This window comes from Chamaea fasciata, unplaced genomic scaffold (genome assembly GCF_029207755.1).
Source record: "Chamaea fasciata isolate MVZ Bird 193981 ecotype frontalis unplaced genomic scaffold, bChaFas1.0.hap1 SCAF_15, whole genome shotgun sequence".
Classification (NCBI taxonomy): Eukaryota; Metazoa; Chordata; class Aves; order Passeriformes; family Sylviidae; genus Chamaea; species Chamaea fasciata.
Window position 1 is genome coordinate 7,138,580 of NW_027094100.1, and position 144,179 is coordinate 7,282,758.

The following is a 144,179-nucleotide window of genomic DNA, read 5'->3' on the forward strand; positions in this document are numbered from 1 at the left end:
TTTTGGGCAGGCTTCTTTTCGTTAATTGAATTCTCAAGAAAGTTGTTCCCTGCCTGAAAAAGTTGGCTTATAAGGACTAAAACCGTGGCCACCCATGCAGAGGGTGGGAATAAAACCATTGTTAACCTGAGTGCACTCCATGCATCACCCATCAATTTACTGACTGAGTGCCATTGTACTGCTGTGTGAAGCCCAAGAGATCATTTTATTTGGTTAATTTTTAATATCATAGATTATGTTTATATAGTTAATACAATATATTTTTTCCTCCACATTTATCTGCCTTTCTTTCTTGTGTATTTGTACAACAGTATTCTTCTGCTGGAAAACATGCAGCTCACAAGTGCCATAACAGAACAAAATATACACCAAATGTTAAGCTTACTCCTCCTCATTTCTGCAGTTCACCTGAAAGGCTATAATCTATTAAAAAAAATCATAATTTTTCAGTCCCAATAAATAATGCTAATAGAGACTTTCATGGCTCCCTACAGAGTACATACACTGGACATCTTTTCAAGACAGAAGGCTTCGAGGTGCTGCCCAGTCTGTCTTTCAAAAGGTGCCAGGTCAAGCAGTTTCCTGCACTCATAATGCCCCCAGTGCCATCAGTTCCTAAAATCCAGATATTTCTTATATTAGTCCCTGTATTAAGTCTTTTTTATGACTACAAGTTTCAAGACAAAAAACTGATCAGAATTACAGGTTATGGATGGTTCCAGTCTAGTCCTTGATGCAGCTGCAGCTATGGCTGTGCTGGCTGTTTTGACTAAGGGGAGATGACATAAAACTTCCTGACATCAAGACCCCTGTTAGCAGGGAAACCAGGGAAAAAGAAGAAAAGAAAGATGATGGGAAATAAAAAGAAGGCAGACAAATAATGACAATATAAAAACAAAGGATAATTTTTGGAGATGTGTCATGCCTTTGACCTTTGTTTGTTTTTAATGCATCAAACGTGGCCACAAATTATTGATAAAATTGTGCGAGGCTGTAGCCCCCACCAACAGTTTCCCTGGAGTCTATGCCAAGGTATTGCTAGTCTTCCTGTTATTGTTTATTAAATAAATAACCTTGTTAGTATGGGTTGTAAAACACTGATAAGCTGCTTCTAATAAGCAAAACATCAGAGGCAAAGATTTATGTTAAATGTAACAGAGACAATGAGAACTAAAGTTGACTTTGTTTGTGCACTGACAAAAAAAATTCTCATCTGTTTTACATTCACATATGGAACATATTCCCAGGGGAGAGCAAGCGACATATTTTTAGGACACTATTTCATCTTAGGAAATCAATGTACAGGCTATTAAAACTCCATTTTTTCCATGAATGATAAGTGTAATTACATCTCTCTTGCAATAAAACCTTGTGCTTATTAAATGTAAATATTTAACAATGATTAAAATACATTTGAAGGAAATTTTATAGCTTTATTTTATATGTTCCCATCTGGGTTGCCTTTCCTAGACCGCTATACATTTTGGAGAGTTATTAAATTATTATTTTGAGAAGGACTAACACTCTGCGTGTCCCTTGCTTCAATTTGAATTTCATGCACTTTCAGAATTTATTGAAGTCTGGAGAATTTGAGATTCTATCAATGCACTATTGTATTTGCAGAGCTGCATTGAGGGGAGAAGTGGCTCCATGAGGTCGGAAATGCCACACTGGCACGTCTTTTGTGCACCCAGTTTTGATGGCCAGCTAAAGTTTCCTGACTCCACATGCTGCAGCTCTCATTTGTTTCCAAAGGAAGCAAGCGTGTTCCTTCAACTGGTTTCTTTAGTTTTATGTACGACCCTTCTGAGGCAGCTTTAAAAGTAAGCATTAATAAACAGCCCAACCTTATAAATGGCATGTCTGGATAAGGAGCATTGCGGGTGTGAGCTGCTGACCCTGGGCACAATTCAGGGCTGTGTGGGCAGGATTAACCCTTCACAGAACAATCTCACAAGGTTACTCCAGAAAGGAATTCATGGGTAATCAAGGGTTAGTCAGATCCTAAAAGTAAACCCTGTCTGTAGCCAAAATCTCCCTTCTGGAAAGTCCTCTGGAATGCCCAGGGAAGTGTTGCTACAGATTTTAAGGGAGTTGAAGTCAATTTTCTACGAAATCCTGCAGCTGATTTAAAAATTGCATTGCAGGGATATAACCTATTATGCTGCTCTGGAACAGCTTAAATACGTCCAGAAAGGACACCACTCCCTGCTAAAGTTTTATAAGTTCTTGAGATAATTTGTGCTCAGAGGTGCGGATTTCTCCTCTATTTGCTTTTGAAGGGTTGCACTCCTCCAGCAATTCCCTGTTATTGTTGCTTTTTGAAAGAAAATTGTGCCGAGTTCAGCTTCATACCCAAGATAATTCCGAATGGCTGAAGATAATTTTTAATTTGACTGCTCTTTTCAGTCATATAAGCAATATCACCAAAGTCAGTTACTTACTTGAGAGAGTACTGACAGGATCAGGCCACTGAGAGCTCATTAAAACTCCTGATACTGCAGAGTCAGGAACCCAAATCACTGCAGAGTTTCTTGGACTCACAGGGTGCCCCTTATGACAAAAACCAGGCTGAAAAAATCCATTACTGCTATAATAAAAAATAAAAAAACCCCAAAACCAAACAACAATGACAAAAAAAATTAAAAACTAAACAGAGAGAAAAATTCAGTATTTTTGTCCAACATGTTAAAAAATAAACAATTTCCCCAAACTTCTCATTTAGATGCAAACCAGATTCTGAAAAACCTGGCCAAGGTGCACATTTAAAACATCTTTAGGTTTTATGCCCTCCTCCTTTCAGATTGTTAAACACCCTCAGTAACTCTGAGATGCTGCGAGAGACAAAGACTCAATGTGTGTGTGTGGCTTTTCAAACAGTTTTCTCTGAGGAGGAAAATTTCTCTTTAAATAAATCTCCCTCCTCTCTTGAAACTGGTACTTAAAAAACCCCAAACCCAAGGAAGCAGCTATTTATTTCTGAAATAACACACAGGACATCATTGTACAGCAGTATAAGTTACACCTGATGAAAAGAAAATTAATTTAAGGCAGTGATTTTCCACAAGATAAACCTTTGGGAAACAAAGATTTCTCTTAGAGAAAAAGAGCTTGGGAGTGTGGACATCTTTAATTGCTTGTTTAATTAAACCTCTCAACTAAATAATAATTTATGATTTTTAAAATATATTTTTTGTGAAAAAACTACTGGTTAAAGTTAGAACGTATGTTTGTTGGGTTTAATTACAGACTTGCATTTTCCTACAGAGCAAAGAGCATCTCTTGCATACAATAACAAGAGAATATCGCAGGTAACCTTTCTAAGGTACTTTTGTAATCTGTAATGCAAAACAAATATTTGTGTATTTTTGGCTGGTCCTTTTGTCTTTGAAGTCAATGGGACACGAACTTCAGTGGGAGCAAAACCAAGTCCTTACTGATACAGATGTGATGGAATAACTCAGGGCAATCAGTTTTCCAGTATTTCTGAGCTATTTTTACACCATAATTGAACATAATGCAGAGTGTGCATATATATAAATGTAAATGTGTGCGTATGAGCTTTAACTTAACACCTGATAAATATATCACAATTTCTCAAATGACATCAGGTATTTGTGTAAAATTCTGTATGCTTTGATAACCAGCCCTATCTGTGTATTTTACCTCCACAGGTAATTTCTTTGAAGTCATCATGTCTGCTTCTCAGGGAGAGTTAAAATAATAGACCCTTTTTTTTGATCTTGGGCACATGGTTTTATTATTTGCAATCTCCATCACTTTTAACTGCTCAACATGCACACTTAAAATGCAACATCTACTAACAAATCTAGTTTTCCTTTAGAAAACTATTTTTTTTTTTTTTTGGTAAAAGAAAGTTTTGTTTTATATTTTTGATTCATTATTCCTCTCTGCCCTCTTATAAACCAGACTCCTGGAGGTGTTTTAACTTTTAAGTACAAAATAAAAACGTGCATATATTCTGCATGTGTATATTGAAAATAAAAGAACATGAGGCTGTTTTCACAAGCATTAAGAAGGGAAAATCATTGCCTTCACTTCTGTCCTTTTTCCCCGCAAATTCTTGCATTGAGAATTGCAATACAATGTTCTGAGTTTGAGCTCTGTGCTTCACTCTGAGTGAAACTGCTTTCATCTGTTTAATGACAAAAATTAAATCTCATCCTGCCAGAGTTATCATGTACTTTCAGCGTGGCTGGGGATTGCACTTTTTAAAAATTCTATAGTGGCAGATTTAGTTCCTAACATATCACGGAGGACAGCAACTATCCATAGGAAAAAAAACCTGATCCAAGCCATATAAAATCATACCTAATTTTTCCTGAATGCTGCATTTTCTGGGCATGAAGTAAACACAGAGCTGATCCAAAGTACATCAGTGAAACAGTTTTGTGCTGTGTTGATGTGCACCCAAATGTGAGGCTGGGGAGAAGCACAGCGTGCTTCAAGGTATAATGGCTGAAACTCTCACTCCTTATTTTCTTATTTCATCCCGCACAGGTAAGGGTAAATGTGTCTGACTTAGGTGCAAAATTTGCTGAAGATAACGTTAACCTGTATTCTCTATGCTGCTTTCTGTGTGGGGCTCAAATTTGTGATTGAGAATACAAGATTCAGAACGAATTAGCATTTTGTCGAATAAATCACTCGCAACCAAAAGACTCCCATGTCCACCCTGTTTACAGTGGGTGACAGCAAAGGTGAGGAGACTAAAGCAGATTTATCAGCAAATGAGGAAATCCCACAGAAGTATCAACCCCCTCCTTCTAATGAATTATTTCATCACTTCACTGTCTACCTGTTTCTCTCTGCATTTCTCAGCGAGCGAGCGGTTTAATCCACACTTTCCTCCAGCAGAGACCTCGACATTCCGTGTTCCTGCAATGTCTTTTTATAAACCAGTTCCCTCTGCAGAAGCCATAGCCTGCAATATCTGCAGCAAGACTTGGGGAAGGAATCTAGCTCGGGCTGTGATCCCTGGGTCTGTAATGTCAGTCTGTACCCCTTTTTGCTGCGGTTTTTTAGCCTCTCTCTCAGCAGCGGCCAGCGTGGTGCAGCACTTCAGGGAATACAGTGAGCACTGACATCGAATCAGTCTCTTGGCTCAACTGGTTATTTAAAAAACAGGGAATGCGTTTAAATGCATGGAAATTTCTCACTTCTCGATGGGAAAACATTAAAAGTCCGACGCTTTAATCTTGCTGTATAGCCCCAAGTTCAGGGCTTAGAGCTGAAAGCCTGCATTTCCAGCTCCTGCTCTTTTCGCAGAGATTCCTGACAGGACATAATATAGCTCACAGCAGTATTAATCCCCTCTAGAGCTGCTCTAATAGTGACACCTCCTCATACCACCCAGGCTTGGCGGGCCCAAGGCTTGGGGCAGGTGGAGATAAGGCAGCCCTTGCTCCTCAGAGCAAGCAGAGCCCCTAATTGCTCACATTTATTGCCATTAGGAAATTTGGGAGAGGGCCTAGCCCAGGTCTTTCTTGTGTTTTGCTGCAAGACAAGGCCACCGATTTCAGCAGCTGCAGAATCAGCCTTGAGTTTTGCTGTAAAATCCAAAGGAGCTCCATTCCTGGGAAGGGAGATTCAGGAATCCAGATTTATACTGCTGCAATTAACTGCAAAATTTGGTCCTAAAAATCCCACTGATGTAAACAGCAGGGCTGCAGGTCAGCACCAAGAACACAGCCTGGGATTAACGGCAGCTCACTACTGAAGCAATTATCTTCTGGCAAAGCCAAAAACCTCCCTTGTTGAACAACTGTGGGGCTCTTGGTACTCTCCCTTACACCTGTAAAATGCCAGGTAAGGCCACCAAAACAGAAGACTTATTTTTCTAGAGTGTCACTGAGAGAGCAACTAACTGAGCGATGTGCTCTTAGTATTACTTGTAAAATAAATCTTCCCAGCCTCTGAAGAGGAGTCACGGAGTGGAGAGGCTAGACCTGATGTTTGTCAAGAGAATTAACAAGCCTGGCAATAAAACCCTGGGTAATGATGGCTCTGAAGAGTTACATTTGCTTTTGAATTTACTTTTATAAAAGCATGAAATTTTATGTAGGAACAAGATCTATAACCACCTATTTAAAAGAAAGGAGTTTTAGTACTCAGGGAATGATGGACTGGATTCTGTACTGCTACTGCAGAACAGATATTGTATGAGGGGTGTAGGATCAGAACTCAGTGAGTAATAAAAAAGCAGTTTTTTTCTGAAGCCTTGTCTTTGTTAAGCATAAAATATTATTTTCTCCAATCAATTTATTATATTACCTGTTTTTTTTTTTTTTTTTTTTTTAATGCCAGTCTTCCTTTGAAGGACTTATTCTTAGCATTTACTGTTGGAAATTCAGGCTGGTTTGGTTTCTTTGTGCTAAAAAGATTTTGGAAATTTTCTTTGCCTTCTCCCCCCACAATGTTTGCATCCAATTCTGTAACAGTCAGTAGGGAGACTGAGTACAGCAGAGATAAGTTTACAAATTACCTTGTTGTAAACTTGAATGTTTTTGTGCAGTTTGCTCAACTTTAGGACATCCTCAGCTTAGCCCTCAGATTCTGCACAGGGAAATGAGGAATTTTTTCAAATACCTCTCCCTTCTTCTCACTCTGCTTTGTGCCACAGTTTAAGAAAAGCTCGGATTTTACCACCGTATCCAGGCAAAATTCCTCTTAGCAGAGATACAGGATTTACCCGAGTAAACCTGGAAATATTGAGGATAACAGCTTTTTTTTTTTTTTTTTTTTTTTTTTTTTTTTTTCCAAATCCATAACGAAAAGAGCAGTTAATAATACAGGGTAAACCTCCAAATTAACTTAAATCAGGGCAGGATTCGGAGGGAACAGGGGAATCCCTGATCTCCTCAGGCAAAGCCCGGCTTTCCTGAAAATTCCACTTAGAGGAACTAACGGGATCAACGCTGATTTTTAGAAATTCTCCCTCTCCCCTGGTCCTTGCTGGGGTGGCGGAGCGGGGCGGGATCCGCCTCTCCGGCGCTCCGCACCTTTGCCCGGGCGCTCCCGTTCCCCGCCGGCTCCCGCTCCATCCCGGCCACTGCCGCCTGCCGGCCGCTGGGGCTGCTCTTCCACCCGGGCAGCCCCGAAAACCCCCTTTTAAATTTACTTTTTCCTTTCCCGTTTTTTGTTTTTGTTTTGTTTTGTTTCAATTTTTTTCCCTCCCCACGTTTTTTTATTCCCCAATTGTCGGAAGCCGATGGGATGCTTCCTTGCTTCCTGCAAGCCCATCCTTTCTTGTGAAGGAGGAACTGCACACATGGCTCCCGTGCTATTTAAATCAACATAGAATATACCAGCACGTTTATGTCAAACATACCATTGCAATATTCTTGTTACTATAGGAGCAAAATACATGTAAATATTTAGGTGGATTTGTTCCAAGTGGAAGGGGCAGCTCTGGAAACACACAGTGCCTCGATCCAGGACATGTTTTAGCACACATGGAAGCCCCGGGTAGGTGAGTTTCCTCCCAGATTTCACACAATCCGTGCAAATGCCAAGCTCTGCAGTGCTCAATGCACACCGAAGTGTCGGTGGGACTGATGTCTGACTGCTTAGAGGAATAATCCCACCAAAGCCCCGTAGTAAATATTTTCAGGATCAGCCTGGAATGATTTGGGAGAAAGTTTCCCTGGTTTCTTTTGTTTCTTTTCAGTCTCCAAATGACAGATGACATGTAAAAGTCAGTCCCTAAAAATCCCATGCATTACAGACAGACAACAACCATAAAATTGTCCCTTTCCTACAGAGCTTTTCTTTTTATGCAAGGCCTGATTTCGTGTTTATGATGGTTGGGGAGAAGTTGTAGGAGGGCTGAAGGAGTCTTTCCTTTAACATTACTGTGCAAAGAGCCAAGGTTTTGGAATTGTAGCTTAGCTGATAGACTATTATAAGACCAAAAAGGACAACTTAAGTAAGGAAAACTGCAACGAAACAAAAATCCTAAATCTCTATCAGTTATAAAAGAAACCTATGTTTATGAAAGAGGGCTGGATTTATCTCCCAGTTCCAATGGATATCAACACTAGAAAGTACTCTAGGTGGTATCAAACATAATTTAAATGTCTCTTTCTTCCCTGTCTTTATTTTCAAATGGAAGATAAATTGGTTTAAGTAATTTAGAGCGCAGGGTTTCTGGTCTGATGTGAGTGTGACCAGTTGTCTCTGGCATAGTTTATGCATTGTTCTGGAGGAAAGTAACAAAGATTGGCTCCCCACCAATAATTGTTTGAGAAAACTAGATATGTTCTGCAGATTTTGGCTGTGCCGCTGGTCCTTGTATAAGCAAAATGGGTTGTTTTTCAAACACTGCACTCATCTGAACCAAGCCTACAGAGGGTATTTGTACTAATCCAGCAAATTCTGCCCTCCACGACATCCGCACAAAGGCCACGGCCAAGTTTGCAGCCAGACAGTGCAAACTTTCCCACTTTGGAATTGCGTGGACGAGGGAAGTTTTGGTCAGTGGAGATGTACACCAGTACGAGTTGAAACCCTAATGTTCCCCCTGCCAAAGTTTCCCATTAGGGCACAGAAAAGAAACCTTATAAAACCTCCAGCAGCACATACCATTGCTGAGCCCTCAGGTCCAAAACCCTTTGCAAATCCCTCCAGCCTTCCTGACTGAGTCATGCCATGCACTTTCCCACCTATGATCCCCCCTTTTTCATGGGAAGGGGACTCCCACATGGGAAGAGTGTCCTCCAGCACCCACAGCAATCATTGCCACCGTGGCTGATGCACTGGCACGACCCAAAACTGCCCAGCGCCAGCTTCAGAGAGAAGCCCAACAATGGTGCACTGTATTTAATACTGTGTGCTGTGGGAAATGGAGAGAAGACAAACGGACTTTATTTTACAACATAAAGAATGTTACACCCTTTGGTAATACGTAACTAATAACATAAACCCATTAAAAACTGTGATCTCTACTCTAGTGCTCACGAATGGAGCCAAAGCTGTAAAAATTCATGAAGGAATCAGTAGCAGGCTGGCTGGGGTTACAAAATCTACAAAAACTGCTAGAAGTCACAGTTTTCTCCATGAAAGGCATGGCCATAACAAATATCCCACACAGCTCGCTTTCTAATCCATTCCCAGGAAGCTGCATTGTGTGAGGCTGAGCGGATCTTAACATCCAGCAAGGTCAGAGGCAGCGAGGGGCAGAGAGGAGGGTGTGGGGGACCACACATCTGTGTGGTCCCGCTGCTGTGGGCTGCCATGGCAGGAGGGAACCCCAAAACGTCCCCAAAACTCTAGACCTGGGTTTGCCCTGTGCTGGGTGTCATAGGGCTCGTAGTTGACTGATCACACTGGGAAACAAAAGCTGTACCTGGAGGAAAAGGGCTCCTTTTCATTTCTGTTCCCCACGTCAGGCAAAAAATTAATGACTAAATGCACCTTTCTCTGATGTTGTCCATCATGCAAACACGGGTGGGCAGGAGTCAATATGAACTTTAAACACACCTGACACAGGTGGCTCTTGCCTTTCAATGTTAAATGGCCACTGGCCAACAATTCATGGCACAGCATAAAGGAATCCTTGTGGCAAGCAGCTTTCCCTCTGTATATATTTGTTATTCCAGAATGAAGCTATTCATCGGGGCTGAGATGAAACTGCCCAGGTGAACAACTTCCTGAAACCCAGTGCTCCTGCAGGAGTGCAACCAAAATCAACTGCATGATGAATGTGGTGTGTGAGCTTGAATATCTGGGAGAAGGCACAGGAACTGGAGATGGTGGAGGGCAGGATGCAGATGGAAGAAGATGTCCAGTTGTCCAGGACTCTTGCTGCTCCAGCATCCTTTTTGTGTCTCTCCCAGGCACTGGTCATGCCAAATCATTGCACTGGGGATTTTTATGCAGCCAGTGGATCTTTTCCTTGTCCTCTGGGTCACATCCTTCTGCCGAGACACCAACACTGACACAGCATATGTCAGAAAAAAAATCAGTGAATGGTATTATGTTTTCTTGTTTTAGCAGTCAGCCTGTGGATTTCTCCAAGAACAGTGATCTGAAATAAAACTCAGGCAGCTCTCAGAAGTGTTCAATGGCACTGCCCTCTTCCTACAAAGCATTCACAGTGTATCTCCAGGAAAACAGTCATAACCCCACATCGGTTGTACTTCATCATTCTGCAATTTCAGTGCAAGCCTGTGGATAAATTCTTTTGTCTTTTGGATGAAGCATATCCTATTCTAATATCATTTAATCAAAATAAAAAATAGATTGCACTGTACCCAAAAAAGATATACAGACTAAATATTTTGATGTGTAGTCACCAAAGTAACTGCAAAGAGGATTTTGTAAGCAGTTTGGGAAGTTTTCTTTTGGCTTACGCATACAGAAATCTTTCCGTATTATCAGAGTTGGGATTAATTTATCACCAAGGCCAGGAACTGTTCCCAATTGGAATTAGCCACACTAATGTCTGGAGCTGACAAGCACAGCTGCAGCAAGCTTGCTCATGTTTATTATTGTAGTTTTTCTTGTCTTTTAACAGTTTGTACACTAATGGAAGAGCACGAGCTGGAACTGCTCATCTCTGCTCTACCATTGCAATGAGTTTCTTAAGACAGTAAAGCACCTTAAGGGCTGGTTTTAAGCTCCTGGTGGGATCAGTAGTGACACAGAAAATAGCTGCATGCTCTTAAGTGTTTTCTGACTTTTTTAAAGAAAACCTCTGAAAGTTGAGTACAGAAGTTTGCATTTAATCTCATATTTCTGTGGTGCTTGATTTCAGTTTTAAACTGTTTTGGAAAACAGTGCTCTGTAGCAAAGGACTGGAGATATAAGTCTTTGCTGAGGAGGCAACACAAAAAAAAGTAAAGAGAAACAAGAAAAAATTAATTTAGCTGCTATACACAGGTTTCAAACGTGGTGATAGGAGGGATAGGGTATCAAGCAAGGCAGCTGACAGAGATGGGATATTTTGGCACCAAACATTTTCTTTTCCTTGATGCTCGTGCAGGATACAAGTCATTCTGTCTCTGAAAGGAAAACGTACTGACAGCATGAAAATCTAATCTATTCAATAAGAAATTCTTATAGATCAAGCTGACAGGTTATCAACTGGTATGTATTAAAACTTCCACGCAATGTGCATAGTATAGTCCAGAGCTCAGGGATTATTCTAGGGCTCTACCATGGCAGTGGGCAAGTCTCTGCTCTGGGACTGTGGCCACATTAATTCTTTAGGGCTTTTCTGTGGTTTTGGGCCTGTGGCCTATTTTTTTTTTGTCCCGTGGAAGCATAGGAGGAGGGCAAGAAAGCAGGTCTGACATCTGTCTCACCTGCCATGGGAGCTGGGTGAGAGCCAGGAAATGCATCTGGCCCGGGACATGGAAGCAATTCCAGGTCTTGTATTGTAGGCATCATAATAGGACAGTAATGTATTTCTATCCCCAGGTTCATTCTGAGCATCATGTGTACACTAATTTAGCTGGAATATGACCAGATTATCTGTTCGTTTATACAAGAAAAGAGCCAGAGGCAGAGTAGCCGAAGAACAGGCAGTGCTGGTGACTGCCAGATGTCGCAGATCTTGTGAGATCCTCCCTTGGCTGAGAGCCTTGTCCTTCCTAGTCAGAGCAGGCACCTCTGCCAGACACAGCTGCAAGACCTGCCTGCTCCCCACTCTTCCTCATGGCCCTGTCCTCTGCAGGTTTTGGGGAGCAGAAGTGGTGGGGAGGGTTGGAGAAGAAAAAGGGAATTAATTGAAGAGGGACAGACGAGGGGGGTGAGCAATGGGCACTTCTCCTTGTGCTTGCATCCTGCGGATGCTCATTGTGACCCCAGGGGTATTTATCCCCTCCTCCCTGTCTGGGCTTCCGATAGAGGAAGGACCTGTTCTGGCAGACCGGCAACCTGGCTTTGAACTGCTGCTGCTCCCCCAGGTGGGAAAAGCCAGAATTAACTCAGGAGCAGCAGGCAGAGGTAAGGAAGGCAATCGCCCAGCAGCCAAGAACGGAGAAAACGCTTCCACATCAGCTCCTTCGGAAAAATCCATCTCAGAGGCTGTCTGTGTGTGCGTGCCTCTATGTGCCTGTGTGTCTCTGTGGCTGTGTGTGTGGCTGTGTGTCAGTGTGTGGAATTGGTGGTTCGGGCTGACGCTAAGTTTGCTCCCCATTTCCCATCACGCAGAACTGTCTGTTCTCTTGCATGCCTCAGCCCTCCCGGGCTTTGGGATACTCCAGGGATATTGGCACTGATCTCATGGAGCGTTGTACCTGCAGCTCAGCAAAGAGCGAAGGCAGGGTCTTTGTACTCACAGTGACAGAAGGAACGGGGAAATGTGTTGGTTCGGACAGGCAACCAGCTGGGAGGAGAGCAGGTGTTAAAATCTTTTTCAGTTGATGTTTTTGCAGGAAAGCTGCGAGGGAAAAGGCGTGAAGTACCCTGGCTGAGCAAGGAGAAGGAGGATGACTAAATGAGACTTCTTAAGGACGCTGGGAAGGGAATGACTTGCCTTTTCAGTTTTGCATCCTTTCTCCCACCTGTCACTATTGCACTGCCTCACTGGCAGGTCACACAGGTGTATCAGTACGTTCACACGAATGCACCTTCCAGTCCTGAGTGGCTGCAGGATCCAGGCAGCTGCTCTGTGTCCTGTGTGAGTGTTCTGTGCCCACGGGGGCCTTGGGCTCTGCTGCCTTGGATTTCTTGCTTGTCAGTGCCAAAAGCAAAGATCAAGCAGAAGAGCAAATGAGCTGGGAGGGGTTTGGGACCCTGCATTCCTGCCGACAAGCATCACTAAGCCTTGGAAAAGTGAACTTGAGCAGCATCCCCTGTGCTTTACTGGTAACAAGGGAACAGCCTGGGCTGCCTTTTCCTCTGTGTCTGTGGGAGGGCAGCTGGTGGGATGGCATCCTCTGCAGAGACAGGAGCTGGGCTATTTGGGGAATGGGGGACTTGAGTGCCCACGGGTTACACCCCTTGGGAGATGATATCATGCCACTTAGAGCAAAGCCCTGCTGCTATTCGGCTGCACAAGACTGTGTAAGAAGGCTCTGTCCTTCCCTTTGCCTCCACTGCTCCGCTGCTTTCCTGGAGTTATTTTCATTTTAGCTGTATGCCAAGTTTAAGGCTTCAAGGATTTTTCTGCACTGACCTTTAAATCCCTTCACTGGTCAATATGATGCATCACCATTCAGTATAATATCCTTCTGTCTGGTTTGCTGGCCCCAGACTTATTATTTTATGTTTCTCTACATTAAACTGCATTTTCCATTCACTGGCCCTGGCAACCAGTGGATTGAAATCCCTTGTTCCTTGTTATTTGTTCCCTCTCCGATTTGGTGGCCTCTACAAATTTTGATAGTTGTGGAGGTATTTTCATTCAAGGCATTTGCAGGTATTGTAGATGAGGGAAGTCCCTTGGTGTTATTTGTTGAGCCTTTATAATACAGGATTACCTTTTCAAAGGAGGATGCAGTGGCTAAGCAGCAGGACTAGTGGATATTAACAAATACCTCTTGCTACAGATCCTCTGAAAGACACTGCTGCTGTCACTGAGGCTTTCTTACTTTTGCACAGATGAAGGCTGCAAGTCAGGCTTTGCTAAAATTGCTCTTGAGTGTAAGGTCTGTGAAAAATGGAGAAAGGAAAAGGGGAAGGGAGTGAAGCATCAGGAACAGCAGCCGAATAAGGAGTGGAAGTTACTGTGGGAAAACAAGAATCTGGGGTACCTGAAGTAATGCTCTGAGAAGCAAAGGGAACTTGAATGTGGCCAAAAAAGGGAAACATTTTCCCTCTATTGATGGGTCTATGTGACCCTGGTATGTACATCACTCTTGCTTTTAGCTCCACTGCCTGCCTGTGGTCTCCTGGCAGGTATTTTCTCATGCTTTATTAAAAAAAAAAAAAAAAAAGAATTGTAAACCCCAGAGCTGCAAAACCAACTGGAGCTCTGAGCCCAGTGTCCTGATCCCAGCACAGCTACCACAGAGCCAGCACGGCTCAGCCTGCCAGCCCAGCCACCAGCCAGCAGTGACAGCGCAAACCAGCTTCAAACCCTGACTCCTGGTGGATATTTACAGCCACCTCCGAACCACAGAAGGAAACAAACATGTCTCCCCATCAGCTGTGCAGGTTTTATTAAGTATGTGTTTTGGTTGGAAGCCAAAGTGCACTCGGCTGTTTTATCAGTGTTTATTCCTGTCTTTCACAGCCTTTATCAGTTATCCCCATCAGACCTGTGAGCACTTCGGAGGCTGAGTCACACAAATAAGGATTTTATCTGCAGTCAAATCTATAATCAGGCAACAAAACCCCCTCACCTCGCTTCTATTTAGAGTCTCAACTCAGGCTCTTACAGAAAATGGGACTTAGAAAGGAATTTCAGTAATTATGGTCTCCCCTCCATCCCCCAGATGTTGATGCCTGATACAGGTACCTGTGGGTACTTGAAAGGAGTGCTCAGAGGTGCTGTCTCTTTCATGGAAGACTTTCAGGAAAATGGACTTTAACTTTTAAACTTCCCTATGAAAAACAGATCCATGTTAAGTTTGATACCATTTGCCTCAGGATGATCTCAGCTCTTAAAATATGATGGTTTTAGTCGGATTAAGAACCTATATTGTTGCTGAAGAGAAAGAAGGGTGCCTCTTTAATTGCAGCCCAAATCTACCTAACAATTGCCACATGTTGAGCAAGATTTAAGAGTTATTAAATATGAAAGCCACTATTGCTCCTCCTCTATGAGCAGCCTTTGTTTTTGAAACCTGGAAAGCACTAAGTAAAAGGGGGAGGAAAATGTAAAAAACAAACCAAAAAAATAACCCTGCTGAAAACCTGAAATCTGAAGGAGTATGTTTGCTTTTTGTGGAGGCTGGTGTTAGTGCAATGCATTTCTCTCTGCTGCAGGAATTCCTGCATTGAATGAAACAAACTGCTGGTGGGTCTGGTGATCTTATTGCTAGATAAACTCACTACAAGTTCCCAATAGTCGTTGCTTTGTTGCCATCTGTTATTGGAGATTATTTACGAGCAGTGGGTTGATAATATGATCAGAGCTGTGCTAAGCAAAGTCTCCTCTGACTGGTGTTGGGTGTAGCAGCCAGGGCTGGTGATCTGCTGTGCTTACTCCAGCTCCAGGCAGAAGGGCTCTTGTGCAGCTCTGCAGCCTGGCACAGCCCAACAGAGCCCCCAGGACTTCCCTCCATGAAACCTTCCTTAAACCTCTCCTGCTCTTTGGACTCTCAGTGGAGAGTGTCCTGAAGAAGGAAGTTACTATTGCTGTGGATGTTCGGCTTTCCCTTGTAACTGCAGCTGAGCAGGTCTGAAACAGCTGAAGCCCAGCACGGTGCTGGTTGCCATCTACTCTGTGGAGGAAGATGAGGACTTCCTGAACCTGCTTGTCCTCAGGGCCAAGAGTCCCTGATGCCCTGGAGCATGGCAGCAGCTGGGCACAAAGAACAGGGTGCTCCTTGGACTAGGACGGTGTTTGCGACATTGCTGTCACATTCACTCTGTTCCCTGTATGTCCTGGCTGCCCCTTCTTCTCCCCTGAGCAAACCCTCTGGCTGGCTCAGCAGCAAAGACCTGGCAGGCAGGTTGGATTAGCCCACTGCTGATGCCATCACTTTGGCAGCTTGGCTTTGCAAAGCTGAGCCCAGCCCTAAATGCTGGTGCCACCCCCAGGGTAGGCAGAAGCAGAAGGCAGGGCAGCCCCTGTGCCACATCAGCTGCTGGAAGGAGCTCTGAGAGGCAGGATGCTCAAGTTCCTCACTGTGCCTAAAAGCTTCTGCAGCAATGTGTCTGTTTTAGGGAGCTCTCTACTCACTTGGCATCTGTCTGTGCTGCAAGCTCCTCTTTGCTGTTTGGGATGCTGGTCCTCAGGATAGCTGAGCTGGCTGGATGCCAGGGCCGTGACACTGGTCTGGAAGGATCCTCAAAGTGGAACACTCTCTTGTTCCCCAGTTGTGAGCAGAACAGCCCAGGTCCTTCAACTGACTTCTATCCATTTCTCAGCAAGGTGAATTTTCCCCTGAATCTCCCATAAACTTTTACTTTTTCACATTAGGTGTCAACTCCCCAAGATGGGACAGATGCTCTGCTGGGCTGTGGTGCCTCTCTGGGAATAACCTGCATGACCTGAGCTATCAAGTTCAGTCCAAAGCAACAATCCAGCATGTCTACTCAGCTAACTGAGACCACAGGATACAGCTGTGTTGGAGGATGGAGCAGCCCTAAAACAGGTCAAGGCAATAAAGGGGTGTTTTTACAAATCATCTGTTATAACTTGCAGAAGGTTAATTTTGGGTCAGAAGGAGAGTTACAGCTACTGTCTCTTAAAAAAAAAAAAAAAAAAAGAGAAAAAGAAAAAACTAGACCATGATTTTCAGAGGTCAGTGATTAAATTTCTTTTTGGACGTTAGCCCTCTACTCCCTTTCCACTGTGCTTGATAGTATTTCAAAGAGATCTTCAGCCTCTAGCAGCAGGATTTTAAAGTTATGGTAATATAGCTTTCATACAATCCATTATTCATTTTTCTCTGTCTCCATTTAGCAGTCCTGGATGGTAAGTAGGATGGTAGAGTTTAGGGCAGGGACCACTGCATATCTTTGCAGTCTGGCAGAACTCTGCAAAGTCTCTCAGGCTACAGGGAAAGCAATTTTCATTTTCCCTTCTGCTCAGTAAAGTAAACCCCAGCTCCTAATTTTCAACCAAGGGATCCCGGTGGTTGGATTTTTCGTGTCTGTTCTCAGACACACCCCTATAAATCTGGAGATATTTACAGAGCTGGGAGACCAGTTCCCTCTTTGGCAAGGTGTGAGGAAGGGGAAAGCAGTTGCCTTTATACCACATTTTCAAACTTCCTTTTCTACAGGGCTCACAGAGATCATTTGTTCCTCCTAAGCACCTTGGACTGGCTCAGCATTGCCCCTGAGATACCTGCTGGGAAACAATCCTGCAGTGCATTCTGCAGCCTGTTTCCCAACTGTCCTTGAAAACCTTTTCCACAGCCTAAACCTCTCCCCCCCCCCCCCCCCCCATTAAAATTTGTGCTGGCAAGAAAAAAATTAAACCCCTTCACTATTGAAGTAGTGGAAGTGCTGTTCAGAGTGTGACATTGTAGTAGTAGGATCCCGGGTTTTGCCTTTGTCCTTTCTGACGTGTGTCTTGGGATTGCACTTTGCCAGGCATGATCATGATGTTCCTGAAATTTCTTTGACCAATGGGACCAACTCTCAGAACAAAGCCAGATCATTGTTCTTTTTCCATCCCCATGGTAGAGCTAGAAAGCTGAGGGAGATATTTCGTGACTGATCGTCATGGGAAAGGGAATAATCAGGGCATTTTGGGAATAAACCAGCTTTCCTGAACTTTCACTCTTTGGTTCCACCCTTCTCCCCAACAATAAAACAGATCATCAGTTATTGTGCTAACAACTGAATTGACATGAAATTGGCATAGTTTCTTCTTCTTTCTCTTCTTCTTCATTTTACTTTTTAACTTTTAAACTTTCCTTTATTATAAAATTCCAACTTCCAACTGACCCTTGAATAATTGGTTTTGTTGCAAGGGTTATTTGAGGTCTAAATGAGCCCAATGACATCTGTTTAATTTTAGATGCTTGGAAAATATTCTAAAATTAATGAAATCCAAATGTACAACAAACTAATAGAACAATTTTATTTATTAAAAAGATAGTTAAAAATAATTCTAAACATTTCAAGAAAACAAAAGAGGTGAATGGGATTTGCCATTGTTTAAATTGTACTTATTATATTACATTTCAGTGAAATGCCCTCTTGACCTTCCACGGTTTGCTCGATTTCCTCATCAGTCTCCTTCCAGCTAATTTGTTTTGACATAAACAAAAAGAAAAGGACTCAAGAATCAAATGCAGTCATCCACTATTTGAGGTCTCAGTGCTGATTATAGCCAGATACAAATAAGAATGGATGGAACTTGCTAAAAGCAGGACCATGTTATTAATTCTTCATGAATATTTGGATGGTCATGGGAAATGTATGAAGCGACACAAATCTCAAATGTGTCACAAAATGCAGCTTGAGTGCTCATTCCTTTCCAAAATGTAGTTTGAAATGCCGTTGAAACGTGTGATTTGCAGTTTTCCTCTTTTAGCAGGTTTTAGTCCTCCTCTTTGGGCTGCAGAAATGTGAGGTGGCTTAAGCAAGCAATCACAAATCACAGGTGAGGAAAGGTGATTTATCCTTTTCATGCACTTGATTTGTTACATATACTCTTTTGAGAGGAATGCTTAACCGGAGGAATTACACAGACATCACAGATCATCCAGGAGAGAATTTCTGCAAATGTTTTAATATCCTTAATGGAGCTGCTGCCAGGATTCTATTTAACTATCACCTCTTGTGTGGTGTAAAGCCCTCCAAAACAAATACAAATTACAGTTTGTGGGAATATGTATACACACATATATGTATTTTAATAGGAAATAAAATGGGGGTTTACAGTATTTTTGTGTACCATGGTATTGTAAAGCATGTGATAAGTAGCAAATTGGACAGCAGGAGTGACTCTGCAGGTAAGCATGACATTGTCACTGATACAGGTGATAATTCCCAACATCTCTACCTCTACAAAGGAAAGAAAACTCAATAGTGTGGGGAAAGTCCCCCTCAGTCTTACAGCACATCTCAGGACTATTTCAAATAGACTGTTTAGGAAAGGCTTTTCTGCACAAAAACAGAATGTACCCAGGGTGGAGTGTGTGTTTCTGTTTCATTTACAGCCTCACCAGGAATGACAGTGACCATGACCCAGGTGTGGCACTTGGGAATACAGTGCTGAGTATCTGAATGCAGGGAATTTTTAAAGCAGCTTTCTCTTTCTGGGACATCAACTGGACTCCTAGGTGACTTCTGAGCTGAATTCAACTCTTCTTTTGGAATACAGAGGTGTAAAAAGGTAAAACTAGGGTTAAGGTTCTGGAAACCTCTTAAGAATTATGGGGCACAGAATGGCTCAGGGAGGGGATCAGTCTAGGTAGCTCCTTTTATTTCCACCCAGCTTTTTTCCTGAGCAAAGAAAACCAGAATTGGTAAATCTAAAGAGCCATTTCTACTGATAACAAGCCTTCCATGAGGTAATTTAGTCCATGCAAGGATGTGGCTGTTCTTCTGGTCTGTGGATTAGATTTATATTCTTCCTGTTTAGAAAAAGCCAATGAAGAATCAGTATTATACATGTCTTCTGACATATCTCCAGTTACCATATTTGAGGTCATTAATTTTGGGGAGCTTTTCCTGGTTGGTCTTTACAGTATCTTGTTGCACTGACTTCTCTTGACTCCTTTGCCAGACAAAGGCTTTAATGTGGGAGGTCTGCTTTTGACTCTGGCAGTTTACCACTGTTGTTGAAGGCCAGCTTTTTCTGAGGCGAAGGTTACCCTCAGGTGGTACCTAGTTCCTGTCACTCAAAAGGCAAAAGCAGCCTGACCTGTTTCCAAATTCTCTGAATTCTGTTGACAGTTAGTTTGGTACTTTCCTAAGAAGCTGTGGATGTTTGAAAAGAAGATCCCACCTTGCACAGAAACTCCTGGCAATTTTTTGTGAAATTCCAACATTTCTGAAGGGTTGAGCACAATCCACTCTGGTGCCTATGAAATCTCTCAAGTTCTTGAGAATCACTGATTTACTGCTAACAGTAAATTAGGCTAAAGCTGACAAGTATGTGAAAGACTGGTGGAATCAGAGCTATCAGTATCCTTCTGGAAGCTGGATGTATTTGCTGTACTTATATCTGATAACAATGTAAAACTGTTTAAGCACAGTTTATTGGACATTTCTCTGTAGTACAGGTGCTGAGCTGCAGATAACTGCGTTACGAGGCTCAGTGCTTAACCTTATCATTCAGTCATTTTTAGCCCAGTTGACAGAGGGATCACTGGTGTAGCTGTAATTGGAGTTTACAATGTTTGCAAGTCTTAGGTGCCTTGTAGCTTAATGCCATAACTATAGGGACAATAAATTACATGGTCATTAGAGGGCTTTAGCTATTCATATAGTATTAAGCATAAGAAGGACAGTAACATTTCTCTAATAACACATAAAATGTATATTCGAATTAAAACCATAATAGGATAGACTTGGCATTACATTACAGCCTTTCATGAATTTCACTGCTTAGAAATTATTACCGTTAAAATCACAGTTTCAAAGACTTGCACACAGGGATAATAAATTCTCCCAAGCAGGTTTAGAGAGAAGCATTGAGCCTTCGTGGAGAAAGACTGTGCCTTAAAGCTGGGAAAATGCAGCCACTGAGAAAAGGTTTGAGGGGTTGGATTTCTTGCTTTCCTTTTTGTTCTCCACCCTTGGCTGGCTCCCCAAACCAAGTGCGGCTTAATTAAAAGCAATTGAGCAAACAAAAAGTAGTCAGAAATGATATTAAGAGGCTTTTATCTTCCTCTAGAAGGAGTTCTGCCCCTGTATGTTACTGTGTGTTTTGTTATATTTTTTGGGAGACATATTTGAAGGGATGTTGAAATCATCTTCTTTTTAAACCCCAATCTGTTTTCTGTCCTTGATATGTGCAGATTTTCTTTTACTAAAAGGCAGCCTGAAAGAGGGTAGTGAGAGGATGACTTTATCTAAAGAACAGTTTAATGCAACATTCTCCACTGTTCAGTACAGTTCCTAGCACTCTTCCCTCACCACTGGTGTCCCCAAGGACCTCGCACAACTGCTCTGTGTGTGCATTCAGACATCAGAGCATGGCATATTCATTATCCCGCGGGCACGTTTCATTTATGTTTGAAGGTGTCGAGTCCTATGAAACTCAAGCCTCTCTCTCACTGCAAAGAAACAAGTATGGGCTTATATGACCTTCCAGAAGAAGGCTGCTGGTCAGAATGGTACCCCCCTTTCTTTATCTGAGATTAGACCTCCTTGTTTGTTCACCAGTCACTTCATCCTTGTAAAGCTGTGAACGATATGGAGCTGTTTGGAAGACAAACTGAACTGTGCTTCCTTGGTCAGTTCTTCACCCCTCTCTCCCTGCCCATCCTGCAATAACATCCTTAAGTCTCAGTCATTAAAATGGTTATAAATGGGCCTTGGGAGATTATGAGTTTGCATCACAGTTACACAAAGGTTATTTGAAGTGTGGTTAACATGGACAAGGACTTATCTCCCAAAGCTGTTTCACAACAAGCAGAACTACTAAAGACCTCATTCCAGATTGTTAGGAGATAAGAAAGGAAAGTTAAATAGGTCCATAGTGGGGGAAATGAAACAATTTTTGGAAAACAAGAATTTTTCTCAAAACAGATGCAAGAATGGTTAAGAGATAAACTGACTGTTTTTCCTCAGGAATTTGCAGCACCAGACAGAAAACAACAACAAAATAAGCAAGGCTGAAGTTACTTCCAAGATGAAGAGTATCAGACCCTATGTTGGATTGGCAAGTGCTCCTTTCCCTAGAGTTATAGCAGATGACAAATCTTGATGATGAAAAGGACAAAGTTGTGGCAGAAAGAGAGTCCCTCTGCAGTTCCTTTCCTAACGTCACAGTATTCCCATCCTGTTTCTCCAGGGTGAGTTCTCTTTCTCAAAAGAAACCATTTGGTGAGTTTGTTGCACCTTTCCCCTGACCACAATCTCCTGTGGGAACCTCCTACAGCAAAACCACCCTGGGGATTCCAGCTCAGTGTCTGGTTTGCTTAGCCTGCACCATGCAGCATCCTGCTTGTAAGATCTCGTGTAAAAGGAGGAAGAGGGAATTGCTCTCTCTTAATCCCTGAACTCAGGGGATTCATATCCCAGCAACGTTGGCTTTGAGGACCAACTTGCTGATGTATCTCCTTCATTTGGGAACGGAGACACACGGTGCAACTATGCCTCAAAACTTGGCAAGCACCAATCCATGCTGTAAAAAAATTCCTTCTTGCACTGATGAGGACTTGGATCACAGAATCACAGAATACCCTGAATTGGGAAGGACCCAGATGGATCATGGAGTCCAGCTCCTGGCCCTGCACAGGGCAACCCCAAAATCCCACCAAGTATCTTAAGAGTCTCATCCAAACACTTCTTGAGCTCTGGTAGGTGTGGGGCGGTGACCACTGGCATGGGGAGCCTGTTCAGTGCCCAACTACCCTCTGGGGGAAGAATCCAACTTAAACTTCTCCTGATACCACTTCATGAACAATGTAGGCTGGATAAAACCAATCAGCTGTGAGTTACATCCCTCTGACACTTACCTCCACCACCGACCCCACCTTGTACTTTGGAAGTTGAAGTGCAATCTGTCTTCTCTTCTATCCAAACCTCTCTGGTATATTACAAAAATAAACAAAGAACAGCCTCCAGTGCACAGGCCAAGGATCTTATATTTGCTGTAGGAAACATACACAAGCATCTTCCAATGGAAACAGTGTGATGTCTTCTTGCATGTCCAGAAATTTTTCATTCTGTCATAACAGTGTAGTCTCTCCACTCTTCTTCATAAGCTCTTCATCCCTCTTTGCTAATGGTTTACAATATAGAACAATTTAACTGTATATATTGATGTAAATCATGTCACCTTCTCTGTGAATTATATAAAATAATTCATACTAAAGAACTCATGGAAAGGATTTTAAGGCTCCAATTCATCTTCTCTTTTCCATTACCCTGGGCAAGAATAAAAGCCAGATACAAATTTGGCTCTTTCCTACAGAAAGGGAAAAATGTAGTTATTTAATACCTGAAACAAGTAGTTTCTCTATGTTCATAAATTGGACTGAACAAGCTCTGAGGAAGGTGTGTTAGTCCAAACTCCCTCCACCGACATCAGTGGAACTATGGACAACAGACAGCATAATTTATATTATTTCTGAAGTCCCAACTCGTCTGTAATACTAAAATAATTACAGATAAACACAGATTCTTTCCAATTTTTTAACTTCTAACCCACTAAATGTTCATGTCAAGTCTAATCTATTGATGCCTGTACACTTGAAAATCGGTATTGGATGGTTTGATAGGAACTGCCCCTTGCCTCATCCATTTCTGGGCTGTAGAAGCTGTATTACCTTGGGAGTGGGGAGTCCTGCCCTACATCCACTCTCTGCTCACTGGATGCACAGGCTTTGGATTGGTACCATGGATTGGCAACCACTTCCCTCAAGTGGCCACCACAGCTATAACCAGGAATGACCCTGCAGATTCCCCAGGCTGGGGAAAAAAAGTTTTGAAATCTTTACATTCCTGCAGTTATTTGGAAAGCCTCCAGACTTTTTTTAAAGGAGTCATGTTTTACTCAGCTTGTGTTTTCCCATCTCAAGGTTGCCAACGCTAGGCCACAGGGTGGCTGATTTGCACGTAAGGTCTGATATTGAAATACAGCCACTTAAACAAGAATTGGGGATTTAAATTGGGTCCAATTTAGGTATATGAAATAAGACTTTCACACATTTTTTTTCTCAACCTCACCACCAAAAGTTAGATTCAGATATCCATTTAGGGGGCCACATCTGAGAAACTGGCACTATAACATATACAAGCTTATTATGTATGCAATTATGGTCACCTAATTGTGGTATTGCACACAGGGGCAATTGCTTGGATTTCCTGTGGGGAAAAATGAGCATGAGTTTGCTGTGGAACAGGAGAACATTCAAATGGTACGCAGCTGTACTTGTATGCACAAAATGCATGGAAAATCCTTGATGTGGGGCATCTGTGTTAAACCAGAAAAGGAGAGCCCCAGAAACTCAGGTATTAGGACTTAACATTATAATAGCACAACTTTTGAAATCCCTCCTTGTACTGTCACTTTAAATGTTTTATTGATTAAGGCCTAGATTACTTAACCTAAAGCCCTCTATTTATATTTAGCCAAGGTAAGTTATGAGTCACAAGTAATCCTTTTGATCCAGAGGTTGCCATGGGTCACCAGAGAAATGAGTTGAGTTATAATATCCTAGCAAACTAGCTGTGTGTACGGAAGAATAAATTAAATAAAATCTCCTTTGGAAGGTCTCAGTGATTCCATACTCTGTTTCTCTTTAACCAGAAAATGTTGTGTTTGTTTTCTCTTCTCCCCTAATCTAAAACTGAAATATATTTGTGATGACGGATGCAAATAGAGTCACTGCTGTTTGTAGCCAGCTAAATTGTCTTTCCACTAAGGGTATCAGCACTTCAGTCCTGAGCCTTCAGCTGAGAACTGCTCTTTAAAAACACATGTGAATAAATTTGACTCAGGTGACTTGTCTGTGTTGTGCTGCACATTGAAGTGGCATTTCCAGGTGTGTTTGCATACGTCAGATTTGGTCTGCTGTTTACCACTGTAGCCAAACTAAGCTGATCTTCATAATTCAGTACCTGCAAAAGATGTCAAGTACCAGTATGGGTCCAAGGATTTGCCTCTGTGTGCAACCCAGTTCTAGCCACAATGCGGTAAGTTATTCCAGTTCTCAGGCAGGCCAAACCAGCAGACCCTAATGAAAATAGGAAATATTTTTGTTCTTGCTTATTTTAGTTTTGGACCATGTTTAACAAGGTGGTGAGTACCCACATCTCCCATTCAAGTCCTGCAGGCCTGGCTTTGCATCGGAATCTGCTTCTCAGGCACTGCTGCCTGGGAGCCTCAGTGAGCGAGCTGTGTGGGGTGACTGCACAGCCACCCCTGTGCACACAGCTGGACCCTGCACAAACAGCGGCAGGGGACTGAGATCTCTGCATGCTCTGGGGGAGGACACAGAGTTACTCTGGAGCCTGCAGAAGCTGTGCCTGCAAATTCTCTCTGGACACACAGGAAATTTTGCCTAACACTGGCCTGCTGACAGACCTTGAGCTTTAGGGCAGACATAGCCCAAGTCATAGGTCTGAATTCACTTTGTACTGAAATTGGTATCATAAAGTAGCAGAGCCTTTTGCTTTGTTTGCTTTCTTTGGTGTGGTTTATTTTTAAAATGTATGCATATTTCCATGAAGCATCTTGAAAATTTATTTTTATCATGGAAATGGAATGTTTCTTTGCTTTGTGTGAGTCTGTTGGTGTACACTTATGTCCTGGATCAAGTTAGTGTCAGCAGTTGCATACCAAAACCATATAGAGACTGGAACAAATGTGACTTCCCATCCAAAGCAGGTAGACCTTGCCCATATGTAGCTGGATGACCAGAGGCTCATGGGAGTGTCTACTGGCTTTTTCTGACATAAACCTACCAAGCTCAAAATATGAGATACCTCATAGTCATCACAAAACAGATGATGAGTCCCAGATGTTCAACACTCATGGATTACTAAAGAAAGCAAATAGAGGGAACAACTTTTAAGGACTTAAACAAAAAATGTCTGGTCCATTTTAGGTTCCTAACTTGCCAAGTGGGTGAGTGTCTGTTCATAGCCAAAGAAGTGTGGCAGCCCTGGGGCTATAAAGTCATTGCATTAAAAACTCTCCATGAGCTGGAACTGTAGATCTCATGGAAATGTGGCAGCTGGCTGTGGATTACTTCAGCCTCTGAGTCTTCTTTTAACAAATGCTCCAACTTTGTAGCAGAAAAAACAGATTCGTAAAAGAATCTTCATCCCAATAACTAGGGGAGACTGAGAAGAGTGATAGTTTCAGGGCTTTGAAGTACATAATTGTCAAAGCTCCCAATTTTTATTAAGTTGCTCTTCCATCCACACCAGTATGTGGTTGTGTAATTAACTGGGCTTAGTTGCACTTAATCTATAAGCATAACTCAGCGAAAGACTTGACCTCAAGAGATTTCCTGTTTTACAAGTGGCCTGTTTTTGAAACAAGAGGATAATAAACAAAGGAGTACTTTACTATCCTGGTTCAGCAAACAGTTCCACATTGAAAGACTCCAGTACTGAGCAATGGAAGATCCATTTACTTCTTCTTTGTATATACCATCAGCATTTTCTTGTTCATCCACAGGGATTTAACCAAAACCAGAGGTAGTCTGCAAAAGTGCCCTCTGCTTTTGCATGATCTTTTTTCTCCATATTTAATGCTCAGTTATTGATCTACAGCTCACAAAATGTTCTGCTTACCTACTTCAGTGATGACTCCATCCCAAAGCTGAATTCCTGTATTGCAATGTTGAGTTTTACAGGTTAATTGTTTGTCATTTGCTTGAACACACAGGAACTCATTGGCAATTTATCATTCTGCCTTAGTTCCTTTTGTTGAATAGGCAGGTCCTGGTAAAACTGACCTTTGCACGGATTTAATGTTTCCCCTTCACACCTTCAAGGCTAAGGAGTTTGACTGACATGAATAATTAATTTTTGAACAAATACAGCACACCTTTTCCTATGGTTCCCCTCCAAGGTATAAATCTTTGTGCATTGCAAAGGCATGTCATGAACTGGGGAGTCCAAAGGACACTGGTGTGGCTCAAAGCCTGAGATTCATCCTGTCTCAGTGCAATTGTTAGTCCCGTGTCTCCCCTCTGCTGTCTGTCATGTCCTTCCGGGTGCCATAGGCCAGACAAAAAACCAGGTGTGTGCACTGCAAAGCTCAGTGCACTCAGGGCAGGCTGGACCAGCTGCACTGAACAACTCAAATGTCTGCTTTGGGCACATTAATAACCACAACAGTTCATTATGGGAGCAGGGTCACTTCAATCAAATGTGAATGTCAGAGAAATTAAAAAGAAAAAAAGATCCTCAGACTCTGCCCAAGCAGAAAGTTCCCAGGGGCAAAGGAGGCCAAAATATGGAAGAACCCAGCAGTGGTCTTGTCCCATCCTTTGCTATTCTGGGCTGAATGTGAGGTCTTGGTTTGCAGGGCCATTTGAGGACTGGAACATTGCAACAGGTCATCTCTCTTCTCTTTCATTTCCAGCTGATGTGGGTGAGATGTAAACCAGCCAAATGAAAGAGAAACTGTCCTCTTTGACAGTCTGATGAGAACTAAACACTCCCATAAAGTGACGGAGAAAAGGGGAGAGGATTCATTAGAACAGAATATTTACCTCCCCTGTTATAGTTGACCATTGCTCATCTCTGATTTCTGAACTTGTGACCAGTATTGGCACAAAAAGCTTAACAGGCAGAAAAGGTTACAGTGAGAGCAAATGATACAAACTTGGAAAGAACATTTGCTAAGTCTGCCTTGTCAACTTTTCTGTGTACATCAGCATGTGCTGGCAACTAAGAAAAACAACAGTTAAAAGTAAGACATTAATGTGCACAGGTTATCTGTCTCATATTTTGCTTACTGGGTATTTGTTATTATAGTTTCTGTTCTTTTCAGGACACACATACTAAACAGCCAGGGTACTTTTAGACATTAGTATTTTTATCATCCCTCTATTTCTTCAAACGAAACATCTTTGAAATACCTGATTTGGGTAAACAATCATCTTGATGCCTTCAGCTTTCAGAGTCCTGAATCCTAAGCCATGCTGGCCATGAGGTGACCTTGCAAGAGACTGATCTGGGGAGAAGGGAGGAATCTGGACAACAGGTGCTCTGTCAGAATCCCTCGCCTTTGAGGGCAGCATAACTTACAGTGCAATTTGTATTGCAACATAAATCAGGGCTGCCTCAAGCTCCACGTAATTCCTCTGGTGCAGAGTCTGCAGTTCATGTGATACGGTGGGGGCTGAGGGCTGGTGGTGCAACAGATGTTGGTGAAGAAATGAGGTGACAAGTGACACGGCCTCCATGGCACCAGCCTCCGAAGAGAAGTGACAGACAAAGGCAGTTTTCTGATAGAGGCAACTCCTCAACAGCAGATAGGCAAAGGGAAGATTTGGGGAAGGTATTTTAGTTACAGAAGAAGGTGCACAGATGCTTTGAAACAACTCATTCAGACTTCTACCTGCATCTTGACAAAATGGTAAAAATCTGAATCAAAATGGAGGAAAAATGAGATGAATGAGACCTGCCCTTCTGTGTACAAGGTGGAGAATTTTCTTTGCTTTTGAACAAATGGCGACGTGGCTTTTCTGTCACATATAGAAAGGAAACACCGGTGTGTTTAGATTGCAGGAGTGTTTCCAAATATGCAGCATGTATGTTTACATGTTCTTCTGGGAGATGCTCAGTGAATCCTCTTGCAGGTGGCTATTTCAGTCTCCATGGGCAGGAAGCAAGGGAAGATTTGTAGAAAGCCTGGGCTAACGACTCTCTGGGAGGAATTACAGGCAGGTCTGGTGATGAGATCTGTGCATTATGTTGTTATGAGATTCCATGTACATAAATCTGGATTGTAGCAGAGGGATCCATGTGACCGTGCAGTGTCTGTGGCTGCCTAGCAGTGGTGGAGAGACATCTGCTTCTAAACACTGCTGTATATTTCCTTCTTGTCAATGAATCTGTGTGAGTTTTTAGATGCTCAGCTCCTGAGGAATTCCCATCACCTTCATTCCAAGGATGAACTGGAGCAGGTTCTCCCTATATGTCTAACTGTGCAGGGCCCAAGTCTTGTTGCCCAGCAAAGCCAGCATGAAGCCAGACAACACTGGCCACGTATAATGCTGCAGATCCCAGTGTAAGGAATTGAACTATCTCCATTCTCTTGAGTATGACAATGCAGCTGTGCCACAAGCCCAAGCAGATAAGGGGGCAGAAAATCCCCCTGAATCTTGCCGTCATGGTGTTTTGACCTCATTCTAGGGTAACTCTTGTATATGCTGTAATGTCCAGACACCAAAAGAGCAGCAAAGATTGATATTTCATGGCCATTGTAGGACAAACTCAAACATATGGACACAGGATGGAGGTGGGACATGGTTCTCATCTAGACATAGTCTTAAGTAATGTTCTTGTCACAAAACACTGAAAAAATGGAAGTCACCTGGCACTAGAACAGATGTCACTGTTCTTCATCCAAACCCCACTTCTAATCCTCTTTTTTTAATGTGTTTGAGACAGACTGTAACAAAAAAAAAGGAGGGAGAAGGAAGTCTGGGGGAATCATAGATCTTTACTGCACATACCACAATGAGGCAGCACAGTGGAAAGCACTGCTGAGCTGTGAGGAGCTGGCAGGCTTGAAAGTTTGTAGGCAGGGTTGCAGGCAGCTTCCCCTTTTACTGGAACTTGGAAAATTCATTAGGCCTGGAAATTGCCAGATCTACTCCGAAGGGAAGAGAGAAGGGTCATGTAAAGTTTGGAGAAAATTCAAATAGCTTTTTTTTTTTTTTTAATTTTATTTTATTTTAAATTTGCACATTGTGAGAAATTGACCTGAGCTTCCAATTGCAAAGTTTTGTCAAACATTTATGTTGGGTGGGGTGGATCCAGCCAGGAGATACAGTGATGAAGTGTTGGGCCTGGGCAGTTTCTACTGGCAGAGATCTTCTGGAACCCAGGCTGGGTTTTAAAGCTCCCAGCAGGAGCAAAGCTGGCCACTGGTGCTCATTCTGTTCTGCTGCTCTGTTGGCACTAATCCATAGGTTCAGCAGCACCCCGGTTATTTATAGTTGACTTATATTCAAAAGTTGGTTATGGTTGTGCACCAGAAAGATGCAGAATGAAACCTTGGAGGATGCCTAAAGCAGAGGGTTGTGCAGAGTGTGTATCCAAAGGGCAAGGGCAGGGGTAAGAGCATGGAGCAGGTTGATAATGAGTTCTGAAAGCCGGGATTTGTTGGCTGCTGTTTAACAAAATGGGAAACCAAGGTAGAGTGCAATTAGGAGGATTACTGTGAGCTCATAACTCCTCCCCAACTCCTGAGAGAGTGGTTTGTTCAACTGACCTTTTGTTGGGCTGGGCTGGAAAGATATAAATTAGCTTAATGCATGAATATTTTCATTTAATAAAACTGCCCCCAAATTTGTTTGGAGTTGCCAGGCTTCTTGGGAGAAAAAGAAAGAGATCTATTATGTTCTACAAAAACAATGACATTTTACCCTCTCTATTTACTCTCCCAATAGAAAATCTGCAGTTGGCCAAGGTCCTCATCACAGCAGCTCTCCCGCCCTGCCTTCCACATGCCCTTACAAACACCCAAATCCACTTGGAAAAGCACTTGACTTCATCCACCAGTCAGGGCTTCACCTTCCCTGCAGTAAAACAAACTACCTCAAAGTCTTAATGGCAGATAAGCCCTCTTACCCTAAAGAAATTAAAAATAGATGGAGAAGAATAGAAAACCATTCGAAGATGTGATGTGAAACCCAGGAGCTGCTGGAGCCACATTTTGGGTCATCCCCCAGGGCACTGGGAGCAGACAGTAGGGCAGCACCACTGGGTGCCCAGCATCTGTTGAAGCCTGGGCATGTCTTCCCCATGCCTGCTGCTTCCAAACTGGACATTATACGAGGGCAGGGCCTGGCCAAAAACACTGAAAGCTCAACAACATCTCAGAAATGTTTGTTTGGAAACTCCAGTGGCATCCCTTGTGCAATGCTGCCTGGATGAAACATGCTGAGCCGTCCCCTGCAGCAATGGCATGGGGAGGGTCAAGGGAAAGCAGCACCGAGGCTGGGGGACATGGGGCAGTGTGAAGCAATCCCTCCTCTCTCTTTGCCTCATCTCCTTTGCACCAAGGTGCACACAGAGGTTTCGGGGCATACGCCGTCCAGAAATTAGCCCATCCCTTTCTAAATATCCCCAGTTTAAACCAGAGACACAGGTGCTGGTACAGGCAGGTGTGTCCATCATGCCTCAGGGCATTTCACAGAGCCTGAGATAGTCAGCACAACCTGAGGGGAAGGTACAAAAACCAAGGGGGCCATTTTACACCCAAACAGGAAAGGGGAATCCTGGGCCAATCATAGAATGGTTTGGTTGGAAGGGACCCTAAGGATTTTCCTGTTATAATCCCCAGCCTTGGGCAGGCACACTTTCCACTAAACCAGGTGGCTCCAAGCCACATCATCCTGGCAGGAATGAGGTATTCCCATCTTCTCTGGGCAGCCTCTGCAAGGGCCTCGCCACCTTCACAGGGAAGACATTCTTCCTAAAATCCAGTCTAACCCAGGCCTCTGTCAGACTGAAGCCATTCCCCTTTGGGTGGCTGACAGGGCTGTGGTGCTCTGTATGGAGGGCAGATTCAGACACAGGCACTGAGATGGGCGTCAGCTGTCTCAGGGGCACAGAAGAAAAGTGGAGAAAGGGAATCATTGAAAAGTCACTAAAATATCCTCTTTCCTTTGAAAACCTCCCCACGTGGTTTGCCTAAGTACCAAGCAACTTAATTGCTGGATGCATTTAAGTAATATTAAACTCTGCCTTTTTTCCCCCATGTTCAAAGGAAAAGAGCCTTTATCGGTGCGATTCATTTTTTAAAGCCTTTTAAAAGTTCTCTTTGGCAACACCTCTTTGAAGTCTAATCCAATCTGAAATATATGTCTTCCGAGTTAATCCAAATTTTTGCAGGACAACCAGTAATGTTACGTAAGGACCTTCCAAAGAACAACAGGATTGCAAAGCACAAAATAGTGAAATCTTCTCATAAGGGGGACAATTCTGCTATTTACCACAGCATAAACCCCCAGTTACTTGAGCAATGTGTTCACCATTCAGGACTAGTCCTCCTGGAAACCAATTTACCTCTCAGTTTTCCTGGGTTTATTCCGTATTTGCCACTCAATGTAAGATTTAGGTTTAAAACGTTAATTTTTAATAAAGCAGCAGTTTTATTTTAGAAGCTTCCAGGAACTGGTTCTGGTTTGTGTTCATTGCAGAGCTTTATTGCTTTCTCAGGATCTCTAGACCTTCCATACTTCCATACGCTTTTTCTAAGTACCTTCCTTCCCAATCTGTGCTGTATTACGTGTGATCCCTGAAGAGTGAAGTTAGGGACTCCTTCTGATACGAAAGAAAGCACCGGGTTAAAAGAAAGGGAGTAGAAAGACCCTTAAATTGAAAAGAATATCCATTAGTGGAAATTAAATTCTGGGTTACTCTACCAATCCTTAAATATCACAAATAAAAATCTCTTTAGGGTTGGCAGACAAAGTCCTCTGGCTTCAAGTCAAAGAAGGAAAAATCAAACCTGGAAATAAGAGGTGGACTTTTAAACACAGTGTAAGTTATTAATAAAACAGTTTCCCAAGGGACATGATAGAGTCTCCATCACCTGAACTCTATCTTATTGTCCATCAGGATTATCATTACAAGAGCCTTTTCACCAGGTAACCCTCCAAAAATCCTGGTCTCTCTCCCACAGGGTTAAAACCTGACCACCTTCCTCATCTCCTCAGCTCAAATCACCCTTTCTGCTCAGCCTAATAGGATGACTCACATAATTACACACCACAGAGATGATTTTCTAAGCCTGTGTTGGATTTGACATTGACTGTTTCTACAAGGCCTTTTTGCCCCGAAGCTTCTCCACTGTTTTCCAAGAGTGTTTGGTCTAATGAATAAGCAGCTCTTCTCACAGACTCTGCCTCTCCAAGTCTTTTGTTTGGAAAAATCCATAAAGGGGCTCTGTCACATGCTGCAGACCCTGGTGCAGGAGCAATTGACTTGAGTGAGAAAAGGAAAGCCCCTGTTATTTGTGTGATCTCCAGGATCTTCCAAAGGGGCAACTCTTCCCCGTGTTAGTACTCATCTCCAGACTGGGCTGGAGATGACAAGGCTTTTTGTCAGGGTTTGCCCCAGCCACCCCCAAGCACTGAACTATGTTCCTGCCCCTTTGTCATCAGAAAAACTCCCGGGCAAAAGCAATGTCCAATCTGAGCTGTTTTGGGTTTGGTTGTTTGGCTTTATGTTCCTAGATGGTGGATGCAGGGTTGTGTTACACTCCCGAGCAGCTTTTCTGAGCCACAACTGCTTTCCAGGACTTTCATTATGTGGCACAGGTGTTCTGCATTATAACTCATTTTTCACTCCTAGAGCTGTAAGGGGATAGGGCAGTCCTACTTATTACTGTCTTATTTTTCTGGAAATGATCTGCATTGGTGTTCGCAGTTTGCTGATGGCTCATTTGTACCGTGAATGGTTATTGATATGTCTGGTAATGTGACCCAGCAGATTTACTGCACAATTGGCAACATTAGAGAACCCTGAGACACCAGCCAAAACCCAGAATAGATTACGGAGATTGCTATTGCAGATACAGCATACATCTACAGTGTCCATCTCGGGGTTCTTTTGGATGCTGTTAAATGTGTTTGGCTATGGAACATAAATCTGTTTCCATCTGCATTTATTTACCTTGCAGAGTGTACATGATGTTGGTGTGTCATCTCTGCATGCACATGTGCCTCTGTGTTCCTATATATGAGTTTAAAGACATGTATATTATGTATCTACCACATATTTTTCAGTTCAAGAACCTCTCACATGTCATTCCACCTGTTCCCTTTCACTGATGGAAAATACATATTTAGTGATAAGTTTTTTTCCCCTTATTCTCTTTCCTGAGGGTGTGCTGTTGGTCTGCAAAAGAAAACATAATAAAAATGTTTACACAACAAGACATCAAGGTAGCATAGACTTTGCGAGTAGAAAACAGTGATGTGTGGAGTTGATAAAAGCTTAGGCAAGATTTTTCTCCAAAAAAAAAGAAGTGATGAAAACAGAATTTTCATTAAGAGCAATTTGTTGGCAGGAACTAAAACATAAAATTTGCACTTTTCAGGATGTATATTTCGGTGCCCAGGTTTTTGTTTTTCCTGTGAAAAGATGAAGTTTTAGCAGAAGAAAAGCACTGTCCATGGATTTCTTTTAGTTGGAATAACAATTTTCCACAGAAACCGCCCCCCCCCCCCCTTTTTTTTTTTTTAAATGAGGTCTAGCTGTGTGGTTTTCTGGCTTCAGATGGAAATTTCAGAACTGGCTTAAACGAATATCTGCCTAGATGAACAAAGCTATGTTAGATTTAGGTCATATGTTAAACACTCAAGTCCCAAATCTTTGCCTTGTGGCCTGTATGACTTCATAAAGTTTCACCAGCATAATCTGACCCCTTGTCAGACTGAAAAACGGCTCATTAGATCATGCTGCCATCCTCAGAGGGGGCTGACCCCTTTTCCTGGTCAAAAAACTGCTCACCTCTCTTGTGATAAGCAGAGGAGTCAGTAACTGGTTATGGAAGCCCTAAATTTGTGCAGCCATAGCAGGGAAGGACACAGCCCCACTCCAAATGTTGCACAATAACATGGCACAGTTATGTGTATGGATGATCATATATATATATTTGATTTTAGCTCAGAAACCCCGTATTTGCATCCTGGAAGTGATTTTACCAAGTTCATACCTCAAGGTGGCTTGTGCAAACCCAACAGTTGTGGGGTTTTTTGGGCAGCCAGGGGCTGTTACAGATCTGAAGAGTCTAAATTCATTTAAGTTGGACAAATTGAAGGTAAAAAACAGATTAAAATGTCCACATCCCCTGTAGTAAATATCTGAGCCATTGTCACTTCCTCCTCTAAACTTTACCTCCCACTGAAGCTTTCCCAAAATCAAAACACCTATGGTTATGGGTTTATTTTTTCCTGGCTGCAGAAGACCTGGCCTTGAGCAAAAAGCAGTTGAAAAATTTTGGAAAAAAAAATTCCTCTATCTTTACCAGAGTTATATTTCCAAGAACACAGCCCCTGAATAAAAGGGAGAGCAACTTATTATTTTAATTTTAAACTGAAAACTGAGATTCTACTTCACATTTCTATGTCTCCTCTGCCTAGAAAAAAAAGGATGGAAAGGTTAGTGGTTTTGCAGACCTACAAAAATCACCCCAAGCTGGTCTGAAAATAAACAGCATCCAAACTAGATAGTTTTGCTGAAATAAAACCCTGCAGTAATAAAACAAATGACTAACACTTTCTATTGGTCTGCATAGCATAGAACACGAAACATACATGTAAGGAAGTCAAGATGGATGAGTCATCCTGACTTAATAAAATGTACAAATACTTGCTAAATATTTGAGAAGTCATATGCCAGGAGCCTTCATCACTTGTTTTGTTAGACCCCTGCTTTGCCAAGTTAAAACAGTCAGAAATCATAAAAAATAATCCACACAATCTGTCTGGAAAGACAGTTTTCTCACATTATTTTTCTTGCTTTACAGCAACGAGGCCCTCATTCTGCCATCAAAATTTTGCAATAGAGATCATGACTTCCTCTTCATAAGGTAAGCAAATGTTTTGCATTTATCAAGTTCCCAGAGTCTAAATGGAGAGAGAGTCAGCAGACCTCACATGTTTATGTTTCTTTACTGGAAATGAGCCACAGGAAGTTGCAGTTAAAAGGCTGCTGTGTCTTGGGGTTCAAGGGACACAATAGGCTTCAAGGACTTTAACATTGCTGAACATCTGAAGCTCTGTTTGCCTTAAATATGAATTATAAATGCTCAGAACCTCTGCAAACAGAGCTGGAAACCAGAAAACTAAATTTATTAATGAAGCCCACTGCTGGTTCAAATTGGTTCACAATCTTGTTTTCCTACTAAAAAAATAATAATTGCCCTCACCTCTGCACCACCAATCTAAACCACATCCAACCTAGTTGTTCAACGTCTGGGTTTCTCTGGACATATTTTCCCTCTTCTCTTGGAAATTTTGCCTGAGTTCTACTTGGTGATTTTTTTTTTTTTTAAATTTAGATGGGGATATCCAGATGTTTAGTAATCCATCTGAGTTATTGTGCCAGTTAGGCTGCTGGCCACCCTGAAACTTCAGCTCTGTCCATTGTCTGTGAGCAGATCAAAGCAATCCCAAATGTGCTTTGGGGATGGTCAGACCTTCAGCTCAGGAGCTGCAGGCACAGCCTGCACCAGTGATAAACGTGATGTGTTCAAGACATGGTGGGCTTACTGTGCCAATGCATGCACACAAGGACTGAGGCTTGCCAGAAATGTCAAGCTTGTTAAACATGCCAAAAAGTGAAAACCTCAATTGGTTTCTGGAAAGAAATATTGCAAGGTAACCCAGCAGTGCATGGAAAGTCCACGCAGGTGGCAAGAAAAGCTTGTCACTTTGAACAAAAGCAGGGGATACAGCCTGGACAGGTGGAAGAACAGAAGGTTCTGTGTCAATTTCCTTCCAAGTTACCTGTGCAGGTTGAACCTGTTACTCACTAAGCAGAAATGTAATAATCAGCAGTGAAACTGGCTGCTCTTCCTTTGCAACTGTGCTCCATAAATCAGAGCTCAGGTGTGGCCCTTTGGCAACAGATAAATAAGTGATTGAATGTCAGTGGAACAAAACAAGCCATGGAAAGGGCTAGACGTTATACACTGAGTTGCTGAGGTATTAAATTAGCTTAATTGACCATAGATGGATAAAATTTCTCTCATTACCTACCCGTTGTGTTTCATTTTCCATCGAAGGGCTTAGTGCAGCTTTTGGTCTCTGCTGTGCACATGTTCAGTGCCTGGGAGGAGCTGGTGCTCTGCTGAGCCAGAGTTCTGCAGTTATAAACAGGAAGAAATATAATTTGGCTTTTAATGTAAAATTTGTGTCCCACAGCCTTCCTCCTGTCAGAATTCATCATTTGTCTTTGACACAGAGGAGGAACCGCAGAATTACTGGGAAAAGGAGAGAAGTTGCTCCTTTTTGGAGGTGGCCTCTCTCCAGCTTTGCTCCAGCTCAGCTTTTGTGCCCTGGGACAGCAGGATACTCAACTCCAGTTGTAACTGCAGAAGTCAGATTTCCAACTGAGTGATCAGCTTTCCTACAAATGTACCCAGCAGTAACAAATGAATCACCTTTACCCTGGAGACTCTTGCTTGCCCCACGTGGCACTCCTTTCTTCCCTGTGGTCTGCCAGCAAAGGTGGCACACACTCCACAGACAGCCTTGTCCAAAACAAAAACTTATGAACCCAAATGACTTTGGAGAAGCTTTTCTGAGCAGTACACAGGGCAGTACTGGGGCCCTGGTGAGAAAAAATACAGCCAAACACTCACTCACAGAGGACAAATAATTTTTCCCATCCTATCTACTTATTGCAGGAACCTTGCTGTGCTCAACACCTTCTGTTCCTTTGCTTTGGGTCCTAAAAGAGGCCACTAATTGTGAATTCAAATGGACTCCCCATATCCTGCTCTTCATGGTGCACACAAACGGAAAATGCTCGAAGTTAAGCAACCTGTAACTGTAAGAAAATGCATTTACCAAGTGACTTTTTTTAAGGTTAAAAGCCTAGGTGACAGAGTGACATTTTCCTGTGGGGCCGTAGGGACAGCACGACAGTTCTGATCTGCTCTGTCTCTTTGAAGGCTGCTTTCAAACGCATTTTTTTAAGCAGTCAATGACTGTGATAAACATAGTCCTTTATTATTTACATTTTGGTGTTTATTAGGCTCTGAAGAAAGAACTATATATTTGTGGGCTTTTTAAATTTTTCCAGTCAAAATAGGAGTAGTAGGGATTCAAAGAGGGCAGCCCTTTCCAGATAGTCTTTGTTCATTGCATACCTCTATTCCCTGGGCCTCGAATCTTTCAGCACTTGTGGGGTCTTTAGTGCACAAATCAGGTTTTTATTGAGGGGCTACTCACTGCCTTCCTTGGGGGAGATGGCAACGATACAGAGGTCTCTGCTAGTCACACCTATGCAAAAAACCAAATTATATTGGAGGAAATTGTATATTTGTGGTTAATTCATGGTTTTCAATTGAATTTTTGGTGAAATAATGCACACTGTGAGTAGGTATTAGAAATCACTGCTGCCTAATCTTGTGTTTGGTTCTTAAGTGAATTTCCTTTTTTCCTGAACCCACAGCTGGTACCTTCCCAAATCCTTGCCTCAGGCCCTTTAAAAATCCATGTTCCTGTATCAGTGGCTAGATATTGTATCATCTCTTTTTAGTTATAAAATTTCACAAGTGGGAATCCAAAAGAACTGGGAACCTGACAGTTGAGCACTATTACCTCTGCCAGTAGAAGTGGTGCTTTAGAAAATTCTGTGTACAAAATGAAAACAACACAAAGCTCTTTTATAACCTATTAGCATTACTGATGTTTAATTTTAATTAACCCAGATCTTGTGGAGGATGGGAGCGGAGAATCATTAAAACACCACTGTACTGGTAATACCAGTGGTGGCAACACTGGTTAATTTTCCACAAAGTTCATTTTTTATTACTACTATTATTATTATTATCATCAACATCATCACAGTCAGTGTATATTTCTAAACTGCCTAGAGATGAACAGATTAAATGAATTGTACAAAAACTTCATGTAAGAATTAATCGGGATTCTAGCAATAGGCATGGAACAAAAGGAAACAAATTGTAGAAGATCTAGCAACCACCTGGGATAAGCTGGCACACGCAGAGGACACTTCTGGACTGGAAGGACACACAGCTGCATTGTCTCTGTCTTCAGTAAAATGTCTGTCTCTCAAGAATATGGTACCACTTGTGTGAAGAAGGGAAAAAATTGCAATGTTTTAGCCTCTTGATGAAAGAAGAAAATGTGTTCTTACTTCAGTCCCTGTTTTTCAACAGTTAGGGACACAAATTCTACAAACCCTTCCAGTTATTTTTAAAAAGCTTATGTGGAGAATAGGCAGACAGTTATTAAGTCATTTGTCTGTTGCAACAGAAGATTGGGAAGGGTTTGATCTTCGCTCAGGGAAGGACGTTGTCATTGCTCATAAAACCTTTCCTTTGAACACACTGGGGTTCTAACTGGGCCTGGATTGTACCCCCACTCCTGCCCTATTAAACCCTGAGAGAGCTTTTCCCTGGGGACTTTCCCATGCATCATCCAGTCAGGAGGGCAGTGATTGCTCCCTCCTCTTCCCCCAGCTCCATCCCTGTGAATCCTCTCGTGGGCTGAGCTGTGGTTCACAAGCTCCAGGGATCCCCTGGGATCCAAGGGGTCTGGTTGCATCCTGGACAGACCCTTTTTCCCCAGATCCTTCCTACAGCTCCAGGGTTGCTGCTGCCCAGCCTTGCCCTTCGCAGCTGAGGCAGAGGCTGCTCCCTGGACCACCTGGGGGCTTCTCTTCCCACTCCACGATGGAAAGACAAAACAGGCTCACATGTGCTATGGTGTAAAAACAGACACATCTCTCGGGAATTCCTTCTGGGAAGCTTTAAGGAATATGTAAAAGCTAAAGGATATAACCCCACAGCAAAACAAACTCAACACAGCGATTTATAAACTGATTCTGGAATTCTTCTGTATTTGTTGGCTGTTTTCAAGGAAATCACTCAATAATATATATTAATGATAATAACTTCACTCTATTATATTTTTAACTACAGCCAAAACATGGAGGGTAAGATTTATACAATTAGTTATTTATTAATGCTGAAATTTTAATGAATAAGACTCTCTTTCCATTACTGGAATACTTAAATGGAATGGCATTTTTTCTTTTTGACAGTATCTGCCTTGGTGTCTCCTTCACTTCATAAACAGCGACACATCAAAGATTTTACACTACTGTAAAAAACTCTGAAATATAATTCAGTGCTCCTATAGGGCTGTTTTCCTAGGATTTTCAGAATATGGAACTTATTTTCATTTCTGAGTATCTTAAAGGTCTTAGCACCCCTTCCTTTTTAGTAATCTTCTTTGTGTTTGCTGTGCACTACGGTCCTCCTAATAAAAGAAAATATTCAGACTCCCATTTTACAAGCTTTTAAAAGAACACCAGACTCCAGTGACTTGATAAACCTCCTTTTTTTACCCAAAGCTTAAAAAAAAAAAAGAGCAGATAACTTGGGAATGTGTGGCATTCTTATTTGCCTCGAAAGCCTTTGATTTGACAGTATTTGCAACCACATTTTGTATGCAGTGCTTCAAGACAAGCAGTAACTGGGTCTGCTTATCTGGGGCTCTGCAGCTCCTTGGTGGGAATGACTCTCTTTACATAAAATCCAAGCAAAATGTGCCTTTGCTCCTATTCCTTCATTGCACACAGAAAGCTAAGGAATTCTGGCAGTTTTTATGTAAATGTGGGGGGAATTGTATATTTTTAATTCAATTTTAATATCTTCATTTGGTGTCTTTGTGAGTGAGATCTTTCATTGGGCCTGAAAGGGGAATGTTTTGTCACAGTAACAATATTACTCATGATATCAGAGTTTTGGGTTTTTTCTTCAAATTAATTTAAGTCTATTCTACTTACAGCTTTGCAAGTCTTTAAAACGACCCCAGAGAATTCTGAATCAGGTCCTGAAATGCTTCAAATTAACTGAAAATTCAATATCAAGAAAAAAGAGACACCACAGGCAAGCCAAAAATTCTAGAAAATCTAGTGACGATATGAAATTGAAAGTACATTTTCAATTTTCAAAAGTCTGTTTCAGTAATTTCTAAAACCTCTCCATTATTTTGTCCCTTGAGTGTCTGATTTCTACAAATGAAAACAAGTAATTTCAAAACATGGGAGTTGCTGATTATTTTCACAGAGTGATTTCCTCCAACTCTACATTTCTTAAGTCAGTAAAAATGAAAAAACTGCCATTAGCTGATAATCTTTATCTTATTTATTCTGCATGTAGAAAACCCCTATGACCAAACAAGCTTAATTTTTACAGGAAAAAATGGGAAGAAGTTTTGAGCTAAGAAAATGTGTTTTCTCTGCATCAGCAGAAATAACAGAGAAACAGCTGAAATATCAGTGGTGGATCATAAGCCCCTTCTCATGTTAGTCTGTGCAGCTGAACTGTATGATAGCAGCTTGTTAGGCTGTAGGTTTTTATTGAAATGCCTATTGAGTAAAACATAATTCATGCTGCTGCTCGCCCTTAAAACAGGAAATAATATACCCATTTAACTTAATCACAATTTATATTACATGTGCATATTTCTAAACAAGTGCTGTAGATGGAGAGTTTGGTAGCAATAATATTTATGAATTACACTTTTAGTTAGCAAAGGAAAATGTGTGACCTCTTACATTTTGTTTGACATTTGAATTTGGTATCCCGTATATGTGACATGGGTGATGGATGCTTATTAACACAGTGTATAAACAGGAAATGCTTCTAAGCTGACCATTTATTAGTGCAGTATGTGTTCAATCTGAAATTTGAATTTTAGCTGCAGTATTCTTCTCTGATGACTGCAGAGCTGAAATAAAGGTGGGTTTCTTTTTTGTTTTGTTTTGGTTTTTTTTCCTCGTTTGCTTTCTTCTACAGAATGGACAGATTTAACAGTGTAAATTGTGCATCTAAATCAATCTCCCCTATGCAACTTGAGTAAGTGCATGAACACGAAGACTTGCCTTTGAAAAACAGAGACATAGGAAGCGTATGAAGTGAAAGGATTTTGTAGAATTCATGGTGAATTTTCCTGGTTAAATAAATAAATATACGCACCCACATTCCTCTCCGTGTCCTGACGTACGCACTGAGCCATTTCCCCCTTTACTTCATTACTGCAGAAAGGCAGGGAAGCACCATTCCTTCCCCAGGAGTCTGACAGCTGATCCACTTTGGATCTGCCCTCCAGGACTGGAGACATCATAATTTTTCACTCACACTTAATTGCTCCTTCCAAAGGACCCACCCTTAAATTCCTGACAAATATCTGAAAAGCTTTGTCAGTGAAAGTTTCAACACTTCATCTTATCAAAGCAGAAGTGAAAACTCCACGTATTTAGGAGGTTTCTCCCAGCAGAGAACAAGGATATAATTTTTTTCTAAAAAGAAGCCAGTCCTCTCCACTTTTCCTGATGATTTACTGGAGGAAATACATAGAATAATACAGAGACAGTTTCCCTTTCTGTATCCCATTTAAAACAAGCCCTCAGGAGAGGGAACATGCATCTAGTTTTCCTAAGCACAGCCTTAATATTCCAAAGCATTTGAATAAAATTTATTTGTTTAACAAAAGAACTATGACGACATGGTAAAGTGACTCAAAGTGAAGATTTTATTTTAAATATCTCTGTTCAAAGAATTCTCCTGTATTGCACAGTGTAGGTCAGGGAAATTATCATCTATGTAAAAAGTCAGTTAAGAACTTCCAGCTAGCCATTAAAAGCAGCAGGTATGAGACCATCTCAACTGTTACTGTTAAATACCTTTACTGAATACACAGCTTTCCACAGTGCAGGACCCAATCACAGGAAGGTTAGCAACCTGGAAATTGAAACTGGCAGATCTTTAATCTAACATTCTGCTTTTCAGTGGAAAAAAGTAACGTCTTTATAGATGAGAGTCAAAGGTTAAATTTAGTTTGTATCAAATTACAAAAATATGCTTTTGGTGAGGTTAGATTCTCATGCTCAGAGCAATTCAAACTGTAATGAAAGCAAACATTGAAAGAGATAATCCCATTAAAGATGAACTATTCACTTTAACCTCAAATATTTGGTAACTAAAATAAAACCATCCTAGTAGGAGGATGAAGTTCAGCTCTTAAGGGAAACTGGAACTCAATATTATACCTCAGACTGCACAAGAGAAAAAAAAAACAACCAGCTCTCCTGTTTCTAAAATAAAATGTTATTTGGGGGGAACAAATTAATTCATGTTCTTCTCTTGAGGTCTACACAAAACAGTGGTGACCTTTCTGGCAGTGTGTGCTCATACACTGCAGGGTAAAGTGTGCTTTTCTCCAAACAGCAGCTTGTGCAGACACAGGAACCCCGGGCTGTGCTGCCGACAGCGGGGAGTAAGGAGGAGCAGGGGGATGGATGTCTGCTCTGGGAACAGCTCAGAGTCACCAGGGGCTTCCCACTGCTCAGCTCTGTGCCTGCTCCTCCTCCCAACACCACCGGCACTGGGATGTCCTCCTTCCATGGCAGAACCCTCAGCCCTCAGCTGGCTTCTGAGAGGGAACTGGTTCAGACAAAAACCTCGAGTTTCAGCTCAGAATAAAAGCTGAGCAACCCTGATTTCAGCCTCCCCAGTCTGTCCCCTGAGCCACCCCAGCCTGGCACAAGGAGGGAGCACAGTGGGACCCCTAACCTGGGGCTGGCTCTGGGTACTCAGTGTGGTTTGGAGATCCTGGTAGTTTCAGATTATCCACTTCTCTGAACTAAAAGGGAAGCAAGAAATATTTGAAAAGCCCCATTGCTAAAGAATTGAGCTCTTTAATATAATGTGACAAAGCTTTTGACTTTGAAGAAATACCAAAAAACATCTTTAATCCCTGAACTTCTGATACCCCATTGAAAACTCACCCATAAATGCAGCCACAGCCAGAGCCTTTCTTCATTCCGCAGAGGCCTGGATGATGATTTAAAGAATTTGGGAAGAGTCTCATATTCTTTCTTTTTACAACTTAAAATAGACTGAAAAGACTTTTTTTTTTTTTTTTTTTTAAGGTTAAGAAAAAATATCATAGACTGATATTTCTTTTTTATGCCAAGTTTCAGCCTGGAGAAAATTTTATGGCTGAGTTCTAATCCACTGCAACCCCTGGTTTATAACAGAAATGCTGACACAATGATAACTGCAGCGTTACAAATGCTGGAGCTATGATATTTATTGCTCCCTAGTGCCAGCTGGGGTTAATCCTTATTAAATGCATTCATTCTCTGGCCTGGTGGAGAACAGATCACTCAGTGATCAGGCAGAGTTTGGGTCCCTGGTAGCGTTAGTGGAAGATATCACAGAGGACACAGTAAGTGAGGAGTCTTTAAGGGGGCTACTGAAGGTGTTTTTGGGGATTAAGTGGCCTTCTCTGGGGGTTTGAGCTCAAATCCAGAGTGTCTGTGCTGAGTAGTGTCTTTGCAGCAATGGAACAGCACGCGCTGAGAACTTTGTTCTTTTTAGTATCAAGGAAGAGTATGAAAGGAAACGTGACGTGGTCATGTATCTGCACAGTCAGCAGTGGAACAGATCCTACTGATTAGGAATTATCAATCTCCCAGGTGATATCCCAGATGGCATATCCAGGTGTGAACCCAAATATCCCAGATGAGTGAACCCAAATAACCCAAATCCTTTGGCATTGAACTGTCCTGGTGTTGGAAGAGTGGAGGAATTACAAGATCCCTGTTTAGTACATACCAACTTATTCTTTCAATACTACCCAAGAAAGTGAAAACTACATCTTAATTTTATTCACAAGTTTTTCACATCCCACTGATGCCTTAAGTTTTAGCTTTCGTATTTTCCAGATTTTGTACTGCATTAGTGCATTACTCTGAACTTCATATAAAGTGTTAGCAAGTTCTCTTCACAGTTCAGTTGGACTAAACAATCCTTTTCCAGCCCGAAAACAAAGGACACTGTTGCAGCTTCAGGCCCAAAAAGTATAAACAACAGTGAATTGAGGAAAGCAATCTGGGAGGATGGGACTTCATAACCTGAAGCTGTAATTGGACAATTAACACCATATGGAAATGGACCAAAACATAAAAGAGTGAAAACTCGTGGCTCATCATCCATCTAGGGTGTAGCCTCAGCCAGGCTCTTGTACTGCCCAAGGTGTATCCTTTGAAGGCCTTTTAATAAATACCTGCTTTATTCCTTTAACACTGTCAAGCCTCTGTTTCAGGTAGCCTCCCAAGACATCAGCACCCTCACACACATTTATATTTTAGCAACAGAGGAACTGAAAATCTCACAAAAATTTCTCAATAAAGCTGTGTGGGACTACGGGTAATTTTTTCCCAGAGGTTTACACACCAACATGGTGCTTGCTGTATTTGTATGGCAAACTGGACACACATGAAGGAAAGTTGCAGATTCATTTTAGAAAATAGTAGGATACAGTGGGCATTTTTTCATCTTGCTCTGGGTTCTGCAGAATGAGCCTTGGCTCACCTGCCCAGCTCTCAGCCTGCAGACCTAAAGCGAAGGGGGCTGCTAGCTATGAAAAAAAATCTCAGGACCAAAGGAGTGAGCATGTGTGCAAAGTTCACCACGAGTTCAGTGAATGATCATATTTTCCCCACAATAATAAATACTTCTATAATTTATAAATGCCTCGAAAGGCTGAGATATGTGGGGGATGCAGAATCAAAGTGGCTTGACAGGAGAGAGACAAAGGAATGAGCCAGAGAGTGAACTGACTACTAAAATTCCTCGTCTCTGATTTGTTTCTTTTAGAACTTGTCCCCAGAGAAAAGGCTGCACTTTCTAGAGAGGCTTAAAAAATCAAAAGAAATCCTCTGGGCTTGTGAACAGCCAAGAAGAATTTTAAAAACCTTCAATTTGAATGCAGAGCCAAAGAGTAATACTCAAGATTTTCTGCTCTCTATTTGATAATAGTTTTTTAAAACATGAGCAATGAGATGGGGAGAAAAGTCAGGCTTTTTACAAAAAAGATTAAAATCAGAGATATGTTTTCTTCATTTCAAGGCAATGTTCTGCCTTGTTACGCGCAAGCTTTCTTGTAAAAGACAACCAAAGTAATTTTCATCAGAACTACTTAAAAGAAAAACAAGGAACGTTCGAGAGAACAGAAAGCCATGTTTTCAGTATTAGGAAAAACATGAATGTTTTTATTAAAAAGTCATTTTGAAAGAAATGGGGCTAATGTACTTTCCCTTGATATTCAGAGAAGCTGGAAATCAAAATAAAAATAGCTTTATTTTTGTTTAAAATTTCCACAGGGCAAAATGCAGTGTCATGACCTTGTCTAACAGATGGAAAATAGAAAAATGTCCATGTGAAGAAAACAGCCACTGGAACATTCAGGAAGGTCCCTTTAGGAGGCAAAAAACACTCGTTTTCATTTACCTTCTGTCAGGTACAAAGGTTTTGTGTTGAACCCTGGACTCCAGGGAAGCAGGACAGACCAAGCACAGGGCTGCAAGTTCTGAGCGTCCCCAAAGCCAGGGAATTTTTAATGGGAGCTGGGAGGGGTGAGTGCCTGTCAGAGCCAGTTAGAATCAATGGGATGGAGCTGTGGAAGGACAGGCAGGGACAGCCAGGCGTTGCTGCTTCACCTGGTGCTGTCCACTGCCCCAGGCTAAGGAAAAAAGGGTTTGGGGAAAGATGGGCACTATGCACTTGACAAAACTGCTGGCACAGAGAAATTATTAACAGGAGAAAAGGACAATATTAAACCCAACTGAAACACTTGCAAAGATGCCAGAAGCTTTCACAGAATCATTGAGGTTAGAAAATATCTCCAAGATAATCTAGTCCAACCTTTCATGGCCTTTTCTGCAGAATGGAGGGGGAAATTCAGAGGTTCCTTACTTGTACGGCTGCTTAGCCTCCCTTGGCCACCTTTTTTTTCTCCCTGCCATCATTTTGAAGAGGGATTGAGCTCTACAACTGGAAGAAATGTTTTCTCACCCGTTAGCCATTTGATCCAGAGAGAGATTCTCACAGAAATCAAACACAGCCTCTTATCAGCTGCTCCACCAGCACAGACTGGTCCAACACAGCTTTGTACATCTTTGAAGTTCTCAGCTTAAGTGAGCCAGGTCTTTTTATAAGGTTGCATGTGAAATTGTCAGAAGAATGAAACCATTTGCAGATGGTGGAGTGATCAAGATGGTACAATATCTCACTTGTGTTTGCCCCCATTTCCACGGGAAGAAAATAAAAGGAAAAGGGAGAAAGGGGGAAAACAAAGTAAAAGCATTGGAAGGACAGAGAAACTCCAGCAAACAGAATTCCTTTGACAAATCGGTGTTGAAGGAGTTAGTGAGATTTCTGGCAAAACCACCAGGACTCCGAAGACAAGCTGACTGCTGCAAAATTTATTACTTTGCTTTCATGAAACCCCTGACATCAAGGACTTTTGTAGTGACTGATTTTTGTCAGAATAATACTGCAGGAACTGGAAGTGACAGATGATTTTCTTGGACATGAAGCCTGTGCGTAATGGCATGAGAAAAAGGACATAAAAAAGTCTGCCCTGAAGCAGCTTAATGCGGCCCTGGAGAGCAGAGCTGTTATCACAGCTTACTGATGCAGTCACAGCAAGAGGGGCTGTTATAAAGAAATGGATCCTGAAGTCACACAGTTCAGCATGGGAAAGATTTCCTGAGTTGTGCTCCCTTATGACAGCCTCGTGGAGGCTGGGGCTGGCAGGAGGAAATCAAGCAGAGGGACGTACCTCCAGGAATGAAATAGAAACTGGCTTTATTGTGTCACATCCGTCCCCTGCACTGCAGCACCAGAGGATCACATGCAGCAACAATAAATACACTGAGCTTGACGGGTGTTGCTGGGGTTGTGGCTGGGTTCCAGACCAGCCATGGTATCAGAAGCTTGTGTGTGGACAACTTTTCAAATGTAATTAATACAGAGCATCTAGGATAATGTGAATATAGATAAGTTGGGGAATAATTTAACATGTTGTCAAATGTTATGGAGGATATTTTCAAAGGAAACTATTGATTAAAATATTAACCTCCCTTGCCCCCAGTACACAGGTCATTAAAATTGCTCTGAGCCCCATCCAAACTGGCCTTGAACATTTCCAGGGGTGGAGCATCCATAGCTTCTCTGGGCAACCTGTGTCACTGTTTCACCACCTCACAGGGAAGAATATCTTCCTAATATCTACTCTAACCTGCCCTTTGTCAGTTTAAAGCCATTCCTCGCTGTCCCTTGGGGGAGACATCTGTTCTGATTTTCTTTCCATCAGAAGGTGCCAGTTGAAAATCAGACATGGAATCCCAGTGCTCTGTTGTTGTTAAACCTAATGGCCAGTGTGGCAGCAAGATACCATGATCTTCTCTGGATCTCTCAGTACATTTTCTGTGCTGTACAAACGCGTCTTTCTGCTTTGGTTGCACCTCAGCAGTGTAATCATTCTTGCTTTCAGTGGAAATGTTGTGAGGCATACAGTTGCTGTTTATACATTTTTGTGCAGAAAGGAAAAATCTTTTCAGGCCCCAAACTATGTATTTATTAAAATAAGGTTTTGTTTAGACTTGCCTAAATTTTGGTTGTACATTTGGAAGTAGGGTTTATCCAAGACATAAATCTGCCTGAATAAAAATCAGAAAAAAATGCTTTATATTTACTTATATTGGATGTGTAGAAGATTACCTTCCTGAATGATAAATACAACTCCTACTGGAACAGGGAAGTACTTTCACAATCAGGCAATGCATCACTCTGGAATGTGCTGCAACTCCTTTTGTCTTTTTTGTTCCACACAAAAGGAAAAATGAGGAACCACTATTGAAACATCCATATGTGTGAGGCCATTAGTGGGATTTTATAATTCATACAATCACACAGAATGTGACAGGATTTCCAAGTACTGAACTGGCAGACACTTAGAGATGCTGTAAATTAACCCACACATGAACCTGCCGACTCTTGCCTTTCTCTTTGTTGCCTCATTTCAGCTGAATTGACAAGACAGGATTTCTCCCTGGATCCTGGTACATTACGTACACCTGTCAAGCAGAAGCTTCAAGTCAGCCCTGGGGAGCATCTTTAAAAGACAGTGCTGCAATACCAATGAATTCTCCATCCACTGGCAGTCTGTGTTTTTAATAGGATCATCGATTTAAGAACACACTGACCAAACCACTGCCATTTTCATGCACACACTCAGGGCAAAGAATGATAATACTTGGGGCTGGACCTGCGCCTCCTCTTGCACACCCACAAATGAGGGTAGGTCTCAGCAGCAGTCAAAGAGCAGTGCCTTGTGTCAGGAGGGAGGGCGAGGAGAAGGCTTTCCAGAGAAGCTGTGGATGCCTGACCCCTCAAAGGGTTCAAGGCCAGGTTGGACGTGGTTTGGAGCAACCTGGGATAGTGGAAGGTGCCTCTACGCATGACAGAGGACTGGGATGAGATGAGCATTAAGGTCTCTTCCTGCACAAACCATTCTATGACTGTGTGATAAGGTCACTCTGCCAGGCAGTGGCTGCTGTGTTTGCAGGGGTGCAAGGCCCCGAAGGATGCAGAGACGGATGCTTCTGCAGGAAGTCTGGATTTCAGTGAAATACAGCTCCAACCAAGAGTTGACAGTAACTTTCCTGAGTGTTGCTGATTTCTCTTAGCCAACATTACAGTATCCTGGCCCCAGAGCTTGGCTAAGAGCTTGGAACACAGAGCTGCTCCCCAGGGCTGCCATGAGCAGCCTGCAGCTTATTCTGAGCAACTGCTCCCCTGACTTCTCCCAAAAATTCATGAAAGAAGCTTGAGTGCTCAGCTGGGTCCAGGGGACACCCTCTCCACTCCTCCAGAGTTGGGGAGTCACTGGTCTGCACATGTACCTCTCTAAATCCTGGCTGCCTGCTCAGGAATGTAGATACCAGCTCGGCCCTGGGCTCATAAAGCAGATGAAGTGTTGCCTCGCATTTCAGAAAGAATGTCTTAACACCAGCAGGACTTTGCTGGCTGCTTTTATTCAAAACCTTCTGTTTGCTTTGTAAAAGATGGGAGGATACAGCTGAGTTTAAACTGGGCTAAAGTATGTCACTGACTTTTTTCTTTTTTATTGTATTTTTTCAAGTTACGCTGGCTTCTAAATTTATGAACTATTTTTAAAGGACTCCTTACATAAGCATATTTAGATGGTTTAAATTTCTTCTTAATAAGTGGAAAGATTTACTAAAACAGGCCTGATGTGATGACTTGGGAGGGATTATTCACCACTGATGCCAATATATTCCAGACAGCCTGAAGAATTAAGCACTCTGGGTGTCGAAAGCAATCTGAGTATCACCTAAAACTTGTGCTAATGGAGCTCTGGTCTGCAAGGGGCAAGAGTGTCAGGAATCCAATGCAAACCAAGGGACTGCATGGAGGGCAAAGGCAGGTAAGAACAAACTTTGCATTTTTATTGGACCTTTTCAAGTGATGATGTAGCCAAGCTCTGCAAAGAAATCTGTCTGATAAAGATGTGAGGCAAAGCACAGCTCTGATAAATGATGGGCTACAACTGCATTCCTACCAAGTGCTGCTGTCACTCACTAGGCAAATTTATCGTATTTTATTCTAAAGTGCATTGGATCCCAGGGTTAGGAATTTTCCTCTGACCCTCTTATCGTGCTTGTGGTTTCACTTGTCTTTAAGGAATCAGATTTAACCACTTATAAACAGAATTTACGAACAATTTTTCATGGCGATCTCTCAGATGGGAAAGGAGTCCCAAGGAGCTGCAGACACTTCCATAGGATCAGTTCCTGCAGGTAGCACTGGCAGGATCCTGGCAGGATGCACTCCCTGTGAGGAATGCTTTCCAGGAAGATCATTCAGGCATTGATTTGTGGAGGAGTAACCAGAAGGAACGATAGGAATTGTTCCCCAGGATGAAGCCTGGCCAAGTATGAGTAGGATGCTTTTTTTGTAAATCAGGTAAGCTCAGCTCCATGTGATGTACCTGCTTGGATAAGTCTGAGTGCCCTGCAGAAGGCAGAGGTGCCCCTAACTCTGACCAATATTCCTAAGTGAGTATTTTCTCAGATCATGTTCCCCTGACAGCTGTAGAGCAGCGTGAAGGTTATAGTTCAGTAGTCCCAGCTTTCCTCCTCGTGGCCACCTGTTATAATGTAATAGAGACTGTTAAAAACCTATTTAAAGGTGAGCTTGATATGGTTTTTTTTTCTGTAACAGCTACAAGGATGTCATATTTTTGTTAAGGGAGAGAGAAAAGGCTCATTTAATTGCAAATGAATAAACTCATCCAATGGCAGAGCCTTGAAAATCCCTTTTAAACCCGGTGTGGATATGAATTTATTTCATTTATTCTGTTTCCTGTTACCCTCTTTGGTCAAGTGCCATTTCTATTCCAGACCATGCATGACACTCACTGTCACAGTGACCCAAATCACACTGACTATTCAGTTCATCTGTTTTGTGCTAAAGTCATTACCAAAAATTGCTGACATTTCACTGGCAGTGAAGAGGTGCATGGGTTCACTTCCTTTTACCACAGTCACCTGCATGTTTTATTAACAAGCAGCTGAAAGCCAGCACTTCAGGAAGATATTGCAGGTGAAGAAATCATACTTGGAGGATGACTGAAATATTTGTCTCCTGTTAAATGGGTGGGTCATAACAGGGGGCAGAAATGTGAGGAGGAGCCTCACTGGGAGTCCTGACCAAGGCCATCCAGCTGATTGCACCCTGAACAAACTACGTGACAAGGCTGAGTATCAAAACATCCAAACGTGCTGCTGGCAGCATTGCCTCTTTTTGTTTTTTAACTTCAGAAATCAACAAGTCTGAAATGTGCCAGGCTGAGGTCCAGGTCTTTCTGGGATCTGTGCAAGGGTGTTTCTAAGAAGACTGTAGAAAGTTCCACTTGGCACATCCTACTGTATGACATAACCAGTGATCAAAGCACACATTCCAAATCTTGTTTAACATCTTTCCTTCCACAGCTATAAAAACCAAGAGCAGCATGAAGTGCTAGAGGCCTTACCGCAGGAAAGAAGTTCTGTACACCAGAAACATGGATTTTTTTTTTTTTTTGGTAGTTTTTGTTATTATTGTTGTTGCTAGTGTGTTTGTGAGGAGTGATTCAAAGATGTCTTGACTGCACTGAGTAAGAGCTGACTGCAAGATAAACACTGACATAATTCTATTTCTATTTTTATCTATCAAATAGTCACCTTTGAAACCAAGGCCTGGAAAGTTTTGGCTAGGGAAATGGCACCAATTCCAAGTCTGGAATCTCATTTTGCTACACAAACAGTTACCCCTGTTCAAAATTAGAGGCTTGCTTGGGCTTCCCTACAGCTGAACACTAGAAAGGGAAGTTAAGATACAGATGTCCATTGGGCTACACACAATCATTTTTAACACCATACGGCATGCAAGAATGTCAAGATCCTGACTGCAGTCTGGAGGACAGGTACAGCTGAGGTAATTTTATGCTGAGCTCCCATTCCCTCTGTTCCCACTAGCAAAGCAGCCTCATGGGTGCCTGGTGGAAGACAGGCTGCCAGGGTTGGGATCTTTGCGTTTCTGTGTCTCCCTCCTTGGGAACTAAAGGCTTCAGTGGTACCTGGGTCTGGTTTTGGATCTTCCTCCCTCCTTCTCTTGCAAGCATTAAAAACATTTATTACCTTTACTTACCAGCTAAATTACTTTATTCTACATTATTTCTTCATACCAACTTATTCAGTCAGGAGATCTGATTCACATTTGTCTACTATGTAAAGCGTCTAAGAAGGGAAGTAAATTGTACTGCTCTTGTCAAATCCATGGCGGTAAGAGACACTCAGCCCAATCTTCCCTCTGCCACAGCCCTTAGGTATTCCCGCAACCCCTACACTGCAGGAAAATGAATTGGCTAGATCCATATGAAGCAATTCTGGCAGGGAAAAAAGAATTCTGGCACACTCAGCTGAAAGATAGGTTTTAGCATTTTGAATATAATTTCAAATTTCAAGATAACTGTTCCTTTGAGGAGCTCTAACTATAAATCCTAAAGTGCCTGTAAGGAGTTGGGTAGGAGCCAAAAATGCCAAGTCAGGGGAAAATAATTGTTTTCAAATGGTGACAAACCTGCAAGGTCGGCACAGAACAGAGGGGCTGTACTGCTGGATGGAGATAGCCCTGTAACTCAGGGCTGTGAGTTCCGTACACTAAACAGAGCCTAACATCTCCACAGGGTGTTGGACTGCTGCAAAGGCAGAAGGGAACTGGCCTGCACTGGTCTAACTCACATGGCAGAAACGATTTTGAAAGATAATCTAAAGACATGAGGTATAGACATGGTGTGCAGTGCTAAAGCTTTGGCTCGTTCTGGTTTCATTTCCCTGAGGTGAAGAAATTACAGATTTTGTATTTTTTAAATTATTGCAATGCAAATAATTTGACAGCTTGGTCTGGAGGTTTTTGTGTCGTGAAATGTTGTTTGAAATTGTGCAAGGCAATACAATAATTGCATAGTCAAGCATGTCTAAGGATGAAGGATACTTTGTGTTAGAGGCTGGGAATTTGCCACTGGTGAGGGTCCGGATTCCTTCACGCCTTGGGCAGATTCCTATACAGTGTGGGAGGGGTACCCAGGCTTCAGGAATAGCACTGCTTTGAAACCGCAGTTGCAAGTCATGAGGAATCAGCTTGAGGGAGCCTGGTGATTACTTTCTAAGGATATCTACACATAAAAAAGTATGCCTGGGGGTATAAATCAGCATAGCTCTGCTGGCTGCTGCATAGCTGCATCCATCTCCTCCGGCTGAGGATCTGGACAAAAGTACTCCAGCAACACAGAGGACTGAAAACTGCCAGAACACCTTTAAAGCTCATGTGCCAGCATGCAAGAGAGGCGTTCAGCTGTGTGGAGTGGACTTCTTTCATCTGGGGCAGTTAAAGCAGAAAAGTGAACTTTAGGTTCTCACAATTTTACTGCATCTGTTAAAGCAGTATTGGCTTTCAGCAATGAAATGAGTGTTCAGGCCAAGTGTCTCTGCAGAATTTCGGGCACTCCACGAAGAGATAAAATTTCAATTGCAGAAACAAGAGAAAGTACCAGACACAAATGTACCACATATTACATTTAAGGAAAGACAATGAAGAGGCAGGTTACACCGTGGGAATAGGCAGCAGCTGGTGGCTGACTCTGGCGTTACGACGAAGTCACCGACGAGGCCACAAAAAAATTAAGAAAATTATTAAGTAAGGGCAGCCTGCCCTGAAGTAATCCAGGAGGGCTGGTCTGCAGGCGAGCAGCGGAGAACAGCTATGATCTGGGCCTGGGCTCCACGCCGGGTCCCCTGCTCCCCGGCAGACGGAGTTGGCAGCAGCCTGGATCGTTCTCTGGTGGCCCCTTGGGCCAGAAAGAGGAGGTCCATTGGCAGCCCAGCGAGGGGCCAGAGCCAGCTCCCCCTGCCAGAACTCAGGCGGCTGCACGGGCGCTGAGGGAAAGGCTGGGGCAGGGCCCCTTGGAGCAGCACACGGGGCTGGCCAGGACACACCCCAGAGCCGGCGGGGCCAGGCCAGGGCCACTCACCTGTCCGAGCGTCCGCGGGTCCCGAGGCGGGCGTGGGCCAGAGCTGGGCACCGGCGTGGCTGTGGCGGTGGCACTGTCCCACCTGGCCAGAGCTCCTTCGGGCTGGGTGTGGAGAGTTCCTGGGGCCACTTGTGCTGCAGCGGCTCCTGCGTGTGCAAGAGGCTGCAGCTCTGCTTCCCCCATGGCTCTGCTTCCCCCTGCGCAGGGCTCGCTGCACGTCTTTTCTCTTCCCACTGCTGGTCCGGACAGGCCTCCTGCTCATCCTTTCAGTGCATTAAAAAGGCCTCAGCCCCTTCTCTAGCATCTTAAAACACAGTGCTGGGAAGGTCAGCAGTGGCAGAGGTGACAGGCAGAGCTGGAGTAACCACCGCACCCTTGCGCTTACAGCCCCTGCAATTACCTTCTGTCTAGGTGAGAATCTCTCTCTGTGGTTATCTGGCTCTTCCAAATTTCATCAGCTGGAGAGCTGCATCTTTGGGATTATCCTCTCAGCATCCTTGCCTACCCCTTAATGTCACAGGCTTTGGCCTGTTAGTCCACTTATAGCTTGTCTCAATTCCAGCCTCATCCTCCTGCAAGGGTAACTCACAAATAAAGCAAAGTGGGAGTTGCCATGTTAATGTGCTTTCCTTGAGCCCTCGGGGAAAGGTCCTGAACATGATTTCTTCCGCTTGGATGGAAAGAGGAATTTCTGTTGGAGCCTCCATGAAATTACAGTCTTCTTTTTTTATGCAATGTAAACCAAAGTAAATATTACCTTAGAGTCTCCTATTCGTGTTGCAATAAAATGAGACACTTCCTTGGAAATAAGTTTTAAGACACGAGTCTTGTAATGTTGGGATTTATTGGAGTGGAGTTCACAGCTGACCTGAGGTCTAGAGGGTTTGGAAGCAATAGTCTGTGTGAACTTCCCCTTCTCCAGCACATGAGGTGCAAAACTGGCCAGTTATTCAGAGACTTCCCCACCCTTTGTAGGCTTGTGTGCTCATATATCTCTCATGGTACATAAAGAATGACATATTGCAGTGAATCTGCTAAGAATAGCTTGTAAAATACATCATTATATGAATCAGCCTCATTAGAAGTCTCCTTCTCTCATGATTTAAGCCAGACACAGCACTCACAGGAATGGAAACCAGTTTTTTTTTCACCTCCTGCTGGCATGGTGTGCTCAACCAAATGTTGAAACAGAAGAAAATAATTCTCTGAACTCAAGGCCAGAAGTAGAAAGTAAGTACTGCATTACCCTGATGCTACTCTGGCATAATTAAGGTCTTGGGTGTTTCCCTGGATACACGACTTTCCAGCTTCATTAATAAAATACTATGTTGCTCTTCTGAAGAGCACATAGCTGCATTCCTCACATACTCCCAATCCCCCTGACTCAGGACCCTGTAACACCTCACTTTCAGCATCCTCAGCCATTCCAGGCCTTTCTCCCACAGCTGCTGCTGTTTATGAAGGGGATTATCCAACACGGTGCCTGTGATAGCAGGAGACAAGGCTGGACGACCCAGGAGGCCTCTCTCAGCCCTTTTCTCAGTGAGGACTGGTGCACCAGATGCCACGGCTCTGTGACTCAGACAAGATTGCTTGTCTGCTGGTGTAACCTCTTGCCAGTTCACTCAGTGAAGGCAGCGGTTGACTCAGAGGAGGCAGATGCAGCCCCAGTGACACCCCAGGGGTGGCTGCAGCTCTGGGCTAGTGGCCACTTCATGCAGTACTCATGGAAACAACATGGGATGGCTCTGTGCTCCAAGGCAATGAAACAAAGTCTTTCACTGCCATTTGTAGAGCTCACTGACAAACTGCAGGTACAGCAACTTTTTATTGTTTCTCTTGTGTCACTTCAGGATTAGGGACTGTTGTATTTCTTGCTGTTATTTCTTTCAAACCATGCCAATACACGCCCTCCACAGCACACTGCCTTATAAACCTCTGGCTGCACTCTTCTGAATCACACTGACTTTTTAATTAACTGTTGTAAGATCAATTACTCAGCTGCCCTTGGTTGCTCTGGCCTCCTATTGCTTCCAGCCATGTAACCCTGGTTCTCTCTCCCTGGTTAGCTCTGCATTTGGTCTTGTCACCACAGACCCTCGTTGGATGAACACCACCATGTGTTTGTCTCCCACCCGAGATTTTGGGCCAAGGACATCCCCAGGAGGCTTGTCATAGACAAGACATCATGACTTCGCAGGCAAGCTGTATTTATCTCGAGCTTACTTGTTTGTTAGTCTCTGCTTTGACTTTTGCAGAAGTAGCTCAGAAATGCCATCTGGATGAATGTTACTCGCAGAGGTGATAAGCAGACTCTGCTCAGGCCATGGAGGCTCCACAGGAGGCACCATTGCCTGTTCCAACAGGCTTCAAACACTGCCCTTCTATCCTGCACTGTCCTCAGGCTGCTCTGGAACCTGCAGTACCTTTGGTTGCTGCCAGTGCAGTCACTTCAGTGCACCTGGGAGCATCCGCAGGCTGGATTTCAGCACCACGTTTGCTTGGAGGCAATGGGCCTGCTGGGATGGCCACAAACTGCACTAAATAACCCATAGAGAGACACGAGCTGGGAGTCCTGCCCTAGGGAAGGAAGGTTCTTGGCTCTCCTGTGCTCTGAACAGGTGTTATTTTTTGTCAGTAGGAAATAGAAATCCCCGATTTTCCTTCTGCCAGAGTTTGGATGTTCTAGCAGGTGATCAGTAGATGGTGCCGAGGGTTCAGCACGGTCCAGAGATGAAGCAGCGATTGCAAATATCTGTGTACTTTGTGCAATTGCACCTCACTCGGTGGCATTTCAGGGCATGGAACAAGCACATTTTCTCTGTATTTCTAGACTTGGTCATTCTTATCCACACATTTGCCTACATGTCGTGATTTGAAGGAATTTTTTTAATAGCAATTTACATAACCTTCACGTCACTGCTGCTTTTGCTGGGACAGAAGTGGGTTTACTTTTGTCTCTCTCTTTCTTTGTTCATCAATAACCATTTTACAAGCCCTGCTGTGTTTTAGCTGCGATTTTTGCCTTAGGACTGTGCATCCTTTGCAATACAAGCCTTGTCTGCTGCCCCTCGGATTTGAAAGTGAGGATCTGGTTTCCAAAGCTGGGATTTCGCAGCTGTGGTCTGACTGGTTTCCTATCAGCACATACAAAAGCAGTGAGCACACAGCACCAGCTCAATACCCACTTCAAACCTCAGCCTTCTCAGCTGGAACAACTGTTGCGGTTTGAAGTTGTTTTGTTAACTTCTTTGGCTAATTGATAACATCTGCACCTCACCCACCCTTCCTTGCCTCTCGAGCTGCTTTCAAGTAGATGGACAGATAATACTGTGGCAGATCTCAGTTTCTGTATTAGTGATCTATTGTTACACTTCTGGAAAATTGTGTGAGAACTGGGGGGCGTCATCGAATAAAGCCTCCTTTATAAAGGCTCCTTTCACACAGTCTCAGAAACAAGCCCAGAGACACTAATAAACCCTCATGCTATTAATTTGGCATTTCTCTTGTGATCAGATAAAAGAACTTATGATTTCACACTTTTTTCCCCACCTCTCTTTTTCCCTACCATGTTTTCTAAAGGTGGAAATTTACACTTGGGCTTTAAAATACAGGAATTAGCATTTATTTTTCATTACTTTTCATTTTCTTTGTATTACGATGGATGGATCAGGAACTGGTATATGTGACATTTTAGTAAATAGAATCCTTGTATTCACAATCACTCTTGAAGTCTGGTAATACACAGTGACACCACATAGGTCCCAAGGAGACATTATGGTTGTAATGGAAATATCATATATCTCATATCCCAGGTCTGATATATCAACTCAGCAATAAAAAGAAACAGGATATTTGCAATTATATTTTAAACAGGGATTTTGCTGTTACTATGAGAACATGGATTATTTAGAAATTTTGGTGAGAAAACTCCTTAATGGTTTCATCAATGTCTAACCCCACGAGATTTCAGTTCTCTCACTGCTATTGAAATAGCTATTAATGCAGTGAAAATCAGAAATAAATGAGCGTGGGTCATTGGTGTCTGCATGTACACCCCTGAGTAAAGTCTCAGTGCAGGTCAGTTTGTCCCTTCTCTCATGTTGCAGGATTCCCAGGATCAGGTTTGGGTTATGCCTAGAGACACGTGTGCCCTGTGACCTCTCCCCACCTCGACACCTTTCCGGTTTGGCTGGGGAGAGGATCCCTCCTCCACCTCCCTCCTGGTGTTGGGGTGGTTGGTGGTGCTGCTAAGCTGGGTCTGGAGATGTCTCTGATGTGCAGGGAGCTGACGTAAGCCGAGACTGGAGGGGTGGATGTTGCTGAGCCAGCCAGGAGAGCCTCGTGAATTTCCTTGTAAAAGGAATTTCTTAGGATTCAGGGAGACTTGTGTTACATAAGGCTTTGAAAGCAACATTTGACGCAGGGTAGGGCTATCCCCTTTATGAAGTCCCCAACAGAACGCGCACGCAGCCACGAGCACTGTTATTATTGCAATTCTTTTCTTTCGTGCCCTTTCAGCACCACCAGCATCTACAAAAAAGATAAAATCCCAAATACAGATCTCATAACTTCACCTAATGCAAGCTCAACACATTTGGTCTTAATCTGAGTGCCTGCACTGGGATGAGTTCTGCAGGGCTGTAATAAAATAAATATTTTCCTGCACTGAGAACAGCTCAGGGAAAGGTTCAATGTCAGGTCAGCAAAGGGAGCTCTTTAACCATGTTTTGCTAGACATGGACCATATCCTCCTCTAAGAAAATGTCAGAGCTCCATAGTGGTTGGTGAATGGGAAGTGATTGAAAGTGTTCACCTCTTGCTCATTTTAAATGTTGGATTTGATTGGAATTTGAGTAAAGCTGGGCAGTGGGTACAGCCCCAGATTGCACCAACAAGAATATTTCCACCAGAAAAAACCAAAAATTAATAGCGAATGGAGGATTTTTGGTTGGAATTCTCTTTCCTCCCCTGCCCTGCTCGAATTGGATTAATTGCAGGAACAAAGGGAACAAGCAGCCCCGCTGCAGCAGACCAGTCCCAGGTGAGTAAGGCTGAGCTACTTAACAAGTGGCAGTATAGGGAGAGTTCCTTTAAGTGTTTTTTCAAACAAACCTGACCCTCCTGTTCTGCCATTTTAATGCAGGAACCAAGGGAGAAGTGATCCACAGGTGCATTATAAGAGGGAAGGGAGCGGTAGTAGGGAAGGAGGCTTGCCTTTTTGCTGCAGTGTGAGATAGTGCCTGAATGTTTTGTGTCATTGCACACAGGGTACAGAAACAACCTGAACATCAAAGAATTTGTTAAGGTTAGTAGCTTTCTGTTCCTTTGCAGATGTGTTGTTTATTGGTGTACCACAAATGAGCAAAAAAGCCCCTCTTAATGCCAGGTCATTCCAAACCTATTCCCAAGAGATTGTGCCTCACTAAAATTCCTGGTGTCAATACTGTTGCCTTTCTACAGCTGCATACTGCTGCAAACTCAAGATAGTCCCCTTTCAGTTTCCTGGGAACTGATTACGAACTCTGGAAATAAAATGTGGTTCTTCAGGTGGGGATTCCTTAGATTAAACTGATTTATTGAGGAACTTTCCTAAAGGTTGATACTTTTCTAATTTGAGAAGTAATTAATCTTCAACTTAAGCATGCATTTAGTTATTGAATATTCTCTTTCTTGGACTAGACAGGAACATTTTTATCATTTCCAGACTCATACTAGCCCATGCAAAGAACTCAAGGTTTTGAAGAAATTCAAGAAGAAGACCATGAGCAGAGCTGGAAATGAGTGCAGGAGTTTTGGTTCCCGGTACCTCTGACTAATTAATTATCCATTGATGTAATTCAGTCTTTAGAAAGATGAGATATACCCACCACAAGTTAACCAAGCTCAAAGCAAAGGTATTGGATGCACAGCTGCAGACCTAGGTCAGCAGGAAAACCATCTTGGGCTCATAGTAGAGGTGGATGATGCTCTACACCTGGGCTTAGATTTTTGCTGCTTATGTAAATTCAGCAAATGCATTCCATGGGCTCTCATACCTCTTGGAAGAATCTAATTCTCCTTGTTCGATGAAAGATGTATTTATTGAGACACTTCAGAGGCCACTCTAGGAAAAGCAGGTGGTTCTCATGGTCTGACTTGAATAACAAATGAAGACTTTTGCAGTATTTTCAGCAGAGGACTTTCAAACAAAGATTGAGTATCTATGGGTTTTTGCTGGCAGTCAGTGAGAGTGCGATGTGTCCTGTCCTTGCAGAAGTTGGTTAAGTGAAAGTATTTCTTTATGACCATTGCCATTTATCCGTTAATTTTGGAGCAGCACTAATCCCTCTCCTTTCAGGGTGTGTCAGTACACTTACAGACTATGATAAGCTGGCCAGCATTGAAGGTTTTACAACCTTATGTATATTTTTGAATTTTTTTTGGGATACATATAGATCATGTTAAAAACCAGAAGTCCATTGTTCAATCAATCAAGTTAATCCTGGTGCTCCTTGATAACTATAGCTATCACATTTCAGAGTGATTTTATTGGATATTACTGGGATTACTTGTAGTAGCCACTCAGTCTAGACAGGGGTTTCTATTACAGAGAACACAGACAAAAGGGTAAGAAATATTAATGGCCAACATCCATTAACCATGCACAAACTGCATATCAGAGAGTGGATCCTGTTCACTTGGCTGGGGGTCTCCCTCCCTTTTATTCATCCCCCAGAAGGCCACTGGCTTCTTAATTAAAAGGAAATAGATTGTCTTAATAAAGGAGTAAAAAGTAAGGAGCTTCTTGAAAAAAATACTTCTTAGAGCTAATGAAAATTAGAGATTTTTCAATCAACAGTCCCAATACTGAAAGCCCTGAGTATTTTGCCCCAAAATCTGTCTTTAGGATGGCTTTCTCTTCCCACCTTTTTGTGAGATGGGAGCAGTCACGATGATCTTACTTAGAAACTTGGATCTCCAACAGTCCTGTTGTGAGAAGTGTGATGAAATGGACCTCCATAGTCACCAGGGCTGGGTAAAATCACACTGCTCCTGGTTTCTGAAACAAAGCCTGTAGAATGACAAGCACTCCAGGAATGCAGCATCTTGAATAAATGTGATGGGGCAATGATATCGTTCCCACCATCCCTTGGAAGAGATCTCTGCTCAATTAGAACTGTTGGCCGATTAAAATTAGACCTAGTTAACGAGGCACTGAGTGAGGTAATGAAGTTAAGCTATGAAGCATTTCAAAATCCCATTTTATGCTACTCGACATAGAATCATAACACACGGGCAAACATTGTATTTGCTGCCTGGAGCACTTGTGTCACAGAATATATTTTGGATAGGACATATTTCAGATTGTTGTCAAATTGCCCATCATAACATAAGCACCACCAGGTCTTTCAGAGAATTTTGGGAGTCAGGGGAACAGTAGAAACACTCAAACACTGCTTTCCTGTGGCTTGCTGCCCTGAATTCGTGCACCCAAAGACCTTGATGTTCTTCACATCCTTTTGGGATCAGAAGTTAATAAGCCTGTTGTTGGGAAGGGTGTGGGATCATGTAGAAGCAGAAGAGTCAAAAACTTTGTTGGAGGGTGGGAATGAAAAACAAATCCCCTAGTTATATAAGAAGCTTGCAACTATTTCAAAATTCCCCTAATTCCTTGGTCATGATGTTGATTATGGAGTATCTAGAAACATAAATCAAGATTTCCCTTCAGGACTACAGCTTGGTGTAGACTTGGAGAAAATACTCTGCATGCCAGTGCTCTCAGCTCCGTTTTGTATCTGACAGCTGATGCTGGTGTGTTTGAACATGCTCTAGGGGCTGTGTTAGGGTTGCTCTCACTATGTCTGTCATCCAGCTCCTGGGGCCCAGCCCTGCTCACCCCTAATCCTCCACAGCGAATTGACCTGGGACCGGAAACCATGCCAGTGGCAGAGCACAGCAGTGGGTTTGGTGGGTCCCAGTTGCTTCACATCCCTATTTCATAAATGGAAATCCTGCCATCATGAAGCTACAGATTTATCCAAGTATGAATGCCTAATTCTCTGGGTTATTTTAAGCAGCAGTTATGCCCTTCATACAGTTATGGCTGTTACAACAAGTTACTTGCATTAAACCTGTGGAGCTGGGCAAAGAGTTGGGTTCTCTCATGTTTTGACTTAGCTATAAACACTTTTTTTCTGTTGTATGTATTTATCTTGATCCAGCAGCTACAGGTCTGCTTGCCCTGACAGATCTCCTCCCTTAAACTTTCATGGTAATAGACCATGAATTGCCAGGGTATTTCTCAATGTAGTGTCAAAAAGGAGAGGGCAGCATAGATTTCTGCTCTCGTTTCCAGGAAGATTATCTTCCAAGAAGAATTATTGTTATATAACTTCAAGATCACAGTATCCAGCTATACATATAATTTGAGGCTGTTTCTAATAAGCATTGTCTCTAGCCTGTGGTTCACTCTGGTTTAAATCTTCTCAACTTTTTTAGTCAAATAACAGCCTAGAATAGTATTTTTAGGAAAAGATGGTGCTTGGCAATGGCTGGGAATTTTGTGGCTTTCACCACCTTTCAGAGGGTTTGGGCTATTGTGTGTAGTTTTCAAGAAAACAAAAAAAAGCCCCACCCCCAAGCTGGAAAGGCTTTAACTGAAACACTATCCAAGACAACTTGCAACTTTCACTTTGATTGTGTTCCTGATGTGAGAGTTCTTCTTTTCTGAATATAACACGAATGTCTGAATCTCTGTTTGCTTAGTTTCTTCTCTTCTTTTTTCACACTTTCTTCTGGTACTCTCCTGAGTGCCACTCAGGTTCTTGCAAACTCAGGAATCAATGGTGCTACACCAAGGTCATTAATTTTGGATGAAACATTTGTCTTTAAACTTTGTCAGAGATGTGAATATTTTGCAAGTTAGACTACGAAGGAGGCAGCTGTCCATGGGAAAGGCTGGCTGGTGCTGTTTCAGCCATCTGGCTGGGAGATCCTGATTGTCTTCCTTCTGACAGGTTTTGGATGACTATTGAAGATGTAGATGTTTAAATGATAATTGATAACATTATTCATCTCAGTGATTCTCTTGGCTATGCTCTTGCTTTAACATTAGTTTTTCATAAAACTTGCCACTTCAAATTTCGTTTTAAGCAGAAACTAAAAAAGTTTTTTAAAGTTTCAGATTTGGAAGCTTTTACAGAGCTTAATAAAAATTCACTTGGGCAAAGTGCAGTAGACAACTGTATTGGTACGGATGGTTTCTATTTAAGAAACATGTCTCTTTTGTTTGCTGCATCTTGCAGCTGCTGAGATTCTTTGTCTTGCTTCCTCTAAGTCTTTCTCTTGGCATCTCAAAGGCATCAGAGAGGGGGGCAAGTGCCTCCAACACCACCATTGCAGAGAACTTGATCTTCTCTCTCGTATCACTCAGACCTTTGTATAGGTGTGAGAATGAGCTGGACAACAACCAGGGATACTGGGGAGCAGGAGATGATCCCAGTAGATTGGGATGGTCAAACACCCCACCAAGTTTATAAACTATTGTTAGATATTTAGGTAGCAGGATGGACAAGTGCACCAGACTTCCATGCAGGAGAAACAGACCCTTAATCCTCACCACTGCTCTGTGACCCTCCTGTCACGTGACTGGGCAAAGTGCTCCCAGAAAAGTTTGTTGGGACAGAGACTGTGTGTGTTGGGCTGTATGTGAGGTTCTGTAGAGACAGGAATGACAGTGCTCTAGGAACCCTGCTCTGCTTTTGGATTTGGCATTCAAAGGACAGAAAAGCAACAGCAAAACATCCCACAGAGTAACACAGACGATTCCAAGAAAATTATTTAAGGGAAAAAAAAAATCACAGATGAATGTACTGGGTAAAATATCTGTCTGGGGAGTCCGGGATCTGACTCATCCTGCTGTCACATTCCTGAATGTCCCTTGCATCTCTAGGAGGAAGTTAGCAAATTAAGGAAAAGGAAATAAATAAAGTTAATCTCTTGCCTAGCTAGTAGATGTATCTCTTTACCAGCTTAGCACTTCAGGGCTGTATATCCATATAGGAACCCAAGCTGTACTTCTTTTTATGTGTATTGACTTAGTGAAGTGCAAACATGTTAAAAAGTTCACTTTCTCCTTTATACGAGTCTATAAAAGAGCTCTTAAAACGGAGTCATAGTGTTTCAATGAGACAAATGAATGATCAGCTGAGACCCAACAGTCCTTTCCAATGGATTAGGTGCTTGTGTGAGAAATTCTAAGATGCTAATCAGCCTGGAGAATTTTCATGCCTTCAGCACTATGTAATGGCACAAAATATTGTGATGCCTCCAAGTTATAATGGGATAGGCAAGGGGGATGCAGTAATAGGTATCATTCCTGATATTTGATTCCAGCTAGAATGAAACTTTCAGAAGTCTCTAGGCAGCAGAGATTTCTCATGCCTTTATGGACACTGGGGTAAAACTAAACATATCCACACTAGCCTGGAATTTTTTCTAGCAGCTATTTGGACACAGTAATGTACAGAAATAATTATAAACACATGCACAAGTAGATCAGTGTGTGTTTTCTGGGCCTGCCTTTCGGAGGAATCGCACATTAACATATTTTCTGAATTTTGCACATGCACTGCAAAATTGCAGCTCAATAAATGGAAATTTATAGGTTTGTCTAAACCGATGACACCAGTATAAAATAAAGATATTTTCCAGTTGGGACTTAGGAAGCTGTAAGACATGACAGAAATGTTCATAATTAGACATTTCAGCACAAATTTGAGTTCTCATGGAGTTGATCCAAAAACAGTTCTCCAGCAAAGCATGTATCTGTTTAAACACTTACTGTGGAAGGGATCGATCCCACTGCCAGAGCAGTAAAACACATATTTGCTGTGATAGCATAGAAGTGGGTCACAGTTTACCAGAAGGAATCACTTACTGTATAGAGCTGTTAGACTTTATTTCTGTACATTTGGAATTTTTGAGTTACGTCCTGTCACAGCTGCAGGCGTGCAAGTGCTGTGTTTATATTCTGTGTTAGTCACTGAGAAAATTAAGAAGAAAAAAGAAGGTATATCCTCAGCATGAGGGTGGTGAGGCCCTGGCACGGGATGCCCAGAGAAGCTGTGGCTGCCCCATCCCTGGGAGTGTTCAAGGCCAGGTTGGATGGGGCTTGGAGCACCCGGGTCTGGTGGAAGGTGTCCCTGCCCATGGCAGGGTGTGGAATGGGATATCTTTAAGGTCCTTTCCAACCCAAACCATTCTACAATTTATTTCTTTCTAGGTGTGGTATTGTTGTTTCGGGAGATGAAGAGTAAAACTGAGGCATTTCAAAACAGCCCTCAGGATGGTTGGCTCTCTACAGGCTTCACGGGGCATTAAAGGATGCACCTGAGTTGGTGGTGAAATGGTTAATTAATAACATAGGGTTGGGAAATCAGCTTTCTGCCTGGCACAACTGCTTCAGGAATCCTGCCAGGAGCCGTAGCTGAAAGCCTCACTAAAACCAACAGGACAACACTATTAAATGCCTGGAGTCTTAAATGATTTGTGGTTTGTCAGGGTGACACACTTGTGGTCTTCATGTAAATGCAACCTGAGAGACATCCCTGCCGTTCAGAGAAATGTGTAAACAATGCAGCTTGTGAGTGTTTATGTTGTCATTACAAGAACAAATTTTTTATCTGCATAATTACAAAATTATATTCTGATAGGGATTCTTATTTAAGCCTGTTACATGCTCCAGCAAAGCAGAAAATCCCTTCCTGAGCACCGTTAATAATGGAGCATTAAGAATACACTGTTTTTTTTCCTTGCTTTATATACATCTATTTATTTTTAAAACAACTGTTTTCTGGTGCTTTCTAGGATTTCTTTCCTGGGTGGTGGAGGGAGCACTTCCCTGGAGCTGGCTACAAGAAGGAATGTCTGTTCGGCCATATCTGGTAATATTCCTGTGCCTTGCTGGGACCAGTACTTTCCCTCAACAGTCTGTAGCAGGGCCTGGGATAAGGAATTTAGGTGGACAAAGTTTGTGAGCTCTGAGGAAAGTGCATGGAGGAGAGGCTGATAATGTTCATGGATTTCTTTCTGTAAAGATTAATCTGAACTTCATTGTGCAAAAAGTAATGATATTTAGTGACGGGCTCGACAGCGTTAGGTTAATGGTTTGACTTGTTCATCTTATTTTGTTTTTCAAACCTAAAAGATTCTGTGGTTCTATATGATGCCATAGGACTAAAATATCTCTTATTTTTCCCCCTAGCAATCTTATTAGCAGAATTCAGTGAAGTGAACATGCCCTCAGGGATGCCTCAAGCATAAGCTCACATCTGGGCAGTACCACCTCCAGGATGGAGGGCACTGGGAACCCTTCTTGGGGACTTTTCAGGACGTGCTGTTTTGCAGGGTCCTTGTAACTGTTGGGGAGTGGCTGCTCAGGAGGCCCCAGCAGTCATTTCTGATGGGCTCAGCCACCTGAGCTTGCTGAGCCAGCCCCCTCTCCAGACCCGGGGAATAAAGGTGTTTCATCATCCTGTACAGTCCTGTGGTGGGTTTGGGAAATATTAAATAATGTTCTTTGAAATGAAAAGGAAAGGAGCGGGAATCCCACAAAGAGAAGCTGGTGAGAAGGAAGGGAGGAGGGAAGGGCAGATAGGGTAACTCCTGGCAATTAAGCCTTCCTGGGGGCAGCCCCACTCCCTGGGCAGAACCTGCCTGGCTGCTCCTTCCACTGGTCCCGCTTGTGACAACAGGACAAACAGCCGATGATGATAAAAAAAGGGCACTATCAATCAGGTTTGGCTTGCTGAGTCACTGAGGATTTGTATCTGGAAGGCTGAGGAGCCTCCTCTGTTCAGTGGTGTCTCCAGCTGAGAGATGATGGCTGGACAGCAAAACAGGGCAGCCCTCCAAGGAACCTGGAGGTTTCCTACAGAGATTCCCACACTGCAGCCTCCTGTCGTGGGAGGATGGCTTAGCAGGATAACCCAGACCTACTCCATGCAGTTTCCTGCAGTGGTCCAAGGATGTGTCTCCCAGTGATGTGGGAAATGAGCTGGTCTTGCCAGCTTTGTTAAGGCACAGCAGTAAACTAAACAGCGGTAAAAGAAAACAGGACTGAGCCCTTTCCTGGGCACTTGTAGACTGGAAGTGTAACACCAGTGTTAGTGGCTTTATTATGGACATGTGCATTTTTGGATTCCAGGCCAGTGGCTGCACTGAGCAAACATTTGTGTGGTTGGGAGGAGGGAAAACATCTATTTTCATGTGACAGTACAAAGGATGACTAATTACACCAGGAACAGCTGCAGTGCACTTGAAACTATAGAAGACCAGCTGATGCTTACCATGCTTCCCCAGCCAACTGACAACACCTGAGCCCTGCCAGGTAAAAACCAGGCTCTGTGCTTTGTCCAAGTCATTAGAGCTCCACTTGGAGAGAAGTGAGCAAGGAACAAGCTTTGCTTCACTGCTTAATGTTGCTCAAAAAGAAAAAAAAAACCAAACAAACCGCCCCCCCCCCCCCCCCCCCCCCCCCGGAATAAATATTTCAGTCCAAAGTAATATTTACTTGGGTGCTTAAAACTTTGTAAAATGCCCTGAAGGTCACAAGACATTCATCCTGCTGTGTATTTCTCTTTAAGAAGGTGCTTGTAAGTACTACTGGAACACGTGTGATGAGGGGTTGCCATGGCAAACAGGTTTTGGCACTATTTAAGAGAGAGTTTTATTGCACAGCAGAATAAATAAGCATGTTAAAGCCACATACAGTAACTTGTTGGCACATACATTAATGCTCCCAAGGGCTGCAATAACTTAAGCACCCTCCCTTTAAACATTTTTCAGTGTTTTTTCTTTTTTATTGACTACATGCATTCAGTATTAGGGCTAGGAATGTCCCATTTCCACCCTCTTTTGAAGTGAGTAATTGAGGCAAAAAAAGAGGACTGTCTAATAAATCATAAAGGGGCATTGTGCACAGACAAGAGGGGTAATTTTCCCATTCCTAACATACATGAGGATAAGCCAGCATGAGACCTGTCTGTGTGCTAAATCCCAACTTGCTCCCTCTAGACACAGGAGTAGATTGGTGTCTTTATATTTCTGATGGAGCCTGAATAACCAGGAATAGTTTCACACCGTTTTCTGCAGTTTCTGTCTTGCTCTGTTGTGCCAACCCAGTCTTCTCCCACATCACAGCAGCAAACTCATTACTTTGGCTTTACTCATTTTATGAACCACCTGCTCTGTTCCCAGTTTGGCTCCCAGTTCACACCAGTGAGTCCCAGTGTTGAGGAAGTGTTGCAGGGAGGGAAGAGGCAAATCTGTGCCTGTGAGAGGGCTCAGGTTTGTGGTGCTCTTAAATGTGAACATAAATTACATTTATAATGAAAGCTCTGGTTTAAGAAGAGTTATTAGTGTATTAGTCCGGGCTTTATTAGCTCGGAGGTTTCACAGCCACGTGGGAGGTGTGACACTGGCTCCCTCTTCTGTGGGAACCAGTAACTTTTCTGGGTTGGAGAACTTTGAAGCTGCCAAAAGCAGATGAAGCCCCCGAAACCTCCCCCATCCCTCCCACCTCGGGACATTGGTATAAATCACATTATTGTAGATGTGATCAGGTTATGCCCAGCTGTGAGGCAGGGCACGGCTGCCTCCTCTCCTGGGGAGGGAAGGATGGCCAGGGTATTCAGCAGGAGCTGGTGGTAACTGTGACTTGTTTAAAACTGGGAGCTTGGAGAGTGATGGACCCAATTCTTCTTAGTTTATTGGGCAAGAGGGACAGAAATTACATCTCACACTAAAAGGAGAGTGCAGGCAGTGCTGACTCCCATTATAGTCAGAGGAAAAATCTGGATTACATATTCCCTATAGTTTTAGGATCAAAGCTGTAACATATTTTACTTTTAGAACCCTTTTTGTCTCCTGCCTCACCACCAAGATTACCCCACACCTTTCAGTTAGGCTTGGACTGATCATCAGAGCTACTTGTTTCTCAAGGCCAGGCTGGATGGGATTCCGAACAACCTGGTCTAGTGAAAGGTGTCCCTGCCCATGGCAGGAGGTTGGAACCAGGTGATCTTCCAGGTCCCTTCCAACCCAAACCATTCTGTGATTCTCTTCTATGATTTTAAACTTTCCTGTACACTCAGCAATTGCTGAAGCATGCTCGAGCCTCAGGAAACAGGGGAGGAAAAAAGAAAGTTCATTATTTTATGAAAGGTACATGTTTGTAATATCACATGCTGATGGGTTCATTATGAATTACAATTTACTAAATAGGAGAATTCCTGCGGGAGGGACAGTACAGAGAAAAAATGAAGACAAAGGGAGAGAGGTGATTTTTACGCCTGTAAAGGTGTCTCCTGGGCGTAACCAAAGTGGAAGCTGTACCATTCTCTTCTAGCTGTTTGGATTTGTTTGCAATTAAAGTCTAGTGGAGCTGTCAGGGGCTGTTGACAAATATATTATAACCAACTTAGGTTAAGCGAGTTACTTAAAATTAATCCATCCCCGCACAACACTCCTGTTTCACTTCACAAGAATGTGCCAGGAGGAATGAGTACAATCCTGACCATGTTGGGAGAACCTCCTCAAGGTGGAAATTTGCAAATAGGACTACTGTTGTATGTAATGAGAAGCTGCAGGGCTTTCAATTATCCCACATAGTCTGTCTCTTTGCAACTTGACTGACAGCTAATTATGCTGGTGCCATTTTTTTGGCAGTGGAATTTAATGTCCCAGATGGAAAGCAAATCAATCTGCCCATTGCTGCAGCTGAGGCATACTTTGGCTCAACTTTAATTTATTCTCCTAAGCCTAAGAAGGTTAGTCATTTCAAGGTACAAAAATATCAAATTTCTTCCGTTAACCAGGCTGGTGAAAAAGTGGGGAAGAGTTGGGATTTTATGGGCTGCGCTGTGAAATGTCGTCGCTCCTTCCTTTGTATTAGGAAACAGCAGTATCATCTCCCCTTGATTCCTGGTTGTGGAATCTAACAAGGAAGAAGCATTTATGAGCAGGTTGCTAGTGATAATGGTTAAACATGAATTGTGGAGGCATTAAGTGGGATTCTATGGAGGGGTGAACTAAATCTCTGAAGAACTTGACACAAAAAGGAATCGGTGGCAATTTTCAAGCACTTTAGCCAGTGTGCAATAGCCTGGTTCCCTTTGGGTTTCATGCCAGGGATATAAATACAATCCTCCTACTTACCTGCACTCTTCAGGCCTATCAATTATGCTGCTCCCTCCGAGCTGCTGTTGCAACTTGAGGTATTACCGTCCTCTGTAAAACCAGCACAGAGCAGAGTCTGTGACTGGTTAGCACAGGCTACAGACCTCATCTTCGGGTAGCCAGCACCTGCAGCTCCTGTCAATGCTGTTTCTCAGGCTAGAAACTCCAATTTTAGCTAGGATCAAGGGGAAGGGAGCTCACAAAAACTTGGTGCTAATGAATGCTGGAAACCTGGAGCCTTATTTTTCTGTAAACTTTTGCCTCTCTGGTTGTTTCAGTCTGAGAATTGTTCTGATGTCTTGTCTGTGTGTTATTATTTTCCCTTTTGGAGTGTTTTTTCTGAATTCTCTGGAGGTGTTCAAGGCCAGGTTGGGCTGGGCTCCGAGCAACCTGGTCTGGTGCAAAGTGTCCCTGCCCAAGGGAGGGAGTTGCAAAGAGATGATGTTTAAGGTCCCTCTGACCCAAACCATCCTAGGGCTCTGATTCCACTCTGGTTTCTGGAGACTTTATACAAATAGGAAGGTTCCTGATTCACCTTCTTACTGAAAAAAAAAAAAAAAAATTTCTGAAAGTGCTTTGCTCACATCTAATGACTCCAGTTCGTCTTCCTTAGAGTGTAACAAAACTACAGTCACTTCAGTGACTCTTCCCTAGTACACTTGGTGACTGAAGGATTACACACTCTCCTATCTAGCTATTAACATCTATCTTTCTGTATTTCCATATTATCCTTATGATTATGCTGGTACTGCTCCCAATGGACCCTTGAATTGCATTTCTCAATTGTGACAGAATCTTGTACATGGAAGCATTTTTGATGACAAATCTCTGGAGATGTCCTGATGTTGTCCCATTAGTGTGTTTGTTACCCTGCTGCACACTGTGCTTCTTCAATATTATAGTTAAGAGGGCTTGAGTTATTAATCTTAAATTAAGGAAAAAAATCCATAATTCAATAAACAATTAGAACAATTAACTGTTCTCAATGATGGTGTAAGTTTAAATGCTGGTGATAAAATGTAGTGTCAGACCTGTAATCTCTGAGTCAAGCACATGGAAGCACTGCAGTCCCACGTATTCTTTGCCTAGTTGCCTGAAAATAGGGAGCAGTGGCATCTCCAGGATGCAGCAGGGATCAGGACAGGCAAAGTCTCTGCCATGTGTCTGCACCTCCTGTCAAAGTCATCCCTGCTCAGCCACCTGACTTCTACTGATGTGAATTGAAAATGCTACTGGCCACAAAACGCTTTTAACTTTTTAAAATTTTTTACTTTGAAAGTATTGAAAAAGTTAAATAATGTCTATTTTAACTGTTGAGTTCAGGTAAAATTCAGAATGAACTTACCAGTAAGAGAAGAAGGTGTAAAGGCACCTCACTGACATTTTTCCATGTGTGGTCTTCCCAAAGTGTGATTTTTTTTATTTTTTTTTTTATTTTTTTATTTTTTTTTTTTTTTGACAAGTGAAGCTTGCATGTTTAGCTACAATAAGCCAAATGCCACAGAGAATCCCAAAGTAATGTCCTGGCCCCAGTGCACATGTTAGCAGGAATTTCACCTCTTGTTTTCCTTGTTATGAATGTAACCTGATATGTTACTTTTTAGGTTCTTGAATAGGTGCCATAATCTACATGGGCTGCCCGAGGTCAAGCTCATTCTGGAATCTCTGGCTCTCCTGACAAGGCCGGCTGCATTTTGGGACCTTGGAGCAGCATTCCTTGAGCTGTGGGAGATGTGGGTGAACACGGATGGCTCGGGCTGTTGGAGGTGGAAGAAGAGGATGCTCTGGCGTTTGTATGGGAAAAGAATATTGCAATGCCCTGCAGGAGACCAGCTCCAACACTGCAAATGATTTTGGTTTTGTTTTCTCCTTACAAAAGCACCATAATCCCAGCAAAAAAAATGGCACATCACAGGTGATCCCAATGAAGTCAGCCAAGATATTCATGGAGCCCAAAGCTAAATAAGGAGCTGAGATGTGAGGCCAGAAGAAGCAAGTCCATGTGATGTGAATTACAGTTCAGTTTGCTTTAGGATTTTCTAGTTGAAAGACTAAAGTTGGCCGTCCCAGCCTGGTGCAGTGTAAGAGATCTATTAAATGCTGCTGGAGATTGTAGTTTCAACTACCTAGAAAATATCTTTGGATAAGCACTTTTTCTGACATTAAAACTTTCAGAGTTGAAAATAGTGAGATTTAATACAGTATAGTAAATTCTACATTGCAAATAGATCAGAATTCTGTTATCTAAATGCTCAGTGTGATGTGTGCTCTCCTGTGTTAAAAATTCCCTCCTGTGCTGAAAAAAATCACAGCCCATTTCACTCCCAGTTAGCTGCTTATAAGACTTTTTTGATATTTTCCAATACTTTTAGTGACATCTAGTGAAACTTGGGGAAAGTGCAAGTTCAGCTGAACTCCAAGGATCAATCCAACTGCAGTAGCAGATGCTTCACAATTAAATGCCCAAAGTACTGCACCTAATTTCATTTACTGTCCCTTAAGCTGCTGTCTAAGAAATGCACAAAATGCATTTTGGCCACTAAAATTATTAAAGTTTGAGCTCATATTCTTGTCAAACACTTTATGCATTTGAAGAACAAAAATAATTTGCTATTTGTTCCTTTCAACTTGGGGTATATATTTGGAATAACTTTTATTTGTATTTTAAATTTTGCCTTCTATTATTGGTGCCATTGCTCTTCTATACTTGAAAGCTCCAAGTATTTCCACTTCTACACAAAACACCCCAAACTTTTGCACGAGTTCAAGCTACACATTTCCAATACCTGGTATTCCTGAACTTACTGAAAAGTCAGATTTGGTCTGCTTGTTGCTCTGGGCCAATCCAGATTGGATGTGAGATACTCTTTCATCAGCAAATGAAGTTTTCCACAGAAATGGAAAACGTATGCCTCCTACCTAGAAATCAGCTAAAAACTTCAAAGGAAGAGCTGCCTCCCACAGAGCAGCATCCACATGCAATAGCTTTTAACAGTGTAACTTCTTTTTCTCAAAGCACAAACCCTAGTGGCTTCCATAAAGGTCTGTGTTGGTTGGTATGGATTTCAGCTGTGCAAAGGACAGGGCCACCACTACAAACGGGGCTCATAAATATCTGGAAAAAATACAAGGTAGCTTCAAACAGGCCAGTATTAGATAACTGGAAGGAGTTCAAAAAATCTTAGGCCTTGCTTGATCTAAAAGGCTTCAACCTCCCGAACTGAACAGGCAATTAGGGCACATTCTGAACAGGAGGATCTGAAGCAACAACTGGGAAGTGTGAACACTCTCTGGAAAAATCCCAGCTGTGAGTGTCACTGAGCACACTCACAGGCAGCCAGCACAGGAGAGATGCCCAGCATATCCAAACAAGTTTCCAGGTCACTGATTCTGATCTGCTCTCATCCCTCTCAGAGCTAACCTTTTAGAACTTTTAAAAAAAAAGGCTTAAAGGAAAAATCAATCCAAGTACAAGAGCAACAGTTCAAACATTTTACTAAATCAATTCACACAGTTTCAAAATTGTAAATATAATTAAGGACAACAGGGTTTCTGTATTTTTTTTCTTCCAGAATCATTAAGACAATAAACAAACACAAATTAGGTTTATAGCATCTGTTCTTTTAAAAAACGAAAGGAACGCCACTTGATGTATTGATAAAGCACCACAACACAGTTACAAAATAGGGTTGGCCTGTTTCTTTCACAAGTAAAAGACTACATACTCCTAACAGCTTCCTGCTTCAATTCATTAAAATAACACTATAAAATCTTCTAGATTACACTAACTTCAGACAATGCCTGGTATAACAATGCATTAACAGCAGTAATGCCAGCTATCAGTGCCAACATAAAACAGTTTAGAGAGGAAAAACAAAACAAACAAAAAATTCCAAAACAAAACAACAAAAACCTCACCTTTAATTTCCCTAGATGAGCAAAATTTAAAATAAGGGATGCTCTGCCTCACAATGAGTTAAGGATTTGGGGATGCTGATGGGTGGAAGAGGGGGCTGGTACTGTAGCTTTCTAGGCTTAGTTGGCATCTAGTTTGGCCATTTCCTGCACGTATATCCCTATACTCTCACTGTCAAAGAGCACGAAGTACACCGTCTTGATTGAAGAGGACATTGTTGACACAAAATAGCTGGAGATGGCTTTCAGGATCAGCTGAGCAGCTGTTTGCTTTGGGAAGCCATTTCTAGAAAGAGGGAGAGAAAAAAAAAAGAAAGAAAATCAAGACTTGCTGAACCAGCTTTTGATGATTTAACCTCCCAGGGAAGGCTCCAGCTTTTCTACAACACCTCACGGTAAATAAAGCTGCAAAGCCAGTGTTTACAGTCTGAATTAGAAGCTACAAACTTGTTGATTTAGGCAAGACTTGAAATGCTCAAACAGAAGCACAGTATTCCCAAAATATGAATATAGAGTCTACACAAACTGATGGGATGAACCTCATGATACCTGATGGGTCAACTATTCTCATTTAACAGGTAAGTAAACCAAGAGACTGCTGTGTTCTGGAAAGCAGTGTATGTGTTGAAGCTGCAAAGTTAAACCTGTTCTGAAAGCAAAGCAGCTGTTAAAAAAAGTAAAAAGGGACAGGGAACTTGATATAGAGTATGATATATGAAAAGATCCAAAGTACAATATGGTCTTACACTACTAATGGTAACTAAGCACAGAACCTAACCTGACAACCTTTCTTGTAAACTTCTTCACATTTTTATCTAGGAATCCTTGTCTTAAAGATTCATTTAATCTTAAAACGAGTCAAGCACAAGGAGAATGGTCTGAACAAAGCTATGACCTGAACTTTATGACCTGAATTTTATAGGTCATGGCAAACTCCTGGAATTACACCTAGTAACTCCTTGGAACATGGCCTGAACTTTGTTGCTGTGTTCCTCCTGAAATACTGCTACTCACCCAGACTGCGTTTTTATCCTGCCAGATTCTGAGTCCTCCCCCAGCCTCAGCGATGTGCACTCTGTAGTCAGTCTGAAGGTCATGGGACATGATGACCCTCTTAGGAATAGCACCCAAAAACAACCCGAGAGAGCCTGTTGAACATCACCTGGTTCCTTGACAGGCACTTACAGATACCTGGTAGCTAATACTCCCCATTATAAAGTCTGTACTATTAACACTACTAAATAATTTACAGATTACACAGATAGATGAGTTCCTCAGCATTTCATAAGCAGTTCAAAGAAGCTGGGCTACATCTACCTCTGGCTCTAACAGGTGAACATTTCTCAGCACTTGCTCACTGAAGCACCACACTGGTAGTGAAATGCTGTTGTAATCTCCCTTTTCTCTGCTGGAACACACCAAACGTGAAGGGCAACTGCCTGTGTCACAGCCCACTTGCTGCACACTGCCTTACCAAAAAACATTCTCGGAGAGCAATTCTGTGTCAATCCTTTCCGTAATGTGATATGCGCTGTCTTTAAGATAATATTTGTGGTATTTAAAAAATGATGGCATGAAATAGCTTATGCTGTTTTTTCTTTTCTGAAAATACCGGATTTTTTCTTCTATTGAGGAAGAAAAAAAAAAAAGGAAAAATCATTGTGAGCAAAGCTCATACAATTCTAAAGCCAAATGAGCTAGTCAGGGATAATCAGCTGTGTGAGAAGTTAATCAACTGAGAGTAGTTTTGACACAGGAGCCGCTTAGGAGTCAGCAGCCTCCACACCTGAGCACTTGCAGGTTACTTATGAATGCTGCATCCTTGCATACAGCGAAGAGATCTTCCAGGAATTTTGCTCCTGAACTGTCATGCAGGGCACCATCAAAATGGGGACATACACTGTTTCTGAACTGTTCTCAGGAGCCTCTGAAGTCACACAGGTGGTCACACCAGGGCACATGAAAGAAGAGCGGCCTGGTGAAAGGAAGGCACAGTGCCAGGCAAGATGATAACAATCCATTGCTCAGGACACCTCTCCCAAAAGAAACGAAAGAGAGCAGAAAAATCAGCAGAAAGGTGGTGGCCTGATGGCCACGTGTGGGCTGCATGAAACAGAAGCCTTATGCATTGATCTATGGGTCTGAGTTAAATTCTTGTGAAAAGGCAGTTTGGGGCTTCAGCCAAACCAGTGTCAATTCTGATCAAAGTCAGAGCCTCAGAATGAAATCCCTTCTTAGAGGATGATTTCATGTTCAATCCTTAACTCTCCTTTCCCTTTTCTCCTGCTGGTCCCACCAGACTGAACTCCAGGCTACCTCTGAACAGCACCCAAGCTGTGCTTTCCATAAGTTGGCTGTAGCTGAGCATCTGGCCCAATGAATGCTACAAGTATGCTATTTTATTTCCCCTTGTGATTTATTTGAACTGCCCTCATGTAATCCCATTCCTCAACTATAAAAGAGAATGAAACTGTTTATGTGGGTTTATTGGGTGATGTCTGCTTGACAGATGCCTGTACTAGAACAGCTGCATACATGTGGTGTCTTTGGCATTTTCTATCTTTTAAAGCTTTACTTTTTTCTTTTTTAAATGCTTTTGACTTCATAAAAACAAGTAGAGAGTATTGTCAGAATATATTATGTTCTCTCCAAAATTGACCTATGCTCGAGTATCTCTAATTAAGGAAAAAAAAAAGGAAAAATACATAACCTCATATATTACTTAAGGCCTTTTGATTCCTCTCCATCTTTCAAAAGCACCACTTCAACTGGCTCAAGTAAGAATGACATGTACATGCCAAGTGGAGAACTTGCCCCAGATCCTGCCTGTCAGTAACCAGATTTCAGAACAAAATGTGAATCCTGAGGATTGTTCAAGGCTTCATCATCTTCCAGTACCAGTCACACACTTCACAACAACGGCTGGGAATGGTTCTTTGCTGGGAGCTATCCAGAAAAGACAGGGCTGTGTGGAAGATGCTTTACACAGTCCCACTTTTACGTAACCAATTCCACAGTCACTCTGCACTCTCCACATTATTCCGTGGAGGAATAGAGTTTCTCCCAGAGGGTGATTCAGAGCTTCTCTTTGTACTGACCAGCCTGTGACCCTGACAGCTAATCCAACAGGTTACCATGAACCCTCTGCTCTATTTCTCTACTGTTCTGCAAAGTTTGCTCAAGTTATCTCCTTAAAATGACACCTATGCAAATTAACCTCAGTAGGAGATTTGTATGATGCACATTGCTTAAATTAAGCCTCCTAATGAAACTTTTATTTCTTGTCATTCACCCAAAACCTCAAATAATGTTTTCTGCCCTAGCCCACAGAATATGCAAGAATTAGTCTAGTGTTGCAACACAGCACAATGGGAAGAATATTCTTGTTGTACACCAGCCAACTTCTTTCATGGCGAAGTCAAGAGGGTCAGTTGTTCAGGGTTAAGAGACACAACTGTGTAATTCAGCCTAGATTTGGCCCTAGGTCTTCCTACTGAGCCATCAATGAGGGCGAGGTGTTCCCAACCTCGCTCCGCACCCCAAATCCAGAAGCCTCAGACTGAAGGTGCAGTCAGTCTGGACTGAGACTCTTAACATGATCTGACTTTCAAAGGCACTGAGCACACTGTACAGAGCCAGAGGACCTGAACATTAGACTGAGGCTTCCAAAGACCTTGGCAAGGGTTTTTAAGGTCTTTTTTTTTTTTTTTTTTTAATGAAATAGTCCCATGATGTAAACTGCAGGGAATTCAGCTTACGGATTTTGGATGAAAGCTTGAAGTGACTCTGCAAATCCTGAGAATCAAGGCACTTTAGGTTTGCTGCTTAAACAAACACTAAACTATGTCTTCTGGCCATTGTAAGATGGGTAAGTTTCATTACAAACTAAAATCAGGCAAAAAGAGACCCCTTTTCTTCATGTTCTTTTCCACATCTCCCACTTATATGAATGAATTGATAGTCTGAAAGAAGTCTTTTAATGTTCTCTTGAAAATTCATTTTATGTTTTTTATCCCATTTGCATGCTTTAAGATTTGCAGGGATCTCTATGAGATCTGTTAACACTAAACCAGTACTCAGGAAAACACTGCAGGCTCCATGCACTGCCTGAACAAACCTAGAAGAAACTCTTCTTTTAGGGAACTGATTTAAACAAGGAAGAAAAAAAGCCAGCATTGTAGCAATGTGCTTTGTGCACGGAAAGAGACTGGAATACCAGATGGCACTTAGAGAATGTGACCTATTTGGCATCAGGTTTGCCTGACAGCCTTACCTGCCACTGCCAATGGAAGGAAAGGCGATTGATTTCAGTTTCTTTTCATCAGCCAGAGCCAAACAGTTCTTCACTGTCTTTTCCAGCAGCTCCTCGCATTTGTCTGAGCCCCAGCCTGGGCTATTACAGTGGATCACAAATTTCGCAGGCAGTCCATGGCCAGCGCTGACAACAGCTAGGAAGAATTGAAAATGAAATATAATTACTTTCCTCTCTTTAGGAATAAAGGAAGGTACACGTGATTAAAATAGCAAACAGTCAACAGACATTCCTTTAGCCCCGAGAATGTTTTAGATTACAAATCACGCAGTCTTAAAATATAACGTGATTACAGAGACTTTGTGTTCTCCATTTCCATCTGCATTTTGTTGTGATAATTTATAAATCATAGCTAGGATTGAGCTTATTTGAGAGAGAGCAAGAATTCATGGCTGACATCAAAAGAAGCACATTTATACTGAGGACTGGGTAAGGAGAAGGGCAGTATCTGTTAGAACCCAAACCCAGACAAGGGATGATCTTGCTTTGGCTGGGTTTACTGCAGAGATACAGCAAATACCAGGATGCTGGACAGGCACAAGGAGTTACGACTCCAGTGACCTTCAGCTACTCCTGCTAAATGTACAGAGTGTTCAGCTAGCCTCTGATCATACCCTAGCTCAAACTGGAGCAGCTCAGAGCTACTAGTGCTCTGCAAACCCCAAAGGAAGGATGGAAAAGAGGTGAATTAAGATTCTGGCTTTATTTCTAGCTTTGTCTCTGAATAACTATAATGAAGACATTTTGTGTGATTTCAAGACTTTGTGCCTGGCCTTATTTTAGTTTTTCTGTGTATGGGTCATCTGAGATCACTTGAACAATGCTGGGCTTAGTTTCTCTCTTTCATCATATTCTTGACAGAGGCGTGTAGAGGATGCATTTACAGATTTGCAGTGTTTGATTCACACTGCTTGTGTAACAACAGGCCAGGCCTTGTATGTACAAAGAAACGAAGAAGAATTTTTACCATGCTAATCATATCTTATCACCACAATATTATCATGGACATGTGGGGACTAAGAAGATGCAGCAAACTGGTGACAGGCAGGGATTCTCCAGATGAGAGGCCTCCTTCTCTGCAGGAGAACACGATCTGGGTTCATCACTTCCCATCACAGAGCAACAACAGACTGCGCTCTGCCTGCCAGGAACCAGGGTAAGAGGATCTCTGTCATTTCCAAACTCACTGGGCTGTGGTTGCAAATAAAAAGTTGTAACTTTGGTTTGTTAAAAAAAAAAAAGGTGGGGGGAAGCAAGCCACCCAAATCACAAGCTGAGGGAACAAAAACATCTATCCGTGATCTCACAAGAGCATACAGTGAATCTTCACAGGAGAGTCAGCCCCTAAAATACCCCACAGAAGACTAGGTACAAAATGGCAGCTTATATCTTTACAAAACCATAATAAATCCCAATAACTTTTAAAAAAATTAAAAAATCAGGTTTGCAAAGGTGCCTAGAGGTCTGAAATCCTCTATTCCATTCTGGAATGTTTATGAGGTATTTTGCTATTTAAGTATAGTAGAAGTAACTCTTGGCACACGATCATTACATATGGATACTATCTCGTGGCTGCTGCAGGAAAGAGAAAATAGACTTTGTCATATGGATCCTGACCAGGGGTTAACCAGAACATTTTGAAGGACAATGGAAACACAAGCATTATGTTCTTATGCGTTTGCAGAGTCCCAACATGTTGAATAGCCTCAGTGTTAGGCAATGTTAATTTGTCATAATGTGCAACTAACATGTTGGCAGATTCAGAATACATCATAAATCCAAGAAAAATCTATTAAAAGCAGCTGACATATCTCTAGTCAGATGTGAAATGTGGATATCATCCCCACCCTGAAGGAATAAAATATTGTATTGATACACATGACCAACTTTAATATTTCTCAGGGAGTGTTTTCCAAGGTAGTCATTAATTAACTCATTAGGATTCTGATGAGGACAACTGTTCATTACCAAGAACAGCTGCCCCTTACTTCAAATGCAAATGCACTGAAATGGGAAGTAAGAAAGAGAAAGCCAACGACGGACTTATTCGGTGCTAGTCACATTGCAGGTAAGCATTCTGGTTATGGGTAGATTAAAGGGATGCCCATAGAACTGAGAAATCTGAACACTGGGTATATGTAGGATTGAAAAATGGATGTATTAGTTCTGTTTTAGAGTCCTCCAACAAGTCCCTAACAGCCAGTTTATTCCACTGCAGTGCAGAGCTGCCCTGAAGTAAGACTGCCAAGCAACCCTCAATTCTGAGGGATGCATTAACAGATGAGAAAAAACCAACCCTTTTCTTTTCAACTTCCCACCTATTTGGTTTGGGCTGATAAGCAATCTTGTACAGAAGTTAGTAAAAAAGAAGGAAGTGAGTAATTGATTCTGCATATTTTTGCAGAACAAAAATTCCAAGAAAAACTTATTAAAATTTTTAAAAAGCAAAGGAGAAACCCCCAAAGTATTCAGCTCCAGAAGTAAACAGTTGTAATTTTTCCTGTCAGAGCTGAATTCTTACATCTCCCCTTCGGCTGTAGTTAGGATTCGTTTACAAAACTGTGCACACTGTATTTATTTTTATAGCATAAACACAGATGGCGGAATCAGCCTTCTATATGAACAACATGGATCAGCAATTTCACAGATGGTGTAAAATTATATATTGCCATTATCAAACTTTATTACTCACATAGTAGATTTTTCTCCGATATTACATAAATTTTGATAACTAGGCATCAAAAAGTCGTAAGCTTTTATAGTGATGATTTTGGCACTGATTAAACTAAGTACCCAAGCAGATGCTGAACTTTAAGCACATGCTTAAGTTCAGTGAAAGTCAGCAGCATTTCAGCAAAGCAGATGTTTAACAGAGTAGGACTGAAAACTAAGCATCTCATTAATTGCTTTTCTGAACTGTGGCCTTAATGATCAACACTGCGTGTGCACGCACGTACCTGTGAACAGCCTGGCTTTACTGTAACACTACAGCACTGCCCATTTCCCAGGTGCTTTGGTAGAAGTTACTTAAGATGCAATGAGTGCAGTTTAACTGTGGAGAGCACAAACACACAGCCCTTGGGAGCTGCTGCAGGAGGAGCTGGGCTCTGTGAGCTTGGGGTGTTTGGGGTCCCGAAGCGCAGCCTCACCTCCGGCTATGTCCAACGGGCCGTTCTTTTTGCGGAGCTCAATGACGGCTTCCACAAACTCCTTGCCGCCTTTCTTTTCCAAAGTGCTCCCTGAACAGAGAATTGTTAGTTTACTCCTCTGATCTCAGCAGGCACGTGACTCATCATTCGTTTTTGTTACATCACTCTAGAGTTTTCTGCCCAAATATTTTTTGGGGACTGCAAAGTAAGATCTAAACCTTTTGGGACTTGAGAATTAGCTAGTCATTAAAAACAACAACAACAACAACAGAAAGAACAAAAAGACAACCCTAACAACCCAAAAACCTCACACTGGTATCCCTTGCTAACATTCTCAGACTTGAATTTACTGTCAAAAGACATTTGACATGACATCCCTACCTCCTTCCTTCTCATGAGCATCTCTTAGTGTGAAATGTTCCAGAAGAATGTGCTAGCTCAACAGTGGTTGAAGGTTCGTAACTCCTTCCCCTAGGATTCATTTCCCCTCTTCTCTTACAAATTGTTTTAAAGAGCCATTTGCCACAATAAGAATTTGAAACTCACCTGATCTTGGTCCCTGACCCCAACAGGTGGCCCCAGGAATGAAACAGTCTCGTGAGTGCAGCGGGCTGCTTTACTTGGTAACTGCCCAGCTTGTTGAGCCACCTTTAACCAAGAGGAAGAGCCTCAGAAATAAGGAGAATCTCTAAGGAACACATTCCTCCAATGAACTTCTCTAACTACAACTAAGGAGCTGGACAAAGTCATTCTGGGAGGAGAAGAGCTGTGCAGTGTGTCAGGGCAACCAAAAGGTGTGCTGTTTACAAAGGCAGTCCATCACTAAATGGTTTAGATCTTATTTTGCAGCTCTAGTTTTAAATATTAATGAAAGAAAAAACAGCCCAAGAAAGCATTTTCCTAACTACATAAGCATCCCACATAATTTTGCACTGTGCATATTAATTATAAAGGTGAATAAGTAAAAAGCAATGATATCATAAAGGCTCTGATTTGAGATACAGCTTTGAAAACTGATTTCCAAAAATTCAGAACTAGGATCTCTAAAGATCTAGACATTTATTTGGTGACACCCCTTACTTCCACTGATGAAGAAAGAAAAAAATGCAATTTCTGATGGAAGTGCACATACTATATGCTTCAGGAAGCAGAGGCCCTCCTCCAAGATTCTGGTTACTGAATCAGGTTATAGCTCTAGGAACTAAGAAGACTGCAAGATGCTTTTGTTTTGTTCTGCTAAATTTCTTCCAAACTGAAAAGTTGAAAACAATGCATTTTTTTCCATTCAAAAACTGACCCTGTGACCCTCAGTCTATTTTGTTAGTGGCTGAGGACAATTATAAAAGCTATGCCTTTTCTTTGGCTTTTTCATAACCAGTTCACAACAGGGTTTGCCAAAAACTGGATTGCAAGATCAGACTGTGTAGGTCAGAGTGTAATTTGCTCTCTGTGCTGATTTAAGCTTTTAAATATAAATACTTCAGCCAAACTCCTAAGAATTTTCTGAAACTCCAAGGTACCTATGCCAGTGCAACTGAGTGGGAGGATCACCTTACAAATCTCTTAGGAAAGACAGTAATGGCTTTATTTGTAGCAGCAAGGTGTTTTAGGAGAGTGCTGGGAAGGAGACCCAGAGGAGCACCGAGTGCTTGGAAGCACTCTGCCCTTCAAAGGCAGTGAATAAAGCACAACACCCCATGCCCTTTGCAGAGCCCATCCAGCAGTCCAGGGTCTTATAAAATCACCCTGAGAAGGGATGGGGAGGGAATGAAGCAGCCTTCCATTCTAGTTGTAGATATTTCCATATCATTCCTATTTATATTTATATATATGCCAGTTATATTCCCCATGAGTCCATGAACTCTGATCAGTCCTAAAACCCATGACATTCATAATCCTTAATTTTCCCCTTTAAGGGGAAACATAATTAAGCCTTGTACAGAACCTAGGAACAGCAAAGTTCTATTAAGTAGGTCATTTCTTTGCCATTGCAAATCTGTTGTACGTTTAATGGAATTTAGCCTAGTTTGGTTTAATTCAATCCAGAAGGATCAGCTTTTTCCCTTCTATTGGGAATTAATTTATAATTAAAAGCAATGAACAACCATGTCAGTTTATTCCACTGAGCTCTCTTCTTGCAGATCTGATACAAAGAAGAGAAAAAGTAATATTTGGTATGAATGAATGAAATATTCTGCATTTACTCCTCAGTTATGCTCTTCTTCTGACTAATAGTGAGAGTTTATATTGAAATCGTACCTGACATCTATATTGTAAATTAGCTTAATCTGGCAAAGGACAGACTGTATTTAACCATTTTCCACTACACTAGCAAGTTCTTGATGGAAGTCTTGCTTCACAGCTTCAAGGTTAGTAGCTTATTTGCTCACAGGCATAAATATGTGTCACTCCCATGAGAATAAGATCATTATCTCATGCTTTCCAAGCAGGCATTGGTATCAGTGTTGAAAACAGCGTTAGCAGAAATTTAGGCTCTAAAATTCTCAGGATAAGCCCTCAGTACATTTAAATTGTTAGGGAAAAAAACCAACAAAAATTAAAAAAAAATTTAGATGGGTAAAAGTTAATCATTGGAAGCTAAGCATTTGTGCACTTCTATTCTTCCTTACAGCAGTCAGAGGCAACAGGAACCTACACTATGAAATGAGCAGTCCAGCTTCAAGAGACAATTTTCTTTGCAGGGTAGCAAAGCATTTCTTTGCCACAGGGTAGGAGACAGGCACATTGGCTAAATGGGCCTGACAGGCTTTGGAAGCATATTCTTCAGGTACAGGCTACTATGACACTCTGCATATTATTTAGCCAGCAAAGTCACAGTGCTTCTGCCCCAACAGGCTGACCAGAGCTACATTTCTCTGCTTGTTAATCAGAAAGCAGCCCTTTCAGAAAAAGCAGGTGGTGCAGGACACGTGTCCCTCCACGTCAGTGCTGAAAACAAGGCCTCAGGCATGGGGGGAGCCCATTCTCACAGTGATGGCGAGGTCAAGATGAGATGCAGAGCAGAGGTTTGGATCAGCTGACTTGTTCTTAAGCATTGCCAGCAACTTCTGCATCTGGCCCAAATTCTGATTTGCCTTCTGAAATTACCAAGGCAGTTCAATCAAAGTACTCCCACCCTTCTATAAAATCCTATTCAATTCTGTATGTGAGAGGGTAAGAGAAAGGCTAGGAGTAAAGTTCCTCAGGGGACAGTTCAGATGGCTGAATTAAGAGGTCTGTCCTGTTTCCTGTCATGCCTTCTCTCATCCATGTAGCTCAAGTGACAGATGTGTGTGCAGCACTAGCCTGGGCTTGGGGGAGTGAGGACCGTGAAGCAGGGCTAGGGAGGTCATGGGTACATAAGGACAATCTTAAAGACTTTAGAAAATACAGACACGTTAGATCCAGCCCATGAATTCAGATGTGAACATCTGAAACTTGGCATGGAGAGGGTGCACTGGAACTGGTTAGAAATCTAAAGACCAGTACTCTAACCACATTCAAACTAGGCACTTTACATGTCAAACCAACCATGTCGTAATTCATTTTCCTTGGTCACGTGCCTGCATTTAACGCACTGTTCCTGCACTTCAATTTTGGTGGTGCACACTCTGTTGTTACTTCTGAATGGCCGATTTGGCAATAAAAACCAAAAATGCCCACCAAGTCTGTAATTGTTCATTTCTTGTTATGATCAGTCGGGACTGCTGGAAGTGAGAAATGAATGCAAATCTGCATAGCTACAACAAGCTGGTGGCTGCTGATCGACCATGCACACACATACGAACTCCGCAGCACTGAACTTGCCATTACCTACTTCACCACCGGTGTAGAAGTCAGAGTTTGTCGGGTGAACGACAGCATCACTGTCGATGGTGGCAATGTCAGCCTGTACAACTTGCAACTACAACAGGTAAACAGATGTATATCAACCACGTTGGACAGAGACCCAGCACAGGCTCTACATTTACACATGTACCAACGTCCATATTTTCCTACCTTTACATCTCCAAACCTTGCGCCAAAGGAGTATGCTGAGTTGTGTGTGCAGGTGTGTGTAGAGAAAGGGGTGTAGGGAGCAGGAGGAGGAATATTCAGTATGACATGATCAAATAAATGTTAAAATGACAAGTCAGAGCAATCACATGAGATCATTTCCAAAGTTTTAAAATCAGATAATGCCCCATTTCACTTTGCAGAAACCTAGAACAACCAGTTCCCCACAGAGCATGACATTAAAATATGGAATCTGTTTAAAAAAGAGAAATTCAGCATCATCAAGCCAAACAAAATAATTAGTTTCTCCATTTTGTCAGCACTAATAAGCTGACAGGCACTGATTTTCATATGGAAAGCCATTCATCTTTTTGTTCCTAAAAATGCCAGTTTCCTTCACATGTAGGAAACTGTGTATTTGCAGGCAGGGTTGCACGGAATTTGCTTAAAAAAATACAAATAATTGTTTGTATGGTTTAATAGTAAGGCATATCTTTTAATTATGTGCTGGAATGGCTAAGACACTTGCAGAAATACATGTATTTCTAAGAAAGGTTGATATAAAAAATAGCCTTCTTTAAACTACTTTTCTTGTTAAGTTACTTCTCTACATTCCCATAGGAAATGCAGCAGTATTAGGATTATGGGTTGTATTCCATTAAGGTATCTTGAAAGAAGACAGCAGCAGATCTACTCCAATAAGAAGTGATAGCAGAACATAACAAATGGAAGGCAATTTTTGTTCTGGTGAAGAATAAACTTCTGCTAAAAAGAGATTTTGTGATTTCTTATCAATCTGAAACGAGAAAAGCTTTAAAAGTGATTCTCCACCCATGATAGTTCACTCTTGGTATAATATCAGTATTTGTTTCCAGCTGAATGTCAGAGTGACAGGGAAGAACTGAAATATAATGGAAACAAATTATTGAGTGAATTAAACATCAAATCAAGGCACGGAAGATTTGGGGATAGCTCATTATGTAATAAGCCCTTCCCAAATTTTTAAGCCTACTTTACCTATTGAAATAAAACCCCTGAGACTGCAGGTAGAATGGAGAAACTGCTTATTTTGAGAAAAACCTGACAAAAAAGTATTTTAGTCCTCAAAGTATCCAAATAAGAAACCCCCCAAAGTAGCTAACAGTCACATATGATCATTATGGAAAAGAATTTAAACTTTTTGAACTGAAATCAGCTTGAAGACTAGCAATAGCTGCAAGTATTTAGAATTGGTCAACAAAGTGTTTTGAAAACAGTTCTTCAACAAAGCAGGACCTGCAAGATTTGAATTTCTGCTCTGATTAAAGGTATGAAGCCCTAGAGAATAAATTCTGGGTTCCATAATTTCCATGTGACCGTTAGTTGTGTCAACCCATGCCCCATTTACCTAGGTCATCTTTAAGGTCAATGTCAGCATTGGTAGGATTGATAATGGCCTCCACCTCGAAGCCGGCTAAATTACTGATTTCACTGTGAATAAGGTTCAGCTGAAAAGAAAAGCATGAGGTGGGAAATAACAGGACAGCTGGGAAATCACAGAGAAGCTGCAGAAAAGTGAGCTTTGCAACACAGATGGAGAGAGCATCACTGCAAACAAATATGCAAAATAAAAGGCAGGTCATAAAGGGTTATAAGCCCAAAAAAATTCAAACACAAGACTCAAACATTGTTCATACTGGGAGCACATGAATGTACCTACTACTAAGCTCTGTTTTGGTTTTACACTGATCACTATTTGGGATTCTTACTGTTATCCAGTAGCTAAAGGGGGCTTACAAGAAGTCTGGATAAGGACTTTTCATGAGGGCATGGAGTGACAGGATGAGGGGAATGCCCTTAAACTGATGGAGGGGAGGTTAATATTAGATACTAGGAAGAAATTCTTCCCTGTGAAGGTGGTGATGCCCTGGCACAGACTGCCCAGAGCAGCTGTGGCTGCCCCATGCCTGAGAGTGTTCAAGGCCAGGTTGGATGGGGCTTGGAGCACCCTGGTCTGGTGGAAGGTGTCCTTGCCCATGGCAGGGGTTTGGACTGAGATGAGCTTTAAGATCCCTTCCAAATTATTCTGTGATTCTAATTTTGCCATTAAATGAGGGTATTTGTTTCTTCCCCAAGTAAAGATGAAGGACACCCTAAGCATCCCTTAAACATCAATTACAGGGATGTGCTGGGACCATTCTGCACAGAAACAGGATCAAAGCTGCTGCTCCTCCTTCTTTAAGCCAGCAAACACGAGCCTATCTCTGAGAAAGCAGACACTTGTCTCCAGCAATTCCTCCATCCCAATAAGGAGACGTAGATTTTTTTCTTTCCTTATCAGTGGTCACCATGTTGTGTATTACAGCACTTCAGTCCTCATTACAGCTCTGCAGCCTTTGGCAATGTCTGGTGAGCTACTGTAAGCAGGCACATGATATTACGTGCTTATTGTTTCTAATTTTTATTTTGTTTGCTTTACTTCCTTTTATCCCTTATAAAAGCAGAGATTTTTAACCCCACCCATTATTTACTCCTCTAAGTACCCCCATATATTTCAAGCACGTCTTTCAATTTCTTTCTTGTTACAAATCAGGAGGATCTCTTGTGGGCACACAGGAAACTGTGCAAGGCAGCATGGAGATCTAGAGATTGACCTCACATCCTGTACCAGGTGTTCTTAAAAGACAGTTTGGGTGTCTCCTCATAGGATGTGACCCACACCACAGAACCAACTCTAAAATTGGAGGCATCCTAATGAGAATACTAAACTTGGCAGAGGTCAAAACTGCAGGTATGGGAAGTTCTAACCAGGGTTTGAACAGGTTGTGACACTGCTTTGTAGCTTCTGTTGGAAGTTTGATTTCACAGGCATAAAGTTTACTACTGACAAAATTTAAAATACTTTAGAAGTGCAAAGGATTTTCCAGACTTTTTTCATTTGGGGGAATATATTAGCTACAGCATGACCTATGCCTGTGTTTACAATACATATTTTTAATTATTTTTTTCAGTAGCTGTTTGGGTGATACAGAAAGCAACCATAAAGGAGAAAGCTCTCATTCATTTCTGCAATTCCTGCAACCAGTTGCAGTTAAGCCAGGCTTTCCTTTTAATCCAAAGCCCTCAGCCTACAAAGCATTACATACATCTCCAGGCATGGTACTTTATATCATCAATATCAGATTTTTATCTCTTGCTTGTTGTAGCCCACATTCTTAAACTTAACTCTTCAAATCATCTCTTTGTGTATGTTAATTTATTAACAGGGAATATGAGCCAGTCCATGAAACCCATACAAGTGAATGGGACATTTAAGGAGGCCACCATCCCTATATTTAAATTTTCGGAAAAAAAAAAAATCCATTTCATTCATTCGATTCTATGAATTGATCTTCTTTCTCTTTTTAAAAACCTGCAATTTCATGTAATTTGCATATGTTGCTTGAGTAAACTATGTTACCTCAAACTAGGGTGATTTTGACTAAAAATGAGTGTAATTCAGCCCTGTTTTAAGTACGTGTCTGTTCAGGAATTTGTAATAAAATCTAAGAAAGCTTCCTTTCCAAATAGCTCGGAATCCTTTAATACTTCACACATGGTGAGTTATTCATACTGGAGTTTGAGTCTTGAGTTTGACTACAAGCAACTGCTGTTTAAAAAAAGTCAAATCAAATCAAACCAAAATGTTAAAAAAACTTCATGAATTTTAAAATTAAAAAAACAAACAAAAAACAAACAAACAAACAACAAAAAAAAAACCACCAGCGAAACACATGCACACACCATGACTGTTTTGTGGGGATTATAGTTGGAACAAAATATGTTCCTAAAACATATTTTGCTCATTCTGTAAGTGATCTTTTTGATTCCTAATTCTGTCCTCTACAAGTTTTTGCCTCAGATCTATCAGCTGCAGACTGTTTTTGTTTCGGACCTTAAATCTATCCCTGAGCCTACTCATATCCATGACTTACATAACAGCCAGCTGGTAATTAAAGTTTCAATTTAACAACAACTAAAAAATGCTTAAAAAGCTGCTCATGGCTGATAGCATATGCTGGCAGCTAAGTATTATTTTACTACATTCTGCATTTACTGCTCAATGCACTGTTAGCTATCCAAAACAAATAAAATATTAATCAGAATTTTTCCAGTGGAATTAAATCCTCCAGTGAGTAATTGCTCGATTTCACTACCCAACAGTATGAAGCATGTATTAGGCAGAAGTGATCCCCTAAAGGGCCACTTTAAAAAAATAAACAGACACAACTTGCATATACATGTGCAACAAAGAATGGACATAACTTGAGGTAACATTTCAATTAAATGTTAGTTAGATAAAATGCAGATGGCACTTAGCACATCCATAAGTATTTTCTAAGCCAAGCCTGGCATTTCTAATTTCAGACAAAATTACCTTAAAAGTCTTGAAGCTTTTTCTGGTATGAGTTTCATACTGAAAACTGAAGATGTCTATTGCAGACCACAAGCTTGGAAAGTTCAAACCTTAAAGCTTAGGCTTGAGATCCTGCAACTCTGCCTCCACTTTGTAATCCTCTCAGAAAAAACAAACTAGTTAATGTGCACAATGCCACATTTCCACTAAGATGTCACTTGTGGATGTGCAATCATTTACATATTAACTAGATTTTAATAATTAATGTGGCACTAATAAACTTCTACAGGTGTAACTGAAGGGTTCTTCGCCATTTCATGACCTCTAAGAATTTCCAGCTGAATGCCAGCAGTTACCTAAAGATTTAACGCAATAACTATAATTTTAAAAATTGAACAATACCCAGTTTTGCAACATTCTCATTTGTGTTTTTTGCACCAAATTAAATCTGGGGTTATGAGAAGGATGAAGAGCTGCTCTTGCAAATAAGTTCCTTCCCTTCTGTAAACAAGAAAAAGATTTTTCCCATTAAACACTTACGAATGATGTGATATGAAACCCAAGATTATTTTCTTCCTTCTCTGCATTTAGCAAAGGATTTTCTGATCTGGCAGATAATGGTTTTGCAAACCAAAGAGACGTGCTGAAAAGGTATTCAAGAATGTCACAGGAGGTTTCAAAGATCCTGATTGATTGATCTCAGCAGCAATTCTTCAAATGCCTTCTCTAACCCTCAGAACATGATCTGTTTGATTTGGAGCGTTCCCTCACAGGAGACAAACAGGTTTTCATTTTCTTTTAATTTCTCTTTTCATTATGTGTTACAACAAAGGGCTAACACCTGGTCTCCCTCATGTGTAGGGCTAACTGCCACAGACCCAGTGCAGGGATGGATGTGTCACACCAGTGATTTTCTCAGGGGGCTGGACTCCAAGTGGATGAGAAAGCCAGAAAGTCCACTCCCCGTACTAGGACTCACTGGGAAGCTCTACAGCAGACACTGGCTTTGCCCACCACAGCTTAAAGCAATCCTGGAGTTCATGGTTTTCTTCCACTGAGCCCAACAGCAAAGCCCCATTGATTTGCTGTGTCAGTCCTGCTGGAACACAACACTAGGTCTTATTACAGGTTTCCTATGGTAACTAAAATGAGCTCAAAATCAGCTCCAGAAGTCTGACGTTACTTGCTTTCTTGAAACAGTAATGTGGACTATAAATTTTGGGTTCTAATTTAGCCATCAAAATGTCTTTGAAAAACCACTCCCTAATAGGAGTAAAATAAAAAAAAAAAAAACCCTACCCTACCAAAACCAGCCATTTAGCTGTAGCTGTAAAATTAAATGTGGAAAATCAGAAATCTTGAAAAAATTGTTACTCTCATGCATGTTAAACTTGGCAAACAAACTGGAGGATAAATGGAGAACAACCTCAGTACAAAATAAAAATGAGTCAGAGGAGTTACATTCCACAATGGACAATGGCTCATCTTTTATGGCTTAAAACACAATGATCTGATTATTGAATGATAGCAGAAAGATGCAGTTTTGCTTATGAAAATTTGCATCACAAATTAAAGGCAGGTTTCAGGATAAAAGACCAAATTAATTTAATGACTTGTCTCTTTAAATGGATCCTCTTTAAGCAGATACGTATTTGCATTAAACCAACCCACATCCCAAATCATATTCACAGGGAAAAAAAGAATTGTTGATCTCTAGCTTTTCATAAACACATCATTCATTATTACACAGCATTAACTTCTGTAAATCACAAAGCAGAACACAGCATAAAACCATTATCATGAACAAATGTCTAAAACAGGTTTTGATAAAAACCTGTAAATCATTTACATCAGCAATGAAGTGGGCTGACTGTTGGAAAAAATGCATTTTATGCTTAGAATCATCTCTTTGGCAGAGGCTTATCTGTAACAATTATGTTGTTTATGAATGAGACAGATTACAAGCACACAGGCTTTCCTTCTCATTAAGTATTTAATTATGTGGTCACATGAAGACTAATTGATGTACTTTTTAAAATGCTCTAGAAGTTGTTTTGGAGAATTTCTTTGAAATTAGAAAAACTGGTATCATACATCTTGATTGCTCAGTGGGGAAATGTCCATTCTACTTAGATGTTTCATGGAAAAGGGGGTAGTAGAAGGGGGCTATTCCCTAAGCAGCACAGAAAAATAGGTATTAATTTATAAAAATGCAGGATCATACCTTCTGGCCAAGAAACAGGCTTTTGGTGGATAGGACTGTGAAACCATCTGCAGGAGTTCCCTCTGTTGTACTGTCAGCACTGGCTGATTTGCTCACTTCTCCCTGCTTCTTCTTCCAGAAATACAGTTAATTAGTTAACTCAAGGCTCTGAGAAAAACAGTTTAATGACACAAAGATATATGACATGCACTAAATGCTTAGCAGGCAATAAAATGTCTGTACAAACAGTGGTGTTGGGTTTTATCTTGTAGTCCAACCAAAGTCCCTGATAACAGCAGAAGGGATCAATAGAAAAAACCACCACAACGTCTGCAGATCTACAGGCACCTCCTCTTGTGCACAACAGTGCACAGTTGAGATGACAGTTGTCTTAAATGTTGCAGGAAAGCATATACACAGCCCCAAACTTTTAAGAGCTTTCTAATGGCTTGTGTGGACAAAGATTACAGATCTCTGTGTGTGGGCAGACATTCATTCTAAGCTAGAAACTGACTTGTCAGAGAATAAATTTTATCTGTGAAGGGAGGTGCTCCCAGATTTCACAGACCTATTATTAGAAATTCTCCTTTGTAATGCGGCTGTCCTCAGAAGCAGTGTCAAAAGAATACATCTACTTTCTGTCTGCCTGCTTGCAGGAAATGGGCTGAACAATTTTCTGTCTTATTTAACATCATCACCTACTTTCACCTCCAGTGAAACTGCTGGAGAAGAGAGGAGTTCCCCTCAATCACCATTTCTTTTTTCAACTTTATTACTGCAGTGAAGTAACAGGTTTCAGGAATTAACTGATTTACTGAACAAAAAGGAGAAAGAGGAACATTTTGAAAAGGAAGTAAATTCACAAAGGCTGTGGTTATAAACTCAATTGGTGCCAAGAAAAATTTCACATTTTCTATAAAATTATTACTTACAATTTCATACAAATATTTGGTGCCTTAGCAATATCTGTGTTGAAGCACAAAGAGGACACCTGGAATACTAAGCAAGCCTCTGTTCTCCTGTTGTCCCTCTCCAAAGTGTATAAACTGAGGCTGAACAACTAAACTTACTTTGATGCAAGGGTACTTAGAAGCTGTAACCATGCTTTACTTTACACAAGTGTTTTGAAAATTAGATTTTCATGGGTCTTACTTCAATTCCCCAGGAGTTTACTGTTAGCCAAATACCAATATAGTAAGCAGACAATACAGTTTATTGTGTGGAAGAAAAACAGAACCCCACAACAGACTTCCTGCTTTTGTAATCAACCAGGGCAAAAACATTCCAGATTTAGGGGAATTATTAGGGCATGGTATTGGAAGCAATGCATTTGAAATGTCAATTAATAGGTGTTCTGAGGGAAAAACTAAATTCAACAGCTCAAAAAACCAAACGAGTGAAACAATCAGAAGAGTGACCAAGTAAACAGTGACAGGATAAAGAAGCTTTGCTTGACCCAGAGGCAACTTTCACATTCCTTGTCTATTTCATGTGAAATTCCTGTACTTTTCATCCTACTTGCCTAACTTATTGCTTAACTCTAGTTATTTTGCAGAAGAAAAAAACATCCTTGGCTACACATGTACACATTAGAAAGACTCCCTACTTCTACAAACTGAAACCTGTGAGGCATGACCAGTACAGCCCCCAGACGCTTTTCTCTTCTGTCTCCTGGTACACCCTCTGCCCACCTCAGACTGTTTCTTACAGAGAACAGAGTATTTATGGCCCATCTGTCTGTGCTGCAGACCTGGGCCACTCTTGAGGATGTTCAGGCTCCAGCCGCACCAGGGAGAGGGCAGAGCTCTTCCTCCCCTGCTCACACTGTGACTGAAATCACCATCGGGAGCAACACAGGCACTGGAGAGCTGACCCACTGTGAAGCTCCCTGCAGCTACTGCTGGCAAGCTTGTTTGGCTTTATTTTAAACACATTACTCTACCTTGGATTTCCTTGCTCCTTTCTTGCCACCTGTTTTCTTTGATACAGTTTTTTTCTGTGATGGAGACTTTGCCTTCTTTGCCGGGGGTGGAGTGATGATAGCTTCCAGTTTTCCTTTTGATCCCCGCTTCTTTGCCAACAGCTCTGGGTGAATATTGGGTAACACTCCACCACTGGCTATGGTGACCCCTTTCAATAGCTAATCAAAAATAATAAATAAATAAAAAAAGTTACATATGACAAATTCTAGTATTTACTCACCAATAAATAGAAAATAGGATTTACTGCAAATTTTGTATCCTGCCTTGAGTTTCTCCACCATTATCCTTGAAGGAGAGACAATAAATGCATGAAATGGATTTTAACTATAAAGGGAGCATGTGTTCTTCTTGCACATGTGCTTGTCACTGTCAGCATCTCTAGGGCTCACCTGAGATCTCTTTTTTTGAATCCACGCCATGAAGGCTGGTACCCAATGAGGAAAAACAAGACAGCCCCAGGCACACACCTGAGGGCCCAGCAGGACAGCCTGTGAGAGAAAAATGGGACCCCAAAGTCCAGGGTGTGAGACTACAATGGGTGCCACATTGTGAAGACCAGTGTATGTTCCAAGTGCTGAGTTTTCCTGCAACTGTGTCATTGTAATGATTTTTCTTTCTTAAGAGAAAGAAATTTCAAAATGGAGGGCAATATTAATACAAATCTCTATACTTGTATTTCTTAAAAAAATATGCAGATGAAGATCAATATTCAAAAGCGTGCAGTTCATTCAAGCCTTTAAAAGCAGAGGTGAAGTATATCATGTTCTGTATTTAAAACCACTTTAACTCAATTTAGTATGTCTAACTGGGACTAATTCACTATTCAGGAAGATACAGACAGTGAGATCAAAGTCCCCCAGGTACTCTCACCTTCTGACTTGTGTTTACTGCTCCCCAATCTCAACTCAGTGAGGCTCCAAGCTTACAAAGGGATAATGAACGGAAGGTATTATCAAATTTCAGACAAAGCCAGAAGGAGGTAGTTGGGGGATATTGCTTTTGTCCTGCTCCATCACGATACACAGATTCGGAAAAAGCATCTTTTCAGATGGGTTTTTACAGCACCTCACACAAAGGTGCATTAATCCCAGCCACTGCCTCTGACTGACACCACAGCACCCTAATAACAATGGCAAATTTTTCTGTGGCCAGGTTAAAGGCATCTTTAAGTCTGCAAAGGACACAGACTTGCAAGAGTTTAGAGCTCTTCTGTGGTCACAATAACAGACTTCAGTGAGAACAGGACAGGTCCCACTGAGTTCTCAGCTGTCTAAGGGGGAAACTGAAAACGAACAAAAAACCAGCATCTGCAGGATTTTCTCTGTGTCCTTAAAGAATTTATGACAATACTTCAGCCCAACAGAAATAGTTGTAATAGTGTTAGAAAACATCATTTTACATCCCCATTGCATTTTTACACATTTTAGGAGTGCTGAAATACATAATTAAGCTGACTGCTGTAGTTAGTTACACAGCCAGCATGCCGCTGAGCATTTCCTGGTGTGCTACTCAATAAGCAGAGGTCTTGAGTTACAAGTCAGCTATAAGGAAAGACAATTTAAGAAGCCCTAAAGGGAATTCTGGCCTTCACATGGCAGAGGTTTTTCTTACCTGATTTAATTCTTCGTCGTTTGCTACAGCCAACAAGATGTGTCTAGGAGTGACTCGACCCTTCTTGTTGTCCCTTGCTGCATTTCCAGCCAATTCCAGAATTTCCGCTGGGAAAAAAGGAAGCTTCTTTTAATTACAATGTGGTCATTAAGAAAAGTCAGTGTGTTATTTGGTATCCATGCAAAAAGGTATGGGAATTACATCGTGTTACTCCTAACTGCTGCAGATATGTTCAACAGACATCTAACTCCAAAATTATAATTTTGTTTTTATATGTCTAATCACTGAAGAACAAATGCACATTTAAGTCCTGTCCTTTAAACTAGATTTATTAGCTTTTTATTCTTTTTAAGCAGTTTCTCTAGATTCCTCACTTTTCAGTGTTCTTCTCAAAGCTACTGTGGGCTCATCTCTTAGGATCCCTCTCTTATCAGAGGACAGAGTACAGTAGATACACAAATTCTATTGGTCTTTTTCTCAAACCTGCCAAATGTGCGTTCTGGCTTGCACCACCTTCTACTTTATTATTACTGGAAAAGACACTATTCCCAATGACTCATTTTTAGCATTAGGGAACCATGTAAGCACACATCTAAGTTAGGACACTAAAAATACGAATTCTGTTGCTACACTCATTTAAGGATTTTTTTTTTCTCTGAGAAGATTTTAACTAGAAAAAGTAATTGATGAATCATGTTTGTTTGCTCCTCATAAATTATTTCCTTAGAAGATATTTCCAGCGCTGACAAAATGTTTAACCACTATGCATGTAACGGCTTTTGCTGAATTAGGAAAGATGAACTTGCTGCCTTTGCAAGGATCTTTGAAGATAAAGGCTAGAGCATTACCTGCTAACTGATCTATCTGCAGCTCAACAAGCCTTGGGTAAGGATGCAATTAATTACAAGAAAGTCTGGGGAACAATTAAAAAAAATGACATAACATGTTTATCAGACTTTGCAATTACATGCTACTTCTGTCTCCGTTACACCTAACCTTTTATTTCCCTCTCTACAATATGTGTTTCACTATTGCATTTGATAGATTTTCTTTTGCATATCTGGTAATGTTTGGAGAAAAAGAGGGAGAAAAAAAAGAGGGAAATGTCCTTTTTTACATCTATTACATATTAATGTTCAAATATAACATTACAATAATATATGAGCTTGATTTCACATTTAAGAGCTGACTACACCATGAGAGCTCTTCCATAAGCTTGCTTTAGAGGCAAAGAGAACTGAATTAAGGCATCAACCTGGAAACAAAAAAGATTAAAATCAAAGTTCATGTGATCACATAGGACACAGTAGATCTTCAGTAATACTACAAAGCACAGACTATGGCTTCTCATTGAATTTAACTGATTTTAACATGATTCACCAATTATTTTTCATGCTACGTCCAACAACAAGTAAGCTACGATGCTTACTGGAAAACTTTCAGCTGCTTCTGGATATTCTACAGTCAAACTTCATTGAGGATTTTGGTGTGTTTTCATCATTTTTGTGTTGTTCAAAGCCCACAATTAACTTTACTATAGCACCAGGCAGAATATTAAGCCTAAACCCCTGAAGTAACTCAACATTTCATGCTGACAACAATTACTTTAATTTATTTTTAAAGGAGGATTAGCAGGGTAAGGTCAACCAGCCCATGCTTTCCACACCTCCAAAGAACTGAATTAAGTTGGCATAACTCTTTTCACATACTTTTCAGAAGGCCCAGCCCAGACAGGTTTAGCTGCCTGCAGCCTGTGGTGGCAAAGCCCTGCATGCACACGGGGTGAAATCCTGGCTACTCCCCGGGCATCCCCACTGACCTCAGCCAGGCTCTGTCACAGAATAGCCACCTCCACCTCCTCTCACCAGGAATGCAACTCCTTGTATCTCAGACTTAATCCCAGCTGAAAAGCAAGGGAAGGCTTTGCTGCTTTTTGGTTTGCCTCTGCTCCCCCACCTCTGCTGCTTTCCGGTCCCAGGCCCTGCTGAACAGTCGGGCCGTGTTACCCTGTGTGACTGATCAGCACAGCTATGCAGACAGGTCATTCTGGAACTAAAGACTCTAAGAAAAGTGTTATGCCTGTAAAGCACACAGGAATGTTTTATTTGTTCCTCATAAAACTAAAATGTCTGCCTTGTACAGTGGAGAACTGTTCTGGTAAGTGCTAAGCCCTCTTCCTTGGACAGGAAGCTCACTTTGAAATTACAGTTTTCTAATGGTCCTTTAGGGAAGTTGAGGTACCCCACTTCCTCTTCAGGAAGAGAACGCTTTGCACTGGTGTTGAGGACCACAAAAGAGGAGCTTGGGGAGAGGGAGAGAGGAGGAGGCCATGGAGGGTGGAATTTCTCTTCTGGCCTTCTCCTCAGTGCTCCAACAATAATCAAGGATTGCTTGTACATGCAGAGAGACCCACAGCACCGAGAACTGCCAAACTCAGCTATGTACACAAGTCTGGTCAGAGGGGGACTCTCCTTCTTAAAAACAGAGGATTAGGAGGTATTCAAGCTGAAGCCAACATAGGCAACAGTTTTTTGATTTAGAACTGACAAGAGACAAACCGAATCCAAATCCAACAGATCAGAACACTTAGAAATGCTGGAAATGAAGACTTTCTGGATGGAGACAAGATTCAGACTACTTGCCTGGATTTTTCTTGCAGACAGCACTACTTTCAGATCTGTTTTGTGCTGCTTTAAATCTGAACATTTAAATGGTGTTTTGACCTTTTTTAAAACCAATTTCAAATTAGAGAAAAATCTAGATTTTTCTGTAAGGGAGCTGATTCAAATTTTCAGAAGGGTAACTGTGGATTTAACTGGAAAACGTATTTAAAATTCAGACTGGACTTGAACTCTTAGGTCAACCCATCTTTGGAAGTGTCATTCTACCAGGTTCAGAGGTTTGAGTCATTGAGGAGTTCTGCTTCATTAAAAGTAATCTTCCCACAGTAGGAAAAAACAGACATTCAAAAACCAACTCCAGCAACTAAGCAGAGTCAAGAGAGAAAACTTTGCTTAGAATTACTGAGGCAAAAGAAAGTGTTAAGACCTTCCATGACATCAGGTTTCACTCAGCTTGTATTTATCCAGCCAGAAGACCAAAACAAAAATGTTTTACAAAAATGAGGCCTCACAAAAAGGATGGAAGTTGCATAATGTCTATTCCATTCATTTCATATATTTACTCAAGGCATTTCCCCCCTAGAGAATAATTACATCACCACCACTCAGGCAGCAGGCAACTACAAGACTCATTTTACAGAACTACAGAACACGAAGAGCTCTGTTTTTTTAAAAATGATGAAAAATCCTAAGTCTTTCATGATTATATGGTTTGGAAGGTATCCTTCAACTATTACAAACTGAAATCATCTTAATATGAAGAGAAACTCCATCTGCGCAAATGACTTTTTCTGTGCTTTTGAATCATTTCAAACAAAATTGCAAACCAACACATACTCTTTACGTACAGATATAAAACAAACCAGAAAAAGCCTGAGAGCTGTAAAATAAAGAAAAGAAAATTAATTAGGAATGTAATGCCAGCATGTGATATATTCATGCATGGACAGCTGTTTAATAGCAAAAAAGGCATGGATGCCTCAGAAATCTGACGATACCATGAGCATATCAATTTGATTTAAAAGGCATAGTTATGATTAATATTTTTCTTCTTTTCGGTCATTATTAAAGTAGAAGTATTGAGTGGGAAACCCTAGAAGTTAAGAAATTTTCCTTAAAATTTATCTCCAAGGCAGTTTTCATTTAGATCATTTGAAAAACTTCTTTGTAATAGTTACAACTGGGATATGGGTAGTGAAAACTGACCTAAGCCTGTTCTCAGCACTTGGAGCAAAACTGCTTTTCTTCAGCTGAGGTTTTTAAAAGTTCAGTTAAATATTTTTAAAGGAGAAAAGCAAACCGGTTGTGTACCTTCATATTTAAGCTTGAGATAAGACCACAGGAAAAACTGTTCTCAAGACATTTCCTACTCAAATACAACCAAAAAGTGTCAGAAGTCTCCACAGAAACCTCATCCTGAATGAAGTTTTCAGGATTCAGATTTCAGTTTTCTTCATCCTTTACTTTCAGAAACTCTGGTCATCTCTTAGACATCCTACCAAGTTCCCAATTTCACTACTTGCATTTTACTGCTTCACAGGGGGCTGCTCCCTGCCCTGAGTATCGCTACATTGGTATTTCACAACACTTACAGATTCTGGAACAGAACACATGGTTAAAATGAAACTAATAACTATTAGGCCAGAACAAAGCAGGCACAGTAGAAACTGCAGACTTGGATGCTACAAAAGCAAATGCAATTCTCCTCCCACTCCTGGAGAGTGCTCTAGTTCATTTATCGCTAGTTTTCAAACAAAGTATTACTGGTCATTACTGACTAAAACTCCTCTCAAACCTAAATGACAAAGTCTTTAGCTTATCATGCATTCCAGGCTGTAATACTTTCTCAACGTAAATAGTCAATTCAATTGGTCTGACTTCAGCCCCAAAATGTTTTTTTCCTCTTTTTTTTTTTTTTTTTTTTTTTTTTTTTTTTTTTTTTTTTTTGGTTTACATCTCAATCTAAATTACAGCTGTTGCACTGAATCTCTTTGTCCACCTTGTCTTCAGGGAGATGAAATCATATCTTTGAAAATTAAACTTTTAACAACTAACAGGTGATGTGCTGACACAAGGCCAATTTCTGAACAAGGAAATTCCAACAGGAACAAGTCAGGGGTTTCTAAAAAAATTGTGAAGCCACTCCTCAAAAGAAATTTGAAAACAATATCCAGAAATCAAAGAAAAATGAATGTTGATACAATTCTGCTAAGAAAAAAAAAATGTATTTGCTACAAAGCCAACTACATGACAAGGAATCTGCTTATTGTACTTCAAATTAATCATCTTTCCTATCAGCATTTTATTGACTTGAGATTCATTTTACATGATTCTGGAAGGTTTTAACCCAATCAACCCAAATCAACCAAGGCTGTTAAGAGTTTCCTGCATTCTTCTCTCTGTGTATTCCACCCAATCCCCCTGGAATCTGCAGTTGCAAGAGTGAAGGTAGAATCATTTACCAACACTTTCCCTCTTATGCATTCCAATAAAACAGTTCTCAGCCTTGGTTCAAAGTCATGGAAATCTGATGCAGTGAAAATCAGTTCAAGAAACTTTACTGCTTTGAACAAGCCTTGATGAAACCTTAACTCCCAGCAGGTCGTTCTCTTAGGATGTGATAAAAACCCCAATCCTTTCAGTCTTGAGTGTCTGAGCTGTATCAAAACTAGGCCCCTTAAAGGAAAAACTGTTAACTTTGCCAAGTTATTTTAAGTTTTGCATTTCTGTGAGGCAGATGACAGACTGCTGTTTACATAAAACACAAATTCAGGCCACAAAAGCCACTTCCACTTACAGCCTTTTGACTTACACGTCTTTTCAGCTTTTTTCTACACTTTAATATCATCCATTATTTTTTTGTAAGAGATCCAATGCTATTTAACTTCCTTCCCTTTTTTTTTTTTTTTTTTTCTTTTTCAGATTTTAATTTCTTGTTTACTGTTGCTCTGTAGAAGATATGAGAGTTCAATTGTCAGGGAAACCTGAATTTCATCTCAGAGGTGATTTACTACAGTGGCCAAACCCTCAGGACTAATTTAAAGAGATAGCCTAGCTCTTCTCCACAAGAATCCTGATCTAACTCAAATCAGCCTTTATTCTTTTTTCAGTGGAGCTTCTTCTACCTGGCAGTACACATTTCTATTCCTCATAACAGCTTACATATGTTCTAGAAAGGCATTCAAACATGATTAAAGTAACTGCTGCCAGACGTTACCTGATCAAGTGCAGCATGTGGCACTTGGGGACATGGTTTAGTGTTGGACTTGGCAGCACCAGGTTAACAGTTGGACTTGATGATCTTGAAGGGCTTTTCCAATGTAAATGATTCCATGTATGCTTTGGTCTGGCTGTTACAGAATACAGGAGACTACTCACATCCTGAGACACAGTCCTGGCTTAGTCTTTGCTGCTGCATTTCTAAATATTAAACAAATGGGGAGGACTTCCTTGGAGAAAAGCCCACATCCATCCTGATCTCCAGTCCTCAGCCAGTGCCCAAGGGCAGGAGGGCTGGAGCATTAAAGGAACAAGCAAACTTAAAATGCTGCTTTTCCAGAACATTCCCTCTGATTTCAGCCATGTGCAGTTGAGTGGTTCCCCAAGTTAGAAATGCTGTCTTTTTGTTTAGTTTCCCAAAAGATTTCACTTCCATGGATGTGTTTAATTGTTTTATGAACCAATTCAGAAAGGTTTAACACCTTTTTTAGTATCCATAACATCTTTCACTAACAAGACTTGCTATACCACAGACATTTTTGCAATTTGGGAGAAAAGTATCTCCTGTTTGCCTTAGAAATATTGCGTTTCCCTATATATCCCCTAAATTTATTTTTCCCCAGTGAAGTTTACATTGAGGATGGAGCACTTCATCTGAGAGCACCGAAGAATCCACATGGAATTTCATTTCTAAAGGTAATTCAGGGAAAAATATACTTTGGAAAAATACTGAAGACTGAACATTATCTGAACTAAGGCATTCTAAATAATCCTCATGGAAAAAAAGGTGAAAAAAAAATCATGCTTACAATACTTGATGCAAGACCTTTTAAAATTTGAGAATATCTGAGGAAAGAAATTGCTTGGTAAATACACTGTGGAGTCAGGATGTCTTCTTGCTTCTACCCAGTTGTGCTACAACGGTCATTCCAAGGATAAAAGCCCAAAGAAGAAAAGACTTAAGCTTTAGAGATTTTTTTATTCCTCTCAACAAGGAATTCCAGTTAAGACAAAGGTACGAGTAGGAAAAAAGTGTGTAGCAAAATCAGCCACATTTTTGTTTTACATTTCTCTTACACTCCATTCTTCCAAACAGAGGCTGATACCAGTATTAAATTGAGCAGCATTATATAAACAAAGTCATTACTCTATTGCAACTTAGCCAAATAAACAGATGAAATGACTTACTAGAATAAGAAGTGTTTCATGCTGGATATGAGGATAATAAAATATAACTGAAACATAGCAAAAAATTTAAAATTTTCAAGGGAGGAAATACTCACTGACCTTGCCATAAAAACTAAGCCAGCCCCATCCACCATTTTGTACATTATTGCAATAGGAGACACACGTCACAATGTTGTATATTTACCCCTTTGAACTATGCTGACATAGTTCTATGCATTGTTAGAGCTTTTATTACAAGAAAACACTCTTGTTGGCTCTTACAGTTTTCCATCAAACCTGACCTGTGCAGCTTGGAGAATACATTAGGACTGTAATCAGGTCAGTAATTTTGTACTGAGTGAGCTTTTGTAACTCGGAGATCCATGGAAGTTTACGGGACTACACAATAAGACAGACACGTACGTTAGTGGTTACAGGGCTGAAGCCAAGGAAGGGCTTATCAGTGAAAGAAAACTCTTCATTTATATACATTTGAAATACACTGATTCATACTTTTATAATTCAGAAGGTTGGTCATTCAGTTGATAACAGTGCAAAGTTTTATATCTAAAGATGCACCTCTTACAAACAGAGCAATTTTAAATTGTGATAATGATACTTCACTTGAGAGCATGACACGAGTCTTATGTAAAAGGAATGTTACAAAGGAATTTTCCTATGCTGATATAGTCAAAAGGTCTCTGCTTGTGAGGTATTACCATTAACGGCCCTGCTCTATTTTAGGTGCAGTATTAATCCATATTAAAAGCACACTACATACAAAGAGGTATTTTCATGCTTGCTCAGGGAAGGCACAGGTCCTACAAGCCCCTAATTTACTTCAGGTGTTTTTGGGATAGAGTTTGTGGTACACCACCATAAGATGAAGTAGTGTTTCTAAAGTTGCCTGTATAAATAGAAGAAATGTACCTTGGTAGTGAATGCACATTTCAATGGTAACAAAAAGATATTGTCAATTAATTATCTCCTTAAATTTCATTACTCTCCAAGGATGGTTTTTTATGGGACTATCAGACTGCCTGGAACTTGAATCTGCTTTTAACCTAATGCTTTTTACTGTGGACCCCTGAGCTCCCCTCTGCTTCCAAGCAGGAGTTCAGTGGAACATCTGCTCTGACAGAGAGGGCAAATCATTGTTTTCCTCTGTGACCCTGTGAAGAGTTTGGTCAGTGAGCAGAACACAAGAGGTGAACAGCAGTTCAATTTGCTCAGCTTGCACATTGCAAAGTGAGCATCTGAAGTGAGCAGTTAAACCTACTGCTCTCAGGAAGGACTTCCCTTTTGAAGCCAATCAGCAGCTGGATCAAGAATGTTTCTCACATTGAAAATTAATCAAGATAAAAATGCAATGAACTGAGCCCCAACACGCCCATTATTTGATTCTGGTGACATCAGAAAGCCTGAAAACAAAAACTTGGGTAAACACAGCCACGGCTCAGATGCAATCCTAACTGTGGAGTTCTAGAAGTGCTTATTTTACATTTCAAGAAAATATATGATCAACAGTACCCCTGTGTAAAAAAAACCCCAAAAACACAGCTGAGAAAAAGATCTAATGGAGAAAACAGGTATTTAACATTTTCTCCTACCTTCATATGTATGTAACAAATATAAATCAGAGTCTCATTTCTTCTGTATTCCTGTGCTCCTGCTGTTTTATAAACTTCTCCTTCTCTTCATTTGCTATGACATTTTGGCAATTGAAAATTATTTACAGTGTAGAACAGATGATGGGGGAAGGGGGAGCAGAAATCACTTGCAGGCCTGGCTCTTTCCGCCTTTAAATATGCTCAAGAGATTTCTGTTTTTCAAGGGCAAAGGAGTTATCTTTTTCTGTTAATAAGAAAGGTTGGACTACATATTGTAACTTGTGCAAGCTCTACATCTAAAAAGACCGATGTATGGCAGGACCAGTTCTGATAAATAAGAAACCACCAAAATTCACATAAGTGGCTGCAATGCCCCCGGTGAAGTCTGTGGCCATTCTCCTGACTGACCCAGAGCTCTTTTTTGACATAAACTGATACTGATGCACTACTCTGCAGAGAAATTAAGGAGGGGATTGCAGTTTTCTGAAGCGCACGTTAGGGAAGGAACCATTGGAAAAAAAGTGCAATAAGGAAAGAAAACAAAAGGAATTACCAACACTGAACGTGCCAACTGAAAACTGTTGATAATGCTTAAAATTAATTTCTGCTTGTGCTGCAGAACTGGTCCACTATTCTGACTATTCCCTGCAAGGCAGGAATCACTGCATGAACTGCAGCTGCAAAGAAGGAAAAGAAACGAGAACTGTGCATTTATAGTTCTTTGGCATTCACACTATTCCTCCAGAGTAAAGAAAGGAAGTATATCCACCTGCTTCAATATTGGTAACACTCAAAGGTACTTTCTTCACATTTACCCACAAAAGACACACTTGCATCCCATTTACAGTGGACATAACACGTTATTTCCGTAGATAAAAAACAGGAAACAACATGCAACTTGGCTAGAGAAACCAAACTGGGTACACTGCTTGTGCTGATGAGAGAACTATGTTCTAATGTTACTTCTAGGTAACAAGAACCTTTAGTGAATAAGTAAGAAAAGAAGGACACTCACTGTGCAGTTTGTTTAAATGTGAAATATTCTGGAATCTAAGGACATGAGAAATCATGGAATATGTACTCTTACTTTCCAATGAGGAGCTGTACATATATGATAAAAATAGGCTACTTTCAAAGCACAAAGTGGGTAAGTTATAACTCCAGATTAATCCAGAACAGAACTTCAAGTCTGAACAGCTGGAAGCATTTCAGAAGTTCAAATCTCCAACTGAACAAAAAATCCCAGACCTGAGCACATTATGGACTAATTTCAGATTTACATCGAAGCTAAATCTCAGCAAAGGCCAGCAGAATTTAGCACCTCACCTTCTAAAGGATTAAAGTTGGTTCCATATTCTGCACACCAATGAACCAGTTTTTAAACCTTAGTAGGTTCCTTTCTATTAGGTCGTGTCTCTGCCATTTCCCCTCCCGTTTTTGTTTCTGAAGTTTCTCTTTCCTATGACTGCTTTTGATATTTTATACTTCTCCTTCCTGGATGCAGAGGATTGCTTTTTGATTTAGCCAATTTATTAGCATGCCAGTTCACATGGTCTCCTTCCTATTATGTCACGTTCCTGGTTTTACTTTGAAATGGTTGAAATGCTTTGATTTGGTCTCTCAGACCATGTGCTGACACGAGGATCCTTAAAAACTCTCCTGGAGAGAAGTCAGGATTTCTCTGGTTTTGTGAAGCAGTAACTGCCAAGAGGTAAAAAGAATACAAACCAAAAATCTCAAAGCATTCAATTTCAAGGGGCTGTTTCTGAATTACACCGAAAAAGATGAATGACCTCAAGTTCAGAAAACATACTGAGCACTAAAGGCCAAAAAATTATACTATACAGAGTGTGAAAAACACAGAGAAAGGAAAAAAAAAATCACCAGATTGAAACAGTAGGGGGTCTACAAGAAAGCTGGAGAGGGAAGGACTTGTAGTGATGGGACTACAAGGGGGAATCACTTCAACTGAAGCAGGACAGATTTAGATTAGATATTAGGAAGAAATTCTTCCCTGTGAGTGTGCAGGGGCACTGGCACAGGTGCCCAGAGAAGCTGTGGCTGCCCCACCTCTGGAAATGGCCAAGATGGTTCAAGGCCACCAGACTGGACGTGGTTTGGAACAATCTGGTCTAAGGGGAGGTATCCCTGTCCAAGGAGGGGGGATTAGAGCGAGATGAACTTTAAGGTCCCTTCCAACCCAAATCATTCTATGATAAAACTAGTACTAACTCTGGAAAGAAAGGATATCTGTGCTTTTGAGATGCATCTATGTACAGGGATGAAAGAAAACCCTGAGCTACAGGTTACTAGGACTATCTACCTAGCCTTCAGAGGAGACAGAAAAAACGCAGCAAAACTGCCTAAAAAGAGTTTAAAGTGATAAAGAAGGGAAGTACTTTTTTCCTTTAGCTATCCTTTCCTCCTACCTTTTATTTTTCCTAAAGTGATGTATGTTACTTTTTCTTGGGTTTTTTTTTTCTTCTTTTGGTAATGTCCTCCTTAGTTGACCAGTAACATGTGCTGCTCATTAGCAGAGCCTTAAGCTCACCTGTATTGCTCTGTTTCTTTAAAAGGACAGCATTCAAAGCACCCTTCACCCTAAGGAGCCTTTTATTTGAGTTGTTATTGCTGTAAGCAGGAACCTAGCTAAAGGAAATGTTAATTTTTTAAGGCCATCTATGAAGTTTAAAAGCGTTCTTTTAAAGAAAAGGCACAAATAAAGAAAACTGAATGTCAACAAGTGAAGGGGAAAAGAATATATAATTGATGGTATGAACACCCTACAGAAAACAAGCACTCTATTAATTATTTGGTAACATTACCAATCTTTGTCTTTAGGGGAAGAAGAAACTTTATAGGAAGAAATCTTCTGTCCTGCAATGTCAAAAGCCATTATAAGACACAACTAAAACTGTGGTAAAGTCACGTTGCTTCAGTTTTAAATACTCCCAGAAAAGTCAGTGCTTTATAACTTTGTGCTTGAGTCAAAGAAAAACCTGTACCTTTTAGAGCTCACCAATACAACTTAAAGTCTCCTGTCCATTGAAACACTTGAACCTACGGCAAGAACACCAACACAAGCATATGGACTGGAAAAAGAAACACTGCTTTGAGAAATGTGATCCAATTCAAGCTTTTCCTTAGTCATGCTAACAGAATTTGGCTCCAAACACTCATCTATTTGGCACTTGTGCTTTTTGCCAGACCCCTACACCACAGGTATATACTTAGATGTCAACCTGGCCAAATGAAGGTCACTGAAGCTTCTTAACCATTTTTTTTTAAGCAAACCATTACAGCAAAAAGCCTGTATGCTGATGCTATTACAGTTGGAGTTTTCTGTAAAAAGACTGCTTTTGCAATGTTGTTTGGGAGGGGATAAACTTGCAATGTCTTAAGTTTTGTTTGAGAACAAAACAGCTATGTAAAGATCTTTACTTGCATGCCTCATAGTTGTTTATGTCATCGGCCAAAGCATTTTCTTCCTCTGAAGCTTCTTTCTAAATGGAGGAAAAATAGTACTTTTGTCCTCCAAGAAGGTGAGGATGAGATAATTATTTAAGGTATTCTCATTATGACGTGATGAAGGGAACTGATCAATAACTACAACTGTAAGCAAATAAACTACATAGATGCAGGGCAGATGAAGTGTGCACGTGTACACAGACTCAATCAAAAAAATTGCCAACAGCATGTGTAGTCTGGAAAGAAATCTGTAAATTGAACAAAAATGTTTAAACAAGGCCGCAAGCAGTCTCAGCTCCATGTAAACATGGAGAAGCTCCCTACTTAAAATTAATGTATATGCTTAACAGACAATTATAACCCAAACAAAGTCATCAGGCACAAAACCAAAGCAAGGAGGACTGCAACAACGTAGTCCACACACACTGATGGCAGTGGGAACCCTGACTGTCTAAGTGGAAGGAGTGTGTGTACAAGTGGTGAAAGAAAATTCCATGCTGGAATGAACAGAAGTCATCAAGGCTCTGAGGCAGGGGTGAGGGTACCTTGATTTTGGATGTGTGATCAGCACAACACACTCTTCAGCCATAACTTCTTAAATTTGTTCAGGTTTTTTTTCTGCGCAAATTCAATTTGTGTTTAACTTTTACAGCTACTATTTCACATAATTCAGCAAAACCTACCAGTTAGATATTCCAGTACAGCAGCCATGTACACAGGAGCACCAACACCAATCCTGTACTTGGGGTGACCTTTCTTAATGTACCGGAGCATTCTTCCAACAGGGAATATGACCCCAGCTTTTGCCGAGCGGGAAGTCTTGGTTGACTTCTTCTTTCCACCCCTGCTGGACATCTTGTCTGTATGAGGTCTGAAACAGCACTCTATATTTAGGAAGAAAGAAAGAAAAAAAAAGGAACAAATGATAAGAGGTTATTAATAAGGACTGGTACTATAAGACCACACACTGAATTCCAAAGCAAATCAGAATTTTGGGGTAGGCAATGCATTAGAGTGTCTAAAACATACAGACAAGTTGCCTTTTGAGAGTATACACAACAAGAACCTAAAATAATTTCCCACAGAATGTTTACTTCCCATTGTAATCTGGCACAAATTTATATGGAAAACACATAAAACAAGCTAGTTCCTAAAAATCTACTTTCCTGAAATTCCTAACAGATTAAACCCAGTACCACTAATGAAGCAAAGAGTGCTAAGTACCAGATTTAAAATAGAACTTCTGCATTGAAGCAGAGGATATTTCTGCAAGAAGACTGACACAACCCCCTGATCTCCACAAAAACCTTTTGAAAGGGCATTTGAACAGTTGTAGCAGGGCAGTTATGTTCATGCATAATTTCATTCCAAACTAGGAGAAACTGTATCCACTAAGGCTTTCATAAAGCGTATTCACCTCCTTTAAAAACCTCGATTTTCCAGGAGTGTGAGAATTGACAGAACAAAGGCCTGGATGGCAAAATACATCTCTTGTACAGTAAATGCTCTATTTTTAGAAAGATCTGAAATGACCCCCTTGAGATTTGAATCTACTGAAACTCAGCCATCTCCACACTGAAGACCATATTGCTTCAACATTCCCTCCAGGAATCTGATGATCTTGTATCTGCCACCTTTCCCTAACAGCACAGTGATCTGAACACCCAGCACGTATCTGACAACTGTATCTCAGTTTATCTCACTGAGGAAACCTACTGCTGATACAGCTGTCAAACATATTCTGTCCTCTCTTTGATTTCTGCTCAGGCTGTAAATAGAAACTGACAAATCCAAAGAGGTGGAGGGTTCACAGGCGCTCAAGGTGTCTTTGAAGGTTTAGGCAACTCACTGGGTTTTGAAATTACCTCAGAGGAAAGGAGACAGTGCCCATCTCCCCATCTCTCCCCTCCCTCACGTCTGAACTCCAGGGAAACCAGCAGAATGCACCAGTGATACACAGGCACCTCTGTGCATCCCACTTCTTCCCTTGCTGCACAAATCCTACCTAGCACACTTGCTAATTCACTGATGTGTTCATACACTCCACAATGAAACCCCCTTTAATCCTGATTTCCCATCACACCATTCCTCTACTTCCCCTTCTTTTTCCCCTACTTTTCCCCTACTTGTTTATTCTGAATTCTCTGCTTACCCTTATGAACCTAACTGTACTTCCCACATGCCTGAATCCACAACGGAGCAATCTCAGAATTAGGCAAAACAGATTCATCAATCCCACTTCTAGGTTTTGCAATTCTGTTCTGTGTTGACACATCCTGCAGTCCTTCAATTCTCAATGAGTCAATAAGATTCAGGCTACAGAACTGCCATACAAAGACCAGTCAGGATAGTCAAAGGAACTCGAGTATCAGAGGTTTCTTTTCCTTTCCACTTCCACATTCCATCCATCAGAATCTACACTTGCACAGCACATTAAATACATTAAATGCAATGGGTTTACTGTTTTTTTAAAGTTAAACAAAATAATCCCATCTTTGTAGATCAGGCGAAAGTCACACTACATTTAGGAAACTCATGTCCAGGAACAGATAGGAATCTTTGGGACGGGGAAACCATCAAAAGGGCTCCTTCTTCTGCTGTGGACTCAGCTCTGTAACAACCATTAATCTGTGAAGAAGAGGACAAAACCGATTTTCTTGCCTTGAGAAATGACCCAAATGCAGCTCACCAATGATTTTAAAAATATCCATTTAATTGCATTTTCTCATCTAGTTAGCTCTGTCTTTGTTAGCAGGAAGGCTGGGTGGGGCATTGACTTGTCTATAGACCTTCTGCCAGGAATTATTTTCCTATTTCATAATCCATTTTCATCAACAGTACTAAGGATGTTTAACCTCAAATGTTAAGAGCTTCATTGAATCAAACACCATGGAAAGGGGCATAAGAAATATCTGTGCTGCCCTGCAATATATTTGGTTTGTTACTGAGAGATCAATAATGAAAAACATAATTTTTCCAGAGAAAGCCTGCAAGCCTTAAGCTTAATAAGTAAACTTATTAACCACTTAGTGTGTTTTATGGGATATCAGAACAGCTGGAAAAGAATAAGAAATCCTAACTTCCTAATGTTTTCTTTCTCTAGGATAGTGTCATCTTAGCTATCAGCTGCTGTAACATTTGCACCAAAGCATTAGTAAAGTAGGCAGTAACACAGAATAGCACCAACCCATATGTAAAATGGTGTCTTTTTCCTCTTTCATAAGCTTGTTTTATCACCTCGGCAAATTCTACAGGTAATTTCTGTCTTTATTTTATGCACTTGGTCACATTAATCACATTAATATTTAGGATACCCTGGACCTATCTTGACAATTCACCTGATCCCCTTACATGGAACATTAAAGACCTTTCTAGCTGTGAGTTTATTTCTGAGGAGAAAGTTTGTCTGAATCTGAAAGGTGCTGGTGCATGGGGTTGCATAATGACTAAACTAAGAACTTCTGAAAGATTTAGTATTGAAGGTGAAATGTGATACAGATGAGTCTCAGACCTCCTCATGTCAAGGATCCCATTCCTACATGGAGTGAATCACTGGATGTTGAGGTTGTTCAGATGTTGGGGGTGGAGGGAGGAAAACTTCAATTAGGTTTTGAGTACCACTTTTACTGTTAGCAACCACGTAATTTGGAAAGTGAAAGAAAGTCAAAGCCTGGCATGGAAACCTTTTTCAGAGCTTAATTGTGTATTCAGGACCATTACTTTGCAGAACCTGTTTGTCCTGCCTTTGAGCTGCAGGATGGCCCAACCAACTCTCAAATGTCTCTTCCCTGTTTCTAGTTCTCCACTGAAAAAGGGAAGGGAAAGAGATTTCACTTGCAAAAGCCACGAGAAAATGTACTGAGGTGAAATGGAAAGAGCATGGCAAGAGATCAAAAACCAAAGAAAGCCGTGTGCCTTACATGTTCCAAAATGGTTTATCTTTGTAACACCAGAAACTCTGGAATGCTGCCAACACTAATGAACTAGAGCTGTTTGCTGAGTCACTGGGAGCCCACAGATCACAGAGGCAACCGAAGGCAACCTTATCACACACATCATAGTTCAGACAAGATTTGAGCAGTATAATAAAAGTAAGTAAATATATTTTTTAATAAATCACAGTCAATGGACCAGTACGTTCTTCTGCCCTGCAATGGAAATATTGAGAACTTTACCAAATACATTGCAAAGCCTCCAAAGGTCTGACAATAAAATGATTTTGTTTCAATGTGAGAGTTCATAAAATTATCACTGTGATAATCAGGGGATATCACTGAGGAGTCAAGTATCTATCACCTTTGACTTCAAATCAAATTTAACACTACATTCTTCAGTGGCTCTGCTGTGCTTGGACACAGATTGCCCTAGATACAGAATTTAGCACTTGATTCACAGCCTTCAGAAACCCCTTAAAGATTGTGGCAAGATTCATACTGCTTTCTAAGATCCCCAAATGCATAAACAAGATTTGATGATGTATTAATTGGGTCACAGCAAAGATTCAAGCTACAAGACTCCTCTGCTGTCACATCTTCGCGAGCCAGAAATACATTTCCTAAGAAAGAACCTTAAGGTGCAGTGATGAAATCAGCATAATTAACTTTTTTCTCTTTGAAATTGGCTGGAGTAACTCTGGTTTGGCCATATTTGCCTGTGTGAAGACAGATACTCTGCTGGACCACACTTTCAAATACCACCTTCCTCAAATGCACATAGGCATCTGTTTTTCTGAAAAGGTTTAACATCACATAATTCTTTAAGTACAGCCTGAACATCCTGGTAAAGCAATACCCAAATTCCAAATACCAGCACTTCATTAGTTCAGTGGATTTGACACTTTGATCAAACAGCAGTAATAAACCCAGTCTGTTATTAACAGTTTTCAGGTACCGGCTCTTAATGACTAAACAAATGACTATGAATCTTACTGCTGTCACACAGAGGCTGCTCTGATCGTGGGCTTATAATGGTGTATTAACTGCACTCAGCAAAGAGATGATCCAATTTAGATCTACATCATCATATCAGTAAGTCGTGGAATCCAGGAGATCATTACTACAACAGGAAAAATACTAAGATGTAGTAATTATTTTTCTTTTCTTTCAGTACAAAGACTAAGCTGGAAAGTTCATTATTGTATCACAAGAGATTAACAGCAATACTGTTTTCTTTCCATTGTTTCAAATGATTAACAATGTAAATGCTGCCATTCTCTCTTAATTCCATTTATGTCCCATAATAGCCACTCTCTGAACTCTTGCTGAAAAGGTGCATTTGACTTTGCTGTGACAATAAACTTGCTCTGTTCTTAGCTAATCAGAGGCTACTCTGGCATATTTATAAAATGGTATAGAATGATCTCTGATAATACTTGCCTGGCACAACAGTGTCTCTGCCTGGGACTGTGGTTTCTAGGTAAAACAGTACTAAAAAGAACCAGTCACTCAGTTATCATTTGACCTGATGTGATTTCAAACTTTAGCTCAAGTTTTTTATCAAAGCAGTAATACTTTGAGGTCTGAAACAGACAGAAGAGTGAAACCAGTTGTAAAACAGTTGTTCCAAAACTCCATTAACTTCTCATGTGAGAAGACAGCAGCATACATTTATTTTCATTTGGAAAACCAAGAGAACGCTCCCCATCCAGGAATGAACAATAGGTGTACGTTCTGTTGGAATATTAAGACAATTAAAATTCCTATAGCAGTAACATAAAGGATGGGAAAAGGAGTAATAACGTTTTCACAAAATCTGCGTGCTAAACAAAACACTGTTGCACAATTGTATTCAACTGGCAGAAGTCCCTCCCTCCCACAGCGGGTCTGAAACACCAAAACAAATACCCCTTAATGTGCAAACCTCCACTAAGAACAGTGTGACAAGAGTTTCTGCTGGGCATCCTGCCACCAATAGTCAGGAAAACGTAAATACAATTGTCCTCACTGACCACTGCTGGGAGAACTGGCCTGAAATAATCATTTATACATTATAGGTTTTTTATATAGTAGATAGAAAGCATAAAAATTTATAGAGGGCCTCAAGTCACTGGACTATTTGTGAATTCAATGCAGAAAAACTGTTTTAAATAACATTTTGAAAACAACTTTGTCCCTTGACATTTTTGTAAGAAAATAAAAACCTAATAAAGAATTCATGTGGATGCTTCCAAGGCAAAATCCAGATGCAGAACAAAACTTAAAATAGATATTATACTGCTGAGAGAAGGGATTGCAAGAACTTGACCCATCAAGGAGGTCATCAATGGTGTGATTCTTGCATCACTCCTGGAACAAGGACTACGAGCTGAATTCTGACTATCCTGTCTTTAGAATGGGTCTGGGTAAGGAACTGCAGCACCTTTATGTGCTCACAGCCTTCCCTACCAAGCAAGCTAGCCAGCCCTGCAGTCTTTCCACAAGTGCTGCATTTTTCTTTTCCAATTTTACCTCTGGAGATGAAAAAACCTAATGCTCAGCACTACGCACAGGGCCAACATCTCCTCTCCCAATGGAAGACCTATCTGGAGGTTCTTTTTTCTCTTCTTGTGGCATCAGTTCCAGATCCCTGCTCCTTCATCCCTACTTTATACCCTTGCTGGGGAAGGACCACCTTTTCTGTGGAGCAGACAGAAGGCCTTGATCCCAGCTGACAGAGTTGCACAAAAATATTTCTGCACTTCTCTGAGAGCAAAGGTTCATGACTGTTCTTCCAGTGTGATGATATCACCTACCTTATCAAGAGAGTATCTTTTATCAAAGCTCATTGCTATGCACTGGCAGAACTAGGCAACTCCTGAGAACAAATTTAAACATTCTGGTTTCTTTTAAGACTCAGCCTGCAGTGGTGGACTTCTCTATTTGCTCATGCTGATCTACAAAATAAGCAGTGCTTAGGCACTTTACTGACTTTACTGTCATTAAGCCAAATTCTAGTCTCGCTACTAGTTTTTAGATCAGTTATGGCTTAATCTACACTGTCAACATTTGGCTTTACTGGCAATCAGAAGGGTACAGCACACACAGCAAAGCAAAGCTGCTCTTTAGAAACCCAAAAGGCCTAGATTTCAGTGTGAAAGGTTATGAAACACAACGCAATAAAAGAACCCAAAACCATTACTAAATAAACAGTGTAACTCCTTTCTTTCACAACACTTAATAAAAATAACCTCAAACTCCCAAACACACTGGGTAGTTTTCTAGGGACTACTTGATGCAAAACCTCTCATACCCAACTGCATTAAAACATAATTTTCAAAGCAACTGTAATTGTCTTGTTCCAACACAAGTCTTTCAACTCTGGGCTGTCCCTGAGAACCCAGGTACTGTTTTTAGTACTGATTTATTTCTTTTACTCTTCAGAATGGGGGAGGCAGTGGATCTGCCAAGTTCTCTACGGACCTGTTGCTAAGTGACAGCAACACAGTCATGGGGAAAAAATGGTTGCTCACTTGCATGGTCAAGAGATAAATAACAAGTTTCATCCAAGTACACTTCAACAGCAAGTCTCCTTTCATCTCCACAAATGAAGCAACCTCAGCTTTACACTACCCTGCTTTCACAGGAGTTAGTTCCAACTGCTGGCTTCAGACGCAATTTTATCGGCCTTCTACAACTTACTTTTAAAGACTACGGAAAAAAAAAAAATAAAAAGGAAAGGATTACAGGGAGAAGCAAATCCCAGAAGCAGTGTGTTGCCCTCGCTGTCTCCTACAGGCAGAAACACGTCAGCCTCGACTCTCGGTCCCAGCGCGGCTGTGCCGGAGCCGGAGCCTGGGGAACCTGCATTCACCTGCAGTCCCCTCCGAGAACACCCACACCCAGACGGTCCGTAGGGGCTGCTCAAACCCTGCAGGCAGACATATTGCAGCCTCCGCGACAAGTGACAGTCCGAAAAGAACAAGGAGCCCCGTTTCCAGACAAACGTTTATTTTTACTACTCTCGGGAGTCTCTGCTTATGGTTTAAAAACACATCGTTCGGCTTTTTTTTAAATTAAGTCGTTCACGAGAAGCAGGTAACTTTTACACCACGGGTTCTTCAGCCCGAAGTGAAACACACGGAAAATGCGTCCTGCTGTTTTTTTCGCCTTGTGCTTTTCGCAGTCTCCCTCGATTATCCTCCCCTGCTCGGCGACCCGCGGTGGGAACGACGAGGACGGAGCCGGTCGGTGCGTGGAACAGCGGGGACGCGGGGCACCGCGGCTCCACACCCCCGGCCGCTCCTGCACCCCCGCCGGGCTCCTTCCAGCCCCACACCGTCATTCCACAGCGGATTCCATGGAAATGCAGCCCCGCTGCCACCATTTCGCGGGGCGCGGGTGGATCTCCCGGCTTCGCCCGAGGCACAGCAAGAAGCAGCCGAACTGACTCGCGGTTCCCCTGAGAGGAGGGGACCGGCGCCCCTCCGTCCCACGGCGCGCCCGGCCGGCTCGGGGCCCCCCCACCGCCGCCGGGTGTCACCGCGCCGCGGCAGAGCCCCCCGCGCCCCCTCCTTCCCGCAGGGCGGGCGGGCCACGGCGGTGACTTACGGCGCGGGCAAGATGTCTCCGGTCGGCCGGCGGCGGCCCCGCTCCGGTCCCCGCTGCCGTCCCCGCTGCCGCTCCCGCCGCTCCGCTCCGCCCGCGGGGCCACCGGGATCGGCTGGACGGGCTGGCCGAGCTCCCACAATGCCCCGCGCGCCCGCGCGTCACATCCACCGCCCGCCCCTGGCGGCGGGGCCGGCTCGCGATCCCGCACGATCCGTCGCGGGCGCTCACGATTCCCGCAGCGTCTCCCCGCCGCCTACTCACAATCCTTCACGATCCCCTCACGATCCCTCACGCCTGGGCCACCGGTGCCGCGATCCCGGAGGTTCCCAGGGGCCCTGCTGGCTCTCCTCCCGCGCGCACGGGCCGCAGGCGGCAGCTGGCCCGGCCCGGCCGTTGAAAAGCCCGGTCCCTGCGCGGGGCTGGGCTTTGGCACCGCGGCCTCCGCAGCTGCTGCCGGCCCGGCCATTGTGTACAAACGTGTTCCCTCCCAGATTTTCAGAGGTTCAGAGCGAGGGGTTCGCTCTGTGCTCCTCCGAGGAATGAAGTTTATGGAGGGAAGAGAACGAGCAGCTGGATTGTTCCGTGGGGCACTCACTTCCTCGTGCTATGTACAAAAATGGCTCAGTGCCATTTTACCAAGGCCCCAGATGGAGCCTTTGGAGGCTTTTGTGCCTGGGCCACACGCATGTCCTTGAGCTCACCTTGCCAGGTTGGTAGCGCTGGGTTGCCGCTGCCCCTTGCCCTCACGCCCTGTGCCAGACCGAGGGTTCAGTCCCTTTTCCACCTCTCCTCTCCTGCCTTGCCCAGCGGCTGCCAGTGGAGAAGAGGAGCTGCCCCAGCAGATCTTGGCTGCAGGACACACAAGTCACAACAGACTGCCACTCTGTTTACAATGGTGGGACTAGAAGCAGCTGGAGTTTTGAATGTCCTGGAAGATTCCTGGCTTGCCAATGCTCCCAGACTCAAGTGCCACTGCCATTTGAATGGAACATCCTATTACTTCAGTACCCAAAGCAGAATGCCAGCCTGTAGCCTCCTCCTCAGTGTCCCTTGCTGTTCTTTCATGGGTAGAACTGTGCCAGGTGATGAGTGGCATAATACCATCACTACTGGATGACAAAGAGTCTCTCCTGCTGTTCTCATGAACCACTCTGAGCTCCAGCTCTCCTTATTTTGCTGAGTATCAGCGTATCATCACAGGGCCTTTGTAATACAAAATAGAAAGCAGAAAGGAAGAAGGGGGTTTAAAAGAAAAAAACGAGGGGAATGGGGACTGCCTATGTAAAATGTGTGGCTGGTCTGAGAAATATCCCTTCAAAAAGTGTTTCAGGCATTATAATTGTGGTGCTCTCATCCATCTAAATGGCCAGAGCTGGTCTGGTTTTTAGCATAGCTAAACTCTGTGTGTCCCATGAGACATGTCTCATTACTTCTCAGTGCACTACAGAGTCAAATGCAGCCTGGTCCTGACTGCACTCCTGAGTGCTAATTGTGCCCTGCATGCCATGCAGTGGGGCAGTTTGGCCTAACAAAGGCTCCCTGCTGGGTCAGTACCCCGTAGTCCCCGATTGCCCTTAACCCAGGGACATGGATACAGTCCTTACTAGGCCATCTGCCACGGCTCTTCCTCTGCAGCTGAGGACACACTCTGCTTTCCCTGTGTTCCTATCCACACACACCATCTCCTTTCCACCTCCTCTTTCTCCTCCCCGTTGCCCCACTCCCTTTTTCCTTGCTGGTAGTGCTGCCCACATAGAAACCTTTTCTGTAGGCTGTGCAGAGTACCCAACAGAACTGGTCCTCTAGTGCTTGGCTCTTCACAGTCTGTTTTCCTGACACCCACACAAGCTTTACTTAAATAAAACAAATCCAGCAAAACAAAAAACAAACCCAAACCACAAAACCAACCCTCCCCTAAATATCTCTGTTGATATGAGCTGCAAAGGCCCATGTAAAATTAAAGAATGCACAGTGTTGTCTAATGGGATTGATGGAAGGCTTCAAGGGGTAGGGGGTTGTGGGTTGTAACTAGGTGATCTTTAAGGTCCCTTACAACCCAAAGGTCACTTTCTACACTCTTCTACTATCATTGTTCATTTTGTCTGGTTTTAAGGGGAGTCTATGGATTTTATGCTTTTGAAGAAAGACTTCAAAACTTCAAGACTACAATTTTAACTTTCAAAGCCTTCTCAGTTGGTGAGAATTTCTGGAGTGGGAGCTGCCTGAGTTTGCAGAGGGCCTGAACAATTTGTCCATGGAATAGGATGCTAGCATGAAGACTGCTGTTGATAATGTGTAATGTTAACATTGACTGGCTCACCTCCCTCCAAAGCACAGATTTATCATATTGCACATCTGCTGGGTCTACAAAGAGTGCCCATTTTGAAAGCACACAATGTGTCATGACAGTCTAGAAGTTTCTATGAAAGCCTGTGAAACTACACTACATGAACTACCTCACTAAAACAAACCTTGGCTTAGGTTTTGTTCTCTTTGGCAGTTGTGATGTATTTATTTATATATAGAATGATAAAAAGCACCTTCCCAGGGTTACACTGTCTTCATTTTTAACATAAACAGTTCATATTCTTACATTTATTTACTCTAATTTTATTTTGACATTCTGATTCTATAATCAATTCTAACCACCTCAAGGGACTGTTTGCAGAAGAAAGTTCTGAGTGATTGAGAATACAAACACTTAACTTGTTTATGCAGCAGAGGTGGTGGAGAAGGAAATATCACCTGGGAGGGGGAAGGGCAGTGTGAGAAGGGCTGTGGCTGGGGGTAATCCTCTTAAACTTAGATAAGCGTTTTCACTTTGGGATAGCTATCCTAATTCTAAATGCGTCACCTCTTTTGTCACTGGTATTTCTTTGCTGTTGTGTGTTTCTTGGTTACTGGGAATGCATGTCCTAGATTACTGCAGGTTGCTGAAATATTCCTTCAGGATGTTGTGTGCCTAACCTGTAGGTCCCTACTGTTGTCCTTCAACCTTCACATGGTCAAAAGGAAGTACGGATTCCTCAGACATGACCTGCTTCTCAGAAGGGGTTATCTGAACCTCCTTTGGCTGCTCAGCCTCCTCTCTCTTTGCAGACCATGTGACTAATCCATGCTTCTTAACTTCAGGTTACAGTGGCACAGATAAATATACCTGTGCTGTGCATCATGCTAGTGACATTCTTGCCTTCAGCATCAGAGGGGCACAGTGACCTCGTCCCAAATCCACTGAGTGCTCATCATGCTCCTCATGCGACCCACAAACCTCCTGCCTGTCCTGGGGAGTGTTAGCTGTGACTTCCAGAGGACTGACCTGGCCTTCCAGCACTTTGCTGTAATCCTCCGCTGTCGTTACCATCCCGAGGAATAACTCACCACAGGACTTGAATGTGTGTGGGCCAGGCCTTTGCTTTCACTTTGCTCTATTTTCCAGCCACTCTGAAGATACTCAGCTTCCCTGTTATTCAAAATTAGCCCGTCAGTTCTGCAACTAAGGTTGCCCACAAACTGGTGCTGGAAGCACGGTGTGTTTGATACCTGTTTGGTTCAGGGTCAGAGCCTTTGATCTTAATGATCTCTTTTTATCTCCATTATCTAGACCACCAGAGAATTGCAGTTTGGTTTCAGCACAGTTCAAAACCTGACAGCTGACTGTTGAACTGAGCTGCTGTTTTACACTCAGCCTTTCTTTATCTGCCGCAGGTGAACAGGATTAATTCCATTTTCAAACAGTCAATCTTTGCTTTGACATCCAAGTCACGACAATTGGGATATCCTCCCTCTTCAGAACGTTTCCTACTGCCTTGACGTTGTCAAGGCACTGGTGACTCTATTAATTGCCAGGCATGTTGTTCTGTAGCAGAAGTGCTGACTGATGCTGATATGTTATGGTGAGATTAATACTTCCAGGGCACAGAAAGTGGATGTCTGGGATTTCTTTCTCAGGCTGGTAGACAGGTAAGTTAGTACCAATAATTTACTTTGTTCCAAATCTTTCTAGGCAGGCGACCTCTTATTGTTTTCCCCAAGATGATGCTTGTGCAACTTTTTCAAACATATGCCATTTGTCATTGCTTTCTTCTAGAAAAATGTCAGTTATGGAAATTTTTTATCAATGTTTATACCCACTGTCAGAAAATGTTTAATTGCCTTCAAAATACTTTAAATAAAATGTCACTTTTTAAAAAAAGAAGGCAAAGATCTTAAATTTTTAAACTGGAAAATGAGAGCCACTATGATAACTGCGCCTTTTTAACCCAAATTGGGAAGCCATTCATACAGTTAATGGATGCTGGGACAAAAGAAAAAACCAAAGTTTGTATAATCATTATTAATCTGTAGATTAGGGGTAATATTAAGCTGCAATATAACTCATTTCAAAACCTGCTTCTTCTAAATAGAGTCTAAGTGCTTTCTGATTTATAAAACCAATAGCCCAAGAGCAGTACGACACAGGGGCATCAGGAAACATAAATGCATCTTTCCCAGCAATATGGAGGAAGTGTGCTTTGAAACAAGCCCGATGCACCCTGAAGCACCCAGAGAACAGGCGCACTTGTCTGTTCCTCCTGTAGTCACGGCTGCTCCCAGCATAACCTGATTCCCACGGTGTCCTTTGAGCAGAGCAGTTCTTTCCTTTCTGGTATTCAAAACGGCCTCTTGCATTGCTACATTTTTAATGTCAAGTGGCAGGGGAAAGTTCTGCATTATTGTGCAAAGAAAATATTAAATCCAAGAGCTATGATTTATATCATTAAGTCAAATAATTCAAAATTACTTCACATGATGATCAGCTCAGTGGTTCCTGGTAGCTGGTGTAAAGCTTGGCAGAGAGTAATGTAGTAATAACTCACATTTCTTATGTTTAGTTATTAGGTCCCATTGCTCCACTACATTAATTTTCCATGTAAGCAATAGCTGTACTTGCCAGAGGGATTTTATATAATTGCAGATGGTAGGAGACATAGTTGGTAATTGCAGAAATGCAGAGGGAGATGTCCAGAAGATGATCTTCTATTAAGATGTGGCCGTTGCTATGGAATACTTTCCTAGCTGCTGTTCTGCATGGGATTGCTATGATGCATCATTTCATATAAGAGGTTATTTTTAAAGCAGACCCATTTCTTTGCCTGCAAAAGCAAAATCAGATCACCTCTCTGAGGAATATTAATTAAAAAAGCTCCTGTGCTGGACAGCAGACATTATATAGAATATGGTTCATGAAGGAGGCAAGAGAATTAGAGTCCACCATAATACCAGGCAGCAATGAAATCAGGCACTTTCACATCCATCTCATGAGACAAACCCTACTCCTTAAATTAAACAAAACTTCTCTTGCAGATGCGAAAATCATTGGCTGTCATAGCAAACCATAGGTTACCTGAGGGTGGTGTTGTCAGTTTAACCTGAACTTCATAAATTCATTATATCAGAGACATTCCTTCTGTTTATTTTGAAGTATGTTCTCTGTGTGGAGGTACAGAAAGAGGAAGTGATGGTACCAGCTATTTGTGATGGACACAGAAGTATGTTCATGTCAAAAGTGCCGAGTGATGTGGTCAGCCTGGCTTTTGCTGTAGGATCCAAAGGGTGCTGGGAGTGCAGTGTCTGCTTGATTGCTTTGTAAGAACAGTTTCCATCTCCATCCCCCTTTAGGAATCAGAATCACAGAATGGTTTGGGTTGGAGGGAACCTGAAAGCTCCTCTCATTCCAACCCTCTGCCATGGGTAGGGACAGCTGCCATTAGGACCAGGTTGCTCAAAATCCCATCCAGCCTGGATGAACACTTCCATGGATGGGCAATCCCAGCTTCTCTGGGCAACCTGTGTCATGGCCTTACCACCCTATCAGGGGAAAATCTCCTCCCACCATCCAATCTGAGTCTCCTCTCTTTTAGTTTAAAATCATTCTCCCTGGTCCTATCACTAGGGATAGGGCATCTGCCTTTGCAATAAGTTTCTATCCATTTTTTATAAGCTCCCTTTAAGTACTGAGGGTCCACAATGTGGTCTCCCTGGAGCCTTCTCTTCTCCAGGTTAAACACCCCCAGCTCTCTCAGCCTGTCTCTAGCTGACATGCTCCAGCCCTCTGAGCATCCTCATGGGCTCCTTTGGACAGGTTAAGAAAACAATCAGGAATTGTAAATTCAGTAATGCTGGCTTAAAAAAGCCATTTGGCAGGACAAAGGAAAAATTTAATTCAGTAATAAACATGACTGACAAGTTCTGGTGAATGCTTTGCTCATCTTAAAAATCTACATGTTGGGAAGTGTCTGCGCCGTGACTGGAGCACATGAAGTTTTTCCCATGACATGGACAGAAAAACTTTAAAATAAGGAAGAAACAAAGCAACATCTCCCTCTATGGGAATCACCTGTACTGCAGCCCCAGGCTCTGGCAGCTGAAATCTCCTGCAGTGCTGCCTTACCTGTCTAGCCAGGCCTCCGCTGCTCCTGCTAATTCCAGACAGGCTGGGTGGGCTGATGGGGTGCAGATGCTGAGGGTATGAACCATAACTAATTATGTCTAATTAAAGTCTTGTTTTCTGGACAGCTATTCAGAACCTGTGCTTTTAAAGGGTTTACACACGTTAATGAGAAACGCTATGATTATTGCTGTGGGGGTTTTTTTGGGTTTTGTTTTTTTTTCCCCCCCCAACAGGCTTTGCACTATGGTTGTCCTCACATGTACTACTTTTTAAGGGGTAAGCAGCATCAAGCTAACAGGGTATTACCAGCTGAACAGGCCCCTCCTTCTGTCATGTTTAGATTCTGTCACTAGGCACAGTCAGGATCAGCAGGTGCCTGTAACGTATATATTATTTTGTGTTTGTGTTTACATGAAGCCCTACAATTCATGTCAGGATATGTTATTCTTTTCTACTTGCTTCTTGCTAATTCATCTGGTGACATTTTTATCCATTAAAAAATGGCTTATAGAAAGCACTGGGGTGAATATCAGTGAGAAATGGGCCAGGGTATTTGTTTGGAAGTGCTTAGAGGGTCATTCTGAAGCTTGTGGATTAACCAGGCAAGCAGAATTAGTCTCAAGTGTCAGTTGACCTGCCCCACAAATTGAGCTACAGAAAGTAAAGCATTCTCTGGGTGATAGTTGTGGTGAATACTTTCCAACAATTCGTGCAATATAAATACAGTCACATGAACGGTTTATTGGATAATAAATTAATATGAAATATGAATACGAAACGAAATTAATATCTTTTTATGCACTGTTTTGGAAAGAGAATAGTCAGTGTTTGATGACTTCCTGATTGTACTGATTATTGTCAATAACCCTCATAGCTTGGAAATATGCCTCTTAAATTAATTTTTGATTTCCCTGTATGCCATGCCCTGAATTCTCAGAGTTTTGTCTCATTAGTACCATAACATTTTTCTAAAGTCTGGCTAGTTTTAAGAAAATAGAAGATACATGGTTTTATGCTAAATTACTGTTATCACACATAGATAAATTTACTAATGCCCAACATTTTTCCTGAATGCACCTCATATTCTTAAACTGCTCTATAGATTATTTTTCCACTGAAGTTGGTTTTCAGGTACTAAAATAAAAGAGGAAAACAAAATCCTGATTTTCTTTCAATGTATGGTTTTGTAAAAACAGAGGCATATAGGGGTCCCAATGGAATTAAATGTGAACTCTCTGCACAAATCCCTCATTGTCATGTGTGTGCATTGTGTTCTCTGTGTGTATGTATGTGCGGCCAGTGTTCTACAGTTACCTGAAATGTATCTCTGGAAACTGGATATGGGAAACAAAACATCTGGTCACTCAAACCCCTATTTCAACCCTTCTTCATGAAACACGTTCCCTTTTTTTAAACTGAGAGGACATTTGTTACTTCTCCTTAGACCCATTTGCATTTCAGTGTATTTCAGGGTTATTTTTGCCAACATGTTCAAATGTGATTAGTGATTTTGCAAATCAGATCTTTTAGATATGTTTCTATTAAACAGAACTATAGAGATCATTAATCACTTTAGAAAGTCTTGGCTGGTATTTTTCTTAATGGGATGCATCATAGATCTTTCTTAAGCCCCTTAGCACTGGAAGGGGAGCATCCTTAAGCCCCTTTACCATCTGTGTGTGCAGACATGATGCCATTAAGGAGCTCAGCCAGCAGGTGGAGTTTAAATTGCATTTAAACAGCAGTTTTAGACTTAGATTAAGCTTTATCTGAAACTGTGGTCCTGGAAATGCCTCTTATGGACACTCCTGGAAGAGCATTGGGTTGATAAAGTTTTGTCACCTGTTAGACTGTTTATATGTAGACCACATTGCTGCTGCAAAGGTGGCATGGGCACCGTTTATTAGTGCAAGTTTATTCACTTGCTTGCTTTAAATTTGGAGTAATGTGTAGGAGTGCTAAATAATTGTCCTTATGTGTAAATAAATAAAAAAAAAGTCATCTGTCATTTTTATGTGTACCTGAACAGACATGAGGAGAGAAGGAGCATTCAGATGAACTGAATTCCCAATTCAAACTGTTTTATTTTTTGCCTTAATGGCAAAAGGTAGGATTAGGATAAGATCAGTGTAGGATTTGATGCCAGTGCTTCACTAGAAGCTGCATTAAGCGCTGAAAGAGATGGAAGGGTCAAGAAGTATCTGACAAAAATCATAACACTGCACTGGTAGCAATGGGAGGTAGATGAGAGCAAGGTTTATTGCATCTGTCACTGAGCTTGATTATGAACCTCATGCTGAACAACAGCCAAAGCAAGAGAGACTGGAGCTGGCCAACCCTAGTGAGCAAGATATGACTATGGCTGGCATCTGCCTGGGAATGGAGCCAGGCTCCAAGGCTTATACCTCAATCTTAGAGATGAACTGTGTGGTCTGGCATCACTTTATCTTGCACTGGGAGTTCTGGTTTGAGGTTAAAGACAGGAACTCCTTAGTAAATGCTGCTATGATAAGCTACTGTGTTCTGAAGGCAGCTTTTGCAGTTATCCAGGCATCAGTGTCAGAGGTGTGTAAGACTCTGAAGAAAAACAATGACTGTTAATAGAGTTGTAAGCGGTACTGGCATCCAGGGAAGACCTTATGTCACAATTTTTAGGGAAAAAAATTTGTTACACTGTGTTGTGGTGATTTAAAGGTGAAATTTTTGCATCCTTTTGGCCAGGAGTGATTTGCAGAACCTCACGTAAATGGAGTCTGTAAAATCTAGAGTCCTACTGGACACAGATCAGGCAGGAACACGCAAAGAGGAAAAGGAAAGTAAACCAGATGGGCAGATCAGGGACTGCCAGGTTACCTTGACTTCCTCTCAGCTATGCAGGAGAAGAAAGAGAATTGGCAGCCATTGAAATCACATGATGACAAAACTCGACTGCTGCAGAGACAATGTGAATTACAGGCAAAACACCGAAGCAAATTATACCGACTGAAATTTCAGTTGTAGAGGCTACAGAAAAACTAGTGCTTTCATCTAAACCAGTTCTGTCCTGAACTAGTGACATTGAACCTGTGACAAAGGGCTCACAGGAGAGGTGCAAAGCACCACAAAAATCATGTTCAAAGCAGATGACACAGGCTGGAAAAACCGTCTAGAAAATATCCAGACTTTTGAAAGCATTGAAATGTTTTTCAGATTCTTGCATCTGAAAATGTGCTTGTATTCTCAAACCAGTCAGCAGAACGCCTTAGGAGAGAGAGAGAAGGGAATAGCAGGAGCTATAAAACGAGCATCTCAGCACCCATAACGGATGCAGCACTAGGGAGCAGATGGACAAAATGCACTAGACCAAAGTAGCATTAAACAAAGCCAGAGCCAGAATTTACTACCAAATACCCTGAGTTCAGTGAATACATTTCACCTGGCAAAAAGAAGAATTTTCTCCTTACTAAGTGCCAAAAAAAGGAAAGTTGGCAACCGATGCTGGAGAAGGGAGAGCGGCTGTGGCCAGGGAGGCTGTCATAAATAACACCGGGAAGCGTTCCAGGGGGCAGGTCATCCCTGCCTGGGTGGGCTCAGACAGCCAGCCCTGCCTTATTCCTGCTGTCTCGCCAACAGCAAAAATTAACGGCGTTTTGCTTGCCACCTTAGAAAACCTCAGCAATCCAAAGGCCTTGATATGATGTGCTTTCTGCCACAGCAGAAGGCTGACTCTGCTGATCTAAGGATATGTTCCAGTGCTGGGTCTCGTGTTTCAGTCTCACATCATCACCCTCTCATGGCTCACCAGGAGGCAGTGCTGAATCAGCAGCTCACTCCACAAAGATTTTTTAAAGAAAACTACAAAAAGCAAAGAAAATACATGGCATTCCACTCTTGAAATTATATGCTATAAACAGGCTTTCCAGCCTCCTGGTGCAATGCTTCATGCCTGATGTCAGCATACTTGTGTACTTTGGTGCTTACAGTCCCGACATCGTGTTAGCTGCCAGGATGGAAGGGAGTTGCAGGCATAAGGGAAGAATAATGTGCAAAGAATGAAGACCGAGCTACTGGCAAGCTCTAAACCTCCCTAAACTAGAAGTGGAAAATTCTGGCAAGATCAGGCTATTTCTTTTTTAATTAAATAAACTCTTTTCATATTTCTGTTGGACTCGATGATCTTAATGGTCTTTTCCAACCTAAACCCTTCTATGATTCTATATTATTTTTCTTTCCTCAGTTTCTAAACAAAATCTAGCTGCCAATGTATAAGGTACGAGGTCAATGGGATGCACTTGAAATCAGATGGGATTCCACAAGTAATATGCTGCTTGGATTCCCACACATTAACTGCAGTATTTCCAGCACAATGATTTTTATTTCAGACATCAAAAGAAATGAACAAGCATAAAAAGAAAAAGAAAAAAAAAGAGAAGAAGGGAAGGATTCAAAGTCAAGGACAGTGGATTGCTCTACAAGATAAAAGAGGTGATGGTGAGGTAACACATGATTTCACCTTTTGAGTTGCATCTGAACTTCAATCAATCAATTCTGCAATGAACTCCAGTGTTACTTGGATTTGCTGTGTGTTCTGTGTGATCTTGTCCTTTACTGCCAACACACAGCCGCTGGGAGAAAAATTGCTGTTAAGGTATTGCAAAACTAACTCTATTGTAATGTCTTTCAGTGGGGGTCAAACAAAGTTTGGTGATTTGACATTTGCCAGGGTTGAGGATTGTTTGGACAGTCACCTCAAGGCTGTCACAGAGACTGCTAGAGGAGGCAAGTGTTGTTTTATATATGTGCCAAAAAAATGGCAAATTGCAGTGAGGCTGGGGAGAGCAAGCCTTCACTTCATTAGTCAGTAAATTACGACAGATGGTTTTAAAATGACTTCATCAGCAGCGAGGCTTTGTTTTCTGCAGAGATCCTTGCCATCACCTCAGTCTGAAGACAAAGCAGAGAGTGGGGGTTTTATTATTATCACGTCTTTGCTGACTTCTAGCAGTCAGAGGGAATAAGGAGGGAGGAATCTAAGGTGGGGAAATGGTCATGAAAGAGGATTATAGGAGATCATCAGTTTGGTTTGTAGGAAACTCACTATTTTTTGTTAAGGACCGTTATTTCTGTGCAGGAGCTCCTGCTCTCATATCACGTACCTTTAAGTGTTCAGGATACCTATGGTGGCTCATCACCAAGGTCTTTTGCTTTTTTCAGGTTATTCTCTTCAGGCTGAAATGTCCCCTCCTGCTGCAAAGAGCAGCGTGGTTGCTGTGGCTGTGCCATGCCCCTGTGCTGCTCCCCTGCAGATGGCTGTGCTGGAGGTTGCTGTGATACACACAGAGCTCTGCTTTGCCACACTCCTTTCTTTAAATCTGGGAAACAGCTCCACAGCTGTGAAAGCAGTTGTTCAGAAGGCAAAGGGCACCCCAGTTTTGCTGTCTGACTGAGGTAATTACTGAACTAAAATGAGGAGGTTATGGTCAGTTTGCAGTGTGTAAGAATTGCAATTGACTGTTTTGAGGAGGGGATTACAGCATGGGAAGCAAAGGGATAGAACACTACAGCTGGAATAAGCAGGTTTGATCCATTGAGGCTGGAGGGTTCATCAGAAAAGAGTTTGGTGATTTTATCAAACAAAGGTCTCTGTCAGATATGCACCCCAAAGATGTGTATCTCTCATTAGGCAGTACTTGTGGTGTATCACATGAAGTATTTATTATTTTGCCTACTAATGCTCTTTGTCAGTGCTCTGGATTGTAAAACATGCTGAAGGAGCTCATTCTCCTTGGCTCCTGGACTCCATTATCCAGACAGTATTAGCTGGGCTAAATCTATTTCTCCAGAAGGCATACAGGAAACATGGAACTATATTAAAACATTTAGGTGTGCAACCCCAATATCTCTGTTTTAGTTATCAGAGAGGCTTTCAGCTATAAAAGAAGAATTAATGTAATTTAACAAAAATTCAGTGTTAAGATAATAGAGAAACTGCAGGGAATGTAGCAGAATGTGAAGACAACCTCTGCACAGGGCAGTGATGTAGTGTGATTGTGTCTAGGACTTAGTCTGTACTTTCAAGAAGAAATAAATCCTGAATGTAGCTACAGAACTGCCAGGGAAATGGAAATGAAGGGATGTTGGAACAGTTTCTGCAGGATCTGGCAAAAAACAGTGAGAGGGTTAGAGAAATTATGAATATATCCAATATTTTACTGCAAGTTTAAGGGTAGATGAGGGGGCAAGTGGCATGAGAGAAAGTCATGTCCCATGTACAGCCAGCATGCCAGGAGATCCCTGGTTTGATCAAGAGCCTAAAATACTCGAGATCCACTCAGTTCTTTCTCTTTTTCAATCCAGAGAGGCTTCACTGCAGGAGGTTTCAAATTTCATCCATTTCATGGTTTGGTTGATGCCCGTATATGAAATTATTAGGAATATGAGCTGATGCTGTCCACATCCAGCTGGTGAGTTACAGAGCTGGGATTTTTATTTCTGGGAAATATCAGCCTTTCCTCATGAGCCAACTCAATTCCAGCCTGTGCATCTAAAGTTTTCATCAAAGAGGTTTGGATAGGAGACAGAGCTGGTGCCAGAGACACTTGTTATGGTTTTAGGCAGCCGATAGCAAGATAATGAATGTACAGCAAAGATTTTCAGATAGGTGTCACAAAAATACAGGGACAAACTGGTTTGTTAAATGAGCAGAATTAGTCCAAGTCTTCTTTTCATACTTTCACAAGCACTGGCTTTCAGAATCAGAGTCTTTCTCTGATGGCAGGAGGGAAACCAGACTTCATTTTCCTAATGAGAGAGTGAATCTGAGAAGACTTACTGCAGTTCCACCTTTCAGGAAGCAATGGTTTCAAGACACAGCCTTTTTAACCATTGTGGCTTGACAGCCTTGCCACACATCATTGTGTTTTTCTAGTTTGGGCTCAGAAAGATTAAAGTAAACCAAAATAAGTCAGACCAAATTTGTCCCTCCAAAGAGACAAAAAACTTCAACCCAAAACATGCCAAGGTTTGCGTTAAGTATTGGCAACAAGTGAGAGGCAGACCAGAACAACATGAAGGTTCTACATGTCTCTAAATGGATGCTAACAAATCTTAGTGACTGGCCAGATGTGCTGACTGAGAGGTGAATCTCCTCAGCTGGACTCAAAGCTCAGAACTCATCAAAGTCTAAAGCTCTAGGACAAATGGCAATGAAAACAACTTACTTTACTGTGGTTGCATTTTCAGGCTTACAGCAAAGGGAATGTACAGTGAAGAGTAAAGAAGTTTTAAATTGTCTTTGATTAAACTGGCTTCAAAAATATAAATAAGCAATTACACTAATTGGAAATATATGGCACCAAGTTGTCCACTTGGGCTAAACTGGCACAGCTCCACACAAATGATAGTTCTGCACCCTTTGACACCAGGAGAAAATGTGCCCATGGTATTTAACCCCAGTGGCACTTTGAAGGCTGCAAAGCAGCCCTGTTAAGCAGTCTAACCTGTTTCCAAATTCTCCCCCATCATCCTTTCCCAGGTATGACGCCTAACACTGCATGTTTGGTCCCTGCTCACCCTGCTGGTTCCTGCTGTGAAGGCACCAGCAGTGCTGTACATTTCCTAGCAGGCATTGCTTCTGTGAGAAGAAAATTACAGCTCTGACTTTTATTATCACTTTACCACCACCTCTTTTTCTATGATTCATATTGCTTTAAGAGATTAGTTTTCTTTACCATTTAACCTTTCTCAATATTGCTGCCTGAACCAAATTTATGTCTTGGATAAAGCTATGTCCTCCTTTTATTGAATCCAGGTACTTTTCATAATGAAACTAGGGTCATGTGATCTTTGATTGTGGTACTTTAAATTCTTTATTGAAAATGTATATTATATATTTTTATGACATTAATTAAATGTCGCAAAATAAATGACAGCATAAATTAATTAATGTCTGTTTGGCTCATTATCTCTTTGGATTTGATTTATATTCAGAGCTGGAAATTCAACTGATCCATATAGATTTAGATGTTTCAGAGCACTGCCTCATGGCAGAATTTAGGACTGAAGAGAGAGGGCTCATTTCATGAATGTGGTACTGTATTTTTTTATTTGCTTGCAAGCTCCTTGGGTAAATTGCTTTCTCGTCTATACAGGATGTTATTCCACCTTCATCACCAGAGAGTATCTGAGTGCCTTCCAGCCAAGCATTATGTGATCCAGCTAACATCTGCCATGCTCATTCTCTCTTTCATCCTTACCCCAACGTGTGCATGTTTGGTTGTTGGGTTTAGATCTTTGAGCTGCCATGTGTCAGTGTTACAGAAAATCATATGTGCATCAAACAGTCTTCTAAATAACTTGCATATTGATCCTGCAAGACCCCTCTGGTTTATGGCCTGAGATTCCAAATACTGAACTGGGGGTATGAAGCTATTATAATCTTGCAAGACAGAAATAATTATAAAATCCATCAGGATTTTATTATCTTTATGTATATTTTTATGTTATTTCAGCATCTTGGAGATCTTTAACCATGAATTACAGAGTTTGTACAAGAGGCTGTACAGTCTGTACATTCACAATCTAACTATAAGACAACAGATCTTGTTCTTTGATACATTAAACCACCTTAATATAGAAAAAGGATGCAGTTGCCTGTTAAATCCCATAGAGAATTTCTAAATGTCAGCAGAACTAGATTTCTGTTAATTCTTGCAAGCAACTCCTATATAGGTATTATTATTAATAATACTATTGTTTTTATTATTTTTCAAAATAATAATGTGCTGTACAAACACAGAACTATGCCCAAAATGTGTTTAGAAACTCTTTCTGGTGCACAGCAGGGAGTTCAGGTGCTGCTCAGATTCTGGTTCAAACCCTGCTTAGGGCTTCATGAAAGAAACCATCTGATGAGGTACTCCAGGAGAATATGGAAGCACTTGAAAGACAAGTCCAGTGTTAGCAGACGATTGACATTTATTGACTTCCTGCACCATCTAGTGGGGATTAAAATTAATTGCTCTCATTTTATGAAGACTCTAAACTGTTCAGGATGCCCGTGTCTTTCTCTCCCAGGCACTGAGAACAGCGCTGGAGGAGCCAGTTCTGATCAACCTTTGCACGATGGGACCAGGCTTCTTTGGGATTATCAGTGCCACTCCAGACAGTGGGTAACTGTCTCATCCAGTGACATACAGGATCAATCCACCTGAATTAAGGCCAAGAGGACCACATGGAAGGGCAGACCTCAAACAGCATTACTGGTGTGCCATTGAGCTGTGGTCGTAAGCAGGACTCTGGCGTCAGGCAGGTCTCCTGGCCATGGGAAGCAGAGAAAATATCTGCACACAATTCTGATGGACTCACATTGTGGTCGGCGTGTTGAGATGAATTTCTAGAGATCTGAGTGTGGTTCCTCCCTCTCTCTCATGACGTGGTTGGAATTGAGCTCTGAGACTGTCCTGAGTGAATAGGACTTAGGAGAATCCCTTTTCATCACACATTAAGTTTTAAAGTTTCCCCACAAACCACAGAGGAGAAGCCATGATCTGATCCTACATGTGGAAGTAAAATTCTTTCCTGTAACTTTAATATAAAGCATTTCCTTGAAAGTAATTTGCCTAATTTTCAGTAAACAGGATGACATTAGGTGATTAATCTCCTAATTGTCTGTACAGGAAACAGGAGCAGCTTTTTCTGTTGCTGGGCAACACAGATATGCTTTGAAATTTGGTTGAAGTAGAGAGTGATAAACATTTTTAAATAGACATGATATCCTGACAGAGGCAATCCTGATTGCTATAAACAGGCAGGAGGCTGGAAAATCCCACCTACATAATATAGTTTATGAATTAAAAACTGCTCAGGCTAACTCCAAGAGAGGAATATAAAGAAAAGCCTGAAGAAGCAGAGAGAGATCTCCTCCCTTGAGAAACAGCTCTAATTGTTTCCATATGACTGTGTTTGTTATTTGTGATGCAGTCCTTGTTCAGTCCACCCATTACCCTTCCCTTCTCAGCGACTGTTTGCTGGACACGGTTGTCGGTGTGTGTGTGTCATTATAGCAGGAAAATAATTCCTCTCTGCAGGGAAATTGGTGCATCAGAGGCTGAAATTTGTCTGTGGAAAATGTTCTTTACTGCAGAATTTCTCCCCTTCCAGACAGGGCTTATCTGACCTTATTTCTCAAGAAATAGGGACCAAATGGATTTGAAATGCTGCCCAGGTAGCTTGAAAAGTCTCCCTTTAGCTTCACTTCAACAGGGTCCCAAGGAGTTCATTGACCCATGGGGAACTGGGCTCTACAGAGTCATCTGCTCATCTTCCTCCTCTTTGAGAAGGTCCCAGCAGTTTCCATGAGATGTAATGATGACAGGGACCCTGGGAGCCTTTGCTGGCTGTGTTCAGCTTTTTAGCATGACAGAAACCAGAATGGATAAAGACCTGAACATAGTGTCTGCTTTTTTTCTCCTTGTGAGTGCAGGATTCCTGTTTTTCAACACGAATTTCACACTGGCAGAACATCATTCAGTTGTTGCTGTAACATCCCATTCTGTATCCTAGTCTGCAATGACAGAATTTCACACAGCTTTGTTGTAGGTTTTTATCTTTTTCTATTTCTTTTCAGTTTAGGCTTGACACTGACTATCACTGACACCTACTTTGCTGCTTTGTCTGAGAGTTTGGAAAGATCTGCTGCATTGCACTGATCTTGATGTGAGAGGCAACTGGTGTGTAAAATCTCTTACTGGGACCCACTGAAAATACCCATTCCAGTTGCCACACTGTGGCTCTTCAGACACAAATGATAGGACTGTTTTAAAATGGCATTCCCTTCAAAAGCCCACATTGCAACATATCAGAGCAAATACCTTCCTAAACATGCTACTGCATTCACATTGATCACCACAGCATTTTTCAGCTCTAAAGAATTTTAAAGCTGACAGAGGAGGTCTTGATTTCTCACCTCCCCCAGAAGGCAAAGAGCCTCCTACCACACAAGTGCAGTGTGACATTTCCCGGTGCTTGGGGTGCTGGAGCAGCAGTAGATGTTGTTGAAACTTCTGTCTCGTGGGTCCCATCAATAAAACCTAATAACACCTTCTCTGGGAAGGTCTCACTCCTTTGGTATTGGCAGCTGCCTGTTAACACAGCCCCTGCCTGGTGAGCACAGCAAGCTCCCTTGTCCTAATAGTCTTCTAGAGTGTCAGAAGCTGCCTTGCAAAGCATCTTCCTAGGATAAAGAATCCAGTTTTCATAGGCATTTGTGACTATTCATATTTAAATTCACTGAGAAGGAAAAAGGAATGTCAGCAATTTTGGATGACTCTTAAACTGAATTCACTTTTTTTTCCTCTTAAACTTTTTTTTTTTTAAATAAATTTTGCCAAAAACATACTTTAATTGTGTGCATTACTTTGACAGATCTGGCAGAATTGCAAACAGAAATGACTGCAGATGCTGTGCTGAGTAGGTAAAAATGGAAATTCCACTAATATCCCTCTTAAAAATCTGGCTTCAAGGACTTGGTTTTCTTTTATTTATTTTATTAATTAATCCAGGTGATGAGAGACTGAAAGTGCTGGTTTGAAATGCTCCCTCTTGCCTTTCTCCACTCAGCTCTGCCCACATGCCTCAGCCCTAATTATTTTCTAATTATTGTCTGGCCTTCTTTGAGGAATCACGGAGTGGTTTGGATTGGAAGGGACCTAAAAGACCATCTCAATTTAACCCCTCTGCCATGGGCAGGGACGCCTTCCACTAGACCTGGTTACCCAAAGCCCCATCCAGCCTGGCCTTGAACATTTCCAGGGATGGGGCAGCCACAGCTTCTCTGTGTGTTTATGCCAAACTCTCAGATATTTTTGCTGCTAAGACTGTTGACTAAAGGGAGAGGTGACCTTTGTCACTTAGTCATGATCCCAGTGAGGACCATAAGGTCTTTCTAACCCCAAAATGAATAAAAATTGAAAGATTCCAAACCTATCTTGTTTATACTTTGTGCTTGAAGTTTTCTTGGCTTTATTGTTCATTGCTTTCCACGGTAAGATTGTCTGTGTACCTTAATGTCCAGCAAATACCTGTAGACATTGCTTTCTTTGCTTCTGATTTTGATTCTGATCACAATCACAGAAAAATAAAAAAAAAAAAAGGCATTCTGGAACTTAGGAAGGTGTTAATAACTAATGGGACCCTAACAAATTGCCTGAAATACAAAGGTGGGTCAGATGAATGGTTTGTATATGAGTAACTCCCGGTGAACCATCAGGTGGGAATTAAAATTTAATTTAGAATGTACTATCACTGCTGCAGTGGTGGTGGTGGTGATTTACTTGATTGACTGCTGGTTTCTTTCACCTTTGCGAGCCTTAGGTTTTTACTATCTGAGGAAATTAAGGCTGAATTGCAGCAGGAAATTCCTTGTACCCAGGTGTTTCTGGTTATCCGATGAATAGCTCGGCTGGTGGGGAGGCAAGGATTAGGATGGGATGGTTTGGAATCTAAATGATTCTCATTGCCTAGTACCACACACTGACATTCTGTCAGCTCTCTATTTGTTCTCAGCGAAGGATGGGAAATCCTACTGAGCTGGGCAACAGGTCCAGCAAGCAGTGATAATTCCATTGTTCTTTTTCAACACTTAGGGTGCAAAGCGGGTTTTATTAGGTTGTCCTGATTTAATGCACTGAATTTAAAAATTGCTATTGAATTCCCTTGATTGTGATTTGAGTTGCCTTAATAATGAAGCGGCCTACTCTACTGCTGCTGTTCTCCCACCTGCCTTCACATTATTTTCCTTCCAGATGAAAGCAGAAAGGCCCAACCTTAGTTCCACTGACTTTCTGGGAGATGGATCAGGCTGGAAGGTCTCCAAATGGCTGAGCTGCTCTTTGATGAGTGAACACAATCAAAACAAGTCCTACTTGAGGAAATGATGACCCTTTGCTGAACTGTGGTGGTGGTGATAGGCTTCATAATTCAACTAAGTAGGTGAATAGAGAAAAAAATACACCTTGATGAAAGTAGTGCTTTCTGACCTTAAAATTCATGATGCAATGGACATACCATGCAGTGGCAGGCCAGGTTGATTGACATGGAAGAAACACACTGATTTCCCTTCCTCAGCCAGCTTTGGGAATGCACATCCCCAGTGCTGTGGTGATGTGGAGGAGCTGTTCCTTTAGCCAGTCCTGTGGCAGCTGTAACCTCTGTGCTTGACTTGACCCATTCCAGGGGTATGCAAAGGTTCCCCAAACACAAAAGTTGCTGTCTGCCCTGGGCTCAGAAGCCTCCAAACTGTGAGACCTTGGCCAAAAGACCCCTCAGCAAGAGTGGAATATCCAGGAATAAATCTTCTACTGCCTCGATACACTTCTCAAAATGTAATAATGCTCCATTCCCACTTCAGCTATTCATGAGAAACAAGGGTATTAAAAGAGAGAGAAATGTTCTTTCATTTGCCCAAAGCTTAGGAACCTGTATTTCATGGACTTCAAGGAAGCCAACAGCCAATTCTGGGAGCTGCTGTGATGTGCAAGCTGGCAGCAAGGCTTGAAAAAGAAACAAAGTGAGGGAGCAAGAGAATCATTTCCCCAAGTTCTCAAAGCTCTAATTCCTACAGATCCCTGGGCTCGGTTGCATGGTCCAAGCTAAGTGGATGGAAACAGGATCATTTCCCTTCCGCAGTCATTAAGGAAAATGACTTCAGATTATTCAGGGTTTCAGGTATTGCTGCAGCAGTCCAATGGAGTGATAACCAGTTACATCTTCCTGGACTGCATCAGCAGACACAACCCAAGTTTGTAAAACACCAGAGGTATCAGTTCTCCTCCAAACTGCAAATGGAATAGTCCCAGAATAGAGTAAATCTGTGCAAACCATCTTTGGTGCCAAATGGAAATGTATTTTGCAGGCATGTCTCAGCAGAGAAAGTCCTTTCCTACAGCAGAAGAAATTCAAGCAGCCACATGGAAATACTTTAATTTCAGCATTAACCATCAGAGGAGATGGCTGTTGCAGATCATGGAAGCCAGGTAATTTAGTTTTGTACTTTGAATATGTGCAGTGCCAAGAAATATTAGGAGATGTGGAATGTTTAATGCAGCCCTGCACCACCAGTGCTGCAGAGTCAGGGGAGGAACAAGAGCAAAGTTTGTACTGAGCTGATTAATAGCTTCATGGAGCAACAGCACAATATTCCAGCTGAGAGCTGGCTTTGAGAAACCCGAGCTTTGCTGTTTGCCTCTTAGTTGTGAGATATAAAATGAGCCTGGATATTGCCACCTTCTCTGTGGTGTGATTCCAACAGTCAGCAACCTGTGTCTGCCAGGGGGTGAGGCATGAAGCTGATGCACCCATCCAGGCTTCAGCCCTCCCTCCCTCTCTCCAACTTCCCTACCTCCAAACCTGTGAATTCAAATAGCTCCAGGGTAGGTGGATTTTTCCACCCTGTTCCAGGCCTAATTTCTCTTTCAAACTAGTACCGTATATCTTTCCCCACCTCCCACTTGTCACTTTATGGCTTGCTGGATTTGTTTCCTTTAATGCTTGAAAATATACAGTTAAAATCACTTTAAAATTTACTAATATGCCTTTTTATTTGAAAGGCTTATTTCCCTGAAAGGCTTTCCCAGTCTTATATGAGGGCATGCTCTCTAATATTAAACATTTTTTGTTGAAAATGGGTGCACATATGTTTGATATTTAACTGGAAACAAATGGTGAGAGTGGAGAACATAAGCAAAATTGTGCTTTAGATAGCTATAAAAGGTCATTTTTGCTTTAAACTACAAAGGATGAATAGGGGCATATGACACACATAATAAAGGCAGAGGTAGGTTTAAAATGCCCTCAGGCTACTCTGAGGTCAGCTGCTAGCGTACAAGAAAAGACACATTTTGCTCTCTTTTTTCACCACCCAAAAGTGTGGAATGGCAAACTGGGATCTGTGTGCAAGGAAGGCCACTCAATCTCTATCTTAAAACCCATCACATTTTTCTCTATCATTTTCATGAGGGATAGTGAAGTCTCGAACCTAATAATTAAACAATTGACTCCAAACTAACCACCCTCGTTCCTGGCTGAAAATTGGAGAAGAGTTTAGCTTGTCATGCTGAAGAAACCTCTGCTTGTACTCTGCCATATGATGAGAAATTTCTTATTATCAGGCATCCAGATGATCAGCAAAATGTGTGCTCCTCTCTGGTGTGGGCAGAAGGGTTTCTGCAGCAGATACTGGAAATGAGCAAAACTTGCTTTCCCTGCAGTGGTGCCAGCACAGCAGAACTGGGCTGAGTAACTGGCTTTCCTTTGGGTTGTGGATTTAGTCTGTGCTGAGTTTTTTGGTCAGGGCTTGGTTTGGAAACTGCCAAGCACTCCCCATGAATTTTGAAGGGGAAATGAAGCGGGAAATGGGCCATTTCTCATTTAGAGCTGGCACAGGACCAAACCAATGGGAGCAGATGAGATTTTCAATAAAACCTTCCTGAAAGGCAAAGGAAGGTAGAGACAAGATGCTGATTGTAATCTGGCTCCAGCCATCTGCTCCAGAAGCACTGGGAATGCAGGGCAGGGCATGACTAGCACCTTGTTGATAAAAGTGACATGGAAACTTTGGCTCAAATGTGGTCATCGGGTGGCTTTTACATCTGCCAGAACATCTTTTCTGCTATTAGAGACAGATTAGGGAAGAAATATGGAACAAGAAAGCCAAAACCTTACCTGTAGCTGCATCCCTCTAAGGCTTATTTGAAGCCTTGTACTTATTTCTGTATTGAGGGGGCAAAGTTGGAGTCTTACTGTTTCTTTGCAAAGGAATTCAACTTTTTAGTTGATTTTTTCCCTTCTTCTTCTCAAAGCACAAGTAGGTCATTTATCTTGGTGGGACTTGTTTAAAGTTTATTAAATTCTATTGGCAAATCTAAATTTTAGACATGAGATATGTATGCACATTTAAAGCATTTGCAGCAGAAACTCAAGGCATTTTCTGATTATTCCTGAGCTTTGTACTCCAGTCTGTAATCACTAGAAAGCAAATTGTCCATAGCTCCACCCCATAATGTAGAGGTTATTAATGGGAACCAGGTATCCTCCTTCAAAGGAGCAGGACCATCAAGGCTCATATCTGTTTCTCATGTTCTAGAAAACATTTCTTCACAGGTTTAATGATTACTCAATGGGGGGGAAAAAAAATCTGGACAATAAATTCAGGAGCTAGCTCAGTTAGAGGTTCAAACACATTCCCTGGCAGAAATTCCTCTTACTGAAGCCTGATAGTCTGTGCTTTGTCATACCAGGCACACGAGTTTCCAGCTGCCAACATGAGGGCATGCTGGCAAACAGCTGACCCAGCTGCTGTGGTGACAGTGCCATTGTAAACTTTTATTTTTTATGCTCAGCATGTATTGAGAGTGATCCCTTTGTTCCATATGGCTTCCATATAGCGACACTGCATCCTGTGTAGGAGAGGTCAAGGAGTGGATTATCAGCAAGTGTTTCAAGTCAAGAATGAAGGGAGCTGGCAGGGCAAATCCGCACAAAGCCTGTTCTGTGCTTCCCATCGGTGCGGTGACCTCTGGGTTTCGGTGTCTGTGTGTTCCCCCCCCCGCTCCCTCCCTGTGCTGAGCACAGCACCGGCCAGCGTGTTAGCACAGCATTTCCCTGGAAGGTTTTTAGAGGCAGAAAGAGAACAAAAGCAACCCTGAAAGGCTGCCTGAAATGTTGAGTTATAAGTGGGGAGGCCAGGAGCAGGGAGGGAGCAGTGCAGGGAAGGATGTGCACCCATCCACATCCTCATCTCCATCCTCACCCCACCCTGCAGTTGCACTGCCCAGCACCCTTGGAGCCAGGAATTGTGGTTGGGTGTCACATCTGCTCACTTACAGTCAGCTGGGGTCTCCCCAGTTAGCCAGGACTGATGATAAATGGTGGAAAGTGGCTCAGTACCTTTGGGTGGATCCCATGGGGCCCCACAGACCTGAGTGTGTCTCAGTGGTGTAGGAGCTCACTGCCCATTTCCTATGTTGGTAGGTATGCAAAATTCATAACTTCATTTAATAACTCCTGACCTGCAAGACCCGAGCGATTGTAAACCCCACAGAATTATTACCGGCCAAGTAAAAATTATATTCCATTTGAACATTCCTCCTATAATATCCCCACTGCAGTCAGCACTGAAAGAAAAACAGTGTTGCCACGGCTGTTTCTCTGGTACCTAATGAGTTAGCTTTGGCTGGGGATCAGGAGCTTTTGGCTGCTGTAGGTTACATTGACCACTCAAAGGCTTTAAATGTTCTGGACTGTACCTTGTTGTTTAATGATATAAAATTAAATTGGGGCTGAGGGGAGGGCAGTCCGCTGGTTACAGTAATGTTGGAGTAAATGCATGCAAACCCTATGCTCAGCCGGCCTCAGTAGAGCAATGCCAGAGGAGAGCTGGGCTGGAGGACTGGGGAGAGAGGACAACAGCCAAGGGACAAGGACTGAGCCTCTGGCATGGCCCAGGTTGCTGGGAGCATCAGGGATGCTTGTGGGGAAAGGCATGTTGACCCTCTTCAGCCTCACATCAGCTATTGATAGGAAAAATAATTCCTCCTTCAGACTTTCAAGTCCTCTGAAGTTTGTAAAAAAGGATTTACGAAGACACATCACCTCTTGCATGGGAAACTGGGGAATGGGTGAGGAGGGGCTGTTGAACCCCTCCTGCTTAAGCAGTACTCAGGGTGGGAGGTTGGTAACCCCTCTTAAAGGAGACATTTCAGGCTGGGAATAGTCTGGGAGTGATGCAGAGAACAGGGAATATGTAATCACTGCCATAAAAAGAGAGTCTAAATGGAAACACAGGGATTGGTAAAGCTGTATGTGGGCACATTGAGTAAGGAGTGATTTGTCCTTTCTGTCCTCAGACAAAAGGAGGGAGTGCTCAGGGAAGTGACAAGGCAATCACTCCTGAACAAACAGAAGTGTAACAAAATCCTGGAAGCAGTCCTGGAGCTTAGCTGGCTGGTGGCAAACATGCTGCTCCAACCTGCAACCTCAGGTTTGGCAGTCCCTACATGCCAGCATGGAAGAACTGGGAGAATTATCACACTCTATTCATCCTCTTCCCCATTTCTTTTTCACAAGCCACTGTCAACTGGTTCATCTTTGTGATCCATTACAGACATTCTTGCACACTTTTGATACTATTTCTATTTTGCAGTTATTTCTTTGTTCACCCATGAAAACAGACTATTATTCTCTTTAATTTTATGTGCCAGAAGGAATGGATGCCAGCAGTGAAAACAAATCCAAGAAGTTCTTCCCTTATGCTCTCTTTACACTGGATCATCTTCTATCTGGTTTGATTTCAGCCTCAAGATTTTTCCTTTTTTACCCTTGTGCCATGCAAAAAACCAGAGGTAGTAAAAGGGATGGCATGATTATGTTCCAGTAAATATTATGTTGACTCTTCTGGGTAGAACAAATAATTTATTTGAGTTAAAAAGGAATATTGTTGAGCATTTTTGCCTGGTAAGTCTAAAGCTCATTTAGGAAACTAAAACCCACTTTCCAGCTGAATACCCTGGAGTGTTTAATATTTCAGTTTTAATAATGTAGCAAATGGATCTAGAAACTGTGGATGTTCAGTGCCCAGGTGCAATAGAAAATCCTGCTAGTGAACTGTGCCTTTCCAAGGGCCTGAGTGCCCAGGTTGCTTACACAGCATCCAGCTTGGCAAGCGAATTAAGAGCAGAGGGAAAATGTCTTTTCCCCCTTCCTTACCTTCTTTGTTGGATTTTTTTTTAGGAATTATGGAAAAATGCTTCACAGGTGGCATTTCACTCTGTATCCAATTCTTCTACCCCAACAGTGTCAGCTCCTTTCCTGGGTAGAGTGACATGCTGGGCTGCCTGAGGTCTGTCCTCTGTCAGAATACACAGAACCAGCTCATGCCATTAAATTAAAAGGAAAGGTTGGGAATCTTACGCTGCATGGGAAATTTGTGCCTTATCACCATGCAAATGCATAAATGCAAACACTTAGGAGACATCATCCTGGACAAAGTATTTGATTTGCCTGATTTAAGCAAAGACCTTAGAGATTTGATTTAGACTTCCTGGGTGAGATTCTTCATGGGTTTTTCTTGGGAGATTCATGGCACTGGAAGCTGGAAGCACATTAGACGAGGTACCACTCATCTATCACTGGCCAATAAATGTTGCCCAGCCCATTTCTGTTTGCAACCTCGTAACTTCTGTTTTGCCAAAGCATGTCTTCCAGGAAGACATCCTGCCTTCATCTGAAGACCTCAAGAGATAGAAAATCCAATTCTGCTTTTATAAGGTGTAATCACCCCCATCAGTCAGGCCGAGTGCTCGGTTCCGGTTCCATTTAGCTGACATGCAAACAGCCATTAGGGCTCGTTAGAGCATTACAACCGCTGGCAGTTTGCTCTGGACTCCTTTGGAGTAGACTCACATTTTCATGAGAGCACTGCCAGTATTTTTGCATCTCTCGTTTGTGACTTTTTTTCTGTGTGACCCTGAAATGTTTACAAACTTCCAAAGAATGGTGAAGATCTGCTGTTTTGTCTGGAAATGCAGGATCAGTTACTTTAGTTCAGATATGCAACTTTTTTCTGAGTCATGGTGTAATAAAACCATTAAAATTTCCAAATTTTTCTGCATCAGCATATTAGAACCTGCATGATCTGAAGCATTCATTTCTTATTATTATGGCTGTTTATTGTTTAGCCTAAAATGCCATGAGGATTCTGGTAATACCCTCACTTGTTGATTCCAAAAGAACTTGATGCTTGTTTGCTATCTAAACCTGTGATTGTGAAATATTAGTATAAAATGGGAGCAATTTATTGTCAAGATCAAATTTTCTCTCAGCAGGATTAAAACTGCCACAGCAGTAAAGAGTTTACAAACTCACTAAAGAACTGTAATAACTTCCCTTCCCACTGCCAGGTCAAGGAAAGGTAATACATGTTTCTAATCAGCTTTGAATTGAACTCAAACTGTAGGGTTTATTTCACTTTAATCCATATGTGAGTTCACGTTAAAGGTAAGAGAAATCACAGGACTGCAAACATGGAGTAGAGTTAATTAAATTCCGTGGCTCCTTTTGGAAGAAGCCCTGGCTCTGTTTATATGTGAAAGCTTCCAGGGTGCTCCTGAAGGCAAAACCAACTGGGAAGTGGCTCAAAGGGTGCAGCAAGGACAACAGCACATGAACTTCCAGGGACCACGTACATTGAGAAAAAAATCTTGCAACACTTGGGAAATATTTCATTCTGCTGACCTGTAAAAGCCTACACGACCCCCCACACCCCCAACCCCCAATAAAAAATGCTTTCTTCTTTCCCCCTCTCCTCCCTGGCCCAGAAAAAAACAGCTATAGTTCCTCAGGCACTGGGGGACTTGGCAGAAACAGGGCACATTGTCAGCTCAGACGCAGATGAGATCTTTCTCCAAGCCAGTCACCACTTCAACTGCACCTTTTAGAAATGATAAACATATATCAATCTTCTTTTGCTCTTTTCCACTTTCTGTAGGAATTGAGCTTGGGGGTTTTTTGGATCTTTTTTTTCTTTTTTCTTTTTTTTTTTTTTTTTTTTTAAATTTCTGGTTTTCTGTCCAATCTCATTTTAAATGTGTTCTGGAAAAGAGCTTCAGCTAAGTGGGAGAGACTATTCATGTGCTTACAGTTAAGTCTTCATTTCACTGCCTTGCAGAACTGGGACCTGAGCTCTGGCCACTTTGCAGGATCAGGTGCACTAAGCCTTTGCTTATCCTTTTGGCAGGTCTGGTTCAGAGACACTGTGCAAACCTCAGCCCCTGGCTGCATGCACCTGGCAGGAGATTCAACTTGAAGCCATAAATGCTTATTTAATGTTCCTTTTTTTCCTTTTCCTCCACATCTGAGATGAACTCTTGGAGCATCTCAATATTGACAGCAGTGTTTGGTACAAGTCAAAATGGAGGAGGTTGCCCAGGGAGGTGACAGATGCCACATACCTGGGACCATTCAAGGTCACTTTGGATGGGGCTCTGAGAAACCTGATGTAGCTGAAGGCTCTCTGCAGGAAACCTGGACTAGATGACCTTTGAAGGTCCCTTCAAACTCAAACTATTTTATGAGTCTATGACTCCATGACACTTGTGACTCACTCAAAATCTCCATATTACTGGGGACATGTTAGATGTGGGACTTGGGGATGAGAGATCGCTGATTACTTCTGGGAGGGTGACACATTTTTTCTTCTGCATGTGGGCATGAAACCATGTCCTTATCATTGTGCCAGGCTGATCAACAAGGTACAAACCTCAGGAGAACACGTTTTGTGTGTATTTTGTCGTGGATTTCAGCCACTGTGAATGGTTTGGAAAGTTGACTGTTCACCAGAGCACCCAATAGAAAGAGCTCTCTAAATGCTCTGGGTTTTCTGGTTGTTGATACTTGTCTGGAGTCCCTGCATCCAGGGAAACAAAATTTTCTACCCATGTGAATCTGACAGTGAAAGAGTTTTCTGTCTAAAAATGAAACATGTTTCACAACAAATTGCATGACACATGTGATGTTCTGGAAAATCAAGCCTTTCTCAAAAACTAAATGGTGACATTTTAAAAATACGAATTTTAAAATATTGCACCATGCATTCATTTTACCTCATGCAATAAAATAAAAGCCTCCCTTTAACATTTTTTTTGATTCCTAAACTTCTCACAGAATATCAGTGAAAATGCAAGTAATTTAAGCATCAAATGCCAGATTTAGTGCCTCC

At 41.8% G+C, this 144,179-nt stretch overlaps 1 protein-coding gene and 1 long non-coding RNA gene across 6 annotated transcripts; one reads left to right on the forward strand and one right to left on the reverse strand.

The window, feature by feature from the left end:
- The first annotated feature begins 58,785 nt into the window (after nt 1-58,785).
- Nucleotides 58,786-72,801, forward strand: LOC136297472 (uncharacterized). Of its 2 annotated transcripts, none has more exons than XR_010723177.1 (3): nt 58,786-58,932; nt 65,475-65,551; nt 71,450-72,801. It is a non-coding gene; the product is annotated as an uncharacterized lncRNA (long non-coding RNA). The 2 variants fall into 2 exon arrangements; XR_010723178.1 differs by lacking the exon at nt 58,786-58,932 and adding an exon at nt 65,073-65,250.
- A 522-nt stretch (nt 72,802-73,323) lies between these two features.
- MACROH2A1 (macroH2A.1 histone) lies at nt 73,324-116,126 on the reverse strand. Of its 4 annotated transcripts, none has more exons than XM_066197407.1 (9): nt 115,999-116,126; nt 108,157-108,357; nt 95,389-95,495; nt 93,738-93,935; nt 91,817-91,927; nt 86,605-86,704; nt 81,222-81,311; nt 78,034-78,208; nt 73,324-74,046 (listed from the first exon to the last, which is right to left on the reverse strand). In XM_066197407.1, exons 2-9 carry the CDS (start codon nt 108,326-108,328, stop codon nt 73,881-73,883), a joined length of 1,119 nt encoding a protein of 372 aa, XP_066053504.1. In that variant the 5' UTR covers nt 108,329-108,357; nt 115,999-116,126; the 3' UTR covers nt 73,324-73,880. The 4 variants fall into 4 exon arrangements, with proteins under 4 accessions (XP_066053504.1, XP_066053503.1, XP_066053501.1 ...); XM_066197406.1 differs by lacking the exon at nt 86,605-86,704 and adding an exon at nt 85,035-85,125 and having other exon boundaries at nt 91,817-91,924; nt 115,999-116,118; XM_066197404.1 differs by having other exon boundaries at nt 91,817-91,924; nt 115,999-116,118.
- Between the last annotated feature and the right edge of the window lie 28,053 nt (nt 116,127-144,179).

What these genes read in the sequence shown, in the direction of transcription:
- MACROH2A1 (XM_066197407.1), bottom strand. Translation starts at nt 108,328, where the DNA reads ATGTCCAGCAGGGGTGGAAAGAAGAAGTCAACCAAGACTTCCCGCTCG. An exon ending in ACGACGAAGAATTAAATCAG is followed by an intron (nt 93,936 to 95,388) that starts GTAAGAAAAACC and finishes ATTTTTGATTAG; the next exon opens with CTATTGAAAGGGGTCACCAT. An exon ending in TGACCTTAAAGATGACCTAG is followed by an intron (nt 81,312 to 86,604) that starts GTAAATGGGGCA and finishes TTCTCTGTTCAG; the next exon opens with GGAGCACTTTGGAAAAGAAA.